Source organism: Conger conger, chromosome 16 (assembly GCF_963514075.1).
Source record: "Conger conger chromosome 16, fConCon1.1, whole genome shotgun sequence".
Classification (NCBI taxonomy): Eukaryota; Metazoa; Chordata; class Actinopteri; order Anguilliformes; family Congridae; genus Conger; species Conger conger.
In genome coordinates, this window is record NC_083775.1 from 18,797,675 (window position 1) to 18,940,707 (window position 143,033).

The 143,033-nt window shown below is 43.4% G+C and overlaps 6 protein-coding genes across 13 annotated transcripts; all 6 read left to right on the top strand.

Annotated features, from left to right (window-relative positions):
• The first annotated feature begins 4,933 nt into the window (after positions 1-4,933).
• LOC133114836 (BTB/POZ domain-containing protein KCTD5-like) lies at positions 4,934-14,715 on the top strand. Of its 2 annotated transcripts, none has more exons than XM_061224508.1 (6): positions 4,934-5,539; positions 6,432-6,540; positions 8,153-8,244; positions 8,340-8,435; positions 8,733-8,858; positions 9,989-14,715. In XM_061224508.1, exons 1-6 carry the CDS (start codon positions 5,228-5,230, stop codon positions 10,019-10,021), a joined length of 768 nt encoding a protein of 255 aa, XP_061080492.1. In that variant the 5' UTR covers positions 4,934-5,227; the 3' UTR covers positions 10,022-14,715. The 2 variants fall into 2 exon arrangements, with proteins under 2 accessions (XP_061080492.1, XP_061080493.1); XM_061224509.1 differs by having other exon boundaries at positions 9,992-14,715.
• Positions 14,716-18,200: 3,485 nt separating this feature from the next.
• On the top strand, positions 18,201-28,132 carry LOC133114728 (monocarboxylate transporter 6-like). 3 transcript variants are annotated; one of them, XM_061224315.1, is made up of 7 exons: positions 18,201-18,254; positions 19,616-19,676; positions 19,781-19,984; positions 20,635-21,150; positions 24,533-24,676; positions 25,054-25,881; positions 26,104-28,132. In XM_061224315.1, the coding sequence occupies exons 4-7, from the start codon at positions 20,637-20,639 to the stop codon at positions 26,355-26,357; spliced, it is 1,740 nt and encodes a 579-aa protein (XP_061080299.1). In that variant the 5' UTR covers positions 18,201-18,254; positions 19,616-19,676; positions 19,781-19,984; positions 20,635-20,636; the 3' UTR covers positions 26,358-28,132. The 3 variants fall into 3 exon arrangements, with proteins under 3 accessions (XP_061080299.1, XP_061080300.1, XP_061080301.1); XM_061224316.1 differs by lacking the exon at positions 18,201-18,254 and having other exon boundaries at positions 19,407-19,676; XM_061224317.1 differs by lacking the exons at positions 18,201-18,254; positions 19,616-19,676; positions 19,781-19,984 and adding an exon at positions 20,040-20,085.
• An 891-nt stretch (positions 28,133-29,023) lies between these two features.
• Positions 29,024-51,042, top strand: LOC133114727 (medium-chain acyl-CoA ligase ACSF2, mitochondrial-like). Of its 3 annotated transcripts, XM_061224313.1 has the most exons (17): positions 29,348-29,448; positions 29,548-29,603; positions 31,959-32,154; positions 34,761-34,889; positions 37,936-37,989; positions 38,478-38,596; positions 38,874-39,036; positions 39,371-39,466; positions 41,079-41,230; positions 41,431-41,522; positions 41,718-41,791; positions 41,982-42,089; positions 43,016-43,167; positions 43,414-43,555; positions 45,545-45,655; positions 50,566-50,634; positions 50,864-51,042. In XM_061224313.1, the coding sequence occupies exons 1-17, from the start codon at positions 29,443-29,445 to the stop codon at positions 50,912-50,914; spliced, it is 1,770 nt and encodes a 589-aa protein (XP_061080297.1). In that variant the 5' UTR covers positions 29,348-29,442; the 3' UTR covers positions 50,915-51,042. The 3 variants fall into 3 exon arrangements, with proteins under 3 accessions (XP_061080296.1, XP_061080298.1, XP_061080297.1); XM_061224312.1 differs by lacking the exon at positions 29,548-29,603 and having other exon boundaries at positions 29,024-29,448; XM_061224314.1 differs by lacking the exons at positions 29,548-29,603; positions 50,566-50,634; positions 50,864-51,042 and adding an exon at positions 48,512-50,501 and having other exon boundaries at positions 29,025-29,448.
• Positions 51,043-54,992: 3,950 nt separating this feature from the next.
• On the top strand, positions 54,993-73,211 carry LOC133115013 (medium-chain acyl-CoA ligase ACSF2, mitochondrial-like). Of its 3 annotated transcripts, XM_061224714.1 has the most exons (16): positions 54,993-55,244; positions 58,718-58,913; positions 61,232-61,360; positions 62,041-62,094; positions 62,491-62,609; positions 62,945-63,107; positions 63,317-63,412; positions 63,952-64,103; positions 66,258-66,349; positions 66,449-66,525; positions 67,556-67,663; positions 69,750-69,901; positions 70,106-70,247; positions 71,213-71,323; positions 71,557-71,625; positions 72,684-73,211. In XM_061224714.1, exons 1-16 carry the CDS (start codon positions 55,054-55,056, stop codon positions 72,732-72,734), a joined length of 1,902 nt encoding a protein of 633 aa, XP_061080698.1. In that variant the 5' UTR covers positions 54,993-55,053; the 3' UTR covers positions 72,735-73,211. The 3 variants fall into 3 exon arrangements, with proteins under 3 accessions (XP_061080698.1, XP_061080699.1, XP_061080700.1); XM_061224715.1 differs by lacking the exons at positions 54,993-55,244; positions 58,718-58,913 and adding an exon at positions 59,614-60,001; XM_061224716.1 differs by lacking the exons at positions 54,993-55,244; positions 58,718-58,913 and adding an exon at positions 60,509-60,694.
• A 3,489-nt stretch (positions 73,212-76,700) lies between these two features.
• On the top strand, positions 76,701-96,236 carry LOC133115045 (medium-chain acyl-CoA ligase ACSF2, mitochondrial-like). Its single transcript, XM_061224756.1, has 16 exons — positions 76,701-77,020; positions 78,373-78,568; positions 83,077-83,205; positions 83,814-83,867; positions 85,432-85,550; positions 85,910-86,072; positions 86,251-86,346; positions 86,666-86,817; positions 91,725-91,816; positions 91,951-92,027; positions 92,160-92,267; positions 92,578-92,729; positions 92,941-93,082; positions 93,825-93,935; positions 94,353-94,421; positions 95,710-96,236. The coding sequence occupies exons 1-16, from the start codon at positions 76,902-76,904 to the stop codon at positions 95,758-95,760; spliced, it is 1,830 nt and encodes a 609-aa protein (XP_061080740.1). The 5' UTR covers positions 76,701-76,901; the 3' UTR covers positions 95,761-96,236.
• Positions 96,237-110,543: 14,307 nt separating this feature from the next.
• Positions 110,544-138,852, top strand: LOC133114796 (medium-chain acyl-CoA ligase ACSF2, mitochondrial-like). The gene is made up of 16 exons (XM_061224447.1): positions 110,544-110,711; positions 113,428-113,623; positions 116,901-117,029; positions 117,630-117,683; positions 119,180-119,298; positions 119,628-119,790; positions 120,114-120,209; positions 120,529-120,680; positions 123,035-123,132; positions 123,270-123,346; positions 123,477-123,584; positions 123,895-124,046; positions 124,255-124,396; positions 134,416-134,526; positions 136,835-136,903; positions 137,326-138,852. Exons 1-16 carry the CDS (start codon positions 110,593-110,595, stop codon positions 137,374-137,376), a joined length of 1,836 nt encoding a protein of 611 aa, XP_061080431.1. The 5' UTR covers positions 110,544-110,592; the 3' UTR covers positions 137,377-138,852.
• Positions 138,853-143,033: the final 4,181 nt, after the last annotated feature.

The following is a 143,033-nucleotide window of genomic DNA, read 5'->3' on the forward strand; positions in this document are numbered from 1 at the left end:
GGGTGGGAGGCGGGCGGTCCGCACGTGGCGCTCCCGTTCCGCACAAACAAACGCTTCTTCTGCCGCCCGGACACCCCGCGCCCACACACTGTCACTGCCCAGAAGGCACTGCAGGTGCTGCCACACGGCATGCTTACTGAGGGCCCAAACCAACACCACCATACTATTGTATTCATTTAGGCGACGCCCTTATCTAGAGTGAATTTTAAAATAGATTAACTTTACTGGGTTTTACATGAGTAGCAGTAGTATAACGTACAGGCATAATCTCCCAGCTTAGCTAACACAATGAATAATGGACATGGACACAGTCTCATAGCTTAGTAACAGTGCATAGACAGTCTTAACGGGTTTACTAACATGGTGAGTCAGACAATCCCCCCATTTTAGCTAACAGAGTGCACAGACACAATCTCCCAGCTTCGCTGACAGAATGAACAGTCTCCCAGCTTAGTTAAAACAGTGCACAGACAGTCTCAGCACAGACACAGAAACTTCCCAGTTCAGCAATCACACTCCACAGGCAAACTCCAAGCTGGCCTAACACAGGGTATGACCAGAAGAAAGGTCTCCCATTACTGTGTCTGTCTTCGTGTGAGGGAGAAATTTGTGTCCTGCCTCCCTATACAAAAGCCTCCTGTTTGTTTCTGTCAGCAAATAGATGTCACACACCCTGCCAATGGCACATTTATTTACTCTAACCTTCCAACACAGAGACACACTCGCACAAAAAAACCCTGCCTTCACTCCCCCTAGTAACTGGGGTGCCATTTAAGACGTCTCTTAGCAACAGTTCGGTCAGGTTGCCAGGGTGACCAGTTTCTCATGATGTCATTGCTCATTGTTGGGGTACTGGGAAGAGGAAGTTAGCTGTGTGAGTTGGGTCAGGGTCGGAGCACAGCAAGTCGGGGTACACACAGCCTGCAGTGCCCTCTGTGCACATTTTGAATTGTACCCTACAGCTTCTTTAGTTTGCCTGTAGGCCGCTTTCAAAGTCTCTTGTGCTGCAACAGCCTCTCAAGCCTTCGTCTTGCGTATGTGTACGTATGTTGAACATATGCTTTTGCTAGTGCTTCCATGCACTAATAATCTTCTGTCTGAGTGCTCTGTGGTTCACATTTCCCAGGATGCATCAGTCCCAGTCCCAGGCCTTGGTCCTGCTGTTTGCAGAATGAGAAGTGTCTACATGTGCCCTGGAAACAGGCCGTGGCAACCAGGGCATCAACCCTCACCATGGCAACCGGGCAGCCTGCCCTGATCTCTATATTCTGCAAGCTTGGGGAAGGGCTTGGTGAGGGTTCCCAGCTCACAGAAATTCATTAGTTTGCAGCTACAGGTGGGCTCACATAAAACTGCTGAACATCCACCAAGAACACACAGCAGGTATTGCGAGCTAGCAGTGGTGTTTTGAAATCGGATGAGCTAGCTGTCAATCACATGAGGGTGGATGATGGTAGGTGGAGTACAGCAAGAGGCAGACTGGGCCTAAGAGCAAGAAAACGTTCTCACCTGGAGCTTCAGTGCACCCCACGCTGGAACACGTGCCTTCCATACCTCAACTACCTCGTAAAATAATTATTTGAATATTCTTTCATAACATGTTGTGCGATTGCAGAAAAACAGAACATTCTGTCATGTGATGATGGGGCCATAGCCTGCAGTCACTCCTGAAGATGAGTACCTAAGGACTGGTTATTTTGGCCTCCAAAAACTGGTTCTTAACATTTTTTTGTTTGACATTTTCTGCCAAGACAGAATGAGGACACCAACCTCTTGTTACCTGTTTTTCCAATCCGAAACCAGATTATTGGCTGTGTCAGTGGACCTGCTGCTAACCTGATCTCTGCCCGAGAGAAAGCAAGGGCAAGTGCGAGAGCCAGAGAATGGAAGGAGAAATAGGGAGAAGGAAAGGGAGAAGGAAAGGGAGAACTAGTGTATTTCATTAACTGGGAAAATGAATTACGGTATATGCATTCAAACTGTATTTCCTTTTCTTACTGCATGTGATGATCTGCACACCACACACAAGTCTGTTAAGAATGTTGTCTTTACTACTTTGCATTACCCCATTAAAGTACACTGCTCAAAAAAATTAAGGGAGAATTTAAGGGGCACATCCGAAAATCAAAGTAAAAAATTGAAATCACAGGCTGATCCAACTCATAATGTGTCTCAGTGTGTGTATGGCCCCCGCATGCCTGTACGCACTCCCGACAATGTCTGGGCATGCTCCTGACAGTTTGGACAGTCTGCTCATTTGGTCATTTTGTAGGGCTCTGGCAGTGCTCCTCCTGTTCCTTCTTGCACAAAGGAGCAGATACCTGTCCTGCTGCTGGGTTGATGCCCTTCTACGGCCCTGTCCAACTCTCCTTGTGTAGCAGCCGGTCTCCTGCTATCTCCTCCATGCTCTTGAGATTGTGCTGGGAGACACAGCAAACCTTCTTGCGACTGCACGTATGGATGTGCCATCCTGGAGGAGCTGGACTACCTGTGCGACGCCTCATGCTGCCAGTAGTGACAAGGATATTAGTAGAACACAAAACTAGAGAATAATCAGTCAGGAAGCACAAGGAGACAGCAATTGTCTGTGGCCACCACATGCAAAACCATTACCTTTTTGGGGGTTGTCTTGCTTCTGCATCTCCATTGCACCTGTTGTCACTTTCATTTGCACCAAATTTTTTTGAGCAGTGTAGAAAGAAAATATAGATGCTTCGTTCACAGATTTTACAGCTGCTAAAGTTGAGGTACAAGAGTGTCCTCCAGTGGTGATAATTGGCATTGTGTGAATGAGATGGAACACCAGGCAAACAGCAGCATTCTGGACCCGTTGATGTGGCCTGATAGCACAATCTCATAGCATAGTCAGCGTGGCACTGCAATAGACCAGAAAGTAGCAGGACTTGGACCAGTATCTGTAATAGGACCAGTATCTTTATGCCCAGTGGGGTCAAGAAAGAAAGGATATTCCAGTAGTTGTGAAGGCAGTCAGAGTTAACACTGTGTCTCCAGAAGCTTGGTTAGTCATGGTTACCTATATTTTTGCCCTCAACAGCACCCTGGGGGCAGTCATGTCAAAAGGGTAATATCACGTTGCAATCTCGCTCCTGCATGTTTGCTAATCAATGAGGGAAAAATAGAGAGAGAGAGAGAGAGAGCAGCCTCATGCACTGAACAGGCAGCACTGTCTCCCAGTGGATTTGGTGTTGTGGTTAGTGTGATTGTCGCAGGAGACCAGTGTTCAAGGCTCACTAGTTACATTTTTTATTTGTTTCACTCATTTGTTTTATTTTTATTTTTATATGCAATCACAAATTATATTTTTCAACTCAGTCGAGGGGGTTAGGGGAAAGGCAATCTTAACTGAAATAGGTCCATTGGAGCAACTCTCAGTTTAGATGGTAGAACTGAGTTCGCTTCAGTCGTAAAATCAAGCAGAACATCGCCATCTGGCCTTAGGGTGCTGTTGAGGGCAAAAAGATGCATCAATCGTTGCAGGGTCACCCCATGGCACTTGGCAGAAAAAGCAAAAGACATAGGAGAGCTATTCACAGAGATAAAAGCACAATATGTGCTGGCAGGTGCACAAGCTTTGTCTTCCCCCATGCTGAGATTAAGGTGATGAGTAGCAGACATCCAGGCAGTGACGTCAACCAAGAATGTAGCTCATACGCACCTGAGCTTGAGTATCACTAGGGCAAATCTGAGAAAAATGGATGTTGTCTGCAGATTTTGCTATCTGCTTTGTATGAAAAATCATCGAGAGACCAGTTGGTTGCTCTGCACATTGCTGGGATCAGAGAGGGCTTCTTGAAGAGTGATGTACAGGTGCATCTAAAAAATGTGAATATTGTGGAAAAGTTACATTTTTTTCGGTAATTTAATTCAAAAAGTGAAACTTATATATTCTAGATTCATTACACATAAAGTGAAATATTTCAAACCTTTTTTTTGTTTTAATCTTGATGATTAGGGCATACAGCTCAAAATATTAGAATATTACATTAGACCAATCAAAAAAATGATTTATAATACAGAATTCAGACCTGAAAAGTCTATCCACATTCCTAGTGTCAAGCCACTCTTGAACCAGAGACAACGTCAGAAGCCTCTTACCCGGGCTAAGGAGAAAAAGAACTGGACCGTTGCTCAGTGGTCCAAAGTCCTCTTTTCAGTAACTTGAAATATTTAACTTCATGTGTAATGAATCTACAATATATGAAAGTTTCACTTTTTGAATTAAATTACGGGGGGGAAAAAAACTTTTTCACGATATTCTAATTTGTTTTGGATGCACCTGTATGCACATATGAGTAGGGGGGACCCTGGCAGACGATGGAGAACAGTTGATGAGAGAGGAGATTCATGGGATCTCCTTTATCAAAGTTTCCAATTTAGCTGCCGAGAAGCCAATTAAAACATGCTAAATTACTGATAAAACTTCTTATTCACACCAAATATTATACACAGGCCACAGAATTAAATAAGAACATTCGAGCGTTGGGAGCTATGGGAATACGGAAACGACTTTATATTTTATTTATACATATTAGATATTTTCTGCCACAACAACAATGGAGCCTGAACCACACAGTTTTGAATTAGGAACAGATGAATGACACATTTCGAATGCTTGTGCATTATTCGTGCATTATTCTCGGAGGTTTATCTTGTGTTCTGATAGAAAACTTGCCCAGAGCTGATATATTCATGATTTTAATTATCTTTGCAGCAACACAAATGTAACACGGAAGAAATTCCGACCTCACTGTGTTTATCGTTGCTGAATACTATTGACTAACGTTAATTTACAATAAGGAGTGCCACTTGGGTGCGAATTTATTTGAGAAAACATCACATAAGTGACTAGTAACATATCATCAACGAAAGTACGTTTGATTTGTGGAAAAGGCTCAATTGAAATCTACTTGACCGCAACCCGGAAGTTCTGTCTCATGTTTACTTTCCTAGCCAGTTAGCATTAGCCAGATCACTGGTCAGCTGTATGAGAAAATCCAGTTTTTGTTGAAATACAACCGTATTTAAGGAAAAGATATTTGGGCTCTGGTCATTTCATCCGGTCTAATGCTTTCCACTGCGTTCTTCATCTCCCGTGTTAAAAGACACGGCATCTAGCATTAATAGCCTCGGAAAAGCCTTGTAATATTTTGTTTATGACACATCGAGAGAAACCCCAACCACGGATATATTGCATAGCCTGCTACATATGGAGCCAAGTGGCACTAGTACCATAGAGCAGATAGAATCTCGATCTGTTCGGCTTGCCTCGCCTACTTTGATGATTCCAGCGCGGAGCTCCATGTGCAGTCCCGGGGTGTCGGCCCGACCAGTGTTCGGATTCCCCATAAAGAGCAACCAAAGTTCCCCGTCCGAACAGTCGGGGAAGCCAGGCTCTCGATGGATACGGCTCAATGTCGGTGGGACCTATTTCGTAACCACCAAACAGACTCTGTGTAGAGATCCAAAGTCTTTCCTATATCGCTTGTGCCAGGACGATCCAGATCTTGACTCGGATAAGGTGAAAACTTTTGAAAAGTCTTTATTCACCTGGTGGTTGTTTATTTACATTGCTGCCTAGCTGAGTATTTCAGTGATACGGCTGACGGAATCATCTTATCGATTGCAAGTAGCTACCGTCTCATACAGCTTAATAACAATTCATTATAAATAACCTGCAGTTTTTTTCTACTCTGATTGCGGTAGACACATGAGGTCACACACGTTTACCTTACTGCAAGCTTTCGGTTCTTGCGCAGTGTTAAGATTTTGTTTGGTGCTGGCATGTAATTTCAGGGATGTGATATTTTTATTGCATGGCAACTCAGTCCAACATTGAACCGAGACCTGGCTCACTAAACAGCTCTGTAATGTACAATAGAGCAACACTACATGCAAACACATTTGTAAAGATGCATTTCTAAATGGCTACACTGCAAATGTTGCAGGTTGGTACAGACTGTTTTTGGAATAAATCCTGCAACCTATTCCCCTCAAGAAAGTGTTCGCCAGTGTTACATTATAGGTCAGTGGGCAACTTGCCTTGAACCCAACTGCAGTTCCACCAATATGATATCATTTATCAGAATTCATTTCTGTATGGTTTATTACAAAAATTGAGGACACACTCATGTGAGACTGATGCGAGTTATCTTGCATCATTGAGTGTCAACCTGGTCAGGCTCACATCGCCATAAGGTTAAGAGCCTGAGGAGTGACACATAAAGCCTGACCTTGAATCATATGAGTGGAATTGGTTGTTGGCTGCAGTTGAATTACTGGGATTGGTGGATGGCTGCAGTGGAATGACTGTGATTGCTGGATGGCTGAAGTTGTAGGTGTAGGGTTGATGGAATGGGGCTAAGCAGGCTGTTCTCATCCCTGATGTCCTGAGACCTCTGTTTTCCTTGCAGGATGAGACAGGGGCCTACCTGATTGACAGAGACCCCACCTACTTTGGTCCTGTATTGAACTACCTACGCCATGGAAAGCTGATTATGAACAAGGACCTGGCAGAAGAAGGTAACCAGTCATGTACCTTAACCACTACGCTACAGGCCGCCCTTACACAGGACTGCAACAATTTCAGAACCATTACACAGGACTGCAACAATTACAGAACCATTACATAGGACTGCAACAATCACAGAACCATTACACAGGACTGCAACAATAACAGATCTGTTGCAGAAGGCTGTGTTGCATCCTCCTGTTGCACCTCGTGGCATGGAGCTGGCCAGAGGAAGCTCACTCTCTGCAAAGGCCTCTTGCTGCTCATATTTTGTTTTAGTTTAGTTTTTTCTTAACATACATTTATTTGCAAAATTAGCTCTTCTTTTGTGCTTTATGTTTTGACTTCTCAGGGGGCCGGTCGTAATATATTTGGGGCTTTTCCGGAACCTGAAGCAGGGACCCCCATGAGAGAATCATATGTGACGACCGGCCGCCTGGCTAACCACAATATATAGCATGAAAGATGAGATTTATAAAACAGATTAATTTATTTACAAAAGAAATTGTTATGGTAACAAACTGAGATATAGGCTGCGTGGAACCCAGATGTTTGCTGCAGAGTGAGCCCCTCTCAGCCATCACAGAGGTCTTTTTAAAGCGTTCCCTGCAATCATAGGACAGAACACACAAAGCAAAACGCCAACCCCATGCCACGAGGGGTAGCAGGAAGAACGCTGGGCATAACAGGTTGTCATGGAAAATGATACCTGCTGCTGCAAAAAGCTGTAATGAGCTGTAATTTACCCCTTTGGCTATTCGTAAAAAATACCCACATGCACACCCAGGTGCTATTGAACAGTGAGATGTGGGAGTAGCACTGAAGGTGCTGTTTGTGTTCTTTTGTGTCTCCTGTACACTGAGCATTCTTTCCAAACGCTTGTTTTTTCTCTCTCCTCCTTCTTTTCCTTGCTCCTAGCTCCACCCATTGGGGGAGGCAAAAAATGGAAGTGAGAAAAGGAGGGGAAGACTGAGGAATCAAGAATGTCACTTAGGCAGATGGGAATGTCCTTGCTCCTTCATATGTCAGTTCGAAACCACGTCGGTTACAGACGTTGCAGATGGGGAGAGGTGGATCCACAGGTTGAACATTCACATGTCACACTTTCCGAAAAAATACTTCCACAAAGGATCCGCTCATGTTTTCTTGCCTAATAAGTCTTTGGGAGCCTCCTAGCTCCTAGAAGGAACATTGGAATTTCCTTAAAGATGCGATTTCTGGGTCAGGCAAAGAACTAGGCAATATATAAGCAAGGTCAAAAATAAGCAATTGGAATGAGCCCTGAGTCTGATCGAGTTCTTGGATTAAGATGTTATGACATTTCCTGTTAACCTGTGACCTCTGAGCCCCAATATGGACATCCCATCCCTGTGTGGTCATGCCTATGTGCTGTATGATGTACTATGTGTATTATGGTTTTAGGTTGGCATGGGTTAACATAGTTTTTGTGCTTGCATTGCACACACACTTGGTGGTCTGGGAATGTTGTTTTCCAGATCTGGAACTGTTGCTTGTATAAGTCAAGTGGGCACACTAGTGTATTCTTTCATTTGAAGTAATTCTGGATAAGAGCGTCTGCTAAATGAGTGTAACTGAATGGAATGTCATGATTGTCTCCCGCAGGAGTTCTGGAGGAGGCAGAGTTCTACAACATCGCTACTCTTGTTCGGATGGTCAAGGAGAGAATTCGGGACAACGAGAACAGGACATCACAGGTTTGTGTGTGTCATTACACCGCTTGTCCTCCGGGGCCAGTGAAACATACAGTCATAGCAGTGAGTGTGTATACTAATGGTGTGTACATCCTCAGGGCCCAGTAAAACATGTGTACAGGGTGCTCCAGTGTCAGGAGGAGGAGCTCACTCAGATGGTCTCCACCATGTCCGATGGCTGGAAGTTTGAGCAGGTAGAACCCCGATCGTGACCTCTCCCTCTATCGCTCTATGCAACTGAATTTTATATAAACCGGATTGGTCAAAACAAACAGGCTCCTCCCACATGTACTTACACCTCACACATTTGCTGGTCTGTTTGCATTCTGTTAAATGGTAAATGGTAGGCATTTATATAGCGCCTTTATCCAAAGCGCTGTACAATTGATGCTTTTCATTCACCCATTCATACACAAACGGTAATTGGCTGTCATGCAAGGCACCAACAAGCTGTTAGCCCCTCCCATTTTTATATTCTCCCTCCTGCCTAGCTCATCAGCATTGGCTCGTCCTATAACTATGGCAACGAGGACCAGGCAGAATTCCTGTGCGTTGTGTCCCGGGAGCTGAACAACTCCACCAATGGGCTCGTCATCGAACCCAGTGAGAAAGCCAAGGTAAGCGCAGGACGTCTATGGTTTGGGTTTGTTCTTCTTCCAAAGTCTCTGAGATGTCTAAATGGTAAATGGTAAATGCCTGGAATTTATAAAGTGCCTTTAAATGATGCTTCTCATTCACCCATTCATACACACACTTACACACCAACGGCGATTGTCTGCCATGCACCAACCAGCTCGTCAGGGGCATTTGGGAGTTAGGTGTCTTGCTCAGGGACACTTTGAAGGTTCAAAGAATAAAAAAAGAATGAAGTATTGCAGTGGTGGACAGAAACCTGGCAAACTGACAGTGCCAGTGTAGGGCAGTTTTCTGAAAAAGGTGCATTCTACACTCCTGCCACTTGGTGTCAGTATTGCGACGTGGTACAACACAGTAGAAGACATCAGTGACTGGAAAGGATCACTTTTAAAAAGGAGCCAATAATCTATCAAGCGTGACCGAAGGGGAAGAACACCAACAAACAATCAGCCCCAGATGCAGGATTGCAGCTGTTGGCTAAATCAAGGAGATTGTAGTCCAAACACATGACTGATGATCATCACTAGCAACACGTGTTCTCAGTCCACCTACCCTGTAAAAATAAAAGTCAGAAGCAATAAACTCTTAATTTATCTTGGGGTAGTATTTTATACTATACTACTCTACATTTCTATTGAACATTAATGTTGTTTAACATGTATTATGATGCTTTTGAGTAGAGCTTTCCAGCAAGGTCCGTGCCACCACCTTGCTGGTACAACCAGGAGGCCAAGCATGCATATATACTACATTAATGCCATTTAGTAGATACTCTTTCCATAGGGGCGTGCACAACTTTTTACATGGCATCCATTTTCACAGCTGGACATATAATGAAGCAGTTCAACCTTTCTTTAGCCAGGAAGGCCTACATGTTTTGGATATAAATATGAACTGTTAAGTAATAACAATATTGTTATTCTGTCTTTTAGCACACTAAAAGTAAAAGCCAAAAGTCTGACTTGTTCCTTACTTAGCATTTCACAGTGTGTCTCTGCTGTACAGGGACGCCCCATAGCTGGTAACATCCAAATGTAGTCATACAGCTGTTCCTCTCAACTCGAGAGTCAGTTAAAGCATGTCCGTCAGTTAATTTGGCTGCTTTCCCCAGCAGATCCTCCAGGAGCGAGGGTCACGGATGTGAGACCAGGCACATGGACCAGGACCCCCAGAAACGGTCACCCGTTGCACCACTCCGAGCAGATGCCCTGGTCCACTTGAAGCACTGCTCCCATCCCTCTTGGACACGTACAGTATAAAGCACCCGCACCCACAAAATGGTGGGGTGCCATTGCCATGTGCACATTTACAGTGTTAACCACACTCACAGGAGAGTGCAATGGGGGATGTGGGTGGTGGCAACCAAACGCCGTCTCATTTGTGATGTTGAAATGTTTGAATACCATTAACATTATAACCGAGCACTAAGTCTTACACTGATACTGCTACTACTAATAATAGTAAGGACTCCAGAGATGTTGGCTGGATCAGACATGTCGCTACGTCAGCCGGAACAAGCTTTGAAGCGGACGTCCTGTGGGCTGTTTATCCACCGAAAAACGGTTTGCCTTGCGTCCCGCGTCACCTGGAGCCGAGCCACCTGCATCATCTTGTTCGTCAGCAGCAGTCTGTGCATAAGAGTCACCCAGCCTCCGCTCAGAGCTGTGTCTCTGGTGGTGGTGGGGTGCGGGTTGGGGGCAAATGTGGCATGAAATGTGTTTGAGAATGACTCCGTGTGCACATGTGTGTTTGTGTCTATACATAGTGTCTTCAGCAGTCAGGAGTGGAGTCTCATGAGCATCAGAAACTTTCCGGCACTCTCCGGCATGCATGGTATGGAGATTCTGGGCCGATGTCAGGACTTCCCTGGCTGTGTTGGTCCATGCTGATACCGGCCTGTTTTACATTATAGCGCAAATGCAAACTGCAACCAAGTTTCTGTATTCTCCGACGAAGTAGATGAGCACAACACCAAACAACTTGCGAACGAGAACGTTTTATTTGTATAGCAGAATATTTGAACTTACTTTATTATTAAGCAGAGGCCATGAGTCTACCTAACCGCATAACCAAACTCAGTTTTAGAGAACAAAGGTAAAGAAAAGCAGCATATATTCTTGGAAAAACCTAGTGTTTTTGTTTATGTCTGACTGGTGAATTACAGGTTTTTTAAAAATGTTTTTGCTCACATTTAAAAAGGTCACAGCATCTGCGATGTGTCAAGTGTGTTGCCTCTCTAGCGAATGTATGTTACTTCCTTATCGACCTGTGGTTTCAGCTATAATCCTAAAATCATTTCCGGCTATTATCGACCAATAGCGATGCGGTTGTTATCGAACCTCCACTTTGAACCAGTAGCAGCACTGTGCTGCAGTTACAGTCGTCACGTAGGTCTGTGCAAGTCAGTGATTTACAACATTCATGACTCTGGTCTCACATTCCATGTCTCAAGTTTTCCGTGAGACTGCAGCTGCCCCATACTCTAGTGGCCTGTCTTGCATGCTGCATCCTGTGGTGTGTATTACATTGAAAAATTATGACCACAGATATTGCATTTACTCTTTATATCTATCTATTATAAGTCCCATGTTGCCAGGGAACAGGGCAAGTGCTATGTAAACTACTGTGGATCTCAGTGGCCATTTGTACAAGGCATTTCTTGATTGGCCGATTTGGAGAAACCAGGACCAAAGAGTCAGTTTGTGAGTAAATTCAATGGGACTGCATGAAAAAAAACATTAATAGCTGATCGTTGCTGTACATTAATACAGTCCAGAGAAATTGCCATTCGAAACCTAAAAGCTACCTTTTTGAAGTTGGATCTTGGAATATCGAAACATCTGAGGAGCAGTTAGGCTGCCTGCCTGAGAGTTTTAGTGCGGGGTTCAGAGCAATGCACGGAGCTGTCAGGTTTGTCACCGTACTCGAGTGCTGTGTGGTTATTTTGGGCTCTGCAACTTTGACCTTTTTCCTGCCCTGCAGCTTTTTGTCTGACCTTTTGCATCTCCATAGCGACTTGTCACTGTTCCCACCCTCTCCCCCTCGCTGTGGAGCCAGCCCTCACTCTTCCAGCTCTGCCACTTTACCTCAAGTAAACCCTGTCACTGAACCTGGTCATAGCTGGGTCTCACCTGTGAACCTGGTCATACCCATGCCTCGTATCTGGACCTGGTCATATTTGTGTGAAACCTGGTCTTGCCTGTATGCATCTTACTTTTGAGCCTTATCATTCCCGTGCTGGATTCGAAAAAGAGATATAGGTGAGACCAGGTTCACCGGTGAACCTCACCTAGGGGCAAAATAACAATGATATAATTATAGAAATATCGGCCACAATATGGATTTGGTTATAGTGTCTGTATCGGTAGAGAATGGATTTTGATGGCTACACAGCGTCAGTGGAAAAATGTTGGTCCGGAAACTTTCTGAGGGGGAAAGCAATTATGCTGAGCTCTAGGTCCTCTCAGCTTAACTCAAGGGAACCGTTAGCCCTGAGCCTTGTACTCTTATTAAGGCATCTTCTATTGAAATTAGGTGTGGGGAAAAAAAGCATATATTGTGATTTATATCTTTACTGATAATGTGTGGTGATTATAAATTTTAGGCCATATCACCCAGCCCTAACCTGACCCTCATACCCATGTCTCTTCTTTGAACCTGGTCATACCCTAGCCTCATTTCTGGACCTGGTCATATCTGTGTGACCACTGTGAGCCCCAGCATGCTGGAGTAATGCTTAAACCCAGTCATTCCTCTGTGTTTAAGGTGTGACTTATCACCCAAGATTTCATAACTACAGTTGGAACATTGCTCCCTATGTTGGTCGTCCTTAATGTCATGTTTCTATCGAGGGGATGCTTATTGTATTTACATTTTCCCACTTTTTTCTCCTTGTGGAAAAGCATGATGTGCAGTTCTCATTTTATGTTCATTTAGTTTTTATGTTTATTGTCTTACTGAGGAAACTGGTGTTTGCATCTTATGATTGCCTTTTTCCTGTATAAGGTGGTGCTCCTTACATTTGCCCAAGTGACTTCGCATTATGTTTCACCCATGGAAGGTGAGATGCGCTGAAGCCCACATTTTGTCCTAGTTGTGTTTATTCGCACAGGAGGTGCTTAAGATTGTAGTCCCTATAATCAGTGGGCAGTCCTGTGCTGCCTTCATTAGTTGGCTGTGGCTGAAGGGAGTTGTAGTCTGGGTATTGGCTCATTTCGCTCACGTCCAGTGCTGGACCTCGGCATCCATCAGCAAAGTTAAAAAAAAATAATAATGTTTTGATGCTGCCCAGGTTACAGTTGACCTGGAAGCATTTTGACTGGCCAAGTTTATGTGACACTGACCATGAGCCAATGGACAACAATCCCTCTTGTTCTGCTATCACTTTGGAAGAGCGATTAGCTCCTGCATGCTTAGCCTGCAGACCTATACATGGGATTCATGTTCATTCACACGCACCCAAATGCTTGCTAAAAACTCTTAACCTGTCTGGAATGGAATTGTTTGGAGTGTTATATATATTTAATCATGTTTTTTGTTCGGGGGGCTTGTGTTATGTTCTAAAGTCAGTGTTTTGTGGCCACTGGAGTCATTCAGTGATCTTTAAATCACCTGGTTGGCTCTTCCTATTCACTGAGTGCTATCACATCAGCCTATCCATGTACTATACAGATCAGCAAATCTGCACAGCCTTGATTTTTCAGAAAAAGCTGCTTGTCAGTGGCAGTTTGACTCAGTGTTATGGGACTGAGATATCTGTTTGGAACACCCTTCTTGTTTTTCTGTTCTTTTTTTACTTACACTGGGCTCCAGAATTATTGGCACCTCCGACAAGCAATGCACCAAAAATACTGACAGAAATGTACAAAAATTAACAATATGATTACTGTGATGCACTCTAAATGCAGAACTTTAGAAAAATACTGTACTTTATTCATGTTTCAAGGGAACCAACTAAAATCAAACATTTATTGAATAAAAAATAGATTTCACCAAAATCAAGGTTCCATAATTATTGGCACTCCTGGTTTTTATTCAGTGCATCCTCCTCTGGCAAGTATAACAGCATGAGTCTTTTCCTGTCATGCTTGCCAGGGTTAAGGAACACATTTGGTGGGAATTTCGACAATTCCTCTATGCATATCCTCGCAAGATCCTTCACATTCTTTGATTTGTGCTTATTAACTGCCCTCTTCAGTTCCAGCCCACCGGCTTTCTATTGGATTGAGGTCTGGAGCCTGAGACAGAAGACATAGAGGTTGTTGTCACAGAACCACTTCTGTGTGGATTTTGAGGTATGCTTTGGGTCATTGCCTTGCTGGAAAGTCCACGTACAGCCAAGTCTCGGCCTTGTGGTAGAGGCAACCAGATAGTCAGACAAAATTGCCCGATACTTGGTGGAGTCCATTATACCATTGATTTTAACCAGTGCCCCTGCAGGTCCTTTTATGCATCTCTGACTCAATTCCAAACATGCCGATGCTATATCTGACCAAAACATTCAGTTTTTTTTAGTCACATATAACATGGGTATATTTGGTGTCGAAGCAGAGATGCGAATCATACCCATGGTGAAATTTGGTGGTGGGTCAGTGATGTTTTGGGGCAGTTTTAATGATCACATTTTCAGCATTTTGAGTTTCTCAGAAATCTTATTGTTTATTCTTTTTTTGTATTTTTATGCATTGCCATTAAGGGGTGCCAATAATTCTGGAGCCCACTGTATATCTAACAGAGTAGCAGTTTTGTAACATATTTAATGTAATTATTTAAAAAATGTACATTTTATATTAAAATGTGATGCTGTGTTTAAAATAAATTGTCCTTGCTTCCTTGTGAGATTTGGAGATATGTTAATTTACAAGATATGCATATGCATATGCATATATATATATATATATATATATATATATATATATATATATATATATATATATAATATACACACACATACAGTGGATAGAAAATGAATACACCCCCTGAACATTTTTTCAGATTTACTTGACATATAGCCTGTAATTAAAGTGCAATTAATCTATGTGTTTTTTCTACAAATCTACATACTGTACTTGACCTTTTCAAAGTGATAAACCAATTAAAAAATTGTTTTAACATTAATTAAAAATGAACAATTGCTATAAATTGGTTTGATAGGTATCCACCCCCTTTACTGAGTCATCCCATAAACTATCTCAGGAAATGGCAAATTGCCTTCAAGACAAAACAGTACCTTGAAGGGGGGAGATATGAATAAACAATCTGCAGTAAGGAGAAGAGTGGGGAATTGTCTTTGAATATTGATCATTGGGAATGTTTAATCAAAAGGGGCGTACATTAGTTGCACTCCACGCATACATATATCCAGACAAAGGAGAGAAACCTCTGTCCTTGTTTTTGCATGTAACTTGGACCCTATGCATAGTAAAGATTGGATTTTATTTACTGTCTTTGTCACCACACCAAACTATAGCTAATTGCCCCACACCTGTGTGAAATCACAGCAATTAACTTGATGACATGAACAAAAACAGCTGTTTACCATGGTCCCTTAGTATGCAAGAGAAGTCTCACTGAAAGGCAGAAGCATGGGCTCCAAAGATCTCGCAAAAGAAGTCCGTGCCAAAGTTGTGGAAAGGTACACATCAGGTGAGGGATATAAGAAGATTTCTAAGGCTTTGAAGATACCTTGGAGCACTGTTCAGACCATAATTAAGAAATGGAAAGTGCATGGCACCACTCACTGTCTGCCAAAATCAGGGCGTCCATCTAAACTGGATGGCCGGGAGAAAAGACAACTGGTCTGAGAGCCTACCAAGAATCCAATGGCAACATTGACAGAGCTCCAGGATTTTATGGGCAACAGAGGGAAACTTGTGCTTCATACAACTATATCAAAGATATTGCACACATCTGGCCTGTATGGAAGGGTGGCAAGAAAAAAGCCATTTCTCAAAAAGGTCCACCAGGAGGCCCGCTTGAAATTTGCAAAGGAACATCTTGGGGAACCTGCAACAAACTGGCAGAACGTTTTGTGGTCTGATGAAACCAAAATAGAACTTTTTGGCATGAATGCCAAACACTATGTTTGGCGCAAACCCAACACCGCTCATCACCAAAAAAACACCATCCCAACTGTGAAGCATGGTGGTGGCAGCATAATGTTATGGAGATAGTTCTCATCTAAAGGGACTGGGGAACTTGTCAACATTGAAGGGAGGATGGGTGGGGCCAAATACAGGGATATTCTGGAGAAGAACCTGAAGAAGTCTGCAAGGAGACTGAGAATGGGTCCAAAATTCATATTCCAGCACGACAATGACCCAAAGCACAAGGCCAAAGCTACCACTGAGTGGCTTGTAAAGAACAAGATGGATGTCCTGGAATGGCCAAGCCAAAGCCCTGACCTAAATCCAATTGAAAACTTGTGGAATGACTTTAAGGTTGCTGTCCATCAGAGCAAACCAACAAACCTCTCCCAGCTTGAACAGTTCTGCAAAGAGGAGTGGGGGAAGATCTCCAATTCCAGGTGCGCCAACCTTGTGCAGAGCTACCCAAAAAGACTGGTAGCTGTAATTGCTGCCAAAGGCGTTTCCACCAAGTATTGACTCAGGGGGGTGTATACTTAAAAAATTAGGAAATTTCAGTTTTGTCCATGCACTCTTTTTTTTCAAATTAAAATAATTTCACTGCATTCCTATGGTATGTTGTGTTCTTTGGGTTAGGGAAAAACAAGTCCCATTTTAATCCATTAAATTTACATTCCTTGACACAACAAGACCTAAAAATATTGAAGGGGGTGTATTCATTTTCTATCCACTGTATATATACATACATACTCAGTGAGCACTTTATTAGGTATTTATTAGACATATTGTTTAGACTTCTGCTGTAGGCTATCAACTTAGAGCTATGATGTGTTGTGTGTTCAGAGATGCTCTTCTGCATACTTCAACTGTTGTAATATGTGGTTATTTGCGTTACTGTCACCTTCCTGTCAGTTTTGACCAGTCTGGCCATTCTCCTCTGACGTCTCTAATTATTAATAAAATCTTATTTCATAAACAAGGCGTTTCTGTCTCCAGAAGTGCTGCTCACTGGATTCTTTTGTGTTTTTTTGCACCATTCTTTGCAAACTCTAGAGACAATTGTGCATTAAAATCCCAGGAGATCAGCAGTTTCTGAGATACTCAAACCACTCTGTCTGCCACTAATAATCATTCCACAGTCAAAGTCACTTGGATCACATTTTTTCCCCCATTCTGATGGTTGGTGTGAACATTAACTGAAGCTCCTGACCTGTATCTATCATTGCACTGCTGCCACACAATTGGCTGATTAGATAGTCGCATGAATAAGTAGGTGTAATAAAGGAAAATGTTCCTACTAAAGTGCTCAGTGAGTGTATATCTACAGTGTCCTCCATTTTGGACAAAGACCCATTATCTATTTATTTGCCACTGTACTCCACAATTTCAGACTGTTAATTAAATGTTTTTTTTTATTTTTATAAATTACATTCTTAAAGGAATACACCAACATTTTGGGAAATATACCTTTTACGACCTTTTTTACGACTTTTTTCTGACAATTGGAGGTACTGTGCCACCTTGACGAGGTTAGGTTGAGAAAGCATTTTGCAGACAGCATACACAATTCAACACCATGTAGAAATTGTTTATGCATAGTGGTTATACATAGTTCCAAAATAATACATAGTCACAAAATAATAGTTCTTGACATAAGCTTTATTTTCCAACATGGCTAAAGTAGTGTGCTTTATTAATATTATCTTAAATTTTTTGAAACAAAATTAATTGGCACAATTATTGGCACCCCAGGTTTAATAATTCTATTCAATGAAAATGCCCCTGGCAAAGATGACTGCCAAGAGTCCTTTCCTATAATTTGTGATTAGGTTAGATAACACATTATGAGGGATTTCATGGAGATATGGAAACTTTACAGAAACTTTCACAATCATTGCTGTTCTTGGACTTATGGACCCCCCACTTCCATTCAGATCACATGTTTTTAATGGGATTAAATGGGAATTAAATTTGGAGACTGTGATGCTGATATGTGGTGTTTGTATGGCCAAAGCCTTTTTTTTCTCATCTGACCATAGCACTCACTTCCAGTCATAATTCCAATGACATTTGGCACACTCCAGATGCTTGCTTTTCTTTTGTTTTTGTGCTCAGTAAGGGCTATCTTTGTGCCACCCTTCCATACAGATGTACTCTGCCACTTTCAGGAGGTCAAGCATCCCCATCTCTTTGTATCTCATCTGTTTCTGACCCCTCGAGTCACCGGTTCTTTGGTCCATCCCTTCGCGCACAGTAGTGCACACGCGAATGCTGTCTCGTCTGTGGGGCAGTGTAAGTATTTCACGGTGGCTTTTCAAAAACAAGACTCCTTAGCATTGCATTCGAAGGCTGGGGTATAACAGTGCAGGTTACTCAAAGTTACGCATGGGCTACTTGTGCGCAGCGAAGTCAAGTGCAGCTGTGGCTTGAATAGAGCTCTTTAGTGAGAGCGTACGCACGGTCGCGCAGGACATTTAAAAGGCGGTATCATTGGAATAGAGGAAAACGGGGTATGTACATCTCTACACAACAGCAAATAAATGTGCAACGACCACAATACGACGACTTGTAGTTCTACTGCTATCTATACTAATCACTGCGCTTGCTAGTAATGCTTCGCACCATGTGTTACCAGTGATATAGTTGTTGCTGATTTCTCTTTGGTTCAAACTAGTCTAGATTTATTGCACTCGAGTTCCCCGTTGCGCGCGCATGTGTGGGCCTGTGGAACAGTTCCCATGGATACAATTAAATGAAATGGACTTTCTGAATTGAGGATGGAATAATCACCGACGTATGGAATAATTACCGCACATAACGGAAAGGGATTTGTACATTTAATTACAAAGTTAGGCTGATAATGAGAATGCAAGGGCAGAAGGATTATAATAATTTTTTTTTTTATTTAAGAAAATTCAAACAAATTATTTGTGGCGGTGCATGTTTCAGACTGCTACAACCGGGTTCTGCGTTGCGCATTGCGTTGGTGAAAGTTGAAATTTTGGGGGAAGTTTAATCGCTGCCCACAAATTATGTAGCCTATTTGATGGGACAGTGATTTGGTGTTGCCTATATGCGAAAGTGAGGTAAACGTGAATGCGTATGCAATTGGCGAATACTGGGGTTCGAGCTAATAACGCGCGTGACCGCACTGAAGAACAATAGACAACTGTGAAATATCGTTTTGTAAATGATTGGGAATATGTTAATTGAGCTCATGGATTCGGAATCTTTACACAATACATGATACTGTTGATGGTGTGTGGATGCTACGTTTCTCTATTGGCGAGTTGTTGAATGAAACCTAGTCTCTTCTGGTTACAGCGGTTTTAAAATTGATAGTCAAACCTGTTGCGCTTTATAATTCAGACGTGCCATATACTGTACGTTTTTTGCATAATTTTAGAAAAAAATATTCGGCCTAACAATGATACTTTATGAACGTAAACACGTCTGTCTGCATACAGTTAAATTTCGAAACCCTTTAGGTGTGATAAGTGTTGTTGGCTAAATATGTTGCCTATTTAGATACACAAGTTTCCCTTTTCTGTTCTTAGATCTTGCCTGTCTCTGAAACTTTAGCTGCTTGTCTGCAGGCGTCATCCCATGCTGTCCGCTTTGTATATGTTAATGTGTTTGTGTACCCCAACCAGATTATCCAGAGACCATGGCTCCCAAACTGTGAGTCGAGACCCGGTCATGAGAGGTTCTGAGGTAAGGTTGCAATGGGGTGTGAAAAAATTGTATAATATTCCATATTAATGGCAGTCAAATCACTGTATTCATTACTTGCCCTGAATACCCTGCACTGTACACAGGACAGATTCATGCACGGGCACACTGGACACATGCCCAGGGGCCCGTGAGAAAAAGGGTCCCCTCCAACTCTTCTGCCATGGAGCCGGTGAAGTTCAATGTTTAAGCTGGGTGGTCTGATGGCTAATGCAGCTGCATTTTCAGCATGACATAGGCCTACAAGTCGGAACTTGTCTTTGGAAATGGCCAAAGTTCAATCGCTGCAGGTACAGTAAATATATGGCATCTTCTCAAATTAACTTATCTTTGGACTGAGAGTACTCCAAACATTTGCTTCTCTCGATCACACAGCAAAGTTTCCCAAGAGGTAAAGTTGCTATTCATTTTTGTGAGCTGTGTTTACAGTAGCCTACAGTTAGTGTGTAAAATGAATTAATTGTGTGACCTTTTTCTTTTACGACATAACTGAAAAACATTCTCTTTTCGTGTGTATGTGTATGTGCAAACAAATGGCATAACATGTATAAACAGTGATGTCATTTCTATATGGTGAAACTTATAAATGTTTAATATAAGCTGAGAATCTGCACTTTGATATCAATTGTTTGATTGCAAATCTGAAATTGAGCAGTGGAGAGCCAAATCAAGAAAAAAAGTATCTGTCCCAAACATTATGGAGGATACTGTATGTGAGAATGATTTAATGAGAGATGGGTAAGAAAAAGCGGAATCCCTCAAAGTGCTCTGTCACCCTAGAAAGCTTGAGAACCGCTGATGCAGATATACACCACATATCCACACATATAACGATATACAGCTCAGTGGAGCTCAGAACTGGGGCCTGTGAATGTGGGCGGTGGGGAGAGCAAATATGCTCCCCTGAACCGCGTGATTAACGGTCCACTTTGACATCCAGACATGGCCCTGGATGCCCAGCAACACGATAGCCGGGCGGGGGGGATCCGCGGAGAAGGAGCGACAAGTGGCCCGTCCCCAGCCCAAGGAATGAGGGAGCGTGACAGTCACAGCGCCCCCTACGGTCTGGTTGGTGACATCATGACCCAGGGATCCGGGCCAGGAAGCAGGACCGCCCAGCATGCATGCGGGGCAGGAGAGGGGGACCGGGATGGTGCATGGGAAACCCTGGACTGTGACCCGGAGGAGTGGGAGAAACGCGAGGTGCAGCAGCGCTCTCCGCTGGCACTAAAGAGTGCCTCAGGCAAGACGAAGGATGGCGACGACCTGCAGGGGGCGCCAGATGGGGGATGGGGCTGGGCGGTGCTGGTCGCCTCCATCGTGGTGCTCGGCCTTGCACTGCCTTTACCCACCTGCATCGGCGTCTTTTACAGAGACCTGCAGAAAGAGTTCCATGCCAGCAACACGGAAACGTCCTGGGTGCCTTCCATCATGGTCGCAGTACAGCATGGTGGAGGTAGGGGGCCTCATTTTCATTTATGCATTATGCAATGAGTGAATACATTGTTTTGCCTTGTTTTGTGGGGTTTTTTCTCTTTATTACTGAACGGTGATATAAACCGCTTACAAATATAAACATTCACAACGTTAACAATGAAACTTTTATGGAGTTTACAATAACTATGGATATATACAGTGTAGGCAAAAGTACTTACGGCCAGATTTACGTACATGAAACTCGCAGGGAGAAATGCAGCCTGATGAGCGTATGTTGGTGCGGTTGCAGTCTGCCTGAAATAAAGGTCTTATTTACGAAGGCTGCAGCTCATTACACAATCAGGGTCTGCCTCCGAAGCGCATTTTGCTAAAGAGGCACATTACATTACATTACATTATTGGCATTTGGCAGACGCTCTTATCCAGAGCGACGTACAACAAAGTGCATACCCATAACCAGGGATAAGTTCGCTGAAAGACCCTAGAGGGAAGTACAATTTCAACTGCTACCTGTACAACAAAGAGAAGGACAAGGGCCTTTTTTTTTTTTTTTTAACAAACAAACAAACAAAAAAACACATCTTAGACAGCACAGTTAAAACGTGTTTGATGCTTTGAATATCTTCACTGCATGTGGTGTATTCCTTGTACTGGCTGCCACGTAAAAGTGTATGTACGCGTACATATTCCAGCGGTCCCGGCTAATGTCGGAGGTTCCATGACATATTTTATTTCTCCCAGAAGCGCAATTGTTTGTATGGCTGGTTGTTTGTCATAGAAGTCTTTCCCCGTTTATTTTCCATGATTATTTTGGAGGATAACTAATACAAACAAACCCTGTTTTTATTATTTTAACAATGCCAGTTGAGCATGCCCTATTTAATAACAATGTTCTGCATGTCTTTCCACGTTGGACAAAAGTGATTAAAAGCAGCAGCATATCAATGCCTTCAGCCCACTCATATATGTTGCTAGCAGCAACAATTTCAAACTTATTTCAGTCATTTACCACAGCTTCGCATGTTGATTAATTTAATAAATTGTTCCGTGACAAACACCCAGCCTTAATTATTGTTTGGCTGAAATCATGAATTAATATTTCATATGAATAATCTTTTTTATGATTTCTTGATGAGTTTAAATCGTGTGATTTTGGTTGCAAAGATTATTTTAACATATTTCATGATTCTGAGCCTGTGTTTCTGTCTGGCTTGCGCCACAGATTACACCTGCTATTTAGAGACACCTGCTTTTTAGAGGTGGATAAATTACGTGCACAAATCAACCCTCTTTAATTTTGTGAACTTTACTAAATTCAACGGAATACGTAATCGGCCACACTTATAATATCTCCACCCTTTATTTGTGTGATCCACCCTTAAATGCATATGCATTAAGGAGAGAAGCACAGCTCGTGATGACTCGCCTAGATCACACACATACTGTGGTTTCAGTCCCGTGTGCTAGTTTGATACATACAACACATGTTTCCTGGGCAGAATGCATCACATGTGTGCCTGAAAGTCATAGCAAAAGGCTTAGTACAATCGGGCCCTTAATATACAGCATGTCCATGAATTTAAATACACACACACACACGTATATATATATATAATGTGAGTACATCATGTTATTTACTGATTTCAGAAAGATGTTCAGAATTTTGCCCCCCAAAAGCCTGGTGGTGGAGCTCATCATAATAATAACTGAATGCAGAATATTCAGCCATGACTTCAGTTATCTGATTGTAAACCAGGAGGGTTCTGGAGTGGGGAAGGATTCTAGTGACAGTTGGTCTTCAAAGGTCAAAATGAAATGTTCAAGTTAGTGGCTTTACGCACACACTCACCAGCTTGTACACACTCAATATTGACGTGCAAAGCCACAACCACAGCTGCAGAGAAGTGACTGTAGAAGGCGGACTTTGGTGTGGGAGGAGCATCACGGAGAGGGTTGTAGCTCATTGTTTGCTTTTCAGATAACACAAGATAAGACTTTATGAACACTACTGTACTGCATGTAACCTGTGGGAGAATGTGTGCAGGTTGTGAGATTATGTATGAGCCAGCAGTTGCCTTTCACCGCTTTTTCTGAGGTGCAGCTCCAGGGAATAACCACCAATAAATGAGTTAATGTTTATGAATGACTTTGTCTAAAAACCAGTGAAATGCATTTTACAAATATCATGCTGTGTGGCACAGATGTGGTTGTTTATAGTGGAACTTAATAGTGGAAATCTGCATGATTTCTGGAATAACTGGCAGTGTGGCTATTGAAGCTATATGCATATGCAAAATGTCCCACGGTCATCAGTTTAGCACCTGCAGCTCATACAGTAAAGGAACATGGTTACTCGTTAAACACAAGCCCGCTGTAGCCCCCATGCCCTGCATTAGCGCGGTGTGAGACTGAACGAAAGCTCTCCCAGCATTCTCAATGTCATACTGCACTTAAAGGACAGCCCGGAGGCTGCCTGTGTATTTTGAACTTCTCATTCACCTGCAGGCATCTGTGGGCCTGAGACAAAGTTGCTTTGAAAGTATATTTATATAAATAAAAAGCAACAACAGAAGTACATGACAACAGAATATCCCTGAAATGCAGGTCTCTGTTTCTCTGTTGCTAGTGCTTTGACTGTTGCCTTGTGCCTGAGCCATGTTGTTCTTGGCCACCTTTCAGGTATGCCTGACCTCTGGAATTCCCCTCTGTGTTGGTTCTGAGCCATTTAGAAAATGGCTATCAGGAAGCCCTGCAGATAGACCTCGTCTGACCCCGGATCCTCTCCCCCTCATCGCCTCAGGGACCCTTTAGCTTGTCCTTGTTTACCCTTCTCTGTGTGAAAAGTGGCTTGAAACTACTGTAGCTTAACAACCATAAACCATAAATGGGTCTTTTGCATTTACTGCCATACCGTTTACATAACTGCGGTGGAGTGTCACTCTAAAGCAGCACAGTAATAGAGTTCAGAGGCATCGCTGCTGCATACCTTCCTGTCCCTCAGTAGTGTGGAGGAGCATTCACTTCAGAGGACTAAAAGAGTGTTTGCAGCACAGTAGGTGTAATAATTAATAGTGGAAATCTGCATGATTTCTGGAATAACTGGCAGTGTGGCTATTGAAGCTATATGCATATGCAAAATGTCCCACGGTCATCAGTTTAGCACCTGCAGCTCATACAGTAAAGGAACATGGTTACTCGTTAAACACAAGCCAGCTGTAGCCCCCATGCCCTGCATTAGCGCGGTGTGAGACGAGCATTCACTACAGAGGACTAAAAGAGTGTTTGCAGCACAGTAGGTGTAATATCAAATAAAAAGTGAATAAAATGTATCATTTTAATGAAGAAAATGGTGTAACGGCTTCAGAGAAAAGTGACCGAATCAGCCGTATTTGATCGCGCAGGGCCCTTGTGCAGTCTGTTGGTGGAGCGCTACGGTTGCCGGCCGACCGTGATGCTGGGCGGAGTCATCTGCGGCCTGGGGATGGCGGCCGGCTCCTTCGCCCGCACCATCACCCAGCTCTACATCACCGCCGGCTTTATCACAGGTCAGCGATCGCACAACATCTCAGCTGCGCTGTCCAGATATGCCGTGGATACCGAGTGTTCTCTGTAGCAACTTGCAGTGAGTGCCGGAACCTCCTGTCCGCAACCACAATCCCCATGGAGTGAGGAAGTACAAAGGATGTTCCTTGAATTCAATGTCTCTCGAATTTTATACGATTTTGGTGTTTAATTTCAGTTTACCGATATTGCATCTCTTATTAAGAGCTGTCACACAGAAGTAAAGGACAAGTAAAATAGTTCATAGGAGTAAAGGATGAAAGAATGGGTAAAAACAAGGAATCTCTCTCTCCCTCCCCATGCTCCCTCTCTCCCTCCCTCCTGCTCCCTCTCTCCCCCCTCTCTCCCTCCCTCTCTCCAGGGCTCGGGTGCTGCTTCTCCTTCCAGCCGGCCGTGACGATCCTGGGGCACTACTTTGTTCGGCGGCGAGCCTTCGCCAACGCCATTTCATCCACAGGCACTGCCCTGGGGCTCTGCTTCCTGCCGCTTCTCGCCAACTTCCTGCTGGTGCAGCTGGGCTGGCGCGGCAGCTTCCTGGTGCTGGGCGGGGTCCTGCTGAACTGCAGCGTGTGCGGGGCGGTCATGAGGCCCCTGGGGGGCCACGGAGACCGACCCGACTCCCGTCCGTCGCGGCGGAACGCGGGGGGCCTGAAGGGGGGGCTGAGGACCGCCCTCCACGGCCCGACGGCCTTCCTGCGGCGGCACATGGCCTTCGACCTCTTCCTCAGCGACCGGCGTTACCGCGCGTTCGCGCTGGGCGTGGCCTGGATGATGCTGGGCTTTGTGGTGCCGCTGGTGTACCTGGTGCCGTACGCCGGCACACGCGGGGTGGAGCCGGGCCAGGCCGCCATGCTGCTGTCCGCGCTGGGCTCCGTCAACCTGTTCACACGGCCGCTGACCGGCCTGCTCCTGGGCCTGCCCTGCCTGCAGGGCCGCTCTCGGGCCTACGCCTACGCCTTCTGCCTGGCCCTGCTGGCCAACGGGCTGAGCAACTGCATGTGCGGCGCGGCGGCAAACTTCCCCGCCCTGCTGGCCTACGCGCTGGTCTTCGGCCTGTCCATGAGCGGGGTGGGCTCGCTGATCTTCACCGTGCTCATGGACATCGTGGGCATGAGCCGCTTCCCCGCCGCGCTCGGCCTGCTCAGTGCCATGGAGAGCCTCACCCAGCTGCTGGGCCCCCCACTCGCAGGTATGTGTGTGTGTGTGTGTGTGAGCATGTGTGCGCGTGTGTGAGCGTGTGTGAGCGTGTGTGAGTGTGTGTCAGTGTGTGTGAGAGCATTTGCCGGCAATGACGTGACTGGTCCGCCTATCACAGTCTCTGCCGTAGGCTTGTTTGCACTGTGTCTGAATGCAGGCCGAATCCCCGGGCTTTCCTGACGGGTGTCCTCTCAAACCGGCCCCTCTCTTGCAGGGATGCTGGTGGATGGCACGGGGCAGTACGCCTACGTCTTCTACGCCTGCAGTGCCTCCGTTACCTCCGCTGCCCTCTTTCTAATGGGCTCCTTCTTTTGGCTGGACAGAGAGAGAGGCAAGGAGGAGAAAAAGGCTTCTCCACCTTCCAGGCCAAGTTCTGCACCCTCACTGGGCTGCCAGGACTGCAGCATGCCAACTGGGGGAGGAGTTCATCTGGAGAGGGAGGAGTTCATGTATGTCACCAGTGTGTGAGCCACCCTGGGAGTCTGGTCAACCTATTAGCTTCCAGGCTGGCATGCTGGCACATGAAATAAAATGTGTTGTCACACATAGACACCACATATACACATTAAAGAAATTCACATAATATTTACACACACACATACAGTGCAGTCCTTATGTGTTTGGACAGTTGAAGACTAGATACTGAAAGTTTTCTTATACCTGCTCTCAGAAAGCAATTGAATGCACCTGTCTATTCAGAAGCAAGTGAGAAGCCAGCCGTACAGTTACTTTTGGTCCCATAAAATTGGGAGGACTATGTATAAAAAGGGATGTGATTCCTCCATGACAACACCCTCAAATCAAAGGGGGCGGTCTGCACTTTAACTTTACATTTATTGTTTCATTTCAAATCCAATGTGCTGGACTACAGAGCCAAATGAACAGAAATTGTACCAACTGTCAAAAAACAGATAGACTGCACTGTAAATAAAAAAATGAGATGTACATGTAACTGATCTACCGCCCAGACAGGCTTTTCGAGAATATGAAGGCTTCAGTGAGGGCCAGAGCCATTGACCTTATTCTGTCAGCCTGAATATGCTGCAGTGATGTTGAATGGCATCTGTTCGTTTGTTTATATATTACCTTAAAAAACTAATTTGTTCACTCCAAAGTTATTCATGCCCTTGATAAAGATCACTAAAAAAGGTGTATACAGGTAACAAGCTATAATGTATGCCAGACCTGGGTTCAAATGTGTATAAATGTGTAAATGTGTAAATATATGTTTTGATTCACATACTTTTCTGCATTTGAATAAGCTTGCCTGGTATATTGTAACAAATGAAATCATCCCAAAACTGCAAACCCTGCCCATCTGCACCTTCTTGCTGGCTCAAATGCACCCGGCAACATCAATAAAACACAGAAAAGTATTTGAATAAAACCCAGGTCTCATGTATTTTATAGTCTTTTTGTTCATTTTCATCAGGGGTGTGAATAGTTTTGCAGGGTGCAATATTGCCACGGTCAGTATTAGGAGAGCTGTGTCAGCATTTTGAAAGGCGCTGAGTCAAACATACTTTACATTTAAAAAAAGGTTATTGTGTTTCTCAGTAAATGCTCATAATACGTCTCAAGAGTTAAAGGGTTGTATGGATTTTAGTATCCTTAACGGATTTCCTTTGTGCCTCCAGAATGATTGTGCAATGTTTTGAGGTTTCATTGTCACTGCTGCGCTGTTTTAACACTTACTGTTAAAGTACATTAGCACTGTTAGCACTTGTTTTAGCACCATGCTAGCAATCCTGTAAAGAGATTGTGATCTAAGGAGCCACACATTATGAATGCCATGTGGTTTGGACAGACAAGCCTTATTTTATTTTATTTTTTTTATGCAGAAGTGATAGGATGAAGTGAGTATTTAAAATGTATTTTATTAGTGAATTTTATTACACTGGAATATAAAACAAGTTGATTTGTATAAGATTTATTCATGAGAATAGTTTGGATTAAAGTTGTGATTTCAGTTACATTTCAGTTTTTAATTTAGCCTAAAACAGTACATTTTATCAATAAAAACAATACATGTCTCCATCTCTTTCTCTAACACATGCACACACACACAGGAACATTCCTAAAAATATCTCTGCAGATCACAGTAATAATTCCACTCTTTTAGAATATCACCGTTTTCTGCATTGGGACTGCATCCCAATGCCAACTGCATGCCAAATAGTTACAGGGTTCAGCTTGTGCCAAAATGTTTCCAGGTGAAGCAGAATAAAAATATTTAATTTAGCTTGGGCAAAGAGAACCTATCCTCATAAAGAGAAGTGAGAGATTATGTTCCTCTTGAATCATTTTCAAATGGCTTTTCTTGTTTTCCCAATATATTTAAGCTACAAATAAAAAAGGGAAAATCTGTTACTTTTGTATCTTTTTATTAAACCAGCAGGGCAATTAAGGATTCAGCGCTCCATTGCAGTGACATCCTGAAGAATCAAAGTGGGTAGCAATGCAAGGGACTGTTCAGCCAATCAGATATCGGGCGATTACGTATACAGACTAGAGAGACCGTTTTTCTTGGAATCTGGCTTGGTCACTGGTTAGTTAACACGGCTTCTCTTTGAAAATGACCCAGATTCAGAACCTTAGTTTCATGTATTGTCTGAAATTGTGAACCTTCTATAGCACAGTACTCCCACCACTGCTGGTGGTATTGGATTCCCATTTGGTCCACAGGGAAAATGGGCAGTCAGTTGTCAGTCTAATATTTATTTAACACACCTTTATTGTGACACTACAACAAAACATCACAGGACACCGAGAGCGAGAGATTTTGACTGGCGCTTCGTTTAACATAAATCAATTAATTCGTTTCTCAACTTCTGACAGCAGGTATTTGCTCATTGATAATAAGTGAAACCAGGTGGTGTAGCGCGCGGTTGACATCCCTGGAGGCAGTGCGGCCCGCAGGACGTGGAGTTCAGTAGCGCTACATTCTACATTCCACATTCCTAGACCACCCTTTTTGGGTTGTATTCCTTCTTGTGAGCCATATGAACGTTTTTGCTTGCCCAAAATAAAAATAAAAAGTAATATGGATGGAATCCTTCGCCCCAAAATAAAAAAAAATTCCAGATGTGAAAACTACCGCACTATCGGACACGCCTCATACAATTAATAAATACTTTTGTTGTTTCAGGTAACAAACATAAAGGACACCTCACTGCCACGGCTGGATCAAATCGAGAGAGACACATCATAGACAACTAATTTATTTAGCCAAGGACAATAATTGGTGATAGTTGCTTCGACTTGAATTTGATCACGCCTTAACCAAAAATAAATCACTGACGTAAATTCCGAAAACACGCCTCTGCTCGTGTTCACACACTTATGCTTATGGTTCAAGTCCATCAAGACGATCAAAATAGACTCGATCGAAGAACAATCGGAACCAACGGGAACTCGCTATATCGAATTGGGAAAATATGTCACCCGTGATACTTTTAATAAGAGAAATCCAGTCCATCGTCAGATTCTCCAAGTGTGCGAACGTTTTGCAGACGCCTTGGAGATCCCAGCGAACAAGCCTGAAGTTCCTTGGATGTCGGTGAGCAACAGGGCTACTGGCCTTAATTCAGTTTTGGGTTTTGCACAAATCGGAACTTGCAAACGAACTAGATATAATATACATTATCTTTATCCTCAGTGTGTTCCTCCAATGCAGTGGTTCCAAACCCTCTTCCTGGGGATATCTACTGCTGTGTAGGTTTTCGTTTTAATCATAATTTATTTAATCCATGTGTTTCTACTAATTAGCAGCTCGACGAGATCTCTAACTTTTGAATGAGGGGTGCTGGAATTGTTTTGAATGAAAAGGGACTGGAAAGGTTAATCTCCTGAAATGCGTTTGTGAACACCTGCATTTTAATTCGCTAGTTATGGGCTTTTGTAGCTATAACTAACAGTGGTGGTTGGTGAGCTGAAATTCGTGGGGCACAAAACTTCCCTTTAAACTTATCATTGATCAACCTGTTTTCATTCATTTTATTCACCTTGATTAATGAGCATGTCAAGGATCTGACTAATTAATTGGCAAGTAGCACAGCTTCTTCGTATCATATTTTGGGTAATTTAGAAAATCCGTTTTAATCATCAAGTAGGCTACAAAAGTACATTACTCTGTTAATTACTGCGCGAGCTTTCATGATAACCAGTATCGACGACACCTGCGCCTCACGATTTGGTTAGATTTTGCGCATTTGAGATATTTTCCATGAATTTTGAATGGGAGGAATGTTGATTTAAATGTGCATAATTTTGCAATGCAAATAATTGTAGGCTATTACTCGCTGAATTGGCTAATTGAGGATAGCTGGCTATATGGGTCATTCTATAGAAGCAAATTGATGTCCCTCTCTAAAGTAAGACATTGACAGATACAATCTTTCATTCAATAGATCATGTTACACTTTAATATAACGTAAGACATACAGCACAGTCATAATAGGTATATTTGTTAGGAAGAAACATTTATACTGTGCTTTCTATTGGGAGATGGCTGTCACCATTATCAACCCTTTAACTAGTGCATTAAAAAATAATACCGAAATTATCTGACAACTTTTTACCTTGTCTCATTCGATGAAGCATTTAAACCAGGGAATGAGACAACCAACATGACCTGAATCAAGACCAAATGGTGAGTTTTTAGGTTTTAGCATTTAGCGTAGTCTGTGACTTTAAGGGATGTCGTACCCAAGCACCCTAGTTTTCATATTACACAAAAAAAAAGAAAAAAAAATTCACACTGTAGATTTAATTAAAAGGAAGGTGCATCTGCGCAGAGAAGTGGTAGCCAACCATGTGCTTGCTGGAACCTTTGTTTTGTGGCCGAAAATAAGCCAGGATTTTCACCACTGAAACTAATGTTTTGACAGGACTCTTTTAATTGGTGACACTTGTAAATGGTCTGCATTTATATAGTGCCTTTATCCAAAGTGCTGTGCAATTGATGTTTTTCGCATTCACCCATTCACACACACTGACACTCCCCATCCATTTAAACTTCTGAATATTTTACTGAATGAATTCAGGCTAAAGGTCCACACTCATCAGCATTCTCCTCCTGGTTTTAGTATCTAAAATCCCAATAATTTGTTTGCAGAGTAGTGATGTAGGTTTTTTGAAAAGTGTCTTACACTGCGCAATTCCCCCTCCCCCTTAACAGTTAGACCCTGAAATATGCATACTTCTACCAAATTAGCAACTGTTTTACTTGGATCAGTATGGAAAACAAACCAAAAGCTCCAATATTATATGAAAAGCTCAAAAACACGAAAAACGTGTGTGGGCCTTTTAAGTAAGCTGCTCATTGGTTGATCCTCACTTGGAAATCTAACCGACAACCTCAGCGAGTGCTGAGGCGAGCAAGTGCAATCCCCTAACCAGTATTATCCTATACAGAGGTGAACATTAATTGGTTGTATTGTGATCTGATTGTCTTGGCCTCTTGATTTTGATACAGAGCTGTGAGAAGAATGACCCCCCCCCCGATTACCCATTAAACGATTTTTGCCTTTATAACTTTTGACCCACTGTTTTTTATGAGTAAATCGGTCCATCGGAATGTGTCACTTCAAGTCAATGGTACATAGGTCAGGGTGAAACTGAGGCCTTGTATGGGAGACAATATTGGCAGTCCAATCCTCCATGGGGCCTAGGGAAGTAGTAGGTTGTAAATCAGTTACTGTATGGTCACGCATATGGACAATGCAACAGGACATGGGTAAAATGCTAACTTGTGAATGGAAATGACACAATGTCTCTTGCGTACACACACCATCACTTGCATACAAAATATGTATGCCTTTACATTACATTAATGGCATTTGGCAGACGCTCTTATCCAGAGCGACGTACAACAAAGTGCATACCCATAACCAGCCTTTACAAATGTGGGAAGGAATGCATTTAGCTTTTTGTAGCATTGAGAATATCCAATGAAAACAATAAAAATAAATTGTTTAGCCTTTATTTTTTTTAATTTGGCTGAAATTATAAGAAAAGCAGAAAGTTTAATTTCTCTATTTTTCTTCCATTTCACCCCCCTGCCTCTAGTGCCCTCCATGTGGACAGTGTTCCCAGTGTGCCAGAGGTCACCACCAGCTATGTCCACGGCACTTCCTCCAGATCTTTGCTGTCCCAAACCATTGGCCAAACCCTGCAGAACACCGCAGAGCGCTGGCCTGACCGCGAGGCTGTGGTCTTCCTGCAGGACGGCATCCGCAAGACGTTCGCACAGTTCCAACAGGATGTGAGTCTGGTTCCACCTTCTGTTCTTTAACAACCAATCATCTAAGGCCTTTAAACCTTTCTTACTGTCCTGGCTGCACCTCTGCCTCTCTTTTACTGTCCTATCCGACACGGGGTCTGCAACTCTGTCTTTGCGTAGGTACACCTGGAGTTTTTGACTTATTCATCCTTGTCTTCCTGTCCTTGCCTGTATTCACCTGTGAAAAATCACAAAAGAATCAAGACTTGGTGGCGATGGGGACAGAGCCCAGTCAGGCCCAGTGAAACTGACGCTGAGCTGAAGAGAACAGCAGTGAGGGCCTCGCCCCGGCCCCTACAGACCCGTACGTCTTCATGTCACAACAAGTTGTGAGGTTTTCGTGCTGTTGTGGCAGGTGAACCACCGCTGAGCACGTGAGCTCGGCTCTGCAGAAAACCATGCAACAGGAAGCCGTAGAAGCAGGTGGTACTGGCCCAGCCGTGCGTTCAAGATGGCAAATTTTAGCGAAGGTTCAGCAGCATATTCAGACTTTTTCTTACGTTAGCTAACAGCTTGAAAAGGTAGTGCGCGGCAAACAAAAATTGCTGCTGATTGGGGGGGGGGGGGGGGGTAGAAGGAAGGAAGGAAGGAAGGAAGGGGTAGAAGTTGACAATTATTTGGCTGTTGTAGTAGTCGTTAAACCATTTGTATTAAAAAGTTGTTGGTGGCAAATTAAAAGGAATTTTAAAATGGTTTACTGTTTACTGCAAACATACAGTAGTTGGCCGTGAATGTTCGCTGTCCGGACCACACATCAGGTGCTCATGACTGGGTGTGCGATGTGAAGCTTGAGTAACTCACGGTTTTGTATTGAATTATCTGCAAGCTGTGAAGCTTGTTGAAATGAATGGAAATTAGTTCCGCACAGATGTTGGGAAGTGATCATTGTGTGCAATAGCTTGCCAAGACATGTAGTGGAGACAGAAATGCTGGGGGTTTTCAAGACAAGGCTTGATATGGTGCTCGATATTATCTAGCTTTTAGGTAAAATAGGCATTGCTGGGCTGAATGGCCTGTTCGCATCTTTATGGTATGTTATTGGAAAACAAGGTGGCATTGAAAACATATTGGGCACAGCTTGATTGCTTGAAAATAACTTGGGTTATTTTTGGGAGTTTTATAGCTTAAGGCGATGCATATATACACTCACCGAGCTCTTTATTGGGTATTTATTAAACTTATTTTATCCACTTAGAGTTATGATGCGTTGTGTGTTCAGAGATGCTCTTCTCCATACCACTGTTGTAATTTGTGTTACTATCACCTTCCTGTCAGCTTTGACCAGTCTGGCCATTCTCCTCTGACTTCTCATATTCATATTCATATTCATATTCATATTCATATGGCGTTTCTGTCTGCAAAAATGCTGCTCACTGGATTTGTAATTTTTTTGGGCCATTCTTTGCAAACTCTAGAGACTAGTTTGCATGAAAATCCCAGGAGATCAACAGTTTGAGATATTAAAACCACCCTGTCTGCCACTAACAATCATTCCACGGTCAAAGTCACTTCAAATTTTTTTGCCCCATTCTGATGGTTGATGTGAACATTAACTGAAGCTCCTGACCCGTATCTACATGAGTGTATGCATTCCACTGCTGCCACACAATTGGCTGATTAGATAATCGCGTGAATAAGTAGGTGTAATAAAGTGAAAATATTTCTAATTAAGCGCTCGGTGAGCGTACACATACATAGTCATGCATGCATTGCATTGTAACCGTTCTGCCTTTCTTATTTTGCATTGCCACTGTTAAGAGCTTCTACCCCTGGGACCTAAATTAATAATACATTAAAAATTATTTTAGAATAATGAGCATTATATTTTGTATGAGTGTGCTGAAGTAGCTTAATGAGCAGTTTTGGTACAAATCGAGAGGTTCTGCATTTATGTTAGTGTGGGTGTTTTTGGGTTAAAAGCTCTTATACTAGACCCGGTTGGCATGAGTTTATGCCATAAGAAGACTTTACTGGACTTCAGACTTTATATTCTCATCATCCCAGTTAACCATTTATTTAAAGTGAAATATGTTATACAGCTGTATTTTAATGTTTTATTTTGTCCATTAAATCCTGTGTGAACTCCTCCCCTCTATCACTCTATTGCTGACTCTCTACTTCCTCCTCCTTGCTGTGTAATAATTTTATTGGCTCAGGCGGTAAGAGCAGTCATCTAGCAGTCAGTGGGTTGCTGGTTCAATCCTGCCCTGGGTGTGTTGAAGTGTCCCTGAGCAAGACACCTAATCCCCCTAATCCCCTGACGAGCTGGTTGGTGCCTTGCATGGCAGCCAATTGCCGTTGGTGTGTAAATGTGTGTTTGAATGGGTGAATGAGAATTCTCAATTGTATGGATAAAGGTGCTCTATAAATGCCAACCCTTTACCATTATCTGGGTTGCAAAATTAGAGAATGTTCTCCCTGTGCAAGTGTGGGTACATAGAAACACTTAATTATAGTATGACTTATGATCATGTATGTCAACCTACGTCTGTACAAATAAAGGTTTAATAACAGAAAAAGATCTTGTAAAAACACTGCAGTAGGGCACGCAGCAGCCACAGGGCTGACAGAGGTGTGTGGCCTTACAGGTGGACCAGGCGGCTGCTGGGCTGCTTGCTCTGGGGCTAAAGAGGGGGGACCGGCTCGGGATGTGGGGGCCGAACATCTACGAGTGGATCCTGGTCCTGTTCGCCACAGCCAAGGCCGGCATCCTACTGGTGAGCCCTGTCCACTGCACTTACACTCCACCCACAACAAAGATACACTCAATATCAGCAATATCATTAACATCCCAAAATGCACCATAATGTCTAGTTAGCAACTGCAGTTACTAGAAAGCTGGAAATGAACTATGAACTATTTAACTGTTTGCATAGCTTTAAAAAAAAAAAGAAAAATAGGTTCTAGTAATATTCTTCTGGCATGAAGCTGTGTGTGAGGGATGATGGCAGAGTCAGGCCCGGTTCAACTTAAAGAACACCGCTTCTGGGTTTTCCTGTGCTGATGACCCTTCTGTAAAACCCCACACAAACCCAATGACAGAATTTAGCGAGGGCCGAAGGGGGTTTTTGCGTGCTTGTCCTTCAGGCATTGCTGGGAGAACATTAGTAGGGTTATTATTATCCTTTGTCCAAGATCAGAGCACAATTACGTTTAAGAATATACTGGGTCCGTTGCCACGGGTCGGATATGGATTGATCTGCCCCATATCCCGCTTACGGCTGGCCTGAAACGGATCAGTACAATTCTTAATATTCTCCGTTCTCAAACGGGGCCGTATTGTAAGCTTAGTGGTTACAGTAGTTTTACTCGTTTATCTGACTCCATTTAAGATATAATTTAGAAATTTGGGTTTGAAACTTACGTGAACCTCGGGAGTGATTACACTCGACTCGTACCTGCGCCACCATTACTCAATATATGCTCCCGGGATTAGCATTATTGCTGAAATCTCACTTTGGTGGAGAACTCAGAGGCTGAGGGTCTAGTCAACACAATACATGCAAACCTGCCATGATGGTTGCGAGCCCAGGTCGGCATAGCATTAACTGGGCTCCTTAGAACTAACAGGAACCAGCGCCGAAACGCCCATGGGTTCCCTTTGCACCAAATTACAAGAGCCGTGCGTCACCGATCCTTTAATGGGCAGAAACTTGCTGGCCTCACAGCTTAGAACTACCACAGATGTACCAAGCCGCCGATCGGTCGGTCTTTAGCCACCATTTCCCCCTGAGTATTCAGTTGTAATTTAGGCTGAAAAGGTACAAGATGAATTAGAGTCATGGAGATCATGCAAGTTACAAACAAAATAGTTTATTCGCAGACAGGTAGGTTATTAGCTTTAGAATATCACAGTCAATTACAAAATACACAAATTAAGAATAGCGATAGAGTAAATAATCATACCTAGCCTGCTTTGACTACACGTAAACAAAGAGTATAGAATATGCCGTGTATGGGAAGCCGATTACGATCTTCCGTTGCTACACATACATAGAACGTGCTGTGCGGGAAGCCGGTTACGGTCTTCCCCTACTACAAATACATACATACATACATACCCAGGACATGTTGTGTGGGAAGTCGAATACGATCTTCCTGATACTTACATACACGTACAATATGCTGTGTGGGAAGTCGATTACGATCTTCCCAGATTGGTCTGTCTCCCTTGCTTTTATGCCAAATCATACGTTTGGAACCAGGCGGCAGTGCCATGAATCAACCTGGAGGGGTGGTCAAATCTGGAATTTAGACCCCCACCCTTGGGGGTTGTTAAGTAGGGAAAATTAGATGATTCCCAGAGAGGACGTGTAGGTTTTCCCTTGAGTTACTGAAACTATGGTTTATTAAACTCCATTTGGTATGAAATGTATCTCATCCGATTCTTTGATTTTACCAGATCACATCCATACTCGTACATCTTTAACTCACCCAAAAGGTAGTCTAAACAACATTGACCAGAAACCGCAGCTCTCAGGCCCCTCACAAATGGCAGCCCTTCCTGACCTTAACCACTACGCTACAGGCTGCCCCATCATATCTATGAATGCTGTAGTTGGGAGTTTTCATGATAACTACATTATGCTGTAAATAGGTTTTTGTGCCTCTCTTGGTAATATACCTTTTGAATAAACCTGATTTGGGTGAATGAAAGGAAAGGAGACACAACCCCAGATTGCTTGGTTTCTTCTCCTTATCTCCAAAAACCAGGCCTTAGTTCTTGACCTTAAAAGTGAGACACCCATCTGTAATTTACAGCCAGCCCCACCAGGCAGTGGTCAGGGGGCTAAAACACATGGCTTCTACATGGCCCAGTTCCCCTCGGTTCCTGAATGGTTATGATATCAAAGGTAGACTGTTAGAAAAACTAGACCATTACAACCAATCAGAATTACACCAAACATTACTATAGTCTGACCTGGGATTATCATGAAACATCTTTATGCCATCTCCAGTATCCCTGTACTCAAACCCTGTAGGAATGTGAGAGAAGGGGGCTCCAGGAATCCTTCTCTAGCTCTCCCCCTCAGGCATGTGTGCCAAAAGGTGGGGGCTAACAATGCATGCTCCAGGAGGGGGAAGTCGACAAGCTGACCAGCGCATGAGACCAAATGTTACTTATGACTGGCTTACACTTCTTTTTCATTAAATACACAAATATACCTTATGTCCAGTATTCAATAATCCAAGATGCAGCGCATCTGGTCCATTTTCAATGTTGACATAAACATTGAGGGGGACAAATTAGGCTCTCAGATATTCCTTTGATGGTCCTAGTCTGTGGAAAATAAAATTTCCCTTTGTAGGTTTTTTTATTTTATTTATTATTATTTTTTAAACAGTATGAATAAAATGATAATAATGTATATCAGGAACTAAAACTAAATTGATAATGGAAAGTGGGCAAGGCTAAAACCTTAAACGTGTGTTTTAAAGAAGCTTAATGATGAGTCCGGCCACCTTGCTTCACTCCACTGAACCATGCCCACTGAATGGACCATAATCTGGCCCCGCCCACTACACTGGGCCCCACTCACGCTGAGTATACCTCCTCCTTGGAATAGCATACAAATTTTTGTAATATGAGTCAAGCATATTTATTGGAACTGGAAATTCCACTGCTTTTTAAGAGACCAGAGGCAGACACACACACACACACACACACACACACACACACACACACACACACACACACACACACTTGCATGTCAAAAATGGCAGATTTGTAGATTTGTACCCTTCATTTGTCATTCTCTGCAGGTGTCCGTAAACCCAGCCTATCAGCTTCAGGAGCTGGAGTTTGCCCTGAGGAAGGTGGGTAAAAGCTGGTGTGTGTGCGTGTGCGTGTGCGTGTGCGTGTGCGTGTGCGTGTGCGTGTGCGCGCGCGCGGTCTGTTATATAACAGGAGCTGGAATTTGTCCTTTGGGAGATCGGGTGGTGTTAACTCTCCACAGAGGGCTGGTAACATTGATACTTACCATTCATCTGAGCATCAGTTTGTTAAAGTGTGTTTTGTGATGATGTTTCCTTGTTTTTTAACAGTGTGTATGTTTGTATCTGTGAGACAGCACAATGTACTGTGTGTAGAAGTATGTGTTTCACTATGTGTGTAAGCCTATCTCATAAAAATGTAAGGGGGCAAAACCCTGGTTTATGAATTGCAGTCAGAGTTCACAGTGCAGCACGCACTGACCCCAGTACAGTGCTGCACAGATTGACCCCAGTATAGCATAGCACACGCTGATGAATCACATCAGGCTCTTGGCTGCTTCCTGATCCTGTGTCTGGTCCTATGGCTGCAGGTTAAATGCAATGCGATCGTGTGTCCCACAAAGTTCAAGACCCAGAACTACTGTGACATGCTGAGGCAGCTCTGCCCTGAGGTAGAGACAGCCACGCCTGGAGGCCTCAAGAGTGCCAGGTATGCGTCCTGCTGCACTTGCATACAAACTCACTGATGCCCTGAGACGCTGATACATGGACTCGCATCTATAGTCAGTCGGTCATCTTTTCTGTATAGTGCCCTTTATAAAGGGGTTGTCACACAGCAGCGCTCAGAATCCAAATTGACTTGGAAAACAAAAAAATAAAAATAAAATAAAATTACGATATGGACACTGATGCATTGTTCCAGAGTCTGAGGCTTGTTCATACACCCACACACATACACGCACTCCGTCTCACGCATGTGTCTCCAGGCTGCCCGACCTGCGCATGATGATTGTGACAGACAGCCGGCAGACTGGAATGTTCCACATGGACGATGTGATGCAGGCAGCAGACAGCCAACATCGACAGGAACTGGATATCCTGCAGAAGAAACTATCCTTCGATGACCCAATTAACATCATGTTCACATCGGTAAGTGTCAGTCATACATGAATGTGCATGTTAATGATTTCCATGCTGCCTTTCAGTCTGTATCCATGGGTATACTGTCTCGACCAGGGACCTCAGAATCCACTTCTGGGGGTCTGTAGTGGCTCCACTTTTTTGAGGTTTCCTTTCAGGAAGCTGACTATTTAGCCCTTGGAAACGCGATGTGTGGAATGTAGCCTGTCACGTCTTCAGTTAAGCACTTCAATGTTGTTATACACCAGAAACCAGTAGGCACTGTGGTTTTCTGCCTGAGATCGGTGGTCTAGAAACTCTAGAAACATCATTCAGTGTGTCTTGCCTGTCTGTCTGATTGCAGGGTACCACAGGGAGCCCAAAAGGTGCAACTCTGTCCCATCACAACCTTGTCAATAATGCCTACTTCATAGGGGTACGTGTAGGCTACCCCTGGAGGGTGAGTAGACATACGCACATGCATATGTAGCACGTCAGGCAACTAGGTCATGTAGTCACAATTTTGGGTGTGGCAGCCTAGAATCAGGCCCAGTCTACTGTCACTTATCCTCCTTTAAGAGGTCTTAGATCTTATCTTAGATAATCCCAGCTGGTAGAAACTTCACTCGACCGACACCATGTTCCAGCCAAGATCAGGGACCTCATTCTGGACTATTATAGCTGCTTCAGTTTGAGAGTCACCTTTGGAACAGCAACAACTGCGTTTCATCGCCTGGAGAAGGGCTTAATCACTGGATGTACCTTGAACATGCTGGTGAAGTCAGCAGAGGTGGAGAGCAGAGGCCCACTCTCCAAATCAGGTGTACGGCAGACCCCCATCAGAGCATTTATGGACGATCTGACGGTGAGGTTGATCAATTCCCAAACACTATTGTAGTGACACCGCTCAGACCAGACATGGTTCTGGTGTTGGAATCAATGAGGCAAGTGGTCCTGCTGGAGTTGACTGTTCCCTGAGAAGACCAGATCGAGGAGGCACTTGAGAGGAAGAGGGCCAAGTATGAAGAGCTGGCAGTCGAATGCCGAAGCAGGGGGTGGAAGACCCAATGTAACCCCATCGAGGTTAGGTGCAGTGGCTTTGCAGGCCAGTCCCTCTTGTCCCTTTAGGGCACTCAAGATGCTGGGGATCAAGGGACTGCACAGCAGGAGAGCCATCAAAAAGATCACTGATGCTACAGAGAAGGCATCAAGATGGCTGTGGATCAAGCGGGACAATTTCTGGACCACATAAGCTACTTAGACACAAGTTGGGGCCTGATCACCCCCGGGTGGGTCGCCTGGGAGAGGGTATCTGACGTTGAAAGACCTGAAACACCCGATGACCCTTGGTTGCATCACTGATGACGTGTCTTAGTTGCATTGAGAGGTGTGTGTTAAAACCAACTAAATTCTTAATCTTGCAGGGACTGAGATGTTGACCCTGATTGGGTGATACCGAGTTGACGCACTGAAATCGAGCTTGCGTTAATTTATGGCAAGCACTGACTTATCTAAGAGCTTACAGAATCCGTAAAATTGACCGTGAGTTCTTGGACACAGAGCTGAGTAGCCTATTATTATCAAATACTTTTTCAGCCTCTTTTATAGGAGACCACACATTAATCTGTTGGGAGGTAATTTTGTCTTGTAATTTAATACCTCTAGCAAAACTGCTTTTAACAATGGAAGTGATGGTTGTGGGTAATACTTGTCTTCAGAGGGGTAATAACACCGTTGATTTTGCATGGATAAGGGCTTCAACATGTGTTGTAATTGGCAAAGGCATTCTTGTGGTTTTTATTGAGTGGGGAGAGGGAATCAAACAATGACTTATGATCAGATCAGCCAAAGAAAACCAGTTGGTAACGATGTGACATAGTGACAGACTATACAGTGTATAAAATGAGATGCGGTCACTCATCTGTCACAATCTAAAAACTAGGTATCTGACACTTGTACACGTGTAACAACTCATGCTAAAATCTGCATGACTCCAGAGTCGATGCACATAGTTGGTTGATGTGCATGCCTTTTTTTGAGGGTAATAGGCATCTGTGTTTTTGGGGTATCAGCCACAGGTGCGTGCTTGTCTACCCGTACCCCTGTATCACTGCTTCGGCTCGGTGGGAGGAGCACTAAACATGGCCCAGCATGGCATCACCCTCGTTTTCCCCTCAACTGCTTATGATGGCCGAGCCAACCTGGAGTCCATCCAGAAAGAGAGGTACCTCTTCCCACCTGTCACTCACACAGCTGCCACGACCCACATCCCCTTCACATCAGTCACCCATGACACAGGCAGTTCACATCTCTTAACACCTGTCCCCTCTCACACACACACCTGTCACATCTCTAACACCTGTCTCGCACACCAGTCCCCCCTCATTGACTGCATTAAGATCAGTGTATCTTACCTCTGCTCAGGTGTACCTTTTTCTATGGCACACCCACCATGTTCATTGATCTGCTGGGGCAACCAGAACTGAAGAAGTATGACCTGTCCTCTCTAGAAGCAGGTATGAGATGTGAGGATGGAAACATGGTGGTGATAATGGAAACTTGGTGGTGATAATGCTGTGTGTGGGTTTTGTGGCAATTGCACGTGTATGTGGGTCATCCCATGCCAACTCAAGAGGATGCACCACAGAACCTCTTTGATTTATTTCATTTTTCTCTGTAAATGTGATCGCATCTGATGTCTGTTGCTGCAGGAATTATGGCTGGCTCTCCCTGTCCGCCTGAGATTGTGAAAAAGGTCATGACTACCTTGAATATGGAGGTGATGGTGAGTGTCCCACACACACAGAGAGGTCCTGGCTTGTCTCTGGTATAAATGATATACAACTATGCCATGTCGGTAGAAATGCTGCCTTGGGTAACCATGAACAGCAATTTGACTGGAAAAACAGCTAAACATGTGGTCTCCCTGTTTGTCTGTGCCCCTTGTTGCTGCTGGTGGCTTTCTGATGTGGAAGATCGGTTACGGAACCACAGAGAACAGCCCTGTCACATTTTTGGGGTACCCAAGGGACAACCTGGAGAGGATGACTGAGACTGTCGGCTGTATCATGAACCATACTGAGGTGAGGCCTGGGATCGAGCTCACGTTGCCGATGTCACTTTTGTCGGTCTGCCTACAGCTGCTGAAATGTGTGTGTACGTTGACACCGGGCTGGGGTGGACGGACAAGATCAAACCAAAGAGAATGTTTGGCTTACTGCCTTTTATTAACAAAATTAAATTAAAATAACAAAACAGAAATACAGCCAGTCTGGCAACCAAAAAAGCTGTAACACAAAAGAAAAATTAGAAAAACCCTGCAGCACATGCTCCTGCAGCAGTCTGAAAACCCTACCTGTTTCTGTTGCCCTCGTAACAGGGCAATTGGACACAGCTACTGTGATTGCAAGGAATCACAGCTGTGGCCATACCTGCCTGAAGGCCTGGTGCTGCCGCCTGGTGGACAGCACCCTACTTTCCCTTCCTGCCACCACAGCACCCACTGTGATCTGTTTATCTTGTGTCTGTCTTGTCTTGTGCCTATACCTTTCATCCTCTGATTTACCTATACCTATGTGCATCTTTCAATGACAATCTTGAAAGACGAATATCTTCAATCTTCAGCTAGAGTTGCTGGTGACAGTCATGGGTCAATAACATACTTGTTTTGGATTCAAATACTTTTCTCGACTTTACTGAGCTTGTCTGGTGTATTGAAACCTATGTAATAATAATAATAATAATAATAATAATAAAAAACATTTAAGAAAGTGCAAACCCCGCCTTCTGGTCCTCTTGGTTTGCTTAATTGCATCAAGCAAGATCAATTGGTTTTTTTCCCAAAACAATTATATTTTTGACTCGGGTCACTGTGGTGATGAAAATGAATGATAATGGATAATGATCGTGGGGATGATTATTATGGTAGGGGCGGATGATGATGGAGATAGTGATGGTGGTGATCATGGTGGTGATCACAATGATGGTCTGAAGTGAATGTGTTTTTCAGGCGAAGGTGGTGGACCCCAGTACTGGGCAGATTGTGACCCTGGGGACATCAGGAGAGCTGATGATCCGCGGAAACTGTGTGATGCTGGATTATTGGGACGATCCTGTCAAAACACTGGAGTGCATTACCAAGGACCGCTGGTACAAGACCGGGTGAGTGTGAGGGTGAATGTGTGTGAGGGTGAATGTGTGTGGAAATTAACTTGGAGAGTGAACCATGAGTAATTTTTCATGTTGACACAAACATAGTAAAGTGGAACAACAGAGTAGTAAAAGATAACCAGCATTGAACAAATACTACAGAACATATACCTTTCAGTTAATATAGCTAAAAGCAGTAGTTATTATTTCTCTTATTACACATGAGCGGTCTATTAAAACGTCTCCCCTCACATACAGTGACCTCGCTAGGCTAGACAAGTATGGATACTGCCGAATCGAGGGCAGGATCAAAGACATGATCATCCGAGGAGGAGAGAACATCTATCCTGCTGAAATCGAGCAGTTCCTTCACACCCACCCCAAAGTGCATGAGGTGCAGGTAAGTCGTGGGATAGAGGGTGGGGATTTGTGTGACGGTGCAGTTCTGTCAGCCCCCAGGGTTGGCGGAGCAGATGTAAGGATTAAGAAATTTGGATTAAGGAAAACAAATTTATCAAACTCGGGACTTGTTTTTAAGCTGAGAGGTCTAAAACTTATTGCAGGTGCCATAGTCCTAAGGCCCCAATTCCAGTATATCAAAAATTCTGAAGTCCTGTGACATGGAGACTTGTAACAATCTCCAAGGACTTGACATGGGATCCACATGTGGCAGATTCCAGGACTAGAGACTTGTATCTGCCTGTAACTTGTAACCCAGAGGTCCTGTGACAGACTTGCTCCTCAGGGGAATAGTGACTACTCGATCCTTGTGCTCTGTGATTTATAGACGTTGTTCCCCAGAAAGATTTCTGACTGTCTCGAGACTTGTTCCAGCCTGGGTCGATACTCTCAGAACTTGAGGCTTGTACCTGCTGTGGAAAGCATCTGGTGACCTGCACCATATTCTGTGTCAGTGGTCATCAGACATAGCTTCTGTTGCTGCAGCTTGGAGATCCCAAGTTATGCATCGGTCTCCATACTCAAAGATGATTAAATAACTTTGCTTTCTCTACTAGATACTCAAGGTTTTAGGACCTGTTATTTGACTTGGTACTTGGCAACAGGTCTGAGGACTTGTTACCGGATTCAGTCAGTAGTCAGTAGTCAGCAGTCATGCATCTATTGCTAAAACTCAGAGATCATTGTATTTGGACTTGGCTGTGAGCTCAGGAGTTTATTCTTTTCAGGACTAATTCTTTTTTTTTCCTGAGGCTGAAATGGTAAGCTTAAAGTAAATGTGCTCGGACATTTGAAAGAAAAGCTTCCTGTCAGGCTGTGCAAAACATCCTGTCAGGCTGTTTACATTCTAAACTAGCAATCGACAAGCTAGTTCTTGCAAGCATTCTCAGTAAATTGGTGCGTCAAGCATAACACATGACTGAGCCACTGCTGAATGCCTACCCTACAGTATGTGAAATAGCGGCATTAGAGAGTAGCAAACCTCTTGAAAGACAAGGGGTGACTGTTTGCTCAGGCAGTAAGAGCAGTAGGAGGGTTGCCTGTTTGTTGAAGTGTCTCTGAGCAAGACGCCTAACCCCCAATTGCTTCTGACGAGCTGGTTGGTGCCTTGCCTCAGAGCCGATCACCGTTGGTGTGTCAGTGTGTGTGTGAATGGGTAAATGAAAAGCATGAATTGTAGAGCAATTTAGATAAAGGTGCTATATAAATTCCGACCATTTACCAAGAAACTTGAAAGTTAATTGTATTAATTATAATAAAGGGTCGGTTTGCAGTGCTCATAGGTCTACTACCAGCTGCCTACCTAGTCGCTAATACAGATATGCCTTGCATTATTATCAAAAGCAGTTGTCTATTATGGCCAATATATGACAATATCAAAAATATAACATAACTTGAACAAGCAGAAATATGTACATATTCACCATGTTTGTATGTATCCTAGACTTCATGCTTCCTCTTCTAACGCACTCCACAAATGTCAGCATGGGGAGAATTTGTTTTGGCTATGCGGATGAGCTGGCAAAATTAATCAAATCTTCCAAAAGTCAGAGAAAACAACAATTGATTTCAGTGCTTTACATGTTAAACCAATGATACAGTTGTATACTTTCCATATTTAGTTGTTTAATAGTAGAACGATTTATTTATTTAGCTATTAAATTACTGCCATTTTTCACCACTGTATTGGAATACTTTCACGCTTTTGTTGACTTTAGTGGTAAAAGAAAAGTTTTATGAACTCCCAGGGGTTACAAGGTTGTCCATATTGATATTGTCTTTCCAAGTCCAGTTTACAACTTGTGGTATTTACGACTGCTCACTGTGAGTGCAATGAAATCATTAAGTCCAGAGTGAAGAGACTAAGGACTTAGTAAGTGGAAAAACTAAAATATCAAAGAAAATGATTCTCCCTGTGTGTGCCCTGCAGGTGGTTGGGGTGCGGGATGAGAGGATGGGGGAGGAGGTATGCGCCTGCATTAAGCTGAAGGAGGGGGAGGACTGCACTGCTGAGGAAATCAAAGCCTACTGCAAGGGCCAGGTCAGAGACACACCCAGTCCAGAGATACCTGAACAGGGTCACCTGAGACAAATGTACCTGTACTCATACATCTGCACATCTCACACACCTCTAACCTCTAACTGCTATTACACACCTGTACCTGTTCTAATACCCTTGTGCATACATAACACATCGGTACCTGTTCTGATGCCCTTGTACATGCCATGACACACCTATCCGTGCTATAACACACCTGTATCTGCTATGGCACACCTGTACCTGTACTGAGGCATACTGTGGCTGACTCAAACTGCAGACTTTGATGCTCTGCACTACTGTGCTCCTGAGCTCGCACTCGGAGCATGAAAGTACGGTAGCGCGGAAAGTTGTTCATTAGTGGGACCATAGACCTGGAGAGGGTGGGAGGGGCCAGGCAGTGAAGCACTCGGAAGTGTGCCTGCTTCCTAAAGTGCTTTTTGCCCATTGACTTCCATGTAAAAAACCAAGCTAACAACCGAAGAACCTAATGGGTGAATCAAGCAATCGATTTAATTTTGTGTAGAAGTTTGTGAAACGATGATTGTTTTGGTCAAAGCGTTTCGGGAAAATATTGAATTGTGATAGCCGATTTTATTGTTGATGCTTGCTAGCTAGCTAGTTAACAGTATAATTAACAAATGACACTTTCAGCTTAGCTTTAGCACACTCACATTCACTGCATATAGCTTGTTAGATAAACAGGAGCAAAGTAAGTACAGCATATAGTCCTTGTTCCCGCTCAGCTGCCATTTTCCTTTTTCTTTTTTTTCTTTTTTTTTGTTCTGCTCATTTTTGCACAGATCGTTCTTATGGAAACTTCTTATGGTAGTGGTTTAGCAAAAATGTAACTTCACAATTGTAACATACAGTGGTGTGAGTGTTTTCCCCCTTCCTGATTTCTTATTTTTTTGCATGTTTGTCACAGTTAAATGTTTCAGATCATCAAACTAATTTAAATATTAATCAAAGACAACACAAGTAAACACAAAATGCAGTTTTTATTATTAAGGGAGAAAAAAAAATCCAAACCTACATGGCCCTGTGTGAAAAAGTGATTGCCCCCCCCCCCCCTGTTAAAACATAACTTAACTGTGGTTTATCAAACCTGAGTTCCATTTCTCTAGCCACACCCAGGCCTGATTACTGCCACACCTGTTCTCAATCAAGAAATCACTTAAATAGACCTGCCTGACAAAGTGAAGTAAACCAAATGATCCTCAAAAGCTAGACATCATGCCGAGATCTAAAGAAATTCAGGAACAAATGAGAAAGATCTCAATTACTTTCTATCAGTTTGGAAAAGGTTATAAAGCCATTTCTAAAGCTTTGGGACTCCAGCGAACCACAGTGAGAGCCATTATCCACAAATGGCGAAAAACATGGAACAGTGGTGAACCTTCCCAGGAGTGGCCGGCCAACCAAAATTACCCCAAGAGCGCAGCGACGACTCATCCAAGAGGTTACAAAAGACCCCACAACAACATCCAAGGAACTGCAGGCCTCAGTTAAGGTCAGTGTTCATGACTCCACCATAAGAAAGAGACTGGGCAAAAATGGCCTGCATGGCAGAGTTCCAAGACGAAAACCACTGCTGAGCAAAAAGAACATTAAGGCTTGTCTCAATTTTGCCAGAAAACATCTTGATGATCCCCAAGACTTTCGAGAAAATACTCTGTGGTCTGACGAGACAAAAGTTGAACTTTTACATCTGGCGTAAAAGTAACACCGCATTTCAGAAAAAGAACATCATACCAACAGTAAAATATGGTGGTGGTAGTGTGATGGTCTGGGGCTGTTTTGCTGCTTCAGGACCTGGAAGGCTTGCTGTGATAAATGGAACCATGAATTCTGCTGTCTACCAAAAAATCCTGAAGGAGAATGTCCGGCCATCTGTTCGTGACCTCAAGCTGAAACAAACTTGGGTTCTGCAGCAGGACAATGATCCAAAACACACCAGCAAGTCCACCTCTGAATGGCTGAAGAAAAACAAAATGAAGACTTTGGAGTGGCCTAGTCAAAGTCCTGACTTGAATCCTATTAAGATGCTGTGGCATGACCTTAAAAAGGCGGTTCATGCTCGAAAACCCATGTGGCTGAATTACAACAATTCTGCAAAGATGAGTGGGCCAAAATTCCTCCACAGCGCTGTAAGAGACTCATTGCAAGTTATCGCAAACGCTTGATTGCAGTTGTTGCTGCTAAGGGTGGCCCAACCAGTTATTAGGTTTAGGGGGCAATCAATTTTTCACACGGCCATGTAGGTTTGGATTTTTTTTTCTCCCTTAATAATAAAAACCTTCATTTAAAAACTGCATTTTGTGTTTACTTCTGTTGTCTTTGACTAATATTTAAATTTGTTTGATCTGAAACATTTAAGTGTGACAAACATGCAAAAAAAATAAGAAATCAGGAAGGGGGCAAACACTTTTTCACACCACTGTATTTTCTTAACCAACAATATTTTACGATTTGAAAATGCTTTCATGTAGGCACTGTACTATCCTGCAAGTTTAAGCTCTAAACCATGAATGAGTTATTCGTGGAAAAAAAAAACATTTTTTCCCACTTAAGTGATTTTTTTTAATTTTTATGTAATCACCCAAAACATACCATTTTGATCATGTATCCGCTGGTTCCAAATCATTTTGGGCTTCTATTGCTTGCTCGCATGAATTAAAAGGAAATGAAACCGCAAGTCTATCCTTATGAGGCACAGTAGTAACAGGAGTTGCAAACCGCTCTTCTGTCTGATGTTTGCCTCCCCCACACCTAAACTGTAATTAGAGACAGATGTGCGTGGAGATTTCCCCAGTGTTGCGGACCTTCCCTGGGGCCTGAACCACCTTCCTCCAGCAGGTGGAGTCCTCACCAAGGTGCTGAGACAGGGGGAACATGTTACTGGGGAAGTGCCTGTCTCTGATCACTCTCCCCAAAGGTATATGTCAGTGGCTTGCCTGAACATCTGTGGAGCACTGAAACATGGTCTGGGCACCACACCGCGTACACTAAAGCACGTATGTACATTCAGTATGCTTATACTCTCACTGTGTCTCCGTATTTAAATAAAGGGAACTGAAATGAATGCCGCGGAGACGCAACTGCAAAGAATATAAACGCTCCACATTGCGATTTCAAATGAATGCCACGTTGCGATTTGACGTCATTGAAATCCTGTGCGTCCATACATGCGGAAAGTATAACCCAGGTGTTAGGCAATGCGGCTGAACCTGTTGCTAGCATCCAAGCTGTGGTCGTGTTTGTAGCATTTTTCTAGCTTGTTTATCCTGTTCCCAATGTAAAATGAATTGTAAAATGTGGATTATTATTATGAATAGGGTTATTATGACACACGCCACAACCATAAGTGACCAACACAAAGGCGGCAGCGCATAATGTAACCGCTGTTTGTGGTGGTCAGTAAGGAAAATACACTCACTGAGCACTTTATTAGGAACACTATACTAATATTGCATTACATGTTATTTGGCTGACGCTTTTATCCAGAGCAACTTAGACTAAGCAGGAGACAATCCTCCTGCTCAAGTGCTGTGCAGATCTTATTACGGCTACACCGGGGATCTAACCACCGACCCTACAGATGTCATGTACCTTAACCACTACGCAGCCCTAGCGTAATTCTGAGTAGGGCCTTCCTTTCCTCTCAAAGCAGCCTCAATGATTTAATAATTCTGTTCCATGTTGACATCATTGCATCATGAAAGTTCTGAAGATTTGTCAGCTGCACATTCATGCGGCGAATCTCCCGTTCTACCACAGCCCAAAGGTGTTCTTTTGCATTCAGATTCAGTGACTGGAAAGGCCACTGGAGAACATTGGAACTCATTGTCATGTCCGTGGAAAAACAAATTTGGGACGACTTTTTCTTTGAGACATGGTGCATTATCATGCTGTAAGTAGCCATGAGAAGATTTGTACATTGGGCCTGTTAATACCAATCAATCACTGCATGAATGCCACAGCCTATTTGAGGATTGTTGCTGACCATGTGCTTCCCATCATAGCCACAAGGTGTGCCAAGACCACATTCCCCACACCATTTCCCCACTGCCATTAGTCTGGACTGTTGACACAAGGCAAGTTGGCTCCATGGATTCATGCTGTTGGCGTCAAATTCTGACCCGACCGTCTGTATGCCTCAGCAGAAATGTAGATTCATCAGACCAGGCTACGTCTTTCCAGTCTTCAACTTTCCAGTTTTGGTGACCCTGTGCCCACTCAAGCCTCAACTTTCTGTTCTACACAGAAGTAGAACCCAACGTGGTCTTCTGCTGTTGCAGACCATCCACCTCAAGGTTCAACATATTGTGGAACATCTGAGATGCATTTTTGGTCGCCACAATTGTGCAGAGTGGTTATGTGAGTTACCGTAGCAACCGTAACAGTCTGGCCAATTCTCCGTTGCCCAACAAGACGTTTCTGTCTGCAGAACTGCCGCTCAGTGATTGAATACAGTGGCTCCAGAAAGTATTCCGACCCCTTCACTTTGTGTTGTAGATTTCATTTTTAATGGATAAAAATGCCATTTTTGCCCATCAATCTACTTTGTTACCCATCATTTTTTTAAATCTCATTACACATAACAATAACCATAATTAAAAAAAATGGACCAATTGGCTTTTCTTTGGTTGTGAAATCAACTTGGGTTTTTACATGAAATCAGATTTGCTTTTAGCAGGCATAGTTCCATGTGCTTCATTGCCACTCTCTCCAATACCTATAGATGCTCTATGATGCACACTCGGAGCACTGAAGTATGTGGTTTGAGACGCAGCCTATAGCTACCTGTACTAAGGCACCACTACCTGTACAGAGACGCCTAACAAGACACCAGTACTATGCGACATGGTGATTCGCTTCAATGTAAACTGTATTTTTGGCTCTTCCTGCAGATTGCTCATTTCAAAATCCCACACTATGTGACATTTGTGCTGGGCTACCCGCTCACTATCAGTGGAAAGGTAAGGACTGATCTGTAACTTAGATTCAATCACACAATTTATCTTTTTCAATGCAAAACACATTCATTATAACCATTACTCCTCCATTTTGGTGAATGCAGAAGCTTCATCACTGTGGGTTTTGTGAAGAGAAAAAAATGGGCTTGGTAATTTAACTGAATCAAAGTTCAGGACAGATGTTCTGGTCCAGGCCAGCCGTCCACCAACTGTCCTCTGTTGTCCTCCTCAGATCCAGAAGCACAAGCTGCGTGCAGAGATGGAGAAGAGTCTGGAAATATGATGGGCCAGTTTCAGTGTGTGGCTGCATCTGAAACGGATGCCAGCTGCAGGCAGCATTTCTATTTTCACAATTGTGCGCACTTGTCCTTCGTTCCAAACCAAAATCAATCAATAAATGTGTCCTCCTAAGGTGTCTTATTTCAGTAAAATTTGAAGGCATCAAATTGATGTTTGCTTCATCAGATGTTCCACAGATCTTTGCGATTCGCTCAGATTTCTTACTTCTGTTAAGATGCTAGCAGCTGAAAACAGAGGACCCATGGAGGAGGAGCTCATAGGTGTGATTGTATACAGTGAACTTGATAATTCCCTGTAGTTGTATTTGAAGTATACATTTATTTAATAATGTATGTGATGTTTTGTAATTCATGAGCTTTCCATAAACTTGCTAATTCACATGCAAGTGATCACATTATATTTCTGTAACCTCATCCTGCCTTTAAAAGTATGTCCCAAATTTGAGTTTGTTTGTTAAGATGCTACCACTTTGGACGTACCTTCATAGTGAGCTAACTTTGTAGGTAGCAAGGCAGCTGCCTTCCATCTGAGACCGAGTGTGTTTGTTTAAGGATTTTGTAAATGTGAAACTTTTACAACTTTTACAACTGTGAAACTTTCCAAGGTGATATATAGGGATTTGGGGAATGTATGTGAATGTTATGGTTTTTTTAAACACTATTTTACCCTTGACTGTCAAGATTTGAGATGTAGGGGGAGGGATTCCAGAGTCCAGTCAGATGTTTATTCAAGTGTGCACAGGAAGACACACAGTGATGTAAAATCTAGGCGTCGTCTTGGAGCGATTTCCTCCACGCATTCCTCCACCATTTCAGAAGGTTCCGAAGGAAGCTAACGATTATCTCATCGTGTAATTAATCATGATCAGATGTTCAGTCTCCTTATGGACACACAACCTTGGCCATAAAATTGTCTTGCCTAACTTTTTACTACATTCAGTCCGGAAAAAATGGAGAAGCATCTGGTAATCTCTGTCAGAAAACAGACATTTATATATTTTAAAAATGTAATTGAACTAATAAAACTATAATTGCAATAAAGCACTATTTAAACAAATTACATTTTGACTATATGTGCTAGGCTACTTTCCAAATATTTTGGGTACATGGATTGTGTGAAGTGTGTGTTGTGTGCAGTGTGAAGCACTTGTAGAAATACAGTTGAGTTACAAAAAGAGATTAATGGGACTGTTTTCATGGAAAGAATACAATTGTACATTACGAAGGATGCATGTTGCGCTTAGTTGAACGTTGCATAATTGCCTTTTAAATTATACTCAAAATTACGATTTCCCACTCTCTCTGTGGGCTGGAGCGACGTTTAACCATAGTTCTTTCTTTGTTTTGTTAGACACCGTAGTCCTAAAACCGGAAAATAATGTTTTTTTATTCAGCGCCATATCTCCATTTCGTTTGCTTTGAAGCTGTGGGACCGCTTTTTTCCGCCATAACTTATGTTTTCGTGTTGGTACGTTTTGCTTGGTGGTGCGTTTTTATTGAAAACGTAAGCTAATCAGAAAAAATAGTGAATGTGAATACCAGTAATGTGATGGTGCTTCTGGCAAATCAACGCTGATTGCAAGGTTATTTAAGGCACCATGACAAAGATATTAACATAATGTAAATAAAACATGTCATGCCAAAGAATGCGTATTGCGAGGTGGTGTAGCGGGATGAGGTGTGATATCACAAACCGATATTTGTGCGAATATATATACGGTTGGATAATTTAATTTGTAAGTTTTTAATTCTATTAATAGGTTCCCATCAGTCGTGATGAATGCAATATTTTTAAGCTATCCCTTAAGCAACCGTCTAAGTGATAGTTCTGCGAACACGCATAGGAAAGTAAACAACTTTGGTAAGGAATACTTTTCGAGTCTTCATAAAACGCCAAGAGACATCGTTTTTGGGAAACGCGGCCCAGGTCATCTCATTGAGATCAAGATCTCTTTTTCAGGAGAGGCCTGTTACAACAAAAAACTGAATTTTGTCTGATTTTTGTTTATATATCGCAAACACACATTACCCATAATGCCAAGCACAGACGGCAGAAAATAAGTACTTAGAAAATAAGTCAGAAATTGTAGATTTAAAATAATTGAAATCACTTTTTCACAAATACATTTGCAGATCATTCTTATTCCATGTAATACACTAAGCTAAAAATATGATGCCATGTATTATTTTATGACAATTCATATTCAACATTTCCTGTATTCAAACTCTGCGCTGTGTTTTGGGTTTGTGTGTGTTTGTGTTTATGCTTCAGCAACATAAGGTTGTAGTGGGAGTCATATGCTTCTCATCTTCTTTGCTTGTTTGTTTTCCAGATGGGCTATGAGATGGATTTCTTAATCCTAGGCCCCAGTGAAGCAATCTGTCTGCCGCAGACAAAGTGAAAGGAAAACTATTCTTTCCCTGCGGGCCCCCAGTAACCATGAATTTCAGTGCTGGCCCAATTCATATGCAAGCCTTAAAACTTTTCCTATTTCACAGTGACTTAAGTTAAGTCCTGCAGGCATAGTTTATATGTAGGCAGTAATGAGTAAATGTAAAATAACTTTACAGAATACAGCCTCAAAATTCCCATCAATTCTTGAGGTTTAATCTGGCATCAGTAGTTTGGAATAAAACTATTCATGATCTTTCCTGCTGATCACAATTTTGGTCCAATATTGTATCATCCACCAGGGGATATGTAGTCATCTGGAGTTCAGGCCTGATTATTCAAAATCTATAGGATATCAATTATATAATGGCACAAGACTTACCTATCTAACCTTACCATTAGCATATCCACCTGTATTCATGTCATTGGCAGGCATTCAGTCATTAAGCCCTGTATGACAGAATGCATGCATGCCATAAAGTTTAGTACTCCGTTTGGTTTCATTTGATATAACTGTTTATTTTCTTCCTTTGATGCTCTGTGCCTAATGATGAAGTAATAGGCTCTGTCTGCTGTTTACAATAATATTATTTATATTATGTTCCTAAATAAAAAAATAATAGAACAAGTTGCTATTTTAGCCAAATATGAATGTTTTCAAGGGCGCCTAGATGAAGGGTCTTGGGGCCAAAATGCATTGGCATCAGATATTTTTAACTTAATCCTTATGGATGTACCATATCAATAAAGGTAATTTTATTTAACTTATTCCACTATGCGAGTGCCTTGAACCTCACTGAAGTGAGCCCAGGTCTAGTTTCACTACCCTGTGGCACCTTCTCTCTTCTTGGCTATTCTGTAGTCATGACTGTCCAAAGTGCCGAAACTGCTGAGGTTGTAGGTCAGTATCCAGTGGTGAACAGAGAGTTTAAAAGTGCAACTACCTTCACTCCTCTCAAAGAACACCTTCAAGTCCAGCATTGAAGCTGCAGGTATGGGAGGGCGGAGGCTTGCGTGATGAAGTCAGGCCTCTTTGTTATTCCTGTTGCCTCAGCTGAAGCTGAAAGGAGCTCAGTAGATCGAAAACCAGCCTTTGATTTACAATGCCAAGCATGGGCCAACTACAAACAGCAGGCCGGATTAAAACTCACAAGGGGTCGGATATTGCTTGAGGGCTGCGGTTGGGCCAATGCCCATTTTAACCAAAATTTTAAATGTGTATGGGATTGCATGCTGTAAATACATATTTTATTTTATGTCAAGAAAACAAGAGAACTAGCCTACTCATTGGTGCTTACTGGATGTGTTTAAAGGATGTGTATGATGCACACTATTTGTGGAGACTCTGTAAATGTATTGCTTGTGCACTGACTGAAGAATTTGTCTTGTAGGTCACGGGTGAATTGCAAAACACTTGTAATAACTTGAATTGTAATAACAATTATTGCAATTGCAGTTGCGTTGTTTTATTCATTTTTCATAACATTAATATAGTCTTACAGCTTACACAGATAATCAGGTTAATAATCAGTTTGGAGTAATCTTTTGCCAAGGACAATATTTGAACACTGATATGGCCAGGCTGCAAGAAAAACTGCGAAACCCCAAAAGGCATTTTTACGGACATATTAATCTGAGTAGTAAAACTAGTGACAAGGAAGTATAATTAACCTGCTCTTGAAACCTGTTGCACTTTGTCTTCAACTTGATCACACGTTAACCAATATAACCATGAAAAATAAGAAAACAATAAACGATGAGACACAGGAACTCGCTCTATGTAATTGCGAAAGGCAAAGTAGACTCCGCGTAAACATGTCATCCAGCATACTTTTAAGAGAAGTTTGTTCCTTTATGAGATTCTCCAAGTGTGTGAAAGTTTTGCAGATCCCTTGGAGACCCCTGCAGTTTCCTGAGTATCGGTGAGCAACAGGGCAACTGACCTTACTTAATTTAGTGGTGACTGTATTACTTTGCTTCTACCTTTTAAAGTAACGTGGTTGAATGACATTTGAGCTAGTGGGAAGCATTTCACTGCACATTGTACCTGTATGATTGAGTTTGTGACCAAAAAAACTTAGATTTTATTTGAATGTGATGCAACTTGACAGTTTTCTTTAGGCAACAACAAAACGAATGTGCATTATTTGTTTTATTATTCCGTCATTTAAATGTACTTTAAAAGTATTTTTCTACGTCACCTTATGAAAGTAAGCTCGCTAGCTAGATCATGCTAGATGATGAATATAAACAGAAATAATCTAATGGTCCTTAAAAGGCACTCTTTAAGTCAGAGGTGTCCAATCTTATCCTAAAAGGGCCGGCGTGGGTGCAGGTTTTTGTTTTAACCCAGCAGTAACACACCTGATTATACTAATGAACTAATCGTGGTCTTTAATCAAGACCTTGATGAGTAGAATCAGCTGTCCTAGTCCTGTGCTAAAACTACAACCTGCAAATACACCGGCCCTTTCTGGATAAGATTGGACACCCCTGCTTTAAGTGAACCAAACTCTCTTCTGCGCAGGGCAGCGAACAGCAAACAGCAACAATGAATAGGCTAGCTCCTTTTCCCTCGCAACAATGAATAGGCTAGCTCCTTTTCCCTCGCAACAATGAATAGGCTAGCTCATTTTCCCTCACCGTTCACATACGGAGTGGGGAAGGGGTGAGCATAACTTTTGCTAACACTTTACACCTCCCGATATTGACGACGTTCAGGCTTGCTCTTCCAAAACAAAATCTTTGAGAGAAAAGTTAAGGTATCACTCTTAGCGACCTAGACGATCTAAATAACTGCACTAGGCTCACACTTGAATGCTCTTCCAGCCGTCTTCATCTGTGTAGCCTATCTGTGCATCGCCATGTAGCCCCAGCTAATACTAGCAAAAGTTAACTTAAAGGCCCTGACACACCAATAAGAGAGAGATAAGAGAGAGCTCTCTGATTGGCTGTCCAGCTAGCGAATCAATGCACGAGAAGAGAAACGGAAGCGACGAAAGCAAGCCATTCCAAAGTTACTATCACTACCAGACATAATTTTCGATTAGTATTACTAAATAGCGAGAGAACAAGGAAATTGCTGCAAACTGTTTGTTGTGAGCGAGACAATGGCTGCTTCTAGGACCAACGCAATGCAAATGCATTCCCCGGTCTTCCGGTTTCCATTTTTTGAAAGACAAATACAGACTACCGCCACCTGCTGGTGTAAAGAGTTATTACCTTACGCAGGCGCAGAACGTACTGCAACTCGGCCGTCGGCGGACCGTCGTTGCGGTGTTCGGCACAGCCAACATTAACGACGCGTATCGACGCGAGGCGATCTTTGTCAGCGCTCCGCGGCCGACCGTCGGTTTGGTGTGTCCGGGCCTTAGTTTAATGCAGCCCGACTTCGGTGCTCGCACAATCAAAGAAAACGAAAACACAAACGTAGCCGCGTTACTGATTTCAACCGTGTCACTTTATATGACGACTCGATAATATCTACACATGAAAACTGTTAAATTTAGCACAGCAGTGGAGCTCAAACACTGTTGCCGCTCCGTCCACACTGCTCATACCAACTCTCTCTTTTTAAAATTCTCCTGCGCATTCATGTGAGCCTTAAAGCCGCAGCACATATTTGTACCCGCTACACTCGTTTGATGCACCACGAGGAGAACATTCTTAACCGGTTGAAAATACGACGATAAATGTCAAACGCCCTCTTGTATAGATTGCAGATCAAATCATGTGATAAAATCAGTGTAAGCAACAATTACTCTTAAATATGAGTAAATATGGCTTTCCCTTCTCTTGATAATGCTGCTATGCTGTCACTGCCCTTTGATCAGAATACTGTGTGTGTAGGGGTGTGTGTGTGTATACCCAGCGGCCGGTTGCGGTATTGTAGCTGGTGCCAAAAAGGTCAAATTGCCATTGGTATTAGCAACCTGTACCAGTTTCAGTGGAAAATATCTTTTTCCAACAAATGTCATTTTTGTCCAGTCATTGCTGTCATTATTGTTGTTTTCTACTTGTCTTGAAGCATTGTTTTATACTGTGGCCAACCTACTATTATTGACACATTTAATAAATGAGACAGTTAATAATAATCATAATAATCATAATAATATTGTAGGCCTATAATGATTATTATCATCATTATTACTAGCTACAACAAACAACTTGATGAAATTGATCAATTTGAATTTTGAGGTTTGCTTTGGGTTACTTGCAGGAAAGTCCACACAGAAAAGTCCACCTTCAGCCAAGTATATCAGCCTTGTGGGAGATGCAACCAGATTTGTGTCAGCCAAAATAGTTGATGGAATCCATTTTACCATTTATCTTAACCAGTGCCCCTCGACCTCTGGAATTAAAACCTCACTGACCCACCACCATATTTCACCATGGGAATGAGGTGCCTCTCTTTTTAGGCATCTCTGTTTTGATAGGAAACATGCCAATGCTATATTTGACATTTAATTTAGTCTCATCTGACCACAGCACCTTTGTTCAATCAAAACTTTGGAGGAACTGTTGACTCTGGAAGGCCAGTCAGACAGAGATGTAAACATCTGGTCCTATTTTGATTTGCAATCACTGCATCTCCTCTTTATGAGCCAGAAGTTCCTTTGTAGTGACTGCATTGTATGCATCATGTCTTGTCCGCGCTGTGAAATTCCGAATGATTCGGCTTGCTTTGCAATGTCCACTTGAAGCTGTTCAATAGCCATATTGCCATATTCAACTTTATTTCTGAGGGTGGTTAGTTCACCAGAAAGCACTTCTTTTAGAGTTTCCCTTTCCTCTTGCTGTATCTTTTCCTGCATGCCCATTTCTAGTTTGTCACTTTCTCAGCAGTTTTGTTTCATGGTTCCTCCAGCCATTCTGACTGACATTAATGAGGTGAAGGTGACTCAATTTCAATTAATGACGTCACCGGAAGTCCCCATACAAGCATGTTACATCCATCCATCCATCCATTATCTTAACCCGCTTATCCTGAACAGGGTCGCAGGGGGGCTGGAGCCTATCCCAGCATACATTGGGTGAAAGGCAGGAATACACCCTGGACAGGTCGCCAGCCCATCGCAGGGCACACACACCATTCACTCACACACTGATACCCACAGGCAATTTAGACTCTCCAATCAGCCTAACCTGCATGTTTTTGGACTGTGGGTGGAAATCGGAGTACCCGGAGGAAACCCACGCGAACATGGGGAGAACATGAAAACTCCACACACTTATAATGGATGCATGTGCCCACAAAGTTTTGCATGTGTGTGTTTATTCATGTGGGAAAAGATGCATTTAGCTATCTTGTAACATTCAGAATATCCATGGATTTCACATTTTTACCTCTATTTTCATCATATACCCACCCCCCCCCCCCCCCGCCCCCCTCTAGTGCCCTCCATGTGGACAGTCCTCCCAGTGTGCCAGAGGTCACCACCAGCTATGTCCACGGCACTTCCTCCAGATCTTTGCTGTCCCAAACCATTGGCCAAACCCTGCAGAACACCGCAGAGCAATGGCCTGACCGCGAGGCTGTGGTCTTCCTGCAGGACGGCATCCGCAAGACGTTCGCACAGTTCCAACAGGATGTGAGTCCCGCTTCCTGCTCTATAATGACCAATCGCACAAGACTCCAATTATTTCTTCCTTTCTGCCCTATCAGATACAGGGCCAGTAACACTGCTTCACTCTTACTTTCCTATCAGCCATATTGCCTGCAACTGTGTCTTTGTGCAGGTACACCTGGATTTTGTGATTTATTAATTCTCTTGTCTTCCTTGCCTGTGCAAATTCACAGAAGTTTCAAGACTTGGGTTCCCTTGCTGGTGGCAATGGAGGCAGAGCTGCACTGACTGGACTGGTCAGACCCAGTGAAACTGACGCTGAGCTGTTTGAGAACAGCATTGGGAGCCTCGCCCCGGCCCCTACACACCCATACATCTCATAGTCATTTCAGTTATGAACAATTTGAATATTGCCAAAGTGTAGGGCATTCACACACACCTGATATTCTTTTCAATCAAACTAAACAAATGTATTTAGAAGATGGAGGAATACATTTTAAAAACAATGGGCCAAACACAAAGTTTCAGTCACACATAGTTAAAATACAAATAATTTTAATACAAAACAGAATGATAAAAGTCGTCCATCTAGCTAACTAATGTTAGCTGCCTACTGTAATTCACTACTGCTTTCTTGCAGAGAGACAGACACAGAGACAGAATGGGTGAATAAAATGAATTTATTCTTGATAAGTGCCTTTAAGGCAGAGTTCAACTATCCAGAACAAAAAACCCGGTTCCTTTAAAAAAAAAAAATTTTTAAAGGCAGCGAAAAAAAAAAAAAACACACAAAAGAATCGCCGTCCACGCAACCGCGTTGGTCCGTCTTTGTCTGGGGGGTTTCCTCCAGGAATTCCTCCACGTTTCTGTCGGTGGGAATTGGTTCGCTTTTAGGCTGAACCGGCGTAAGCCCACACTGGCGTTGCATCTTTCTGCCTCCGTCGTCAGCCCCGCTCTGCTCCGCAGCCCCGCTCTTTTAAGGGCGCAGCTCCCTCCCTCTCACTCGGTTCAGCTGTGCCTGTTTAATGAGATTATTCGTTTTACCATTCCGCACGCGTCTCGCCTCGGTGGTGCTGGCCTTGATGCTGACTTTCTCCGCGGCTCTCTCCAAGGTGCGGCTTTATTTAAATCTGGCATAGGGAAATACTCGCCCTTGATCACTTTCCCGAGCTCCTGGCGCCGGCGCACTGGCCGTTCCACTCCAGTGGTGTCTCGATCCCAGAGGCCACCACAGTAGCCTTCTTAGCTATTGCTACCTTGCTAGTGGTTGGCTATTAAGTTAGCTAAAGTAACTAAAGTTATACATACACAGTTTCAAGTTTCACAATCAGGTACTAGCATTGTATACAATAAGGGGTCAAAACATCACGATGACACCAGAACCCAGAAAGGGTGATGCAAGATATCTTGGTAACACAGGATTTCTTGTCACATTGGTTATCACAACAGCTGTTAAAGCACCACAATGACCACAGAAGACAGCCAGCTATATGTGTGAGAACTGATGGCTATTTGTGTTGATCGCAGTGCCATAGCTGAGAGAAAAGGAAAAATGAAAAAGGAAACTTATTTTGAAGCCACTGGTTATGGGCTGATGATTCCTTGCTCATGTCATTTTGACTTCAACAGAATATTCTGCCTGTTGAGGATGCCTCTACCGATGTGATGAAATCACATTATGTGAAATAGTCTTTGATTTCTTCAAAGGTTGGAACATTGTCTTCAACTGTGAAAGGTTCTTCTATTTGAGTTGTTGCATAGAAGAACTGCTGAGCCCTGACCTTCATCCTGGAAATGGTTTGAAAGTAGGGAAGATTCCTTACGCTTCATTGCTAGTTCTCAGGAAGCCATTGGGATATTGTGTAGCATTCCACTTTATCAGCAAATATATTGCTGTTCAGAAAGAGATAAAATTGATGTGGATCTGAAATGGGCGTTGTAAAGTAGTTGCCTGACATTTTATTGTTCCCCTTTATGGCCCTTCACCATGAGCAGTTGCGAAGAAGGTCCACTTACTTCTGACACATTTAACTGTCTCACTTATTAAATGTGTCAGGTCCACTTACTTCTCATTCAAAAATGTGAATTTCTGATGGAATGCTCCTATTTAATGCTATGAAAACTCTTTATTCTCCTCTCTTTCACTGTCCTGCTGTCTCTTCACTTCATACTCTTTGTTGTATAATCATATTATCTGGGTTGCAAAATTATGGAAGAAAGCTGAACCCTCTGTCCTTTTATATGGGGAAGCTGGTGTAGTTCTTGTGAAAAGAACAATTGAGGAGGTGCCGCAGTAGGGCACGCAGCAGCCACAGGGCTGACGGAGGTGTGTGGCCTTACAGGTGGACCAGGCGGCTGCTGGGCTCCTTGCTCTGGGGCTAAAGAGGGGGGACCGGCTCGGGATGTGGGGGCCGAACATCTACGAGTGGATCCTGGTCCAGTTCGCCACAGCCAAGGCCGGCATCCTACTGGTGAGCCCTGTCCACTGCACTTACACTCCACCCGCTACACAGATACGCTCACAAATAATGGCTGTGTCTCAAATAGTCAACTAGTTCCCTGTGTAGTGGACTAAGTAGGGTACCCGCAATGTTCTAGAGTAGTTTTTTTCAAAATGGTTAATGTTGGTAGTTATGGAACTTTCAATTTCCTGTATTGATTGAGACATCAGTATTAGAATGTTCCGCTAAAAACATTCAAATCATATATTTGTGATCTTACACCTTGACTTGAACTAAAGCAGTGAAACAGAAGGATTAAGGCAGCAGTTAAAGTTAAAGACAAATATAAACATACCCAAAAATTTGGAAGATGAGAGCATGAGTGGATGACAGCACTAAGTGGAAAAAATAAAGCAATAATATAAAGTTGGCAAGGTGAAATGCATGCCTTTTAAAAGGGGGGTGGCCAAGGATGGCGATCCATCATTTAGGAGCCTGCTCTGATAAGCCAGGCCACCTTCATGTTTTCACTCCACTGGACCATGCCCATTGAATGGACACTAAACTGGCCCCACCCACTACACTGGGCCCCATTCACACCGAGTATACCTCCCTAGAATAGAAATAGAATAGAGAGAATTTTTTTGTAAGACACACTGCATGTCATGACAATTCATAGATTTGTACCCATCATTTGTCATTCTCTGCAGGTGTATGTAAACCCAGCCTATCAGCTTCAGGAGCTGGAGTTTGCCCTGAGGAAGGTGGGTAAAAGTAGAAGGTGGTGTGTGTGTGTCGCGTGAGTGTTCTTTTATGCATGCATGCATGCGTGCATGTGTGTTGTGCACCTGTGTCTGCGTACTTGCCTGGTGCATGTATGCTTATGCATGTCTGTTTATATTACTAATATTACTGGAGTTTGCCCGAAAGAAGATGCTAAGGGGAGTGCTGTTTGCGGCATAACTCACAAACGAACTCCCTGGCAGTGGGCTGGGCTGACACTGACTGTAGAAGAGCATGTTTATAAATAGTAAATAGCAAAAACTGACCCCATACAGCATAGTACACACTGAACCCAGTACAGCACAGCACTGCACACTGATAAATCACATCAGGCTCTTGGCTGCTTCCTGATCCTGTGTCCGGTCCTATGGCTGCAGGTGCAGTGCAAAGCGATCGTGTGTCCCACAAAGTTTAAGACCCAGAACTACTGTGACATGCTGAGGCAGCTCTGCCCTGAGGTAGAGACAGCAATGCCTGGAGGCCTCAAGAGTGCCAGGTATGCGTCCTGCTGCACTCGCATACAAACTCACTGATGCCCTGACCGACAATGCTGAGACACTGATACAGTATGTTGACACACAAATATAATGTCAGTCAGTTTTCTATTGTGTATAGTGCCCTTTATAAAGGGGTTGTCACACAGCAGCTCACAGCACCAATTTTCCAAATTGACAAGGAAAATGTATAAATAAATAAATAAATAAAATAAATAATTGTGATATGGACACTGAAGCACTGCTCACTGAGACATTAATTGCCTTGGTACAGACTGTCACGCACACGCACACACACACACATTTACCTTTTACAATCACCTGCATGTGTCTCTAGGCTGCCGGACCTGCGCATGGTGATTGTGACAGACAGCCGGCAGACTGGAATGTTCCACATGGACGATGTGATGCAGGCAGCAGACAGCCAACATCGGCAGGAACTGGATATTCTGCAGAAGAAACTATCCTTTGATGACCCCATTAACATCCTGTTCACATCGGTACAGTATCAGTCATACATCAACTCCTGGGGGTCCATAGTGCCTCCAGGTTTTTGAGGTTTCCCATTTAGATCATAGAAATTAGATGTGTGGGCTGTAGCCAGTAAAGTCTTCAGTTAAGCACTTAAATGTTGCTATACACCAGAAACCAATAGATGCTGGTCTAGAGACCACAGCATTACTCTGTATGTCTGTCTGTCTGAGTGCAGGGCACCACAGGTCACCCAAAAGCTGTTACTCTGTCCCACCACAACCTTGTCAATAATGCCTACTTCATTGGGGTACGTCTAGGCTTTGACTGGAGGGTAAGTAGATGCACACAAATACACACACACACATCACACATTTCAGGCAAGTAGGATCTGGTCATAATTTATGTTGTAGCAGTCTGAAATCCAGTCTACTATTATTCCCTTTGAATAGGTTTGAACCCCCTCTGAAATATAGGGACCAAGCAACAAAATTCCAAACATGTGGTAACTTATTATACAATATAAATGATAGACTATTATTAGTAAGTAATTCCAATTTAAGTCTCCAAACTCAAATTGCCCAAGGAATTCTTGTGGAGAGGGGAGGGAGAAAAATGAAGAATAACTTATGATTAGGTCAGCCAAAGCAAACTGGGAACAATTTGACGTAGTACAGACAATATATTAAATAACCAGTGTCACAAGATACTGATCCTCTTTCCAATTTGTTGTATTCTAAAAACTAGATATGCAACACTTATATACATGTGTAAATTCAACTAATATCTCCATGAATGAGTAAGTGTGCATAGTGGGTTGAAGTGGCTACCTTAATTTGAGAGTAATAGGCTTCTATGTTTTTGGGGTATCAGCCGCAGTTGCGTCTGTGTCTGGCCGGACCCCTATATCACGCCTTTGGCTCAGTGGCAGGAGCCATAAACATGGCCCGGCATGGCATCACCCTCGTTTTCCCCTCAACTGCTTATGACAGCCGGGCCAACCTGGAGGCCATCCAGAAAGAGAGGTACCTCCACCCACCTGTCTTTTGATTGCCTTTGCAGGCTGTTATTACCGTTTGTGAACATGAGGACCAGAGTTTTGCCAAGGAAACCATTTTGAGGCTGAGCAAAATAAAAAAATGATAGAAACATAGGCCAAACAATAGGCTTGCCAAAATAAATTGTTCATTAAATAGTTTTCATTAAAAAGAGTGCGAGAACAGGTCACAAAGGGTCTTGTTGGCCAAAAAGATGGATGTTTCGGTGACTATTGTCTGCAGAAGACTTCACAAACAGAACTACAGAGGCCACATTGCAAAACTCTAGTTCGTTGCAAAAGCAGGATGGCCAGGTTACGGTTTGCTTAGTACCTCATGGAGCCTGTACAGTTCTAGAAAAAGGTATTGTATCACCCCCCTCATCATCTGTAAAATGTGGTGTTATAGTTTTGGCATGTATAGCTGCCACAGGTGCCGGCTTACTTATCTTCATTGATAATGCTGAGATTAACTAAATTAAGTAAAATTGTGTTGCCAATTTCGCTTTGTTTGATTTTATTCAGGGCGGCCTGTAGCGTAGTGGTTAAGGTAATTGACTGGGACACACAAGGTCGGGGTTCTAATCCTGGTGTAGCCACAATAAGATCCGCACAGCCGTTGGGCCCTTGAGCAAGGCCCTTGACCCTGCATTGCTCCAGGGGAGGATTGTCTCCTGCTTAGTCTAATCAACTGTACGTCGCTCTGGATAAGAGCGTCTGCCAAATGCCAATAATGTAATGTAATGTAATATTCACAATAATTGTTTGAGGTGGGGCGGCACGGATGCTGCCTCACAGCAAGGAGGTCCTGCGTTCAAATCCCAGTCGGATGGGGCCTCCCTGTGTGGAGTGCTGCGTGGGTTTCCTCCGGGTACTCCAGTTTCCTCTCATGGTCCAAAGACATGCAGGTTAGGCTGAGTGGAGAGTCTAAATTGCCCATGAATATGAGTGTGTGACTGAATGGTGTGTGTGCCCTGTGATGGACTGGCGACCTGTCCAGGGTGTATTCCTGCCTTTCACCCAATGTATGCTGGGATAGGCTCCAGCCCCCCTGTGACCCTGTTCAGGGTAAGTGGGTTAAGATGGATGGATGTTTGAGGTGCCAATTTGGTAAATATAGAATATTGAAACATGAGAGTAAATGCCCTTTTCTCCATTTTTATTAAGGGTTCCAATAATTCTGGAGCCCAATGTATACAATGGGATCAAAAAGTCTGTGACCACTAGTGAAAATGCTTCTATTTTGCATTCTTTTTTAACTTACTTTTTAATTTCAATTTGAGTGAAAAGTGTTAATACAGTAACTAATACAAAATACATAAAAACAACAAATGCATAGTTAGAATTGTTAATAATTAAATAAGGCATCTTTATCTAAATTAATATGTCAATATTTTTTTTTTTTGTCTTTCGGTTTCAATTATTTGCTTTGAAAACAGGAGTCTTGAATAGCAACTGAAGAAGTGCTGACCATGCCTGTTTTTTTTTAAGAGGAGGAACCACCTCATTCTATAACCTCTCAGTTATTGAGTTCCTGTAAATGGCTGAGGTCAGAAAATGATTGATTTCTGATCGAATCCCCCATAATTAAGCTTTGTGGAGCGAGAACCCGTGGTATATCGTGGATATTGACATAGCAACCGGGGTGGAGTTCCATAACGCTTTTACAGAATGGTACATTTCTCTTTCAAAATTTATTTTTTGTGAACGTTAACTAGCACTAATGTTTCTCCACTATCGAATTATCGAAGCAACGGTACTAACGTTAGTCGGAATAATGTATTTCCACTGCACTAACCTTAGCTAGCTTGCTGACACTGACACCCACAAGTCATGTTTTTGTTGTACACGTTTATCGGGCCAGATAAAGTGCAATTTTTAAAATAACTCAACGTCGTTATGAATAATCATTTGCTTTGCCGGGCTTTGTTTGTCTTGCTGGTATTTAGATCCGAGCATGTTGCCTAGGTTGGATTTGTTTCGTTCCTACTGCTTTTACTGAACTTACTGTACCAATCGATACAATGGGCCTATCCGTTATAGGAAGGAATAATTCCTTAATTAGTATGGTTGCCCCTGGTGTGTGCTACGGTTTGTATTAGTATGACTGATAATTCTTACTGTGTATCTTATCTCTCCTCAGGTGCACTCTATTCTACGGCACACCCACCATGTTCATCGACCTGCTGGGGCATCCAGAACTGGACAAATATGACCTGTCCTCTTTAAAAGCAGGTACAATATTGGGGTCAGGATGGAAACCTGTGGTGATGATAATGTGTCAGGGTGATTATATGTGTGTGGTGGCAATTGATGATGTGTCTTGTACTTCAGGAGTCATGGGTGGCTCTCCCTGTCCACCTGAGGTCATGAGACAGGTCATGACTACCATGAATATTAAGGAGGTGGTGGTGAGTCTCTCTCTCTCTCGCTCACTCACTCACTCACTCACTCACTCACTCACTCACTCACTCACTCACTCACTCACTCACACACTCGCACAGGCCCTGTGGAAATGGACAGCAATTTGACTTCAGGAACAGCTGAAGATGCATTATAGTCTAGCAGGAGGGGCCCTCAGATTTTGAGGTACCCCCACTCGAGTTAGAACAAAACACAACAGTGTTTTTTTCATATCCCATATGTTGCATTACATTATTGGCATTTGGCAGACGCTCTTATCCAGAGCGACATACAGTTGATTAGACTATGCAGGAGACAATCCTCCCCTGGAGCAATGCAGGGTTAAGGGCCTTGCTCAAGGGCCCAACGGCTGTGCGGATCTTATTGTGGCTACACCGGGGATCAAACTACCAACCTTGTGTGTCCCAGTCATTTACCTTAACCACTACCCTACAGGCCGCCTAGATGTCTCCCATTAATGAAACGGATTGTTGTGGACTTTTAGTTTGGGCAGAAATTTTTTTTGCCTATTAATTAGACCTACTCCATTCTCTGAAAAAGATCCAAATTAGGCCAGTCCGAATAGGGGAATGGTGACAAAAAAGCGCATAGCTTAAGAATGCTCACTCAGATTGATGAAGGTATGACCCAGGTTTCTGCCCTACATCACCAAAGTCTGAAAGTCTGAATACATTCTGACTCTTTGATAATGTAGGGCAGATACCTGTTTCATACCTCATTCTTAAGTTATGGCCTTTTTTGTCACTATTCCCCTATTCGAAGTCGCCTAATTTGGATCTTTTTCAGAGATTGGGGTAGGTCTAAATCATAGCCAAAAAAACTAATTCTGCCAAAAATAAAAGTCCACAACAATCCATTTCATTAATAGGAGACATATGAAAAAACACTGTTGTGTTTTGTTCTAACTTGAGTGGGCGTATCTCGAAAACTAAAACCTTTTTTGAGGACTTGCTGCTGGACTATTATCCTTGTCTGTCTGCTCCCCTCATTGCTACTGGTGGCTTTCTGTTGTGGAAGGTTGGGTATGGTGCCACAGAGAACAGCCCTGTCACATTTTTGGGGTACCCACTGGACAACCTGGAGAGGATGACTGAGACTGTAGGCTGTATCATGAACCATACTGAGGTGAGATCTCCAATTGTGCTCACTTTGCCAATCTATACCTTTTTGTCAGTTTGTCTACCTACCTATACCTTCAGTACAGTCTATTACAGTCAGTATTTGGACAGTGGTACAATCTCTATTCTTAGGAGTTCCATACAATATGGACAATATGGACCCCCCCCCCCATTTTATGGGACCAAAAGTAATTGGACAATTGGCTTCTCAGCTGTTTCTGATTAGTCAGGTGCATTCAATCACTTCACTGTTACAGGTATAAGAAAGACTAGTAAGAGAGTATCTAGTCTTTTAGATTCTAGGTTTTTGATTACCTTTGGAATCTTGGCGATTGACAAAATGAGTTAAGGAGTCCATTATGACCCTGCTGTAAAATCCAGCTATGCCAGCTTGACCAGCTTGAAAATTGAGCTGGTCAAGCTGGTCCTAGCTGAATATGAGCTGGTCAGCAAGCTAGTGCTGGTAGCTTGTCTGAGCTGGGAGCTGGTCTGAATTGGTCAATCAGCTACTAGCTGTTTCAGAACATAGCTTGAGCTGTCAAACCATGTCAAGCTGGTAGCTGGTCTAAACTGGTCAACCAGCTACCAGCTGTTTAAAAACCTAGCTTGATCTGTTTTTTTCAGCAGGGGACGCTGAGTAATTAATGAAAAAACAGAGGCATATGCAAAACATTAGTCTTAATGAAACTAACTTTTTGGAAAATTATTCAGAAGAAAGTGAGCACTGGTGTTTTTTTGGGATCCTTGCCATTCTGTGGGATGAAGCACCTCAAATACAGAAGCAGATAAGATTCTTCTGTATTCTTCAGAATTCTTTCTGCTCCTGCTATCAGTAGTTAAATCAACGATGACAAGTGAGCCAGCAGCTGTGGCAGTGAGACATGCCCAAACTCCCACCACAATGTTTCACTGATGAGGGGGCGTCTTTGCTCTGGCCATAACTCTGATACAAGTCAATCCTGGTCTCCTCTGTTCACAAGACCCTTGTTGGTCAAGCGTTTCCATTATGTGTCTGGATTATGGCAAGAATGCTTAGGTCATCAACTGTAGAGATCTTCCTTGGCTTACCAGCCCTTTTGCAATTGCAGTGTCCTCTTTCTTCTTAAAGGAACACTGAGATTATTTGGTTTAAATGCTTAAATTACGTGTGTAGGCATTTTTTAAATCACTGTGAGTGTAGCTGTTTCCTAAATATGGGGAAAAACTTCTCAAAACTAACACGTGTTTGGCTTGAATCTCCAGCCTGTGTTTCCTAGAAGGTAATGGGCCCTCAAACTCCACCCTTGAACGCAGAGACTGGTTTATGGCTGGCCACCCATCCAGGCAATCACATAACACTCCTATGAAAATATGGTAACATAAAAATAACACAGAACCTAAATGGTAAATGGCTGGCATTTATATAGCACCTTTATCCAAGGCACTGTACAATTGATGTTCCTCATTCACCCATTCATCCACACACTCACACAGCAATGGCGATTGGATGCCATGCAAGGCACCAACCAGCTCATCAGGAGAATTTTTGGGTTAGGCTCAGGGACACTTCGACACCCACAGGGCGAGATTGAACCGGCAACCCTCAGACTGTCACATGACTGCTCTTACCACCTGAGCTAATGTATTCAACCTACCTTGGCAATATGACGGACAGCTCTGACTTCGCAGAGTTAGAGGATGAGCTTCTCAATTTTGATGAAGAAATACAACCTTACACTTTTGAACTGGGATTTACAGAAATGTACATACTCAAGGCTTTCCAATACCGGTCTTATTCCTGCACTAAGCACGCGATTGAATACACCTGACAAATCCGAAACAGCTGAGAAGCCTACTGTCCAATCTTTTAGGGGGGAATAAAATTGGGGGACAATGTACAAAAATGCATGATCACTCAATATGGATGTAAATACCCTCAAATTAAAGGTGTCTGCTCTTTAACCTCATACTCCTTGTCTGATTTGAAATCCAATGTGTTGGAGAACTGAGTGACAATGCAGGTCATGATGGAGATAGTGATGGTGAAAGTTATGATGATGGTGTTCGTCATGATGTTGATGGTCTGAAATGTAGATGATGAGTGTGTTTTTAAGGCTAAGGTGGTAGACCCCAGTACTGGAGAAATAGTGCCACTGGGAACTTCAGGAGAGCTGATGATCAGGGGATACTGTGTGATGCTGGAGTATTGGGACGATCCTGACAAAACACTGGAGTGCATCTCCAAGGACCGTTGGTACAAGACCGGGTGAGTGTGAATGTGTGTAGAAATTAATTGGAGAGTGAACTTGGAGCAAATTCCCTGTTCACACAAACAACGGAGTCAAAAGTCTAAATAAGTACATTTCTGTGAATATAAGGAAAATATATATTTTTTATTATGATAATGAAGTTACTGTACCTGTCGGTGGTCACACGATCAGTCTGTTAAAACATCTCCCCTCACAAACAGTGACATCGCAAGCCTAGATGAGTATGGATACTGCCGAATTGAGGGCAGGATTAAAGACATGATCATTCGAGGGGGGGTGAACATCTACCCTGCCGAAATTGAGCTGTTCCTTCACACCCACCCCAAAGTGCACGAGGTGCAGGTGAGAAAGCAGGTGGGGATTCGCATAACGGTTGAATGAGGCTTTGTCAACCCGCAGATTGGACAGAGATTGTGTTGCACAACCCAGGCCCCCCTACTATTCTCTCTACAAAGCAACAAAGCAAGCAGCAGAGGCACCCACTGGCAGCACCTGCAGAATGGCAGGCAGGCAGTGCAGCAGAGACAGAGCCAGACAGAACCTGGTGGTGAGCTGGCAATGTGTGTGGAGTGAGGCATTGATAGACCTACACAGAGCAGCAGTTGCCCAGAGAGGGATGGAAGTGTTGTGGGAGTGCTGGTCAGATCAGGACGTCAGGATGCAAGTAGAGCAAGTTACTAGTAAAATCTAATATTCAAAGACAGATCCAGCAAGTTCTTCATTGGTTGAAGACAGATCCTGTAATTTCTCAGTGATGAAGAGCATAAAGAATACAACTTTTACATAACATAACTACAAAAACAAGAACAAGCCATTCAGCCCAGCAATGCTCGCCTTTTCCTACCCATAAGTGTAACTACTGTTTCGTTTGCCTAAAAGCTAAATACTATCGAGCACTATATCAAGCCTGGTCTTGAAAACCAGTGTTTCTGCCTCCACTACATGTCCTGGCAAGCTATTCCACGAAGTGACAACTTGCTGCTTGAGAAAATACGTCCTAATATTTGTACGGAATTTCCATTTGTGCACTTATGAGAAGATGATTTACTTCAACATATAAATAACTTTAAAACAAATGCTAAAAAGCTTCAATCATAACACTTTGCCTCAAACAGAGATGACTTTCTACAGCCAGAGACTGGCTGTCAGAGAGACACAGATTGACATGCTGCCATCTTGGATTGACATTATCCACAATTAGCAAGTTACTCACAGATAAGTAACTCCAGATGTATGGCGTGCTATCAGTCAGTGGCTGGTCGAAACCAATCAAAGGAAATGCTTTTCTCCCTGTATGAGCCCTGCAGGTGGTTGGGGTGCGGGATGAGAGGATGGGGGAGGAGGTATGCGCCTGCATTAAGATGAAGGAGGGACAGGACTGCACTGCTGAGGAAATCAAAGCCTACTGCAAGGGCCAGGTCAGAGACACACCCAGTCCAGAGATACCTGAACAGGGTCACCTGAGACAAATGTATATTTTCTGACTCACCTCTACCTGTTCTGACACAGCTTTACATGTTCTAACAGGCTTTCCAACACACTGCCAGACTTGCTTGGACCCGTACTGACACACCAGTATTTCTTCCAACAAACTTGTTCCTGTCATTGAAGCGTATCTACTTGTACTGAAGGCTGTTGTCTCTTCCTGCAGATCGCCCATTTCAAAATCCCACGCTATGTGACATTTGTGCAGGACTACCCGCTCACTATCAGTAGAAAGGTAAGGATTGACTTCACCCAAGGAGACTACTGGCCTGGATACCAGTAGCGTTATAACCTTTCATTTTGACTTAAAGTTCCTTAAGTTTGATAGACATTTGTCCTATTTTCCGGAATCAACTTGGCACGGCACATTGGCGCAGTTACTGCCGAGGTGGGTGTGGCTATTGAATTTTGGTATTTTCGTATGGAGAAGAGTGGAGTGCACAGCTTGATAAGCGTGGCAAAGGTGGAAAATGTGGTGCACCTTGACATTCATATCCAATCAAATGAACTACTTTCATTACCTTTAAGACCCATGCATATTGCCAGGTTGTATTGGCAATTTCTGTAGCGTTCTGTAGACGTTCTTTTGTGGCAGGAACAGGAGTTAGGCTGTCACAAAATTGTGTTCTAATGAATAAAGTAAATTTATATGCATTTTCTTCTGTCACAATTTCAGTAAAACCTTGCCTTTCAAGTTTTCATTTCCATTAACTAAGAAATACTGACGACAGTAGCTTGATGTTTTACTTAAATAAAATAAAAACAGAAGATCATAACAATACCATGCCCTTCACAGCAGTGAATGAGTCGCTATGAACTGTTGGTTAAATGAAAGCAACGGGATCAAACCGGTGACAGACCGACTGCCAAACGGCCACTCTTAGTTGTGAATAAAAGTTCAAGACAGATGTTGTGTGCATCCAGGCCAGTGTATGATGTACAGAGATAAGGCTGGAGGTGAGAGGAGGCCGGAGGTCCCACCAGACTGGTGAGGTACTCTGCCAAAGATGTTCAAATTCCTAGGCTGAGTGATCCTGGAAAGGAAGTTGAAGGAAGCATTGGGAACTGAGTGAACCTGGCTGTGGAAATATCATCTGCAGTTTCCAATGCGCAGCGGCCACACAACGGATAATGACCGCACACAGCACAATGACCACACAATGCGCAGTGACCACACAGCACAGCCACCGCACGCAATTTAGTGACTGCACACAGCACAGTGACTGCACACGCAACAATGACCACACGGCAACCTCACACCGCCCACCAACTGTTCTCTGTTCTCGTCCTCAGGTCCAGAAGAACAAGCTGCGTGCAGAGATGGAGAAGAGCCTGGGAGTATGATGGGCCAGTTTGAGCGTGTGGCTGTGTCTCAATCAGAAGGCAGCTGCAGGCAGCATTTAAAAGCAACATTTTCATTTCTCATTGTAGAACACTTGTCCTTCATAGGCATGTCCCAAACCAAGATCATAAAAAAAACACGTCCTTCTAAGGTGCCTTACTTCGGTTCAATTTGAAGGCAACATCGATGTGTCCTTCATCATCACGCCGGCGACATAATTAGGAGATATAATTATCCTTCTAGAACTGGCGTAATCTAAGCAAAATATCTTAATAATATTATATAATAACTACAAATTAGCTATTTTAATTAAACATTTAATTAATTATTATGAATATTATGCACTAATATTTCAATAAAATCAATACTTTACATTCAATTGATACTGAATTCATATAAATGATTCATCGAACATATGTTTTATATATTTTGGGAATTCTTTGAATTCATTCAATACACAATACAAAAGTAATGTTAATACAAACAACCTTGGAAGATAATAAAGTTTATTGAACACAAAGTACTGAAAAGGGTTGTGAGTGACAAATTCTTTGTAAGCAGTTTCTCAGGGGTTTAAGAGTTAATCTTTAGGTAAACGTATGTAGGCTATGTGCATTTCTGGGGAAGGGGTTGATGTATGAAGGAAGGCGTGATGATGTGCTCGTACAAGACTGGGTGAGTTTTTGTGAAAATGAACTTTGAGAGTGAACCTGGAGCCAATTTCCTGTTCACACAAACTTTGTAAATTAGCAAAACGGAGTCATAAAAGATAAAAGCCAGCATTGTACAAATATTACCAAAGATTACTTGTCAGTTCACATTGCTACCAACAGTAGTTCTCATTTTTTATCATGGTAATCAAGTTACCTGTTTGTGGTCACATGACCAGTTTATTAAAACATCTCCCCTCACATTCAATGACATTGCAAGGTTTGACGGGTTTGGGTACTGCTGAATCGACAGCAGGATCAAAGACATGATCATCCGCTGGGGAAGGGAGAACATCGACCGTGCTGAAATCGAGCAATTCCCTCACACCCTCCCCAAAGTACATGAGGCTCAGGCAAGTCATTGGACAGAGGGTGGGGAGTTCCATGACGAGAGTATAGCTCTGTCAACCCCCAGAGTGGACGGAGGTGATTAAGATTTTTTTGCAGGAAGGAGAACACGTTTCAAACTATAACCGGAATGTTTCGTTCAAGCAGGAATGGTGATCTTGATTAATGCGAAGCTCAGAGATAACCTGATACCTTTGCTTTGTTGCTGAACGATGTACAATGTACTGTCTTGGACTTAGAGGTACAGATGGCATAGTTCTGAGGACCCTGTTCCAGCATATCAGAAATTCTATTTGGTCTAGACTGGGTTTCACATGTGGCAGATTCCAGAAGGTCTCCAGACTTATTGCAATCAACACTCTGTATATTGCTGTGGCTATACTCTCTGAGGCCTTTGAACCCAGATGTCCTGTGTTGTTACATCAGGCTCAGCATTCAGAGGACTAGCGGACGAGTGACCACTCAGTCCTCGATCGCTGAGATCTATAGGCATGGTTCCCCAGAACAGATTTAATTTCTCTCACCTGTGTCTCATCTGTCAATCAGTAGTGTATTTAGGTGCTCGTAGTGAGGGAACCACAAGGCGACCAGAGCTGGCAGACCAGACTGGGGTGTAGGGAGAAATTAAAGATTGTAAAGCCTGAAATGTCAACACTAGTCACCCCAAGATTATTGAGGAGAAGGATACTACAAAGTCTTCAACAATCAGTGAGAGGTCAATTGTCAGAGAGGACTTAGCAGGGATGCAGAGAAGCTCTTGCCAAGGTTAAGCTTCAGGTGGTGGGAAGTCATCAATTCAGAGATATCAGCCAAGCAGGCAGAGATCTGTGTGGTGACCTGGGTATTGGGAGGGAAGGAAAGAAAGAGTTGAGTGTCATCAGCATAAGAATGGTAAGAAAAGCCGTCAGAAGAGATAACAGAACCAAGAGACATGGTGTATAGAGAGAAGAGGAGAGTACCAAGAACTGCACGAACAAGGACAGTAGGGGCCAGAGACTGAGCCCCTCACCTGCTAGGAATGACCAGAGTGGTAGGAAGAAAACCATGCGAGTACAGATCCTATGACACCCATCCCAGTCAGCAATGAGAGCGGAATCTCATGGTTGACTCTATTGAAGGTGGCTGACAGGTCAAGGAAGATGAGGACAGAGGAGAGGTGTTTGGCTCTAGCAGAGTGGAGTGCCTCTGTGACCGCGAGCAGGGCGATCTCAGTGGAGTGGCCACTCTTGGAGCCGGACTGGTTGGGATCGTGAAGATTGTTCTTGTTGTATCATCAAGACGGCATAGTGCCGGAAGAAAGGGAGGTATTGATTAGAGAGGAGAGAAAAGGGAGAATACCATGTAAGATCAATTGCACAATGATTTCAACGGAATACCAGGAAATCTTGGTTTCCTCTACAAGGAAGCTGAGTCTTGGTCAAAGGTTGATTGTCCAGTAGGACAATAACTCCAAGCATACATCAAAATCCACACAGAAATGGTTAAGTAAAAACAACAACCATGTTATATGGCCATCACAGTCTCCAGACTTAAATCCCATGAAAACTTGCGGCCTATACTGAAAAGTTCTGCATGGAGGAATGGTCAAATATTCCTCCAAATATGGTCTCTAACTTCATCACAAATTATAGGAAAAGACACATAACTGTCATGTTTGTGAGGGGTGTTTGCACAAATTATTAAACCAGGGGTGCTTGAATATGTTATACCCAAAATAAAATGGTTACTATTCTTGAACCCCTTTGACAACAGGTCTCTGGTGAAAGTGAAAGCTTTTTTCTCACTAAAAATATTTTCTGCTTTTGACTAGATTATTGTACAGTTGTGGTCAAAAGTCTACATACACTTGTAAAGAGCATGTATATCGTGGCAGTCTTGAGTTTCCAATGATTTCTCCCACTCTTACTTTTCTGGGATGGAATGATTGAAACACTTATGTCTTTGTCCCAAAAAATATTCATGCATTTTGGTTCTTTTATACAATTATTATAGGTCTTCTGGAAATATGACAGAATCTGCTGGGTAAAAAATGTAAATACAGCAACTTGAATTATCAATTTTGGTGATGTAGTAAGTTGTGACACATTTCTTTGTGGCATGGGGCCGCTTAACTTCTGGAGAGTGATTATGAGTGACTACAGCTGGCAACTGAAGTCCATTTAAGGTGTCAAAATCAAGTCCTGGAGGGCCATAGTGTCTGCTGGTTTTTGGTGTGTTCTGGGTTCATTCAAGTCATTGAATGGTTAAAATACCCACATGCCTTGTTCTCAAGGCCTTAATTGGCCTTAATTGGCAGCTGATTGAAAGGAAACCACAAAAACCCGCAGACACTGCGGCCCCCTGGGGATTCAGTTTGACACCCCTGGTCTATGGGGAGACAAGGTGAGACTTTTAACCCCACACCACACCACACCACACCACACCACACCACACCACACCACACCACCACATCAACCATTACATTATTGGCATTTGGCAGACACTCTTATCCAGAGGTACGTACAGTTACTAAGCAGGAGACTATCCTCCTGGATCAATGCAGGGTTAAGTTCAGCAGTTGAAAGTGAAAGTGAAATTAGTTTTTTTTTATCAGTGCTGTCGCTAGTTAAAAATATAAGGAGGCTAAATGCAATGATATGCTCCTTTTAATTGTTTCCATCGCGGAAAGAATGTTGTTCCTCCAAAACAATCGCGGAAAAGAAACAGGGAATTAAAGGCACTGCCGAGAGAGAGAGAGAGAGAGAGAGAGAGAGAGAGAGAGAGAGAGAGAGAGAGAGAGAGAGAGGAGAGAGAGAGAGAGAGAGAGAGAGAGAGAGAGAGAGAGAGAGAGAGAGAGAGAGAGAGAGAGAGAGAGAGAGAGAGAGAGAGAGAGAGAGAGAGAGAGAGAGAGAGAGAGAGAGAGAGGAATCGAAGTAGTTAGAACTGGAAAAAGTGAAACTGCTCCTGTAACTCCAGCTGCACTCGTATGCGCCATCTTCAACTTGATCACGCCTTCACCAAAAATAAGCAGCTCTGACGTACATTCCTGAAACGAGGCTCTTGAGTTGAAGCCGACAACGGAACGCTCGGTTCGCAGTATCGAATTCCGAAAGGAAGACTGCGTGCGTAAATATGTCGTCCATCATACTTTTAAGGAAAGTTCAGTCCGTATTGAGATTATCTAAGTGTGCGAAAGTTCCACGGACCCCCGCACGACCCCAGCGATCCAGCCTGCAGTGTGTCGCGTATCGGTGAGCAACACGCCTACTGGCCATAATTCCGTGGGTTTAGAATTTACAAACTAACTGGATATTTTTATGTTCTATGTTGCGCCCTTTTTTTAAGATACCGTCCTGGAGATTGCACCCTAATTTGGCCTATTGGCAGCAGGACGGTAGATTTCCAGGAATACGGTTTGGAACCACTGTTGTATGGTATGTAGTTAAATGTAATTAGCGATTAACAATTTTTTGATTAATGTGTGCGCGTCCCACTTGTCCTTTGAAGGCGTGTAAGATATTACACTTGTTGGAATTCATTTGGGTGTTCTGACACTCGTCAAATCACTAGGTGATCGTGACGTTTATTTAAATTTGACGTTTTTTTATGAATTTAGCAAGCTTTAAACATGGGTATTTTGCGTAGATACATTTGCGTGAGTGGCTGCGAGCCATGCAGTTGTACAACTAACACAGCTGGGGCACGTTGATTTCCCCCATGCCTCCGCTTATTATAAATTAATCCACCACAATAACTTTTAATGTAACGTTGTATTGTATGCTTATAGCCTATGCGGTTAGTATAGACAAAATAGTGACATTTTTAAAGGACAATTATCAGATTTAAAATGTAAACTGTAGGAAATGTTGGATTCACCAACCATTGACTGTATGAATAAAAAAATCCTGTCTATTTCCTAAATTTCGGGCGCTGTTTAAACGTGCCCCAGGGCTGTTTAAACTTTCCCCTTCACTCACACTTCACTCCCGCTACTATCCAATACGAACTGTAATCGCCAGGAATGTCGTAAAACTAACACGATGGTCCATAGTAATAGCAAAGTCTTATTTCTGGATGAAAAGCATTTTCTCGGATGTGTATGTATTTTTTAAAATTTAATTAAGCGAAAACCCAAAATTGTTTCCTGGTCTGCCATACTGCTCATGGAAGTGCAGTTCTCTGACCATTGTGCTTCATTCTCACGTTGACTGTATTGTGGCGTACTTCCAGGTCAGTGAATGAACCGTTTTACTGTAAATAGTGAAGCGCTGTCGCACAAAATTATGTATGTGAATGTCTAGTTAAGTTACTGAACTATGATAACGTAATCCAAAACCCGTTCGTGTTGAACAACTGCGGACAAGGGCCCTGTTATACAGTGTTCAAGACTATGTGTTTCCTGAGCAAAAACGTCAAATTCCATTGCTCATCATGAATCGCACCCACGCTACAATATTATATTATTACTGTGTTATTATCATTTGTATGATTCGAACGGAATAATTAAAATAAAAGAAGAACATTTTGAAAAGTAATCTCAACCTCTTTCACCCATTTCTCATTACCTTATTTAATCTTTTCCCATTACCCCACCCCCCTCCAGTGCTCTCCATGTGGACAGTCCTCCCAGTGTGCCAGAGGTCACCACCAGCTATGTCCACGGCACTTCCTCCAGATCTTTGCTGTCCCAAACCATTGGCCAAACCCTACAGAACACCGCAGAGCGATGGCCTGACCGCGAGGCTGTGGTCTTCCTGCAGGACGGCATCCGCAAGACGTTCGCACAGTTCCAACAGGATGTGAGTCTCTTTCCACCTCCTGGTCTTTAACAACCAATCATCTAAGGCCTCTTAACCTTTCTTACTGTCCTATCAGACACAGAGGCAACTGTGGCCATTTACTTATATGGGTCGCGCACATACATGCACACGCAAATACAGTACTCACATCCAGCCTCCATAATTACAAAGGACAGACAAAGCAATGCCAATATTAACTACATACAGAAACATTTATTTTTGCAAGGTTAACCATGGAGGCTTAGTAAAGTGAATAGGGTTCATAAAATAAAGAGGAACTATCTCTGGTGTCTGTGTTACGAGAAATAAGACCAGATCTTTATAAGCGCCTCAGAAATATGCTATATAAAATAGTTTACCTCCAGCTATTATCATACCATAAGTGCACATTGCCAAGCGAGCAATATTTTCATAGCATTCCAAAATGTCCTGTGAGGTAAACCAGAGGAATTTACAAATGTATTTATATGAATACTTTGATTTACATATTTTTTGATAATGTGAATTTAATTTATCTGCAAATACCTGCTAGTTCCTCTCTCATTTGGGCCGCTCAGGCTATATTTGATTTGTGAGAAAAAAACAACATAGGTTACATTTTTAAAAATATATAATTTTCATATTTAGAAAAAATAAGGATGACCTGCCATGGTTAAAAATGCATGGGCTCTATTCCTACATACGTTTCACCACATGCAGTTCCATGTCATTCCCATTCCAATTCTACAGGTCCTGGTGCATCTGTTAAGATAGATGTCATCATGAACACCAGTACGTACCAAAATATTTGCATGACTGCATGGCAAACGTACATGCTTTAATGATTTCGGAAGGTTTGTAAGCCTGACAGGTTGGTTCTTGGGAAAAGAGTCAAAGTCCAGGGCTGGAGAATAATATGTTTTTTTTATTGCAATAATATCTTTGTCCAGAAGAGTAATACACAAAACAAAGCTAGAAACTAGAGCGTTAACATCTCTTGGCCATTCCAATCTTTATACCCTTTTCAAAACTCGTCATTGGAAGGGGGGCTATTCTGGCGAAGGTCACAAGATGCTGGCCCAATGCCAGCAGCCCCCTTCCCACTCTCACTTGTTCTACGTTTTACTGATAAATTTAGTGATAAGTATCTTCACATGGTGTATCTATTCTCTATAAGCATTTAACTCTTGTTAATGTTAGCTGTTACATTTTATCATTCATTAGTACAATAAACCATAATAGAAACTATTGTTGTTCACATTCTTATTCTTTGGTATACAGTGCATCCGGAAAGTATTCACAGCGCTTCACTTTTTCCACATTTTGTTATGTTACAGCCTTATTCCAAAATTGATTAAATTCATTTTTTATCTCCAAATTCTACACACAATACCCCATAACGACAATTTTTTTGAGATTTTTGCAAATTTATTAAAAATAAAAAACTAAGAAATCACATGTACATAAGTATTCACAGCCTTTGCCATGAAGCTCAAAATTGAGCTCAGGTGCATCCTGTTTCCACTGATCAACCTTGAGATGTTTCTACAGCTTAATTGGGGTCCACCTGTGGTAAATTCAGTTGATTGGACATGATTTGGAAAGGCACACACCTGTCTATATAAGGTCCCACAGTTGACAATGCATGTCAGAGCACAAACCAAGCATGAAGTCAAAGGAATTGTCTGTAGACCTCCGAGACAGGATTGTCTCGAGGCAAGAATCTGGGGAAGGGTACAGAAAAATTTCTGCTGCTTTGAAGGTCCCAATGAGCATGGTGGCCTCCATCATCCATAAATGGAAGAAGTTTGGAACCACCAGGACTCTTCCTAGAGCGGGCCGCCGGTCTAAACTGAGCAATCGGGGGAGATGGGCCTTAGTCAGGGAGGTGACCAAGAACCTGATGGAGAGAGGTGAACCTTCCAGAAGGACAACCATCTCTGCAGCAATCCACCAATCAGGCCTGTATGGTAGAGTGGCCAGACAGAAGCCACTCCTTAGTAAAAGGCACATGGCAGCCCGCCTGGAGTTTGCCAAAAGGCACCTGAAGGACTCTCAGACCATGAGAAACAAAATTCTCTGGTCTGATAAGACAAAGATTGAACTCTTTGGCGTGAATTCCAGGCGTCATGTTTGGAGGAAACCAGGCACCGCTCATCACCTGGCCAATACCATCCCTACAGTGAAGCATGGTGGTGGCAGCATCATGCTGTAGGGATGTTTTTCAGTAGCAGGAACTGGGAGACTAGTCAGGATTGAGGGAAAGATGAATGCAGCACTCTTGACCTCAGACTGGGGCGGTGGTTCATCTTTCAGCAGGACAACAACCCTAAGCATACAGCCAAGATATCAAAGGAGTGGCTTCAGGACAACTCTGTGAATGTCCTTGAGTGGCCCAGCCAGAGCCCAGACTTGAATCCGATTGAACATCTCTGGAGAGATCTGTAAATGGCTGTGCACCGATGCTCCCCATCCAACCTGATGGAGCTTGAGAGGTGCTGCAAAGAGGAATGGGCGAAACTGCCCAAAGATAGGTGTGCCAAGCTTGTGGCATCATATTCAAAAAGACTTGAGGCTGTAATTGCTGCCAAAGGTGCATCAACAAAGTATTGAGCAAAGGCTGTGAATACTTATGTACAGGTTTAGTTTTTTATTTTTAATAGATTTGCTAAAATTTCAAAAAAACTTATTTCATGTTGTCATTATGGGGTGTTGTGTGTAGAATTTTGAGGAAAAAAATGAATTTATTCAATTTTGGAATAAGGCTGTAACATAACAAAATGTGGGAAAAGTGAAGCGCTGTGAATAATTTCTGCATGCACTGTATATGTTACATGTTAACATACATTTTAGTAGTAGGACAGTCTCTTCCTTTGACATACGTTGGCTTCACATTTGACATTGATTTCGGTTCACCCGGTTCTCTTCCAAAACAATCTTTTAAAATCAAGCGACGAAGATGGATTACATTCAAACTGCATAAGTTCAGCGGACGAGCAAACTCGTGCTTCTTAAGTCATAAATTTGAATTATACAAAAGCAGAAGTTCAAACAGACTGTTGCATTAAGGCATCTTCCTTGGCAACAGCCCCCACCAATTCCCCCTCCTTATGTGTTCAGCACAGCATTTTTGAAAGAGGTCGTACAACTAACAAGACCAAGATGTTATTCTGTTCGACCCGATCATACATCCTCTTTTAGGTTGATGTCATTATTGTGAAACAAAACATCTTCAGTCTTAAATGAAAAACAATAAATGAAAAATAAAGAAACACTTAAATCATACAGATTTCTCTGTTGGTTACACATTTTGATTATTCAAAAGATATATGATAATTAGCTCAAGATATATATGTTTTACTTATGGCACTCGGCACTTTTGAATAAGTAATTTATTCATGGCCCCTCAAGCATATCCACCTAGCTCACCATATCTCCCTTGCTGCCACCTGAAATTCACAATGGCTAGCTTACTAGTTTGGTAGGCTTTTTAGCAATAGTTATTTTGCTAGTGATCAGCTATTAAGTTAAGTAAGTTAACTGAAAGTATATGATAAGTATCAGTCATGTGATAGCATTGTATCCAATAAGGGGTTGATACATCACGATGACCATGGGAATAGTGTAGATTTGCAGCAGTCCTAAGATTTGCAGCTACACTCGTTCCAAGAAAGGTTGGTAAAACGCTGCAACAACCAGAGACGAAGCTGGCCAGTTGAACAATATTTGCGGATAGAAAAAAACATTTGTGGAGTCACTAGACTTCAGACCTCAAGGCCATTAATGTCATCCCAGCAAACCATTTATTTGAACTAAAATAGGTTACATAATAGTTCTGCGGTTTTTTATTTGTGGGGGATTCCATCAGAAATGAATCATTTCCTGTCGACGTATCCACAGCGACAGGCAGAGCATTCTGCCTGACATGAGCAAAACATCATCTGCCCTTCAAAATGAAAAGTAACAATATTCATATTGCTTAGTGAAGGTGTGAAGACTTGGGTTATGTCCAAAATCGCATACTTTACATACTACACAGTCTATGTTTCAATGCAAATCTAGCTAGTATGAGGTTTCGGACACAGCTCTTCTGACTTTGGCTTCCTTATGATGCAATTTCATTTTAATTTTCTGTTTTTCAGTCATCTGATGATAAACAAATAGAACAACTGAAATAGGATTCATGTGTGAGATTGACGTAATTGAACCAATTGTGTAATGGGTTCCATGGATGTCGTGTCAGATGAACTGGGCCCGGAAATGACCAATCTCGCCACTGTCGCCCTAGGCTTGCTCTGTGAGGGGGTTTCAGGGTTTCTTTGTAAAGCTGCTTTGTGACAATCTTGCATTGTAAAAAAGTGCTATACAAATAAAATGAAATTGAATTCAGTAGAATTTTATATTGGGCAGCTGTTCTCAAATGGCAGTGTAGTTCTTATGAAGATGTTCTTGTGAAAAGAACAATTGAATAGGTGCCGCAGTAGGGCATGCAGCAGCCACAGGGCTGACGGAGGTGTGTGGCCTTGCAGGTGGACCAGGCGGCTGCTGGGCTGCTTGCTCTGGGGCTAAAGAGGGGGGACCGGCTCGGGATGTGGGGGCCGAACATCTACGAGTGGATCCTGGTCCAGTTCGCCACAGCCAAGGCCGGCATCCTACTGGTGAGCCCTGTCCACTGCACTTAGTCCACTAGTTCCCTGTGTAGGGGACTAGCTAGGGTGCCAACAATCCTCCATTATATATTGATGAGCATCTAAATACATTCTCAAAATATTTTCTTATTCAGTATTCTTATAAATAAGGAGCCAGTCTGCTTTTGAATAATAAATAGCACTTGAAAAGTTCTGAGTTGGAAGGTTTGAGTTGGCTGCAAGTGGGGGGAGAGAGAGAGTGAGAGTGAGAGAGAGTGTGTGGATTAATTTGCGTAAAATATATGTGATAGATGGAGAACCTATTCACTTAAATACACAACTAACAGAATGTATTCGAATGATCAAAAACATAAACACATTCAGCAGGGATACACACAAGCTGGGGTGTTTTCCAGTGTGTGGTGCGATGACTTCTGGTTCGATTGGTCGTTCGAAGAGGTTCTGATTTTAACAAGACCTTTTTTGATGTTTACATCACGGAAGGGGCGGTTCTGGAAACATCACTGTAGTTCCTGTGAGTGAATGGAGATGTAGCTCCATTGACCTTACAATTGTTATGCAAGACAAACTGCATGTCAATTCATAGATTTGCATCCTTCAATTGTCATCCTCTGCAGGTGTCTTTGAACCCAGCCTATCAGCTTCAGGAGCTGGAATATGCCCTGAATAAGGTGGGTAAAAGGTGGTGTGCGTGAGTATTAAGTGTTTATGTGGGTGTGTGTCTCTGTGTGGTTGCCGGTCTGCATGTGTGCGTGTGTGCTGTCAGGGAACGACTAATTCTTCATTCACCATTTGGCAATGGGAAACTTCATAGGGCCTCCTCATAGTGGTCGGCAGATAAGAAATTGAGTAAAAAGTTGGTCAGTCAATTGCAGTGTTAGAGTGTGTGTGTGTGTGTGTGTGTCTGTCTGTGTGTATCTATCTCAGTGGGAGTCTCCTAGCAACTCACTGGCACCTCTCATACTATTAAGATTCTTAAAAACAACCACTATTTTCGGTATTCTAGATCAGCCCATACCAGAATAAAGCAGAAGCCAGAGTGTCACTGCTGTCTTCATTACTTGTTGTAATCACTGGCTGATCTACGACTCACTGAGCACTTTATTAGGAACAACTGTACACCAACTGATTCATTATCTAATCAGCCAATCGTGTGGCAGCAGTGCAATGCATAAAACCATGCAGATACAGGTCAGGAGCTTCAGTTAATGTTCACATCAACCATCAGAATAGGGAACAAGAACTGAAAGCTGAGGCTGCAGTTGGCACAGGCTCACCGAAACTGGACAGTTGAAGACCAGAAAAACATGGCCTGGTCTGATGAATCTAAATTCCTGTTGAGGCATACAGGTGGTAGGGTCAGAATTTGGCACCAACAGCATGAATCTATGGACCCAACCTGCCTTGTATGAAGTGTTTTGTGTTTTTTCTGTTATCTGTTTTATGTCTAAGTCCCCAGCGTTTTTGCATTTTGTTACCTCTACTTTCCACAGTCTGTTTCCTGCTCCATCCAATTGTTTCAGCTGTTTCCCATTTTGTGTCTGCGCCTCCAAAAGTTTCTTGTTGCTAGTTTTCTTTCTGTGATTCTGTTCCCTACCCCGGCTCTAGCTTCCCCGTACCTGTGCCCTGTTATCTGTTTAATTCCGCTCCGCTCTGTTTTTGGATTTCCTGGTTTTGCTCTCTGCCTGGTTTTTTCCACTCTGCTTTGGATTTTTTTTATTTGTGCCTTTGCGTTTCTGTCTCTTTGGCGTTTGAACTCTGCCTACTCATGATTACGCTCTGCCTGCGTCTTGATAAAGGTTGATCCAACATGTTGCTCTGCCTATCAAAGAATTTAGTTATGTCATTGATAATTGATAATTAATGCATTAAATCAAATCGGTGTATTTTACATGTTGGATAAGGGAAGGGTTTTACCACTTTTTGTGCTTGTTTTTTGTATTCTGAGTGCCGAATGTTAAACAATGCTGTTTATTGTTAAAATTGCAGGATTAGGAAATGAACCATATTTCACCTTAACTTTACTTCCCCGACTGTGTGCTTGGTATGTTATATAAAGGGAGCTGGAATCTTCTGGAAGGAAAAGGGGTGTTGGGATTTGCATAACTGCAAAAATACAGCACAGGGCTTGTATAGTGACCGCAGAATACCTCAATGCGGTGCAGCAAAAACAGTACAGCATAGCACACTGATGAATCACATCCGGCTCTTGGCTGCCTTGTCCTATGGCTGCAGGTTAAATGCAATGCGATCGTGTGTCCCACAAAGTTCAAGACCCAGAACTACTGTGACATGCTGAGGCAGCTCTGCCCTGAGGTAGAGACAGCAATGCCTGGAGGCCTCAAGAGTGCTAGGTATGCATCCTGCTGCACTCGCATACAAACTCACTGATGCCCTGACCTACAGTCCTGAGACACTGATACAGTATGTTGACACACAAATATAATGTCAGTTAGTCTTCTATTCTGTATAGTGCCGTTTATAAAGCAGTGGTCACACAGCAGCTCACAGCGCACATTTTCCAAATTTCATCCAGTTCGGGGAAAATCTGGAAATTAACACGATTATATGGACAATGGCACACTGTTCCAGAGACATAAATTACCATGGCACAGAATGGCTCTGAGTTAATGCTCTCTTTCTCACTCGCTCTCTTTCTCACACACACACACACACACACACACACACACACACACACACTCTGTGTCTCCAGACTGCCCGACCTGCGCATGGTGATTGTGACAGACAGCCGACAGACCGGAATGTTCCACATGGACGATGTGATGCAGGCGGCAGACAGCCAACATCGGCAGGAACTGGATATCCTGCAGAAGAAGCTATCCTTCGATGACCCCATTAACATCCTGTTCACATCGGTACAGTAGCAGTTCATTAGAGATTAGATATGTGGGCTCTAGCCCGTCGTCAGTTAAGCACATGAATGTTGCTATACACAGGAAACCAGTCTGTTGTGTTTTGAGCCTGATATCCCTAGTAGAGAGACAACATAATTTCTCAGTATGTCTGTCTGTCTATCTGTCTGTGTGAGTGCAGGGCACCACAGGGAGGCCAAAAGGTGCTGCTCTGTCCCACCACAACCTCATCAATAATGCCTACTTCGTAGGGATACGTATTGGCTATGCCTGGAGGGTAAGTAGAGATGCACACAAACTGCTCCTAAGTAACTAGGATGGGTCAAATGCAGAGGACAAATTAACCCACAGGGTTCAATAAAGTATATCTTATCACACATTTCAGGCAAGTAGGATTTGGTCATAATTTAGGGTGTGGCAGCCTGGAATCCGGTCCAGTCTACTATTATCCTCAGAAAACCTCTGAACTTGTTGACGGGTTAGTCTGACAGTGAACTTTAGGCAATAAAACCTAGCTGTATATCAGGCTTGAGATTTTTTTATTTGTTGCTGTGAATGCTTGAGTGTGATAGGCATCTGTGTTTTTGGGGTATCAGCGGCATGTGCGCGCTTGTCTCCCTGTACCCCTGTATCACTGCTTTGCCTCAGTGGGAGGAGCGCTAACCATGGCCCAGCATGGCATCACCCTCATTTTCCCCTCAACTGCTTACGACAGCCGGGCCAACCTGGAGGCCATCCAGAAAGAGAGGTACCTCCTCCCACCTGTCATTCACACATGGTCAAATCGCTGACTCAGAGTCTTTATTAAGGGTAAAAGAGCAAAAGAAGTGGATCCAAGGCACTCTAGACCTGCTATAAAGGATAGTAAAAATAGAGAGCAACTAGTAATCACTATATAAATTCAAATACTATCCTGCTCGTTATGCCATGTAACAGTATTAACATATAGTAAGAGGAGAAATACAGTCAGTAAGAAGACAAAGAATACACTAAAAAAGGGCCCATATCTAAGGGGTCTATAAAAAAGATACCATATCTATAGAATCCTTTAGGCCCGGGAACTCCATAGCTTTGAGTTTATAAATCCAACGGCTTTCTTTCTGATTTAGTATTTTCTCTCTATCACCTCTTCTAATGTTCAAAGGGTCATGTTCAATACCAAAAGCTGAAAAAGAGACAGATCTGCATTTATGAGCGTCATTGAAGTGAAGGTAGGTGTAGTGTAGATAAAGGAGGACTAGTTGTGGTATGGGGTCTAGAACAGTACACTAATGAGGCTAATCACCAGTTACAGGACACTACTTTTTACCTCCCCTTAACAAACAACCCCATGGAGTCTTTAACTCAGGAACTCAAGTTGTTACTGTATAAAGCTAAAGAGGATAATCTTATTTCTGAACCAGAGTTGAAATTCCTTTTGAATTCCAACCCTCGCTTGGCTTCTTTTTATCTTTTACCCAAGGTCCATAAAAACTTGACTAATCCACCAGGAAGACCGGTGATCTCGGGGAATGGGTCCCTCACAGAGCCCATCTCTAAATATGTTGACTTCTTTATTAAACCTTTGCTCCCTACTCTCCCCGCTTACATTCAGGACACTACTGAGGTTCTTTCTAAAATTAAAGAGAATAACTTTGTTGGTCCCAATGCTTTATTGGTTACTATGGATGTTGAAGCTTCATACACTAACATAGAACACGAACAAGGCTTATCTGCACTTAGATACTTTTTAGACAAACGTCCTTACCCACATGACCCCCCCCCCACTGGCTTTCTTGCTGACTTGACTGAGTTTACTCTTAATAACAATGTATTTCTGTTTCAGGATAAACTATACAAACAGATGAAGGGCTGCGCCATGGGGGCATGTTTTAGTCCATCCTATGCGGGTTTGTATATGGGTAAATGGGAGGAAGATGTAGTGTTTAATGCTAACAATACTTTCTTAGACAAGATCATTTGGTGGGCCCGCTATATAGATGACATTATTCTGTGGTGGAACAGTTGTTATCTTTCCATGGTTTTCTTAATAATGCCAACACCAACGTGAGGCTCTCGTTGGAATATCATAAAGATAAGATTAATTTTCTAGATATTGAAATCAGTAAAGATGACAATGGTTACTTCCATACTTCTATATTTAGAAAGAATATACATAAGAATACTATACTCCATGCTAACAGTTTTCATTCCACTACTTTGATTAATAATATTCCCTTCGGTCAATTTCAAAGGCTACGCAGGATTTGTGATGATGACAACGATTTCAAATTGAAGGGAAGAGAGATGTACAGCCGGTTTAGGGAACGTGGTTATTCTCCCAAGGTATTAGACACAGCTCTTTCCAAGGCTAACTCCCTTGAACGACACACTTTTAACTAAGAAGCCTCTGTTGACTACCAAGAAAGATCGGATTTATTTCTCTACCCGTTTTAGCACTGAGGCTTTTGGTATACGTAACATCATCAGAAAGAATTGGGGATTAATCCAGTGTGATGACACATTACGGGAGGTCTTCCCGGACCCTCCTATTTTTACATTCAAGAGAGCACCTACTTTGGGAGACAAACTAGTTCATAGCCACTTACCTGCCAAAGAACGTGACACATGGTTGCCTAGAGTACCTAACGGCACTTTTAAATGTGGCCATTGCAATCAGTGTGACACCTTAATAAAATCTAAAGGTTTCACCCATCCTATAACACAAATGTTTTACTCTACGAATCAGTTTATCAACTGTAAGACCACACATGTAATTTACATTTTGTTATGTTCGCTATGTAATGCTTTTTATGTGGGGCGTACTAAACGACGATTACAGGATCGGTTAGCAGAGCATAAATATGCTGTTAAAATTAACAACTTTGATTATGCTATTGTGAAACACTTCAATGACGCTCATAAATGCAGATCTGTCTCTTTTTCAGCTTTTGGTATTGAACATGTCCCTTTGAACATTAGAAGAGGTGATAGAGAGAAAATACTAAATCAGAAAGAAAGCCGTTGGATTTATAAACTCAAAGCTATGGAGTTCCCAGGCCTAAATGATTCTATAGATATGGTATCTTTTTTATAGACCCCTTAGATATGGGCCCTTTTTTAGTGTATTCTTTGACTTCTTACTGACTGTATTTCTCCTCTTACTGTATGTTAATACTGTAACATGGCATAACGAGCAGGATAGTATTTGAATTTAAATAGTGATTACTAGTTGCTCTCTATTTCTACTATCCTTTATAGCAGGTCTATGTATTGTACAGCAGTTCTATATATTGTTTGTTTACTGACCTCTAGTGTTTTCTGTTTGTCTTGCATTCAGATTTATTCCTGAGCCCTCCCACTTTGCACAGCTGTGGTCAATCACCTTAATGACACCCTTAGGTGTATATATACTACTGCTGTTTGTTCTCTCTTTTCATGTCTGCCCTGATGAAGGCCACTATTTGGCTGAAACATGTTGGCATTTTCAACTATGAACTAGCCTTTTATAATAAAGCTGTTTTTTACTTCATTGGAAGAGTGCCTTGGATCCACTTCTTTTGCTCTTTTAACTGGATGGTTTGGACCAAAGAGCACCTTCCATTATACTTTTGACTTGAACGCCGTAGCCCTCCTCCTCTTCTGTTTTTTCTTCATTAAGGGTATAAGGGTATTTTATACATTTTGGTTTCACCATGTTGTAATTACAGCACGTTTTGTATGTACCATTTAAATGTATGAGACTAATGAATATCTGCTATGTGGAAGTGGAAGCTAGATCATTAGATGTGGAAGCTAGATCATTAGATTCATTGATATGACAAAAAAAATACATGGATGAAATAATGCTTCTAACGATTATAATATATATACAGTGCAGTCCATATGTATTTGGACCGTGGTACTATTTCTGTTCCTATGGCTCCAGCACATTAGATTTGAAATGGAGCAATGAATAATAAGATTAACATGCAGACTGTCATCTTCAATTTGAGGGTATTTACCTCCCTGTATTTTCTTATTCTGCCATGTATGTTGAATGCTATATGCTGTAATTATCAGACTTTTGTATAATTATTTTACTATTCTTACTGTTTATTGTTTTTGCTACTTCTTCGTCAGTTTATGTGATTTATTATGGGTCCAGGTTTTTATCTATGTGATCACTCAAGCACTTGGAACCATACTTCCCTCTGTGCTGTTCAGCGCACTTGTCCCTGGTTATGATTAGCACTGGTTATGTCTGCCAAATTACTATGATGTTATGTAATGTAAAGTAAAGGTTGTCCCCCCCATTTCATGGGGTCAAAAGTAATTGGACAGTTGCCATCTCAGCTATTTCTGATCAGTCAGGTGTATTCGATCATATCCTGAGTGCATGTATGAGAAAGCTAGGTGTGATTCTAGGATTTAGATTTCCTTTGGAGGCTGTTATTGTCATTTGCCAACATGAGGACTGGAGTTGTGCCAATGAAAGTTAAGGAAGCCATAAATAAAAACTGTCAGAGATAAAGTCTAAACAATGGGTTTACAAAATAAAATAACAGTTTGGAATGCCATTAGGAAGACAGAGAACATTGGTGTTTGTTTGGTATCATTGCCTTGCCATGGGAAGAAGCACTATCCAATGACTTTGGAAGCATTAGAGTGAAATTGAGCAGATAAGATACTTCTGTACACTGCTGCTATCAACAGTTACATTATCACTGAAGGCAAGTGAGCTAGCAAAAACTGGTTCTTGGCCAGTTCCTTTTACACTCCACACTCCAAACAGCTCTTGCCAATACAAGTCAACCTTTGTCTCATCTGTCCAGTAGACCTTTTTTGGTACTACCTTGCAAACCTGACATCATTTTATGCAGCTAAAGAGTAGTTCGCCATCTGCAGTGTAGCCTCTTTAGTTCTGCTTGTGAAGTCTTCTGCAGACAGAAGTCACTGGCACATCCACACCTGCCTTCTGAGGAGTGTTTCTGGTCTGGCGGACACGTGTTTGGGGGGTTTTTCTTCAATATCATGAAAAATTCCTTGGCCTGCCAGTCCTATTGTGATTGCTGAGCTCATCCATGATCTTTCTTCTTAATTTGGTTCCAAGCAGTTGATTTCTGGAAGCCTATTGTCTGGCCAATGTCTCTGCCTGCTCTTTTTTATTTCTCAGCTTCCTTGACTGTCCTTGGCATAACCTTATGTTGACAAATGGCAATGGCGGACTCCAAAGGCAATCAAAAGCCAAGATTTGATACTGAAAGGTTTCTTATACATGTTAGTGATTTAATTCAGACTTATTAAGGCGACTTTTGGTCCTCTGAAGGGACTATGAATAAAACGTAATTCCTACATGGATTTTTGGACCCGATATGGATGTAAATACCCTCAAATTGAAGGAGACAGTCGGCACTTTAACCTCATTTTCAGCACAGAGCAGACATTATCCCACTGTTCAAATACTTATGGACTGCACTGTGTGTGGCTTTCTAACAGTAACTACAGTACCCACTAAAATAATTATAACAACTCATGCTTATCACCTCACAGCCTGTTATTTCAGGGTCTCCTGAATAATTGGTCTTTCTTCGTTGATAAATTTGCATTGTAACACTCTCATAATTAGCTAAAGGTCTTTAGCTGACACTTTTATCCAAAGCGACGTACAATAATGTGTATCTTATCTCTGCTCAGGTGCACCGCTTTATACGGCGTGCCCACCATGTACATCGACATGCTGGGGCAACCAGAACTGAACAAGTATGACCTGTCCTCTCTAGAAACAGGTAGCTGACGGGGGTCAGGATGGAAACCTATAGTTATGATGATGATAATAATGATGTGTTAGTGTGTGAGGGTCATTGTGTTTGTGGTGGCCACAATGTGTAAATTGTATCTGATGGTGTGTCTTGTGCTGCAGGATTCATGGGTGGCTCTCCCTGTCCACCTGAGGTCATGAAAAAGGTCATGACTACCATGAATATGAAGGAGGTGGTGGTGAGTCTCACACACACACACAGGCCCTGTCAAAATTTAAATTTGGACAGCAATATGACTTGAGAAAGAGCTGAGCATGTGGTCTCCCTGTCTGCACCCCTCCTTGCTGCTGATGGCTTTCTGATGGGGAAGATCGGGTACGGCACCACAGAGAACAGCCCTGCCACATTTGTTGGGTTCCCGAGAGACGACCTGGAGAAAAAGACAGAGACTGTAGGCTGTATTATGAACCATACTGAGGTGAGGTATCTGATTGTACCAATGTTCATCTATACCTTTTCTAATGCATTTTTGTCAGTTTATCAAAAACATCTACGACTGTTTTTCTGTGGACAAACACCTGTTTAGTGACGATCACTCTCATATCTACCTACACCAACTGCATGTGCATCTTGCATGAGAAACATTTTCAGTAATTCAGCCTGGCTAGATTTGCTGGTGATGAAAATTAACGATGGTGGAGATGGTAGGGGTGGTGATGGTGACAGTGAAGGTGATGAGCATGATGGTGGTGATCACAATGATGGTCTGAAGTGAGTGTGTTTTTCAGGCGAAGGTGGTGGACCCTAGTACTAGGCAGATTGTGCCCCTGGGGACATCAGGAGAGCTGATGATCCGGGGATATTGTGTGATGCAGGAGTATTGGAACGATCCTGACAAAACACTGGAGTGCATCTCCAAGGACCGCTGGTACAAGACCGGGTGAGTTTGTGTGAAAATGAACTCGAAGAGTGAACCTGGAGCAAATGTCCCGTTCACACAAACATAGTAACGTGGAACAGAGGAGCCACAAAAGATGATAACCAGCCATATTACCAAAAAGTTTACTTTTCAGTTAATATAGCTAAAAGCAGTAGTTATTATTTTTCTTATTACACATGAGCGGTCTATTAAAACGTCTCCCCTCACATAGTGACATCGCAAGTCTAGACGAGTATGGATACTGCCGAATCGAGGGCAGGATCAAAGACATGATCATCCGAGGAGGAGAGAACATCTATCCTGCTGAAATCGAGCAGTTCCTTCACACCCACCCCAAAGTGCTTGACGTGCAGGTAAGTCGTGGGATAGAGGGAGGGGATTGGTGTGTTGGTACACTGCAGCTCTGTCACCCCCGAGAATGGGTGGAGCTAAAGTAAGGACTAAGCCTTTTTGCAGGAAGGAAACACATTTATTTGACTGTGACCAGAATATTGTGTTGGTACAAGCAGGAAAGGTACTATTGAGATAACCAGATGCATATGCTTTGGTGCTGAGCACTGGACTTTGAACCCCGCTCCCCCCACCGCTACTGTGATTTAGGATCTGGTATCAGAGGTCTGGGGATTTTTTTAGCAATAAAACCCAGAGGTCTAAAACTTGTTACAGGTACAGATGGCATAGTCCTCAGGACCATGAAATGCAAATGCAAATAGAAATGTCAGGGTCTGGACAGTAGAAGAGAGAGCCTCTGAGGGGTTGACTGGGATCCCCTGGTCTTCTAAGACTGCGCACAGTCATTTGTTGGAAAGCAATGAATGGTAAATGGTTGGCATTTATATAGCACCCAACCCTCCGACTGCCAGACGACTCCTATTACCATAGCTATGGCCTGATATTGTCTTTCCAGTTGTAGTGTACTACCAGTGATATTTATGCCTGCTCCACTGTGGGCGCAATAGAATCATTGAGTCCAGAGTGAAGAGACCAAGATTTGGTTAAGAAATAAAAATGGCAACTTACACTGACATGCTATCAGTCACTGACTGGCAGGAACCAATCAAAGGAAATGCTTTTCTCCCTGTGTGTGCCCTGCAGGTGGTTGGGGTGCGGGATGAGAGGATGGGGGAGGAGGTATTCGCCTGCATTAAGATGAAGGAGGGACAGGACTGCACTGCTGAGGAAATCAAAGCCTACTGCAAGGGCCAGGTCAGAGACACACCCAGTCCAGGCATACCTGAACAGGGTCACCTGAGACAAATGTACCTGTACGAATACATCTGCACATTATAACATGTCTGTTATAACACACCTCTAACAGAGTGTGTTCTGACACACTCTGATACACCTGTTATAACATTTATTTCATTTAAGTTATTTAACTGACACTTTTATCCTAAGTGACTTATCCCCCCTGGAGCAATGCGGGGTTGGGGGCCTTGCTCAAGGGCCCTACAGCTGTGCGGATCTTATCGTGGCTACTACAGGGCTTGAACCACCGGGTCCCAGTCATGTACCTTAGCACTTGTACTAAGGCACCAGTACCTGTACAAAGATACCGTATGAGTCTGTGAGTACTGTGTGATGGAGTGCTTCTCTTCAGTGCCTTTTTGTCTCTTCCTGCAGATCGCCCATTTCAAAATCCCACGCTATGTGACATTTGTGCAGGACTACCCGCTCACTATCAATGGAAAGGTAAGGACTGACTTCACCCAAGGAGACTCCTGGCCTGGATACCATTAGCGTTATAACCTTTAATTTTGACTTAAAGTTCCTCAAGTGTGATATACATTTGTCCTATTTTCCGGAATCAACTTGGCACGGCACATTGGCGCAGTTACTGCCGAGGTGGGTGTGGCTATTGAATTTTGGTATTTTCGTATGGAGAAGAGTGGAGTGCACAGCTTGATGTGCGTGGCAAAGGTGGAAAATGTGGTGCACCTTGACTCATTCATATCCAATCAAATGAACTACTTTCATTACCTTTAAGATCCATGCATATTGCATATTGGTTGTATTGGCAATTTCGGTAGCCTATATGGCAGAGGAGGATAAGATGCTTCTCTCGAGACGCTCTTTTGTGGCAGGAACAGGAGTTAGGCTGTCACAAAATTGTGTTCTTAAATTTATTTGCATTTTCTTCTGTCAGAATTTCAATAAAACCTTGCCTAAAACCTTTCAAGTTTTCATTTCCATTAACTAAGAAATACTGACGACAGTAGCTTGATGTTTTACTTTACTGGGCGGCCTGTAGCGTAGTGGTTAAGGTAAATGACTGAGACACGCAAGGTCGGTGGTTCTAATCCCCGGTGTAGCCACAATAAGATCCGCACAGCCATTGGGCCCTTGAGCAAGGCCCTTAACCCTGCATTGCTCCAGGGGAGGATTGTCTCCTGCTTAGTCTAATCAACTGTACGTCGCTCTGGATAAGAGCGTCAGCTAAATGCCAATAATGTAATGTAAACAAAATAAAAACAGAAGATCATAACAATACCATGCCCTATGAACTGTTGGTTAAATGAAAGCAATGGGATCAAACCGGTGACAGACCGACTGCCAAACGGCCACTCTTAGTTGTGAATGAAAGTTCAAGACAGATGTTGTGTGCATCCAGGCCAGTGTATGATGTACAGAGATAAGGCTGGAGGTGAGAGGAGGCAGGAGGTCCCACCAGACTGGTGAGGTACTCTGCCAAAGATGTTCAAATTCTGGCTCAGTGATCCTGGAAAGGAAGTTGTCAAAGAAGCACTGGGAACTGAGTGAACCTGGCTGTGGAAATATCATCTGCAGTTTCCAATGCATAGCAGCCACACAACGGACAATGACCGCACACAGCACAGCGACCACACAATGCGCAGTGACCACACAGCACAGCCACCGCACGCAATTTAGTGACTGCACACAGCACAGTGACTGCACACACAACGGTGACCACACGGCAACCTCACACCGCCCACCAACTGTTCTCTGTTCTCGTCCTCAGGTCCAGAAGAACAAGCTGCGTGCAGAGATGGAGAAGAGCCTGGGAGTATGATGGGCCAGTTTGAGCGTGTGGCTGTGTCTCAAGCAGAAGGCAGCTGCAGGCAGCATTTAAAAGCAACGTTTTCATTTCTCATTGTGGAACACTTGTCTTTCGTAGGCATGTCCCAAACCAAGATCATAAAAAAACACGTCCTTCTAAGGTGCCTTACTTAGGTTCAATTTGAAGGCAACATTGATTTGTCCTTCATGATCACACCGGAGATATAATTATCCTTCTAGAACTGGCGTAATCATAATGATATTATATAATTAATTATATCAATTAATTATTATGAATATTATGCACTAATATTTCAATAAAATCAATACATTCAATTGATACTGAATTCATATAAATGATTCATCGAACATATATTTTATATATTTTGGGAATTCTTTGAATTCATGCAATACACAATACAAAAGTAATGTTAATACAAACAACCTTGGAAGATATAATAAAGTTTATTGAACACAAAGTACCGAAAAGGGTTGTAAGGGACAAATTCTTTGTAAGCAGTTTCTCAGGGGTTTAAGAGTAAGGTAAAAGTATGTAGGCTATATAGACTCATTTACATTCCTATAACTAGGCAGAAGATAACACGCATTTCCCACTGTTTGTCAAAATAAGGACAGGACAGGAATAGGCCTGGAACACCCTGCCCACCATCAAGATACCCCCCCTTCCCACCAACTCCTCCGTTCAGTGTGCATGTGTGTACTGTATGTATAACATGCAGTTCCTCCTGCATGCTTAGCCAAAAATTGCAATTGCTATCAATCACTGACCTGCCCTGTGTGTGCCCTGCAGGTGGTTGAGGTGCGGGATGAGAGGATGGGGGAGGAGGTATGCACCTGCATTAAGCTGCATTAAGCATTGAACCTGAATAAATATTGCTTGTTGTCTGACTGAAATTCAGTAGTGTAAGCAGAGGATTGTCAGAGCTGGGGAAGACTAAAGCCTGACAAGATAACTTTTGTAAACTCAAGTTGTTGATCTTCACCCCTCTGTTTACACCAAGATAGTGCACAGAGGGAAAAGATGATGTAATGTCCAGACAATCAATTACATTTTATGCTAAGTTTGAGTCTCTGACCTCAATTATAGAGACCTGCAGCCAAAATTGTCTTCTTTCTAGCCCTATTCCAACTTTGAGGCAAGGTAATGGACGTTTCACTCACCTCTTCAATCTGTACCATTGGTTTCAAAATGTCTGTACTGCAACTGGTGGAAATTACATCAGCCATTTTGAATCCTTCTGGACTAAATGTGAACTATTTACAGTGGGCTCCAGAATTATTGGTACCCTAAATAAAAATGGAGAAAAAAGGCTGCATATGATAAGCAATAATGATCGATAATGATCTATATTTTATGTTCAAGCATACAGGAAAACAATATACTTTTATTTCAATACATTTCATACACAGTGAATCATTGATGTTTTGCTGCCAGTGGTCCAGCGATTACATTTACATTTTGCCTTTTAGTCATTTGACAGAAGCTTTTAATCCAAAGCGACTTACAAGTGCATAGGTTCTTTCACAGGTTAAAAGCATCAAATCCATAACCAGTAAAATATGCATGAAGAGGTTCTGTGTTTTTCTGTTGTGTGTTTTATGTCTAAGTCCCCAGCGTTTTTGCTTTTTGTTACCTCTGTGCTTTCCGTAGTCCGTTTTTTGCTCCAGTCGCCTTCATCCATTTGTTTCAGCTGTGTCCCATTTAATGTCTTCATCTCCAAACTCCTTATATGGACTTCCTTCCTGTCATTTCTGCCATTTCTCTCCCCTGTGTCTCATCTGTCATTTTCGGTTTCTTGTTGCTAGTTCGTCTTTCTGTTTTCTGTTCGCTACCCCAGGTTCCCTGTACCTGTTATCGGTTTAGCTCTGCTTTATTAAGGGTTAGATAAGAGGGAAATCGGAAGGGGGGGGGGATCAGGAGGGAGGACTAAGGTCTAGTCTGAAAAGGTGTTTTTTGTCTCCGGCAAAATATGGAGTGGAATTCTGCTGTCCTGACAGTGGTAGGCAAGGCATTCCCCCACTGAGGAACCAGAACGGAAAACAGGTGTGAATGTGCAGCTTGACCACCAGGTGCTCGTAGTGAGGGAACCGCAAGGCGACCAGAGCTGGCAGATCGGACTGGGGTGTAGGGAGAAATTGTAAAGCCTGAAATGTCAACACTAGCGCCTTGAAGCAGATGCATGTGACAATAGGAAGCCAGTGGAGGCCAATGAGGAGTCGGGTGACAAGAGCCGACCTGGGCTGACTGGTGGTCAGGTGGGCTGCAGCATTCTGGACCAGCTGGAGGGGCTTGATGGCACTGGGAGACCAGCCAGGAGGGAGTTTCAGTAATCCAGACGGGAAATGACAAGCGCCTGGACTAGGACCTGGGTGGTTTCCTCCCTCAGTAGGTGACGGATACGGTGTAGAACTGGCAGGTTCTGGCAGTAAAGGATACATGTGGGGTGAGAGTGAGGTGGTTATCAAGAGTCACCCCAAGATTATTGAGGAGAAGGATACTACTAAGTCTTCAACAATCAGTGAGAGGTCGATTGTCAGAGAGGATGCAGAGAAGCTCAGTCTTGCCACGGTTAAGCTTCAGGTGGTGGGAAGTCATCCATTCAGAGATATCGGCCAAGCAGGCAGAGAGTGGAGTGCCTCGGTGACAGCGAGCAGGGAGGTCTCCGTGGAGTGGCCACTCTTGAAGCCGGACTGGTTGGGATCGTGAAGATTGTTCTTCTTGTATCATCAAGAGGGCATAGTGCCGGAAGAAAGGGAGGTATTGATTACAGAGGAGAGAAAAGGGAGAATACCATGTAAGATCAATAACACAATGATTTCAACGCAATACCAGGAAATCTTGGTGTCCTCTAGTAGGAAGCTGAGTCTTGGTCAAAGGTTGATTGTCCAGCAGGACAATAACAATAACTGGCCATCACAGTCTCCAGACTTAAATCCCATGAAAACTTGTTGTCTATACTGAAAAGTTCTGCATGGAAGAATGGTCAAATATTCCTCCAAATATGGTTTCTAACTTTATCACAAATTATAGGAAAAGACACATGGCTGTCATGTTTGTGAGGGGTGTTTGCACAAATTATTAAACCAGATCTATTTTTTGGGTAAATACAGTTTTTAATTTTAAAAAATTTAAATTAAATTTGGTTGATTCCATTGAATCATTAATAAAGTGCACTAATTTATGCATGTTGGAAAATTATGTCAATAACTATTCTTTTTAAATATCACTTTTTGTGAAGATTTATTCTGGAGCCCACTGTAGATTAGACGGTCTCCCCACCCTAATTGGAAAGGGTTGATCAGCTGATCAACCCATTTAGTGTTATGAGGTAACAAAAATGGCGGACCAAAAAGGCAACTCTGAATACACACTCGGACACTGGTAAAAATGGTAACAGTCTTTAATGAAAGCGGCCCAGAGGTACACAAAAATCCAGGGGTAAAAACTCAGGAGTCTTCAGGGGCGCAAGAGAGGGGGGAGTCTGGAGAACAGAAATCTACTAGCAGCGAGAAAAGAACACTTGTTAAAGTCCAAACACAAAATAAGGCTACGGCTGACTGAAAACAAAAAGGAGCTGGGGGGTCAAAAAACAGATACAGCCGAGTACAAGTTACTGCAAAAAAGTTCCTTAGCTGATTTGAAGAACTGAGAGGCTTGAGGAGAGTTCATTGCTTGCAAACAGACCTGGCGAGGGGGGATCTTCAGAGTCACCCTCTTTTACTGGAGCTGATGAGGAAATCTGAGCCTGGTGTGCATGGGGGCGGACACTCCTGAAGCCAGCATGAGCCACGCCTACAGCCAGTTGGTGTAGGCTCACCTACACACAGACAGAGGGAGACACACACACACAAGAGGGAGGGAAAACAAAAACACAGACACCGGGAAGTCAGGAACTGCTGACCTCATGACAGTACCCTCCCCTCAACGGGAGCCTCCTGGCGACCCACCCGGCCTGTCAGGATGGGTCCTGTGGAAATCCCGTACCAGTGAGTGATCCAAAATGAGCGAACGAGAGATCCAGCAGCGTTCTTCGGGCCCATAACTCTCCCAGTCCACCAGGTACTGATACCCACACCCACGTCGGCGGACATCCAGAAGCCGGCGGACTGTGTAAGCGGGGTGGTCGTCGATGAGCCGGGGTGGTGGTGGGGGGGTCGGCAGGGGGGCAAAGGTCACTGGAGGAAACAGGCTTGATTTGGGAAACATGGAAAGATGGATGAACCCTCATGGAGCGGGGAAGCTTTAGTTTAACCACACATGGGTTAATAATAGCAGAGATTTCAAATGGGCCAATGAAACGTGGAGATAACTTCCTAGAGTTAGTTCTGAGGGGAATATTTTTAGCAGACAACCAAACTTTCTGACCTGGTTCATACACGGGTGCCGGGGTCGCTGTGACGATCAGCAATCTGTTGGTTGTGCTCAGCAGTGCGGAGCAAGGCTGCCTGGGTCTCCCTCCAGATCCGATGGCAGCGACGAAGATGGGCTTGCACCGAGGGGACAGCAATGTCATCCTCCTGGACTGGGAAAAGGGGGGGCTGGTAGCCCATCATGGCCTTAAAGGGTGACATCCCAATGGCCGCGCAGGTCAGAGAATTGTGGGCATACTCTATCCAGGGGAGATGGGACCTCCAGGCTGAAGGGTTGCGAGCAGCCACACAGCACAGGGCTGATTCCAGATCTTGATTGGCTCTCTCACACTGACCGTTGGTTTGGGGATGAAAGCCAGAGGAGAGGCTCACCTGACCGCCAAGTGCGTGGCAGAACTGTTGCCAGACATGGGAAACAAACTGTGGTCCTAGGTCAGACACAATATCCAGAGGAATCCCATGCAGGTGAAACACATGGCTTGTGAGTAAATTAGCAGTCTCTAGCGCAGAGGGAAGTTTTGGGAGTGCAACAAAATGCACCGCCTTGGAGAATCGATCTACTATGGTAAGTATGATGGTGTTACCTTGGGATGGCGGGAGGCCTGTCACAAAATCCAGGGCTATGTGGGACCACGGGCGGCTGGGAGTGGGGAGGGGCCGGAGGAGTCCAGCAGGTGGAGTGTGGGAGGCTTTCCCTCTGGCGCACACAGTGCAGGCAGCCACAAACTCCCTCACATCCCTCTCCATCTTAGGCCACCAGAAGTGTTGTTGAAGAAGGCCTAGAGTCCTTGTAACTCCCGGGTGGCAGGAAAAACGTGAGGTGTGGCCCCATTGGAGAACCTGCGAGTGGAGGGAATCAGGGACAAACAGGCGGTCCGGGGGACCATTACCTGGATCAGGTTGTTTCCGTTGTGCCTCCAGGATCTAGCTCTCAATGTCCCAAGAAACAGCCGCGACCACACAGGATGATGGCAGAATGGTGACCGGACTCTGAGCAGCATCTTCAGCAGGGAACTGACGGAAAGGGCGTCAGCCTTGACATTGGGGCTGCCGGGCCAGTAGGTTATGGTGAATCTGAAACGAAAAACAATGCCCAACGGGCCTGGCGAGGATTAAGCCTTTTGGCAGCTTGAATGTACTCGAGGTTTTTATGGTCTGTCCAGTCCAGGGTGCTCAGAGCCTTCTAGCCAGTGTCGCCACTCCTCTAAAGCCAACTTTATGGCTAGTAACTCTCGGTTTCCTACATCATAATTACGTTCAGCAGGTGTGAGGCGGCGAGAAAAGAAAGCACATGGGTGAACTTTCAGGTCTAGGTGTGAACGTTGAGAAAGCACTGCCCCAACCCCCACTTCTGAAGCGTCAACTTCTACAATGAACTGCTTGGAGGGGTCAGGTTGCACTAAAATGGGTGCTGAGGTGACTCTCCTCTTGAGATCAGAAAAAGCCTGCTCTGCTTCAGGGGACCACACCAAAGGTACAGCTGGTGAGGTAAGACGTGTGAGTGGGGCAATTACCTTGCTGAAGTCTTTTATGAAACGGCGGTAGAAGTTGGCAAATCCAATGAACCTCTGAAGCTGCTTAACAGAGGAGGGGCGTGGCCAGTCAACAACAGCTTGCACCTTTTCAGGGTCGGCCTTGATTCTTCCACCCTCCACCACGAATCCCAAAAAAGACTTTATCTTTAGTCTTTATGGAACTCACATTTCTCTGCCTTAGCGAATAAACAGTTCTCCAAGAGTCGTTGAAGGACCTCCCGGACATGCTGAACGTGTTCCTCGAGAGAGTGAGAGAAGATTAGTATATCATCAAGGTACACAAAAACAGAGCGATTGAGAAAATCCTGCAGGACGTCATTAACTAGAGCTTGAAAGAAGGCTGGGGCATTTGTTAATCCAAATGGCATTACAAGGTATTCAAAATGTCCCATTGGTGTCTTAAAAGCCGTCTTCCACTCGTCTCCTTCTCTGATACGCAGGAGGTGGTAGGCATTGCGCAGGTCCAGTTTGGTTAAAACTGTAGCTCCTTGTAGGAGTTTGAAGGCTGAAGACAGAAGAGGTAAGGGGTATTTGTTTTTAACGGTGATATTAAGGCCACGGTAATCAATGCAAGGGAGGAGACTGCCATCCTTTTTGCCTACAAAGAAGAAGCCCGCCCCCAATAAAGAAGTGGATGCCAGCGTCGAGTGACTCTTTAATATAAGTTTCCATGGTCTCTCTCTCAGGTCTAGAGAGGTTGTATAGGCAGCTAGCAGGGAGGGGGGCTCCAGGAGGAAGGTCAATAGAACAGTCATAGGGGCGGTGAGGTGGCAGGGAAAGGGCCCGATCTTTACTGAAGACTTCTGCAAGGTCATGATACTCAGCAGGAATGGCGGCTAGGTCTGGGGGTGTAGGAGTGGGTGTCTCCAGGAGGCGCTCAGATGGGGGCTTGGCTGAACGAAGACAAGTAGAGTGACAGTAAGAACTCCAACTAACTACTTGGTTTAATTTCCAATCTATGTGGGGATTGTGCTGACTTAACCAGGGATGGCCAAGGACCACTGGGGAATTGGGCGAGTTAATGAGGTGGAACTGAATAGTCTCATGGTGATTGCTAGGCTTGACACAGTCAAAGGGATATAATCAGGGTCAGCAGCCCTTCTCACTTTTGTGATGTTTTTAAACTTTACAGGTCTTTTTGGTTTTACCCCCCATAATTTTAATTGCGGGTTTTTAAATGTTTGTAAAAACACAATCAGAAGGTGAAGTTTTGATCGGAATGAACGTCAAACATTTTGGATTTGGCAAAGCCGTTTTGATGAGTACTTTTGCGCGTCATCTTGAGCTCAACCGCGTCAGATACAAATCCAAAACAATCAAAAGAAATTTAGACGCATGCAAGCTTATCATAGCCATTTGCCTGCTTTTATCTGGAGATATTCATCAGTGCCCTGGTCCGGTTAATGCGAATGAGGAAGTCAACAACCTGGCGGATCTACTGGAGCAATAACACCTTCTCTCAGGTAAGCATGGTAAACAGTGAACCTGCTGGTTTTACCTGTCACATCCTTACTAATCCGTCTCCACCTCTTTGCTGTCCGGGGGCTGCGTCGAGGGTCGGGGGAGACGATGCCAGGCGGACCGAGCGTGGCGTATTGGGAGAAGGAGTTGGTGTGGCGGGGTTCGGTACCAGACGCAAGGGCGACTTCGGGCAGAGTGCGGGAGCGGCGGCTACCGGCGTACCTGTCGCGGAGAGTCGAGATCCGTTCTGTACGGCCCACAGTGCTTACAGAAGCAACATTAACCCTTTTTTTAAAAAACATCGCAGACTGAACTTTTTTAAAACTGTTAATCACTCTCAGGTGATCTGGGACCCACGGCTCAAACCCAGGGGTATTTTTGGAGGACATATTAACATCCGTAGCCTCACCCCAAAGGCTGAACAAGTGCATCATCTTCTTAGTAACTCTAACTTAGATTTTCAATGCCTGTCAGAGTCGTGGTTACATAGCAACTCTCCATCTGCTGCATTACATGTACCAGGCTATAACACCTTTAGACAGGACAGATCTAAGGGAAGAGGGGGGTGGGGTCATGATCCATATCAAAGACCATATCAACTGTCATCAAATATGCTGGCCTTTTAATCATGATTTAGAATGTATTGGACTGAATATAATGCTTTCACCTGAAATGTCCTTTGTGCTCATTCCAATAATGATTTTTACATCACATTTAAAAAGCTGCTTCAAGCATGTGATTTTAAAACTGAGGTAATACTACTTGGTGATCTGAATTGTAACTGGCTAGATAAGACTAATAGGAAAGCCCTTAAGCAGGTCACAGATAGTTTGGATTTTACGCAACTGATGGAAGGACCAACTCGAATAACTGCATCCTCCCAGACACAGATAGACTTAATATTCAGCAACAAGCCTGAAAGAATTGTTAAGACATTCAATTTTATTAATGGACTGTCCGACCATAATTTGACATTAATGTCAAGAAAACTCACAAAGAAGCGCTTTCATCATTCTCATAAACCTGTGGAGCAACTTAGGATTCCAAAAAATGAAATGGTCAATTTTGAAAGAGCAGTTCAGCAGACTGATTGGAAAAATATACTTACTGGGAGCAACGTAGAAGCAGATTGCAAAACGCTTACAACCAAGTTACATAGTTTAGTTGAGGAGTTCACTAGAAAAGTGAAAGGAAAGAAAAAAAACAATGCACTTCCTTGGCTCAATACTGAAATATTTAACCTGATGAAGGAAAGAGACTCTGCATTGAAAAGAGCTCTGAAGACTAAATTAAATAGTGATAGGCAGAGGTTCACCTCATTACGTAACAAAGTAACCAAAGCAATCAGAAAGGCCAAAGCCAACTTTTTTATAACAATTATCAATGAGGCAAAGGGTAACACAAAGCTGATCTGGGAACAGATTAAGAATGTAATGGGGATCAACCACAGCCCTAGGAACCAGTTAGAGCTGAAACTGAATGGTAAGCTAATGCAAGACCCAGCACAAATAGCTGTAGCCTTTAATGAATATTTTATCAATTCTGTAGCCGAAATCGCACAGAATTTCCCCTTAACAGCAGAAAATATTATTAAGGTTGACGAAAGCAAGCCTTCCTTCAGCATTCAACCCATCTCTGAACTTAAGACTCAAGCAATCATTAATTCTCTTAGAACCTCAACGGCGAAGGATATATATGGTATGGATTCTATAATAATGCTTAAATCTCTGAAAGAATACATAGTCCCCCCCTATCACACAAACTATTAACCTGTCAGTATTACAGGGGACATTCCCAAGTACCTGGAAGACTGCAATTGTATCTCCCATATTCAAGTCAGATGATCCCCAGAACATATGCAACTATCGCCCAATCAGCATTTTACCTGTGATTTCCAAGGTTGCTGAGAAGTGGGTATCAGAGCAGCTTGTTTCTTTCTTAAATAATGGTCCATTTAATCTCCATCCCATGCAGTTTGGCTTCAGGGCCCATCACTCCACTGAAACAGCTAACTGTTTCTTCTTAGAGAAGGTCCGCGCAATGGTCGACAAAGGAGGTGTTGTCGGTGCTGTGTTCTTAGACCTTCGCAAAGCTTTCGACACAGTCAACCATAAGGTCCTTATTGCCAAACTGTCTGCTTTTAACTTCTCCTCGTTAGCACTCAAATGGATTGAGTCATACCTAACTGGTAGAAGCCAACATGTTTCTGTGAACAACCACCGTTCATCAGCTCTTAACCTATGCACCGGTGTACCTCAAGGATCAATACTTGGCCCGCTTCTGTTTAGCCTATATATTAATGATCGGCCATCTGTCTGCCCTGATGTTGAAACACAATTATATGCAGATGACACTAATGTATGTGCATGCCAAGACCAAACATAAACTCATCACAGCTATGGATCAGATCACAAATTGGCTGAACCGTTCATGCCTTCAACTTAACGTAAATAAAACTGTAGGAATGTTTTTCACTAAAAGACAATGTAACACCGTGTCCAATATATCAATCTCAAGTAAAAATATTAGCATTGTGCCACAATTTAAATATCTGGGTATCATTATTGACTCCAATCTGTCATTCAAAGCACACATTAAGAAAGTATGCCAAAGAGTCAAGTTTAGCCTAACTAATTTTAAATACATCAGAAATGTAATGCCTTTTAATGCTGCCAAATTATACATGAACGCCATGATTATGTCACATCTGACATACTGTTTGACAAGTTGGGGACAAACTAACAGCTCATCACTCAAGCCACTAGCAATTCTCTACAAGCAAACCCTTAAAGTCCTGGACCAGAAGCCTAACAGCTCTCATCATTGTATCATCCTAAATAACTGTAAACTTCTGAGCTGGGAAGATGTGATCAAATACAAAAACATCTGCCTGGTCTACAAAGTCTTGCATAACACTGCTCCTCCTCCTCTTAACTCATTCATAATCCATATAATAATTCATAATGTAACAATACCAGTCAGATCACCAGAAGCACCACACGAGGCGACTTCTTAGTCCCATTTAGGAAAAGTACATTTGGTCAATTATCATTCTCTGTTATAGCAATACATTACTGGAACTCAATACCTACCTACATAAAAAATATACATACATACTCCACCTTTACAACACACCTTAAAACATGGCTTTGCGATAACTAGAACTGCATACATTAATCTCTGTCAGATGTGACGTGTGTTATGTACACCTCCATCTTTGCTACCCACCTGCATATGTCTGTGTGTGTTTCAATGTCTGGATGCTACTGTGCCTGTATGCTGCTGTGTCTGTATGCTACTATGTCTGTATGCTATTATGTCTGTATGTTGCTGTGTCTGTATATCTGCTATGACTATTTGCTCTTCCCTTGTACTGTTTTCTCTCATGTACTGCATTGATGTTGCTGCCATTTGTGCTTGCATGTCTTGTCTCCCCGCATGTTTGTGCTTGCTCCAATTGTGCTTGATATGTTTGTATGTCTTGCTCCATTTGTTTGTGCTTGCTGCAACTGTAATTTTATTATTTTTTTAACTAATGTATTTTAGGGAGCCTATTGGCAACTGGCCGGGGACTACAGCTGGAAATTAGTCATGTAGGCTAAAGCTGCTCCATTTACTGTTTACAGTTAATTAATGGGGACTGTCCACGACATTATAAACAAATCAATTCAAATTCAAAATTCAAATTGCCAGAGATCAAAAGCTGAAGGGGACTGGTCTTGTGAGTTACCCTGTCAAGGAGTCTCCCGTCAAGTGCATTAGCGTCAAGGGGGAATTCCAGCGGTTCTGTCTGAGTGTTGAGCTGACGAGCCACGTCACGGTCCATGAAATTTTCTTCTGCCCCGGAGTCAATTAAAAACAACACGGGGAAGTTCAGCTGTTTAACGAGTAAGGTGGCTTTAAACTGTAGTCGTGGGCAGTCTGAGGGCGAAGGGTCACTCACCAGTACACCCACGGCTACTGGTGAGCTCTTCCTTTTGGGCACTGGGGGCACGAGGCGATGTAGTGTCCCTTCTGTCCACAGTAGAGGCATTGGCCTGCCGTCATACGCCTCTGGCGCTCTTCAGGGGAAAGGCGGGCTCTGCCCAACTGCATGGGTTCCTCAGCGGGGGTGGCAGAGGGGGAGACTGGGGGCTCACTAGAACAAGGGGGTTTGACAGGGGCCTGGACTCGAGACAGGAACTGACTGCGGCCTCTAGAAAAGCAAGCACTACTCTGAGTCCTCTCTCTGTGTCTCTCTCTGAGGCGGTTATCTAAACGAACCGCAATAGATATTAAGGAATCTAGAGTCTGAGGTTCATCGCGGGTAGCTAACTCATCCTTTAAAACCTCACTTAGCCCTCGAAGAAAAGTCCCACAGAGAGACTCATCATTCCAACCAGAATCAGCTGCTTGTGTGCGAAATTCAACTGAGTACTCGGCTACACTACGGCTCCTCTGACATATGGACAGCGACCTCTGAGAGCAGTCCTGGCTAGGAACTGGATGGTCAAAGGTTTTACGCATTTCGGCCATAAAGTTAGTACATGAGGCAAACAGGTGTGGCTGTTAGTCCCAGACAGCTGTGGCCTAATCTAGAGCATTATCTACCAATAACCCCATAATATAGGCAACCTTAGCCCTATCAGTAGCATACGATGAAACTTGCTGTTCAAAAACCAAACTACATTGCAAAAGAAAAGACTTGCACTTGCCTAACTCGCCTGCATAACGCTGGGGAGTGGGAATCAGGGGCTCTCGGGGAATCAGGCCAGGGTTGGGAGCTGCTGGAACGGGTGGATCCGGTGGAGCTGGTGGTGGAGTTTGGGCTTTGTTCCAACAGGTTCCCGTATTGACTCACAGTGAGGGTTAAAGTCTTCAAATGATCCATCATCTCTCGTAACTGGTCATGATGTCCAATGAGTGTATTCTGGGATGCTATTGCTTGTTGCCAGGGCATGGCCTCTGCACTGGGGGGTGTACTAGGAGATTCAGAGTGTGCTTGGTCCATGTGGCCAGATCGTACTGTTATGAGGTAACAAAAATGGCGGACCAAAAAGCAACTCTGAATACACACTCGGACACTGGTAAAAGTGGTAACAGTCTTTAATGAAAGCAGCCCAGAGGTACACAAAAATCCAGGGGTAAAAACTCAGGAGTCTTCAGGGGTGCAAGAGAGGGGGGGAGTCTGGAGAACAGAAATCTACTAGCAGGCTAGCGAGAAAAGAACACTTGTTAAAGTCCAAACACAAAGTAAGGCTACGGCTGACTGAGAACAAAAAGGAGCTGGGGGGGTCAAAAAACAGATACAGCCGAGTACAAGTTACTGCAAAAAAGTTCCTTAGCTGATTTGAAGAACTGAGAGGCTTGAGGAAAGTTCATTGCTTGAAAACAGACAATCTGGCAAGGGGGGATCTTCAGAGTCACCCTCTTATACTGGAGCTGATGAGGAAATCTGAGCCTGGTGTGCATGGGGGCGGAGATTCCTGAAGCCAGCATGAGCCACTCCTACAGCCAGTTGGTGTAGGCTCACCTACACACAGACAGAGGGAGACACACACACACACAAGAGGGAGGGGAAACAAAAACCAGACACCAGGAAGGCAGGAACTGCTGACCTCATGACCTTTAGTTTATTTAATTTAATTTACCGTTAAAATCTGCTTGGTTAGTTTGCATACTTCAAACTTTTTTTATAATCCCGTTTTAATCTCTGACAATTATCATGTCATTATGCAATACAAATGTTTTAGACAAGGTCCATGTTACTGTACACACTGCTTTCCATATATTCCCCCCTCTGATTAGTCAACAGATTGAGTCCACTTCAATTTGGTTTAATAATCCACATTTTTTTAACCCTTTAAGTATCACCCCTTTTCTTGACACAAGCTTGAATATGTTATACCCAAAATAAAATGGTTACTATTCTTGAACCCTTTTGACAACAGGTCTCTGGTGAAAGTGAAAGCTTTTTTCTCACTGAAAATATTTTCTGCTTTTGACTAGATTATTGTACAGTTGTGGTCAAAAGTCTACATACACTTGTAAAGAGCATGTATATCGTGGCAGTCTTGAGTTTCCAATGATTTCTACCACTCTTACTTTTCTGGGATGGAATGATTGAAACACTTATGTCTTTGTCCCAAAAAATATTCATGCATTTTGGTTCTTTTATACAATTATTATAGGTCTTCTGGAAATATGACAGAATCTGCTGGGTAAAAAATGTAAATACAGCAACTTGAATTATCAATTTTGGTGATGTAGTAAGTTGTGACACATTTCTTTGTGGCATGGCCGCTTAACTTCTGGAGAGTGATTATGAGTGACTACAGCTGGCAACTTAAGTCCATTTAAATCAGGCTTGTTTGACAAACTCATTTGACACACAAACGCTACAATGAGATAGTCTATGGCACAGGTGTCAAAATCAGCCTTAATTGGCAGCTGATTGAAAAGAAACCACAAAAACCCGCAGACACTGCGGCCCCCTGGGGATTCAGTTTGACACCCCTGGTCTATGGGGAGACAAGGTGAGACTTTTCACACCACACCACACCACACCACACCACACCACACCACACCACACCACACCACACCACACCACACCAACCATTACATTATTGGCATTTGGCAGACACTCTTATCCAGAGCTACGTACAGTTACTAAGCAGGAGACTATCCTCCTGGAGCAATGCAGGGTTAAGTTCAGGGCCTTGCTCAAAGGCCCAACGGCTGTGCAGATCTTATTGTGGCATGTGCAAGACATGAACACAGATCTGGGCTTGAAGATGCACTGAAATAATCTTTGCAACAAGAATCACACTATTTCAACCCCCAGAGCAATAAATCATCAAACATATTATTAATAGTAAATATGAATGTCACAGAAAATAAATTAACCAATATCTCATGCAAAGCAGTTGAAAGTGACTGAAATTAGTTTTTTTTTATCAGTGCTGTCGCTAGTTAAAAATATAAGGAGGCTAAATGCAATGATATGCTCCTTTTAATTGTTTCCATCGCGGAAAGAATGTTTGTTTTGATTACTTATCCTCCAAAACAATCGCGGAAAAGAAACAGGGAATTAAAGGCACTGCCGAGAGAGAGAGAGAGAGAGAGAGAGAGAGAGAGAGAGAGAGAGAGAGAGAGAGAGAGAGAGAGAGAGAGAGAGAGAGAGAGAGAGAGAGAGAGAGAGAGAGAGAGAGAGAGAGAGAGAGAGAGAGAGAGAGAGAGAGAGAGAGATGGATGGATGGATGAATCGAAGTAGTTAGAACTGGAAAAAGTGAAACTGCTCCTGTAATCTGTTGAAACTCCAGCTGCACTCGTATGCGCCATCTTCAACTTGATCACGCCTTCACCAAAAATAAGCAGCTCTGACGTAAATTCCTCAAACAAGGCTCTTGAGTTGAAGCCGACAACGGAACGCTCGATTCGCAGTATCGAATTCCGAAAGAGAGACTGCGTGCGTAAATATGTCATCCATCATACTTTTAAGGAAAGTTCAGTCCGTATTTAGATTATCTAAGTGTGCGAAAGTTCCACGGACCCCCTCGCGTCCCCAGCGATCCATCCTGCAGTGTATTGCGTATCGGTGAGCAACACGCCTACTGGCCATAATTCCGTGGGTTTAGAATTTACAAACTAACTGGATATTTTTATGTTCTATATTGCGCCCTTTATGTAAACTACCGTCCTGGAGATTGCACCCTAATTTGGCCTATTGGCAGCAGGACGGTAGATTTCCAGGAATACGTTTGGGAACCACTGTTGTATGGTATGTAGTTTAATGTAATTATGGATTAACAATTTTTTGATGAATGTGTGCGCGTCCCACTTGTCCTTTGAAGGCGTGTAAGATATTACACTTGTTGGAATTCATTTGGTTGTTCAGACACTCGTCAAATCACGAGGTGATCGTGACGTTTATTTAGATTTGACGTTTTTATGAATTTAGCAAGCTGTAAACATGGTTATTTTGCGTAGATACATTTGCGTGAGAGTCAGGACGATTTGAAAACTTCATCAATAGCTGTGTTTTAGCACTCTGCAGTTATGTTTTTTCTCCAAAGTGTTTTTCAAATAACTGATGATCAGTTACGTCGCGTGAGCTCAGAATTGGTGGGGCGCAAAACTTTCCTTTAAACCAATCATTGATCTCAAACTGTTTTCTTTCATTTTCCTTGATTAACAAATGTGTCGAGATCTGACTAATCCATCGAGGATTAACATGCGGTTTCATCACGTCGTGTTGAATGGTGAATACAATTTACAAAAATCAGTTTTAATCACAAAGCAGTGTCTTCTATTGATTTTCAATTAATACAACGATTAATAAAAAAATAAAAATAAAAACTCAATACCGTCAGACATAGCGAGCTCTCCAGAATTAGGTATTATTCAGTATCCCATGCCTTAGGAATTTCATTATATTTACATTACGAAATCGTGCACTTTTATAAACATTATTTGCGGACACATGTAGACTGGTGTGGTAATTATTTGGCACATATCACTGTGAAGCAGAAACTGCGAGCCATGCAGTTGTACAACTAACAAAGCTGGGGCACGTTGTTTTCCACAATGCTCCCGCTTATTATAAATGCATCCACCACAATAACTTTTAATGTAACGTTGTACTGTATGCTTATAGCCTATGCGGTTAGTATAGACAAAATAGTGACATATTTACACATTTAAAGGACAATTATCAGATTAAAAATGTAAATTGTAGGAAATGTTGGTGTAAGGCGGAAATCTGGCATTATCAGTCAGGGCTGGTCAGCTTGCTGGCTTCCTCTGGTATTGTGGAATATGTGGCTGTAAAGTAATTTAACCCAGGAGCATGCGCCATTAACCCCCACTATCTCCGCACCCATATGGGCAGGAGCCTGTGGGGGAAGACTCAGGCCTCCAGCCGTGAAACTCGTTACGACGGGGCAACATTCTTTACGGCACAGAGAGGTTGGGAGGAAATACTTCCTGCTAGGCCCTGACCTTCTTCTGAAGCCCCCTTTATTACTCTCTCCCTCTTTACTCAGTCACTAAATGATGTGTACATCACTGGATGTTTCATGACAAAGTCATTTTAGATAATATTCATGTTTGGTATTATTCTGATTGTTTCAGTGTGACTGTTTTATTTCTGCAACAGCAAACCCTGGACATCATAACCAACCAGGAGAAACTGTGTGGGGCTCTGCCCCAGTGAACGCCATGTGCCTCAACCCCCCTGTGTTTCCTGGGGAGGCGTGGCTCCAAATTACAGATGGGTGACTCATTTTTAGGGTTAACATCAAAGGCCAGATTTTGGATTTAAGGACAGTAAACTAAGCAATCTGGGAAAATGCAATCAGCCTCCCATGCACACAGTGCACGTAATTTCTACGTACAGGGTGTCTGTAGCCAGACTCCCGTATGTAGCTTTTTATTACCAGGTATGACTTTTAAGACTCCGTAATTTGGTTTCCGTTGTAATGTTTTTTGATTTGGAACGAGTATGTAATTACGTGTATGTAACCTGCCTGGTAAAATAAAATTGTTAAAACTTGATCTGTTTGGTTTTCCTTACTGATACTTAATGTTACACAGGGAATGCGTGGTTTACCCCCTCGAACTGGTCTAGAGAGGATGATTATTTCCACTTACTGTATCACGGCATATAGCACCCGTAGACCTATGTTGGTAAATCCCTCGGCTCCGCATGGTAGTTTATTCATGTCGAGCACAGTCGTAGCTATGTTGGTCTGCTTGGGTCCCTAGACTGTAAACAGATATACCCGAGAGTAGCTATTCCTGCGACCTCTGTAATGACTACAGATAGCTAGTCAGTTCGTGAGACGTGCAAAAAAAAATCCTGTCCATTTCCTAAATTTCGGGCACTGTTTAAACGTGCCCCAGAGCTGTTTAAACTTTCCCCTTCACTCACACTTCACTCCCGCTACTATCCAATATGAACTGTAATCGCCAGGAATGTCGTAAAACTGAAACGATGGTCTATAGTAATAGCAAAGTCTTATTTCCTGGTCTGCCATAACGTAAACTAAAACCTGTTCATGTGTTGAGCAACTCCGAACAAGGGCCCAGTTATACAGTGTTCAAGACTATGTGTTTCCTGAGCAAAAACATCGAATTCCATTGCTCATCATGAATCCCACCCACGCTACAATTTTATATAATTGCTGTGTTATTATCATTTGTATGATTTGAACAGAATAATTGAAATAAAAGAAGAACATTCTGAAAAGTAATCTCAACCTCTTTCACCCATTTCTCATTTAATCTTTTCCCATTACCCTGCCCCCCTCCAGTGCTCTCCATGTGGACAGTCCTCCCAGTGTGCCAGAGGTCACCACCAGCTATGTCCACGGCACTTCCTCCAGATCTTTGCTGTCCCAAACCATTGGCCAAACCCTGCAGAACACCGCAGAGCGCTGGCCTGACCGCGAGGCTGTGGTCTTCCTGCAGGACGGCATCCGCAAAACGTTCGCACAGTTCCAACAGGATGTGAGTCTGGTTCCACCTTCTGTTCTTTAACGATCAATCATCTAAGGCCTCTAAACCTTTCTTACTGTCCTATCAGACACAGAGGCAACTGGTGGCCATTTACTTATGTGGGTCGCCATGCGCACATGCATGCACACGCAAATACACACCAGTATTCACCTCTAGCCTCCATAATTACAAAGGACAGACAACGCAATGCCAATATTACCATGGAGGCTTAGTAAAGTGAATAGGGTTCATAAAATAAAGAGGAACTATCTCTGGTGTCTGTGTTACAAGAAATAAGACCAGATCTTTATAAGCGCCTCAGAAACATGCTATATAAAATAGTTTACCTCCAGCTATTATCATACCATAAGTGCACATTGCCAAGCGAGCAATATTTTCATAGCATTCCAAAATGTCCTGTGATGTAAACCAAGAAGAATTTACAAATTTATTTAGATGAATACTTTGGTTAACATATTTTTTGATAATGTGAATTTAATTTATCTGCAAATACCTGCTAGTTCCTCTCTCATTTGGGCCGCTCAGGCTATATTTGATTTGTGAGAAAAAAACAACATAGGTTACGTTTTTAAAAATATATAATTTTCATATTTAGAAAAAATAAGGATGACCTGCCATGTTTAAAAATGCATGGGCTCTATTCCTACATACGTGTCACCACATGCAGTTCCATGTAATTCCAATTCCAATTCTACAGGTCCTGGTGCATCTGTTAAGATAGATGTCATCATGAACACTAGTACGTACCAAAATATTTGCATGACTGCATGCCAAATGTACATGCTGTAATGATTTCGGAAGGTTTGTAAGCCTGACAGGTTGGTTCTTGGGAAAAGATAATATGTTTTTTTTTTTATTGCAATAATATCTTTGTCCAGAAGAGTAATACACAAGACAAAGCTAGAAACTAGAGCGTTAACATCTCTTGGCCATTCCAATCTTTATACCCTTTTCAAAACTCGTCATTGGAAGGGGGGCTATTCTGGCGAAGGTCACAAGATGCTGGCCCAATGCCAGCAGCCCCCTTCCCACTCTCACTTGTTCTACGTTTTACTGATAAATTTACTGATAAGTATCTTCACATGGTGTATCTATTCTCTATAAGAATTTAACTCTTGTTAATGTTAGCTGTTACATTTTATCATTCATTCGTACAATAAACCATAATAGAAACTATTGTTGTTCACATTCTTATTCTTTGGTATGCAGTGCATCCGGAAAGTAGTCACAGTGCTTCACTTTTTCCACATTTTGTTATGTTACAGCCTTATTCCAAAATTGATTAAATTCATTTTTTTCCTCCAAATTCCACACACAATACCCCATAATGACAATGTGAAAAAAGTCTTTTTGAGATTTTAGCAAATTTATTAAAAATAAAAAACTAAGAAATCACATGTACATAAGTATTCATAGCCATGAATACTTCATTTGCCATGAAGCTCAAAATTGAGCTCAGGTGCATCCTGTTTCCAATGATCAACCTTGAGATGTTTCTACAGCTTAATTGGAGTCCCCCTGTGGTAAATTCAGTTGATTGAACATGATTTGGAAAGGCACACAGCTGTATATATAAGGTCCCACAGTTGACAGTGCATGTCGGAGCACAAACCAAGCATGAAGTCAAAGGAATTGTCTGTAGACCTCCAAGACAGGATTTTCTCGAGGCACAAATCTGGGGAAGGGTACAGAAAAAGTTCTGCTGCTTTGAAGGTCCCAATGAGCACAGTGGCCTCCATCATCCATAAATGGAAGAAGTTCAGAACCACCAGGACTCTTCCTAGAGCTGGCCGCTCGGCTAAACTGAGCAATCGGGGGAGAAGGGCCTTAGTCAGGGAGGTGACCAAGAACCCGATGGTCACACTGTCAGAGCTCCAGCATTCCTCTGTGGAGAGAGGAGAACCTTACAGAAAGACAACCATCTCTGCAGCAATCCACCAATCAGGCCTGTATGGTAGAGTGGCCACACGGAAGCCACTCCTTAGTAAAAGGCACATGGCAGCCCGCCTGGAGTTTGCCAAAAGGCACCTGAAGGACTCTCAGACCATGAGAAACAAAATTCTCTGGTCTGATGAGGCAAAGATTGAACTCTTTGGCATGAATGCCAGGCATTATGTTTGGAGGAAACCAGGCACCGCTCATCATCTGGCCAATACCATCCCTACAGTGAAGCATGGTGGTGACAGCATCATGCTGTGGGGATGTTTTTCAGTGGCAGGAACTGGGAGACTAACTTAACTGAGTTAACTGAAAGTATATGATATGTATCAGTCATGTGATAGCATTGTATCCAATAAGGGGTTGATACATCACGATGACCATGGGAATAGTGTAGATTTGCAGCAGCCCTAAGATTTGCAGCTACACTCGTTCCAAGAAAGGTTGGTAAAACGCTGCAACAACCAGAGACGAAGCTGGCCAGTTGAACAATATCTGTGGATAGAAAAACTAGATAGTGGATAGTCACTAGACCTCAAGGCCATTGATGTCATCCCAGCAAACCATTTATTTGAACTAAAATAGGTTACATAATAGTTATGCGGTTTTTTATTAATGGGGGATTCCATCAGAAATGAATCATTTCCTGTCGACGTATCCACAGCGACAGGCAGAGCATTCTGCCTGACATGAGCAAAGCATCATCTGCCCTTCAAAATGAAAAGTAACGATATTCATATTGCTTCGTGAAGGTGTGAAGACTTGGGTTATGTCCAAAATCGCATACTTTACATACTACACAATCTATGTTTCAATGAAAATCTAGCTAGTATGAGGTTTCAGACACAGCTCTTCTGACTTTGGCTTCCTTATGATGCAATTTCATTTTAATTTTCTGTTTTTCAGTCATCTGATGATAAACAAATAGAACAACTGAAATAGGATTCCTGTGTGAGATTGACTTAATTGAACCAATTGTGTAATGGGTATCCAAAGCGCTGTACAATTGATGCTTCTCCATTCACCCATTCGTACACACACTCACACACTGACGGCGATTGGCTGCCATGCAAGGCCCCGAACAGCTCGTCAGGAGCATTTGGGGGTTAGGTGTCTTTCTCAGGGACACTTCGACACAGCCCGGGCGGGGAATCGAACTGGCAATCCTCCGACTGCCAGACGACTGCTCTTACTGCCTGAGCCATGTCGCCCCCACCTCAAATGGCAGTGTAGTTCTTTTGAAGATGTTCTTGTGAAAAGAACAATTGAATAGGTGCCGCAGTAGGGCACACAGCAGCCACAGGGCTGACGGAGGTGTGTGGCCTTACAGGTGGACCAGGCGGCTGCTGGGCTGCTTGCTCTGGGGCTAAAGAGGGGGGACCGGCTCGGGATGTGGGGGCCGAACATCTACGAGTGGATCCTGGTCCAGTTCGCCACAGCCAAGGCCGGCATCCTACTGGTGAGCCCTGTCCACTGCACTTAGTCCACTAGTTCCCTGTGTAGGGGACTAGCTAGGGTGCCAGCAATCTTCCATTATATATTGATGAGCATCTAAAAACATTCTCAAAATATTTTCTTATTCAGTATTCTTATAAATAAGGAGCCAGTCTGCTTTTGAATAATAAATAGCACTTGAAAAGTTCTGAGTTGGAAGGTTTGAGTTGGCTGCAAGTGGGGGAGAGAGAGTGAGAGAGAGTGTGTAGATTAACTTGCGTAAAATATATGCGATAGATGGAGAACCTATTCACGTACATACACAACTAACAGAATGTACTCGATGGATCAAAAACATAAACAGATTCAGCAGGGATACACACAAGCTCGGGGTGTTTTCCAGTGTGTGGTGCGATGACTTCTGGTTCAATTGGTCGTTCGAAGAGGTTCTGATTTTAACAAGACCCTTTTTTATGTTTACATCACGGAAGGGGCGGTTCTGGAAACATCACTGTAGTTCCTGTGAGTGAATGGAGATGTAGCTCCATTGACCTTACAATTGTTATGCAAGACAAACTGCATGTCAATTCATAGATTTGAATCCTTCAATTGTCATCCTCTGCAGGTGTCTTTGAACCCAGCCTATCAGCTTCAGGAGCTGGAATATGCCCTGAATAAGGTGGGTAAAAGGTGGTGTGCGTGAGTATTCAGTGTTTATGTGTGTGTGTGTCTCTGTGTGGTTGCCGGTCTGCATGTGTGCGTGTGTGCTGTCAGGGAACGACTAATTCTTCATTCACCATTTGGCCATGGGAAACTTCATAGGGCCTCCTCATGGTGGTCGGCAGATAAGAAATGGAGTAAAAAGTTGGTCAGGCAATTGCAGTGTTAGAGTGTGTGTGTGTGTGTGTGTGTCTGTCTGTCTGTCTGTCTGTCTGTCTGTCTGTCTGTCTGTGTGTATCTATCTCAATGGGAGTGTCCTCTAACTCACTGGCACCTCTCATACTATTAAGATTCCAGACCTTAAAAACAACCACTATTTACCAGAATAAAGCGGAAGCCAGAGTGTCACTGCTCACTTTATTAGGAACAACTGTACACCAACTGATTCATGCGATTATCTAATCAGCCAATCGTGTGGCAGCAGTGCAATGCATAAAACCATGCAGATACAGGTCAGGAGCTTCAGTTAATGTTCACATCAACCATCAGAATAGGGAACAAGAACTGAAAGCTGAGGCTGCAGTAGGCACAGGCTCACCGAAACTGGATAGTTGAAGACTGGAAAAACATGGCCTGGTCTGATGAATCTAAATTCCTGCTGAGGCATACAGATGGTAGGGTCAGAATTTGGCACCAACAGCATGAATCCATGGACCCAACCTGCCTTGTATGAAGTGTTTTGTGTTTTTTCTGTTATCTGTTTTTAATGTCGAAGTCCCCAGCGTTTTTGCATTTTGTTACCTCTGCTTTCCATAGTCTGTTTCCTGCTCCATTCACCTTCATCCATTAAAATTGCAGGATTAGGAAATGAACCATATTTCACCTTAACTTTACTTCCCCGACTGTGTGCTTGGTATGTTATTTAAAGGGAGCTGGAATTTTCCAGAAGGCAGGTGTCAAAGGGGTGGTGTTTGCAGCATAACTCTTGGCACAGGGCTTGTATAGTGACCCCAGAATACCTCAGTGCAGTGCAGCAAAAACAGTACAGCATAGCACACTTATGAATCACATCAGGCTCTTGGCTTTGGAATTAGGGAGCATCTGGAAACCATACTGTTCTCTGCCCCTACACCTTGAGTGTACAACCAACCCAAATAAAGCTCTTGGGTCCTGCAGTCAGGAAGTAGAGACACACACAGGGGGCGACATGTCTCAGGCAGTAAGAGCAGTCGTCTGGCAGTCGGAGGGTTGCCGGTTCGATCCCCCGCCCGGGCTGTGTCGAAGTGTCCCTGAGCAAGACACCTAACCCCCAATTGCTCCTGATGAGCTGGTCGGGGCCTTGCATGGCAGCCAATCGATCACCGTCGGAGTGTGAGTGTGTGTATGAATGGGTGAATGGAGAAGCATCAATTGTACAGTGCTTTGGATAAAGGCGCTATGTAAATGCCTGCCATTTACCATTTACATCAGGCTCTTGGCTGCTTCCTGATCCTGTGCCTTGTCCTATGGCTGCAGGTTAAATGCAATGCGATCGTGTGTCCCACGAAGTTCAAGACCCAGAACTACTGTGACATGCTGAGGCAGCTCTGCCCTGAGGTAGAGACAGCAATGCCTGGAGGCCTCAAGAGTGCCAGGTATGCGCCCTGCTGCACTCGCATACAAACTCACTGATGCCCTGACCTACAGTCCTGAGACACTGATACAGTATATTGACACATAAATATAATGTCAGTTAGTCTTCTATTCTGTATTGTGCCGTTTATAAAGCAGTGGTCACGCCGCATCTCACAGCGCACATTTTCCAAATTTCATTCAGTTCAGGGAAAATCTGGAAATTAACACGTGATATGGTTCCAGAGACATTAATTACCTTGGCACAGAATGGCTCTGAGCTAATGCTCTCTCTCTTTCTCACTCACTCTCTTTTTCACACACACACACACTCTCACGCCTGTGTCTCTAGACTGCCCGACCTGCGCATGGTGATTGTGACAGACAGCCGGCAGACTGGAATGTTCCACATGGACGATGTGATGCAGGCGGCAGACAGCCACCATCGGCAGGAACTGGATATCCTGCAGAAGAAACTATCCTTCGATGAACCCATTAACATCCTGTTCACATCGGTACAGTATCAGTTCTATATGAACGCAGTGATTTCCATGCTGCCTTTCAGTCAAGAGACACATGGATACTGCCAAGACCAGGGGGCTCAGACTCCACTCCTGGTGGTCCACAGTGTCTCCAGTTATTGAGGTTTGATTTCAGGAAGGAGCCTATTGTGGCATTAGAGATTAAGTATGTGGGCTCTAGCCAGTCGGCAGTTAAGCAGATGAATGTTGCTATACACAGGAAACCAGTCTGTTGTGTTTTGAGCCTGATATCCCTGGTAGAGAGACAACATCATTTCTCAGTATTTCTGTCTGTCTATCTGTCCGTGTGAGTGCAGGGCACCACAGGGAGGCCAAAAGGTGCTGCTCTGTCCCACCACAACCTCATCAATAATGCCTACTTCGTCGGGATACGTATTGGCTATGCCTGGAGGGTAAGTAGAGATGCACACAAACTGCTCCTAAGTAACTAGGATGGGTCAAATGCAGAGGACAAATTAACCCACAGGGTTCAATAAAGTATATCTTATCACACATTTCAGGCAAGTAGGATTTGGTCATAATTTAGGGTGTGGCAGCCTGGAATCCGGTCCAGTCTACTATTATCCTCAGAAAACCTCTGAACTTGTTGACGGGTTAGTCTGACAGTGAACTTTAGGCAATAAAACCTAGCTGTATATCAGGCTTGAGATTTTTTTATTTGTTGCTGTGAATGCTTGAGTGTAATAGGCATCTGTGTTTTTGGGGTATCAGCGGCATGTGCGCGCTTGTCTCCCCGTACCCCTGTATCACTGCTTTGCCTCAGTGGAAGGAGCGCTAACCATGGCCCAGCATGGCATCACCCTAATTTTCCCCTCAACTGCTTACGACAGCCGGGCCAACCTGGAGGCCATCCAGAAAGAGAGGTACCTCCTCCCACCTGTCATTCACACATGGTCAAATCGCTGACTCAGAGTCTTTATTAAGGGTATAAGGGTATTTTATACATTTTGGTTTCACCTTGTTGTAATTACAGCACGTTTTGTATGTACCATTTAAATGTATGGGACTAATGAATATCTGCTTTTAGCCAATGAGGAGTGCTATTGTGCAACATGATTTTGAAATAGGTCACAGCAAGACCTGATGTGTGCAGCAGCAAGGATATTGCCCGAAGCTAGATCATTATTATTATTAGATTCATTGATATGACAAAAAAAAAACATGAATGAAATAATGCTTCTAACGATTAAAATATATATACAGTGCAGTCCATATGTATTTGGACTGTGGTACTATTTCTGTTCCTATGGCTCCAGCACATTAGATTTGAAATGGAGCAATGAATAATAAGATTAACATGCAGACTGTCATCTTTAATTTGAGGGTATTTACCTCCCTGTGTTTTCTTATTTTGCCATGTATGTTGAACCTGGAGCATATGCTGTAATTATCAGACATTTTGTATAATAATTTTACTATTCTTACTGTTTATTGTTTTTGCTACTTCTTCGTCAGTTTATGTGATTTATTATAGGTCCAAGTTTTTATCTTTGTGATCACTCAAGCACTTGGAACCATACTTCCCTCTGTGGTGTTCAGCGCACTTGTCCCTGGTTATGATTTGCACTTTATTGTATATTGCTCTGGATGAACATGTCTGCCAAATTACTATGATGTAATTTAAGGTAAAGTAAAGGTAGTCCCCCCCCATTTCATGGGGTCAAAAGTAATTGGACAGTTGGGATCTCAGCTATCTCTGATCAGTCAGGTATATTCGATCATATCCTCAGTGCATGTATGAGAAAGCTAGGTGTGATTCTTGGATTTAGATTTCCTTTGGAGGCTGTTATTGTCATTTGCCAACATGAGGACTGGAGTTGTGCCAATGAAAGTTAAGGAAGCCATAAATAAAGACTGATAAATAAAAACTGTCAGAGATAAAGTCTAAACAATTGGGTTTACAAAATAAAATAACAGTTTGGAATGCCATTAGGAAGGCAGAGAACATTGGTGTTTGTTTGGTATCATTGCCTTGCCATGGGAAGAAGCACTATCCAATGACTTTGGAAGCATTAGAATGAAATTGAGCAGATGAGATACTTCTGTACACTGCTGCTATCAACAGTTACATTATCACTGAAGGCACGTGAGCTAGCAAAAACTGGTTCTTGGCCAGTTCCTTTTACACTCCACTCTCCAAAAAGCTCTTGCCAATACAAGTCAACCTTTGTCTCATCTGTCCAGTAGACCTTTTACCAGAACTCTGCAGGCTCTTTTTGGTACTACCTTGCAAACCTGACATCATTTTTATGCAGCTAAAGAGTAGTTTGCATCTTGCATTGTAGCCTCTTTAGTTCTGCTTGTGAAGTCTTCTGCAGACAGAAGTCACTGGCACATCCACACCTGCCTTCTGAGGAGTGTTTCTGGTCTGGCGGACACGTGTTTGGGGGGTTTTTCTTCAATATCACGAAAAATTCCTTGGCCTGCCAGTCCTATTGTGATTGCTCAGCTCATCCGTGATCTTTCTTCTCAATGTTGTTCCAAGCAGTTGATTTTTGGAAGCCTATTGTCTGGCCAATGTCTCTGCCTGCTCTTTTTTATTTCTCAGCTTCATAAATGCTTCCTTGACTGTCCTTGGCATAACTGCTGTCCTTATGTTGACAAATGGCAATAGCGGACTCCAAAGTCAATAAAAAGCCAAGATTTGATACTGAAAGGTTTCTTATACATGCTCCAAGTTGGTGATTTAATTCAGACTTATTAAGGGGACTTTTGGTCCTCTGAAGGGACTATGTATAAAATGTAAATCCTACCTGGATTTTTGGACCCGATGTGGATGTAAATACCCTCAAATTGAAGGAGACAGTCGGCACTTTAACCTCATTTTCAGCACAGAGCAGACATTATCCCACTGTCCAAATACTTATGGACTCCACTGTGTGTGGCTTTCTAACAGTAACTACAGTACCCACTAAAAAATTATAACAACTAATGCCTATCACCTCACAGCCTGTTATTTCAGGGTCTCCTGAATAATTGGTCTTTCTTCGTAGATAAATCTGCATTGTAATACACTCATAATTAGCTAAAGGTCATAAGGTGATTGATTGATTGATTGATTCATTGGAATAATTACCTAATTAGTGTTGTTGTGAGGTGTGTGTGTGTTACTGTTTGCATTATGAAAAGCAATATGTCCAGTTGTGTATTACATTACCTTTATTTAGCTGACACTTTTATCCAAACGTACAATAATGTGTATCTTATCTCTGCTCAGGTGCACCACTTTATACGGCACGCCCACCATGTACATCGACATGCTGGGGCAACATGAACAAGACCTGAACAAGTATGACCTGTCCTCTCTGGAAACAGGTAGCTGACGGGAGTCAGGATGTAAACCTGTAGTTATGATGATGATAATAATGATGTGTTAGTGTGTGAGGGTCATTGTGTTTGTGGTGGCCACAATGTGTAAATGATTGCATCTGATGGTGTGTCTTGTGCTGCAGGATACATGGGTGGCTCTCCCTGTCCACCTGAGGTCATGAAAAAGGTCATGACTACCATGAATATGAAGGACGTGGTGGTGAGTCTCAGACATACACAGGCCCTGTCAAAATTTAAATTTGGACAGTAATATGACTTGTGAAAGAGCTGAACATGTGGTCTCCCTGTCTGCAACCCTCCTTGCTGCTGATGGCTTTCTGATGGGGAAGATCGGGTACGGCACCACAGAGAACAGCCCTGCCACATTTGTTGGGTTCCCGAGAGACGACCTGGAGAAAAAGACAGAGACTGTAGGCTGTATTATGAACCATACTGAGGTGAGGTATCTGATTGTACCAATGTTCATCTATACCTTTTCTAATGCATTTTTGTCAGTTTATCAAAAACATCTAAGACTGTTTTTCTGTGGACAAACCCCTGTTTAGTGACGATCACTCTCATATCTACCTACACCAACTGCATGTGCATCTTGCATAAGAAACATTTTCAGTAATTTAGCCTGGCTAGATTTGCTGGTGATGAAAATTAATGATGGTGGAGATGGTAGGGGTGGTGATGGTGACAATGAAGGTGATGATCATGATGGTGGTGATCACAATAATGGTCTGAAGTGAGTGTGTTTTTCAGGCGAAGGTGGTGGACCCTAGTACTAGGCAGATTGTGCCCCTGGGGACATCAGGAGAGCTGATGATCCGGGGATATTGTGTGATGCAGGAGTATTGGAACGATCCTGACAAAACACTGGAGTGCATCTCCAAGGACCGCTGGTACAAGACCGGGTGAGTTTGTGTGAAAATGAACTCGAAGAGTGAACCTGGAGCAAATGTCCCGTTCACACAAACATAGTAACGTGGAACAGAGGAGCCACAAAAGATGATAACCAGCCATATTACCAAGTTTACTTTTCAGTTAATATAGCTAAAAGCAGTAGTTATTATTTTTCTTATTACACATGAGCAGTCTATTAAAATGTCTCCCCTCACATAGTGACATCGCAAGTCTAGACAAGTATGGATACTGCCGAATCGAGGGCAGGATCAAAGACATGATCACCCGAGGAGGAGAGAACATCTATCCTGCTGAAATCGAGCAGTTCCTTCACACCCACCCCAAAGTGCATGACGTGCAGGTAAGTCGTGGGATAGAGGGTGGGGATTGATGTGTTGGTACACTGCAGCTCTGTCACCCCCGAGAATGGGTGGAGCTAAAGTAAGGACTAAGCCTTTTTGCAGGAAGGAAACACATTTATTTGACTGTGACCAGAATATTGTGTTGGTACAAGCAGGAAAGGTACTATTGAGATAACCAGATGCATATGCTTTGGTGCTGAGCACTGGACTTTGAACCCCGCTCCCCCCCACTGCTACTGTGATTTAGGCTCTGGTATCAGAGGTCTGGGGATTTTTTTAGCAAGAAACCCAGAGGTCTAAAACTTGTTACAGGTACAGATGCAAATGCCAATAGAAATGTCAGGGTCTGGACAGTAGAAGAGAGAGCCTCTGAGGGGTTGACTGGGGTCCCCTGGTCTTCTAAGACTGCGCACAGTCATTTGTTGGAAAGCAATGAATGGTAAATGGTTGGCATTCATATAGCACACAACCCTCCGACTGCCAGACGACTCCTATTACCATAGCTATGGCCTGATATTGTCTTTCCAGTTGTAGTGTACTACCAGTGATATTTATGCCTGTCCACTGTGGGTGCAATAGAATCATTGAGTCCAGAGTGAAGAGACATTGATAAACATGCCCCCTGGAGGGAAATCAGGGTCAAGGGTAAACACTTACCCTGGATCAGCTCTGACCTGATTAGTCTCTTTAAACAACGGGATAAAGCTTGGAGGATCTCCAGAGAAACCAAGGATCCTGCTGACTGGGACAAATATAGATCTCTAAGGAACATATGTACAACAAAAACACACAATGCTAAATCAGACTTTTACAAAAAACAACTATCTGATGATATGCATAATCCTAAACGGTTCTGGAAAACTATGAACAATATTCTCAATAAATCAAACAAAAATACCAGCACCCAGATTCGATTCAACAACAACATTATCCACAATCCCTCCACTATCTCAAATGTTTTTAATCAGCATTTTTCCTCTATAGGTAGCTCTTGTGTATTTGACCCACCCATGGCATGTGATTCTTCTAGTAGCTCTACCTGTACAAGTTCATTTTCCTTTCGAAAGATTCTACCTGTCGAAGTCCAATGTGCAATCAATGCACTAAAAGATGACTGTGGAACTGGACCAGATGGCATTGAGACTAAATTTATCAAGTTAGCGGCTCATATCTTGATGTATCCACTCTGTGACTTAACAGTGGATGAATAGGCTCATTAAAAAAGTTGCATAAGAGCTAGTGTTTTCCCACTCGATATAATGGGGATATTTCTGGATGAATGTCTTACCAAAATAAGTACACTTCTATACAAGTTTCAGGATATATAAGGAGTGAGCTTTTAGACGTTAAAAAAGCCTCTTAGGATTTCGCTTAACAAGTTATCTATGGGCTGTTGAGGAGAGAGCAACGCAGGACAACTATAATCAAGCTGGAGTGGCGCGCTCCCTCTGCCTAGTGATGTGTATCTGCAATTCCCCAACGACTTCTGCATGAACTTGACCTGTGGAACTGGACCAGATGGCATTGAGACTAAATTTATCAAGTTAGCGGCTCATATCTTGATGTGTCCACTCTGTGACTTATTTAACCTCTCATTATCAACCTGTGCCCTCCCTTCCACCTGGAAATGTGCCATAGTTACTCCACTTCATAAGGGAGGTGACCCCCATGACATTAATAACTACCGTCCTATTTCTATCATAAATTCTATAGCCAAAATCTTTGAGAAACTAATCTTCAATCAATTATCACGCTATGTTACTGATCTGAACATCTTGTCCCCATGCCAGTCTGGTTTCAGGCCTAACTTCTCAACAACAACAGCTCTCTTAAAATTTACAAACGACGTGTTTACTGCTTCTGAGAATGGCAAACTCACTGGTGTAATTTTTCTTGACTTAACCAAGGCATTCGACATTGTTGATCACTATTTACTTCTTGATAAACTGTATTCCATTGGTGTCTCTCAGACTGCTCTACTATGGTTTAACTCATATCTTCACAATAGACACCAGTGCGTCAGTTTCAATGGAAGTCAATCCGATTACGTAATTGTCGAGAAGGGAGTACCACAAGGCTCATCATTAGGTCCACTCCTTTTCTCCATTTTTATTAATGACCTTCCTAAAATTTGCTCTGACTGTCAAGTACAACTATATGCCGACGACACTGCAATTTACACATCTAGCACTAACAGATCTGCAATTGAGAGATCCTTGCAAGGTGAGTTTGCCTGTTCAGAAGTGGTTCTCACTCAACAAACTACTGCTTAACAAAAGGAAGTCATGTAGTATGTTGCTTGGCACCAGACACGGTCTGAGTGATGCCCCAGACCTGACTATTTCTTTTAATGATGGATCACCTCTTGAACATGTGAATCTTATAAATACCTTGGACTTTGGATCGACCCAGTGCTTTCTTTTAAACAACATATATCACTAACAAACTAAGTCGCAATTTGGGCATACTGTATCGCTCCATAAATTGCTTTACTTTTCAGATGAGAAACAGAATCGTTACACAGTTGTTATTGCCAATATTGGATTATGCTGACATTGTTTATCAGAACACCTTCGAAACACATCTTCAACCCCTCAATGTTATTTACAATAGTCTTTGTCGATTTATTCTAAGGTGTCCCTATCAAACTCATCATTGCTCTATGTATGAAACTCTGAACTGGTTACCCCTCAATGCTCGAAGACATTACCATTGGCTTCAATGCATTTTCAAATGCATCCACTTTAACTATCCCTCTTACCTAAAGCATTATCTAGTACCACACATATCCTCATACTCTCTTAGACATATACAGCAACCTTTCTTCTCTGTTCCCAAAACCAAGAAAGAAATTGGCAGACGCGCCTTCAAATTCAAAGCTCCCTCCGACTGGAACAATCTACCCGTCAACATCAGAACAATTATCTCACTAAGTATATTTAAGAACTCATTATTACCCTTTCTTAAAACGTCATGTTGCTGCTTTTAATGCTACTGTCTTCCTGCTCCTTTACCATTGCATCTGTCACGTTTCAGGTCTGTCTCGCCATGTTTTATGTTTTTTCATGTTGTCTTAGTCACGTAGTGTTTTATCATGTATTATGTTGTCTAGGTTCGTCATGTTGTTTAGTTATGTTTCGTTACGATTTATTTTCTTGTCATGTTTAGTTATGTCTCGTTACGATTTATTTTCTTGTCATGTCTAGTTATGTTATCGTACGATTTTATTACCTGGTTATGTTGAGTGATTATCGTCTTAGTTTCGCTTTGTGTTATGTTTCGATGCATGTTTATTGTTACGTTAACTGGTCGTTGTTATGCATACACTTTTACATGTTTTTCCGCAAACCTTGCGTTCCGCCTTTTCTCTCTCTCTCTCTCTCTCGTTCTGTCCTTCACTCCCCTAATGTTCTATTTGTCTATTTACTAAAACTACTAACGCTAGATCAGGATTGGGTAGAAACTAACAAGACTAATCATGTGTTCATGTTACCTTACGTTTCTCGTGCATGTCATTTACTAATTTACTAATGCTAGGGCAGGATAGGTTTATTACTAACGATTACTAATCTCCTTGTTAAACTTGTCATCCATCGCACCTGTTTTCCATTTCCTTGCTACGCTCTAACTAATTGTCTACACCTGTCTACACCTGCATTTATAGCCCAGTCGCGCAACTGTTCACTGCGAAATTGTCTGCCTCTGTTTTTTCACGCAACTCTTGAGCATTATTTACTGTTTGATTACACGTTACGATCCACGCCTGTTTACTGACCATTGTTTATTGATTTCTGTTTTGTGACCATCGTTTGTTTTTTGACTACGTCCTCGCCTACCGTTTTTGTACTTTTGCTTCGCTGATTGTTTCATGGTTTCGACTCCCGCTTCGCCCACGACTACGCCTCTGCCTGCCGCCCGTCTGTTCATCTGCCCCGCTGACAGCTCTTCCGCTACCGGACCTCCCTGCACGTCTACCGACTACGAGTTTGCCTCTTCCCTCGGCACCGTGCTTTTTGTTTGTTTATTTTTTGTTTGGCTGGATCTACGTGTATGGACTTTGCTTGGGTTGACTACTCTCCTGGGATTCGTCCCGAATAAAGCCCTGAGGGGTCTTTATATTACTATTGTTTCTGAGTCGTGCATTTTGGGTCCAACCCCCACGCACCCGTCTCAGAACAATTTCGCCACTAAGGACCCTGCTGACTCAACTGCCATGTTCCACGCCCTCCAGGAACAAGGAGCCATCGTCCGGCCGCATTCACAAGGAATCTCCGAGCTTCACCTGGAGATTCGTGAACTGTGTGCAGAGATGAGGAGGCTCGCCATCGCAGTCCGGCCACAACCACAGGAGGAACCCACCCACCCACCCACTTCCCCGGCGGTCAACCCCTCGGGAGCCTGGCAATTCCGGGAGCCCCAACAACCCCCTCCGGAGAGGTTCGGTGGAGAACCTGAGAGGTGCAAGGCGTTCCTACTCCAATGCGAGTTTGTTTTCAAGCAACAGCCCCAGACCTACAACAGCGACGACCGTCGGATAGGCTATGTGATGGGATTGCTCAAGGGGAGGGCATTGGATTGGGCTACGGCGGTGTGGTCCGGGGATTCTTTTCCTCCTCGTTACCCAGTCTTCGCCGATGAGATTCGGAAGGTGTTCCAACACGCATCCAGCGACCAGGAGCCATCCCAGAGACTGATTGCTCTGCGCCAGGGACGGAAGACCGCGGCAGATCACTCCATCGACTTCCGCACCCTCGCGGCGGCTACTAGTTGGAACGATGCAGCATTGGCGAATCTCTTCCTGGCCAGCCTGAGTGAGACGCTCCAGGACGAGTTGGCGCGACTGGACCCCATAACCCAGCTCGACCAACTCGTGCGCACCACGATCCGCCTGGACAACCGTGCCAGACAACGCCGGTCGGAAAGACCGATCCTTCCCGGCAACCCGTACCCCAGGCAGGGGCCAAGCCCGCGACAAGAGGAGCAGCAGTCGGAGGGACCCGAACCCATGGACCTGTCCCGAGCCGGTACCAAGATCTCTACTGAGGAACGAGCACGCCGCAGAACCACCGGCTCATGCTTCTACTGTGGGAGGCCGGGTCACACCCAGGCTCGGTGCTCCTTCAGGACCAGGCGACCAGTAGAGGTGAGAGCAGTCGACAGGCATGGGGGTTCTGACAAAGACAACCATCGTCCCACGCTCACCACCCTGCTGATTCTCCCCGACGGAACTACCCGGGTTAACGCATTGGTGGATTCTGGAGCGGATGCCAACCTCATCGACGAGGTTCTGGTGTCTGAACTGAACATTCCCACCCTCCCTCTACCCCACCCTGAGAATGCGCGGTCGCTGGATGGAAGGACTTTCTGTCGCATGACGCACATCACTTTTCCCGTACAATTGATCATTTCTGGAAACCATCGGGAGATGATCCAGTTCCGCGTCATCCAGTCCCCTAATGACCAACTCATTTTGGGATTACCCTGGCTCCAGAAACACAACCCCACGATCAACTGGAGTTCTAACCAAGTGCAAGCATGGGATCCTAAGTGCCATCTGTCCTGCTTGCGTTCCGCCCCACCACCAGCAGAGGGAGTGCCAGCCCTACCACAGACTCCCAAACCCTCCCTGGATAGGGTCCCCTCTCCTTACCATGACCTGGGCACAGTGTTCTCCAAGACACAAGCTCAGTCTTTGCCGCCTCATCGACCCTACGACTGCGCCATCGAGCTCCTTCCTGGTTTGTCACTTCCCTCAAGTCGCCTATACAACGTCTCCAGACCAGAAAGGGAGGCGATGGAGAAATACATCCGTGACTGCCTGGCTAACGGACTAATTCGCCCTTCTTCCTCTCCCGTCGGTGCGGGATTCTTCTTCGTTCAGAAGAAGGATGGCTCCCTACGCCTGTGCATCGACTACAGGGAGCTGAACAACATCACGGTGAGGAACAAGTATCCTCTGCCCCTGATGGACTCCGCGTTCCACCCACTTCACGAGGCCACCATCTTCACCAAGTTGGATCTCCGCAACGCTTACCACCTGGTCCGTATCCGTGAGGGCGATGAATGGAAGACCGCCTTCAACACCTCTCTTGGACACTTCGAATACCTGGTCATGCCATTCGGCCTCACCAATGCTCCTGCTGTGTTCCAGGCCTTGGTGAATGATGTTCTTCGGGACTTGTTGGGTCGCCATGTGTTCGTCTACCTGGATGACATCTTGATCTACTCCACCAATGCCAAGGATCATGAGCACCACGTCAGGCAAGTTCTACAGAGACTCCTTGAGAACAGATTATTCGTCAAGGCGGAGAAGTGCGTCTTCCACTCCGACACAGTTGAGTTCCTAGGGTTTATCCTAGAGAGGGGACGGATCAGGGCGGGTCCCAAGAAGATTCTGGCAGTTACCGACTGGCCCACACCCACCTCACGTAAGCAGCTCCAACGCTTCTTGGGATTCGCCAACTTCTACCGAAGGTTCATCAGATCCTATAGTCAAGTGGTTGCCCCCTTAACCAAGCTCACGTCCCCTGCGGTGCCATTCCGGTGGAGCCCCGAAGCTGAGACGGCCTTCACCAAGGTCAAGAGACTGTTCTCTTCCGCTCCCATCCTGGTACACCCCGACCCGACCCGCCAGTTTGTGGTCGAGACGGATGCTTCCGACACAGGGGTGGGAGCAGTGCTCTCTCAGGTGGCGGCCGCTGACAACCGACTACACCCCTGCGCCTTCTTCTCCAAGAAGCTGTCCCCTGCAGAGAGGAACTATGACGTTGGAAACCGAGAGCTGCTGGCAGTCAAACTGGCGCTGGAGGAGTGGAGACATTGGCTGGAGGGGGCCGAGAAGCCGTTCATCGTTTGGACTGACCACAAGAACCTGGCATACCTCCAGACAGAACTCTCGACAGGCTAGATGGGCGCTGTTCTTCGGGAGGTTCAACTTTTCTCTGACCTACCGCCCGGGTTCGAAGAACGTTAAGCCCGACGCCCTGTCCCGTCAATTCAACACCTGTTCTGAGCGTGAGGTTCCCGAGAACATCCTTCCTGCCTCCTGCACTATCGGATCTGTCACGTGGAAGATCGAGGCGGTGATCCAGAGGGCTCTACGGGAGGATCCCGATCCCAGGTCCAACCCCGGATTACGCCTATACGTTCCCTCAGCCGCTCGGACACAGGTGCTGCAATGGGCCCATTCATCCCTCCTTTCCTGCCATCCCGGCTTTACCCGCACCTTGGCGGTGCTGAAGCGGAGATTCTGGTGGAGCTCCATGATCCCTGACACCAGGCGCTTCATCAATGCATGTACCACCTGTGCCAGAAGCAAGGCCTCCCACCAAGCCCCGGCTGGTCTACTCCAACCTCTGCCTGTGCCCAGCCGACCCTGGAGCCACATCGGCGTGGACTTCGTTACCGGACTTCCCCCTTCCGAAGGTAACACCACCATCCTCACTGTGGTGGACCGATTCAGTAAGGCGGCCCACTTCATCCCCCTGCCAGGGTTACCCACTGCCCAAGAGACTGCGGATGTACTTATTAAGGAAGTGTTCCGCATCCATGGAATCCCCTCAGACATTGTATCCGACCGGGGCCCACAATTCATTTCTCAAGTATGGAAAGCTTTCTGCCTGGCCCTCGGTGCCACGGCCAGCCTCTCATCCGGCTACCACCCTCAATCCAATGGGCAAACCGAGAGGGCCAACCAGGATTTGGGAGCCGCGCTACGTTGTGTCTCTGCCCAGAATCCGGCTTCATGGAGCAAGATGCTCATCTGGGTGGAGTACTCACACAACACCTTACCCTGCGCCGCCACCGGGAAATCTCCATTTGAGATCTCTCTTGGCTACCAACCTCCATTGTTTCCCGACCAAGAAGCTGAGATCGCGGTTCCCTCCCTCGCCACCCACATGAAGCGATGTGCCAAGATTTGGAGGGACGCCAAGGCCGCGCTCTTACGCACGGCAGATCGTAATCGGCGTGTTGCTGATCGCCACCGCACTCCAGCTCCGGCCTACAAACCAGGTGACTCCGTCTGGCTGTCCACTAAGGACATTCCCCTCCAAGCCACTTCCCACAAACTGCAACCCCGCTTTATTGGTCCCTTTAAGATCCACAAAATCATCAATCCTTCCTCTGTTAAACTGTCACTCCCTGCTTCCCTTAAGATTCACCCCACATTCCATGTTTCATGTATTAAGCCCGTATCCTCTCACCCCATATGTCCCCCGGATCCCCCACCACCTCCCCCCCGCATTATTGACAACCACCCCGCATTCACGGTCAAGAAACTCTTGAACATTCGTAAGAGGGGCCGTGGGGTGCAATACTTGGTTGACTGGGAGGGCTATGGCCCTGAGGAGCGTTCCTGGGTCGCTCCCAGTCTCATTCTGGACAAATCGCTTATCAGAGACTTCCATCGTGACCACCCTGATAAATTCCAAGGACCGCCAGGAGTCGGTCGTTAAGGGGGGGGTCCTGTCACGTTTCAGGTCTGTCTCGCCATGTTTTATGTTTTTTCATGTTGTCTTAGTCACGTAGTGTTTTATCATGTATTATGTTGTCTAGGTTCGTCATGTTGTTTAGTTATGTTTCGTTACGATTTATTTTCTTGTCATGTTTAGTTATGTCTCGTTACGATTTATTTTCTTGTCATGTCTAGTTATGTTATCGTACGATTTTATTACCTGGTTATGTTGAGTGATTATCGTCTTAGTTTCGCTTTGTGTTATGTTTCGATGCATGTTTATTGTTACGTTAACTGGTCGTTGTTATGCATACACTTTTACATGTTTTTCCGCAAACCTTGCGTTCCGCCTTTTCTCTCTCTCTCTCTCTCTCTCGTTCTGTCCTTCACTCCCCTAATGTTCTATTTGTCTATTTACTAAAACTACTAACGCTAGATCAGGATTGGGTAGAAACTAACAAGACTAATCATGTGTTCATGTTACCTTACGTTTCTCGTGCATGTCATTTACTAATTTACTAATGCTAGGGCAGGATAGGTTTATTACTAACGATTACTAATCTCCTTGTTAAACTTGTCATCCATCGCACCTGTTTTCCATTTCCTTGCTACGCTCTAACTAATTGTCTACACCTGTCTACACCTGCATTTATAGCCCAGTCGCGCAACTGTTCACTGCGAAATTGTCTGCCTCTGTTTTTTCACGCAACTCTTGAGCATTATTTACTGTTTGATTACACGTTACGATCCACGCCTGTTTACTGACCATTGTTTATTGATTTCTGTTTTGTGACCATCGTTTGTTTTTTGACTACGTCCTCGCCTACCGTTTTTGTACTTTTGCTTCGCTGATTGTTTCATGGTTTCGACTCCCGCTTCGCCCACGACTACGCCTCTGCCTGCCGCCCGTCTGTTCATCTGCCCCGCTGACAGCTCTTCCGCTACCGGACCTCCCTGCACGTCTACCGACTACGAGTTTGCCTCTTCCCTCGGCACCGTGCTTTTTGTTTCTTTATTTTTTGTTTGGCTGGATCTACGTGTATGGACTTTGCTTGGGTTGACTACTCTCCTGGGATTCGTCCCAAATAAAGCCCTGAGGGGTCTTTATATTACTATTGTTTCTGAGTCGTGCATTTTGGGTCCAACCCCCACGCACCCGTCTCAGCATCACTGTATTTGCTTGTTGGTTATTTTGTTACTATTATTATTATCATCATTATTACCATTACTATTATTATTATTACTACTATGTGGTATTGCGGGTTTATGGGAACGATGTGCGGGCTGGATCGGTAAATGAGAGCCTCTGCGTATGTATGGTGTACGTGACTGTGTTTGTTGTACTGTACTATTGTATTGTATTGTATTGTATGTTCTGTGTTGGACCCCCTTGAAAACGAGATGGCTCATCTCTAGGGGTTATCCATTAATAAAAATTTGAACAAAAAGAGACCAAGATTTGGTTAAGAAATAAAAATGGCAACTTAGCATGTCAGTGTATCAGTCACTAACTGGCAGGGACCAATCAAAGGAAATGCTTTTCTCCCTGTGTGTGCCCTGCAGGTGGTTGGGGTGCGGGATGAGAGGATGGGGGAGGAGGTATGCGTCTGCATTAAGATGAAGGAGGGACAGGACTGCACTGCTGAGGAAATCAAAGCCTACTGCAAGGGCCAGGTCAGAGACACACCCACTACTTGTCCGCAGAGGAGTCTGAAGTCGGAGGACTTAGATTTAGGGTACTAAGGAGCAAGGCTAAAGGTCTGACTGAGGCCATGCGTAACATGAATGTATAATAACATTCTTGGTTGAGAAGTGTGGGCTTGCTCCTACAGGGGAGGAGCATAAGGCCTGGTTAAAGCAAAGAGATGAGGAAAACAATGTGGACGATTGGGAAATGAAAGAGTATGAGGAGTTTGGTGATGAATTACACTCGGCTATTAATTGGATGTCCTTTGTAGATTCCTTAAGGCGCCACAAGAAAGAGCACCTGAAGAATGTATTGAGCTGGTGGAAGGCACTTACTGCTGGCTTGTATGACGTCAAAGTTTGGAGAGAGTCCAGGAGAGACTATGACAGTGAGGCAGATAACAGTGATGAATAGAGCTAGTGTTTTCCCACTCGATATAATGGGGATATTTCTGGATGAATGTCTTACCAAAATAAGTACACTTCTATACAAGTTTCAGGATATATAAGGAGTGAGCTTTTAGACGTTAAAAAAGCCTCTTAGGATTTCGCTTAACAAGTTATCTATGGGCTGTTGAGGAGAGAGCAACGCAGGACAACTATAATCAAGCTGGAGTGGCGCGCTCCCTCTGCCTAGTGATGTGTATCTGCAATTCCCCAACGACTTCTGCATGAACTTGACCTGGAGTCTCGCACGGAGGAATCTACGCATTACCAGGAATGTCTGGATATGGAGAACGGAGTGACGTACGCGGTGCGGACTCAGCCCAAGAGTTGTGGCAACAGGACTGATAGCGAAGAGGTGTTCATGCGCTACCCTCATCGTACAGAAAAGCTGGTGAAAGAGTTTACGACATGCTTGGAGCCATGAACTGCACCTGGCGGCCAACAGATACCCACCAGAGACCTCCAGCTCTACTACTGACATAAGCATATGGAAATGAAGGCCTTGGGTAGCTGTGTCACTACAGAAGCAGCAGGTCCTCTGACTGGCAGGAGAAGTATAGTTTACCGGACACACCAGTGTACATCCCATACAACAGGCACTCGCGGTACGAAGTGCAGGTGAAGGCTGTCTCCAAGGACATCTGCGGCATTGGAGCCAGTGACTGGAGCAAAGTCACGTCTTTCGAAAGTCGGAGTCCTGATCCTGCCCCAGATTCCCAAACCAATGTAGCTGTTCAAAGAGCTCATCAACAGCAAGGAGGAGGGATCAAATCCCGCGGAAAGCGAGACGGCTATATTTGGGGCATGGGTGGTAATTATATTTTATATTACGTATAAGGTAGAAGGTAGCATTGTTAGGTGATTTAAAGTTATAAGTTTCCTTTCATTTTTATGTCTTTTATTTTTCAGTAAGATACTATATAAGGTAGGAAAAAAGTAGAAAAGTTTAGGGGTGTTTGTGCCCATAATATCTAGGAGTAGCTTTTATCTCCCTGAAGGGGGAGTTATAGGATAAGGTAAAGGCCAAAGAGGATGGATATTTGAAGGGTGTATCTTGATATTAACATCTGGTGGAAAGGTGAATTAGAAAAGGAAAGGGGTTATATGAACCTTATGTGAATCACGTAAAGGCACCGGAATACGGTTGAAAGAATATAAAGCAATGTATGTGATTAGCAAACTGAAAGATGATATTTAACCTGTGAGCTGTATAACTCTATTCTTTTGATTATAATAAAGTATATCTGACTATAATCATATCTGAGAGAGGGTGAATTAATAAAGAAAGGGTCTTTTAGAGGAATACAGTGAATACAGGAGATCAGATAACAGCGTTGCGTCACACCACTTCACTTCGAGACTGGGCAGTTCTCCAGGACGTTCGAAAGTACTTAAAGGAAAAGTGAGTTCGTCTCCGAGACACCTCCTCATGGGGTACTGCTCGTGGGAACGTGAGGTCTGAGCTCGGCACGGGGTCCCGGGCTCACGACAACATGTCTGTTATAACACACCTCTAACTGCTATTACACACCTGTACCTGTTCTGACACACTCTGATACACCTGTTAGAACATTTATTTCATTTAAGTTATTTAACTGACACTTTTATCCTAAGTGACTTATCCCCCCTGGAGCAATGCGGGGTTGGGGGCCTTGCTCAAGGGCCCTACAGCTGTGCGGATCTTATCGTGGCTACTACAGGGCTTGAACCACCGGGTCCCAGTCATGTACCTTAGCACTTGTACTAAGGCACCAGTACCTGTACAAAGATACCGAATGAGTCTGTGAGTACTGTGTGATGGAGTGCTTCTCTTCAGTGTAAGTTTTTGCCTTTTTGTCTCTTCCTGCAGATCGCCCATTTCAAAATCCCACGCTATGTGACATTTGTGCAGGACTACCCGCTCACTATCAATGGAAAGGTAAGGACTGACTCAGAGCATGAGCAGCCAACAAGTCTCCTGGACATTAGCATTATGTCCTCAACTGTGACACTCACATAATTTCTATTTTTCAATGGAAAAAACACATTCAATTACTATTAAAATTCATTTTGCTGAGTGCAGAACTTTCATTAAAAATATGGGCTTGGTCATTTGTTAAGATGTTGAGCGAATTCAGGCCAGTGTATGATTTATAGAAATGAGGCTGGAGGTGAGAGGAACAGCTCTGGGACTGGCGAGGTACTCTGCAAAACAATTCCTAGGCTGAGTGATCCTGGTTGATCCATGCTGTGGAAATATCGGCATTTTACTTTCAAGTACCATGCTTTCAGTTCAATGCAGATGCACACCACACAGCAACCGCATGACGCCCACCAACTGTTCTCTGTTCTCATCCTCAGGTCCAGAAGACCAAGCTGCGTGCAGAGATGGAGAAGAGCCTGGGAGTATGATGGGCCAGTTTGAGTGTGTGGCTGTGTCTCAATCAGAAGGCAGCTACAGGCAGCATTTAAAAGCAACATTTAAAAGCAACATTTTCACTATTTTTCACACTTCTCCTTTGTAGGCATTTTCCAAACCAAAAATGTATAAATAATTGTCCTTCTAAGGTGCCTTATTTTGCTTACATTTGAAGGCAACATTGATGTGAATGCTTAGATCAAGTTGGATGTCCCATAGGCCTTTGCCATAAGCTCAGGTTTCTTACTTCAGTTAAAATACTGGTGAAGCAGCTGCAGAGGAGCTTGTTTAGTGTTTAAGGGTGAGTATACAGTGAACTTGATAATTAATTCTACTTGTATTTCAAATAAATATATAGTGGGCTCCAGAATTATTGGCACCGTTAAATATGTGGAAATTATTTTTATATATTACCAAAATTAATAAAGTTGTTGACAAGTTTTATTTTCCAACATTAATAATGCTACAGGAGGCACCCACCCTCCATGTAAAAAAGAACATACAACAATGGGTCTATTCATGCAAGCTGAATAGATCCACAGCTGCGTGTCCAAATCTCTGCAAAAGCATTTCCAAAATCTGGGGATGCAGGGGCCATTCCCTGTTAAGTGTGTTTCCCCATGACCGCAGATCCACGGCCCAGTTCAGACTTCCTGTAACATGGGTCGTGTGACGGAGTGAGTGCTGCTCCAGTCTGTGAGCTAGACAGTGTAGCTGCGGCGAGCGCATGCCATTTGCAATTTCCATATGCTACCACTGTCATGTTGTCGCAGTGCACTAGCGCATGACATTCCCTCAATTATCTAGAGCTGAGTTCCTCTGAGTGGATCACGTCCCATTCATTCAGGGCTGAGGTGAAGGGATGTAATCCAACTCATTAGCAGGCCTAGTGGCAAAACTGCCTGTGAGGCTGACCCCATCAAGCCCCCATCAAATCTCCGCCTCAAAAGATCAGGCGTAAACCAAAGCGCAAAGATGACAGAGACACAGACAGGCTTCCAAGATGGACTGACATAATCACTGCGACAACAATCACACACTCCCAGAGAAGCAGACAGAGGACCAGAGGAGTTCACACCCCTAATCATGGAGCAGATTAGGGGTGTGAACGTTTAAACATTTATATACAGTGTTACAATGTTGACATTTAACGATGAAGATGTGCCAAATTAAAGTTTGAAAATGCAATTATAATTGTCAGTACAGTTAAAAATATATATATATTAAAAAAAGATACGACCCTTAGCGGTCATAAGCAGTTCATGTTACACGGTTCAGTTGTGGGGCATGCCCTAGCACCACTGCCCCCCCCCCCCCCACACACACACTTATTCCAGATGGGTTAACATCAAAGGCCAGATTTTGGGAAGAATGCAATCAGACTCCTGTTGCACACCGTGCACGTAATTTCTATGTAATTTCTGTCTGTACTCCTGTATGTAGCTTTTATTACCAGGTATGACTTCTAAGACTCCGTAATTTGTTTCCTTTCTAATGCTTTTATATTGTATTTGGAACAAGTGTGTAATTACGTATGTAACCTGCCTGGTAAAATAAATTGTTAAAACTTGATCTGTGTGGTTTCGCTTACTGACACTCAATGTTGTTCAGGGAATGCTTGGTTTACCCCCTCGAACTGGTCTAGGGAGGATGAATATTTACGCTTAATGTATCATGGCGTATAGCACCCGTAGACCTATGATGGTAAATCCCTCGCCTCCGCGTGGTAGTTCATTCATGTCGAGCACAGCCGTAGCTATGTTGGTCTGCTTAGGTCCCTAGGCTGTAAACAGATATACCCGAGAGTAGCTATTCCTGCGACCTCTGTAATGACTACAGATAGCTAGTCAGTTTGTGAGACGTGCACATAACGCGCAATGTGACATGCGGCGGTACCAGCAGAGGATTGTTCAGAGAGTTCTTCTCAGTACAGGATTCCTATAGCGATCAAGTCAAAATTATGAATAAGACATCCACCAAATGTGGACAACTAATCTCAATTATTATTCAAATGGAGTCAGATAAACGAAGGTGAATGTATTGGCCCTATTGTGGAGATTCTTGGTCAGCCTGGACCAGTAAAGAGCGGAAGGCAGAGTGGTACTACTGTCTTTGTATCGTGGTTTATTTATTGGCTGATCTAGACTCTCCGCATAGGGGCCACTAATTTTTAACCCTATTAGTATTCTTTCAGCAACACCAGAAGGACAAGCACGCTGATACCTTCAGCCCTCGCTAAATTCCATTGTTGGGTTCGCGTGGGGTTTTACAAGTGGATCTCGTCCCATTCACAATGCGTCCCTCCTCAGTAGCCCCCCTTGTTGACACACGGTCAGCGAGGTTTGATGATGAGACAGTGCTCATCAATACAGGACTATGGCACCCATTGCGTTGCCTCTGTGCAATTCTGCCACTTCAGTGGAATGCTCCCAGAACTGTTAAATTGAAATACTACTATATAGATCATGGGTTTTCCACATACAGTGTTTGGTGACTTTAGTTTTTTTGTGGGGAATAGTTTGGTGTCACTGGTGGTGTAGTATGCTGATTGCTGATCTTGAAATACCATTTACAAATAAATCAGTTAATGCAATCAGTGAGTCAGTATCCAACTGTGCTACAAAGGTTAACCAGGTTTGTAAGAAATACAGAGATAACATCAGCAGGACCATTGTTGTTACCACCGTCAGGTGACTCTTTAATTGATTAATCTTTTGTTTTCCGGTAAACTCTGGGTATATAGAGGGAAATGTGGAATGGTTTGAGGAGACTCGCTAATACAACCTCCTGTGCACCATTCGTATAGCATTTCATGTGCAGTTCCTGTTGTTGAAGTGTTAGAACAGAGGAGCAGTTAATCTAACCTTTGGAGTCAGAAAAATTTCTGCATTTAATTGTAGTGCCAGGTAAGACTACATTTGTTTACTTCACCTCTCAGTTATTGTCATCTTACTTTAACAAACAAAATGTAATTCCAACAGGTTCACCCAGAGGAACACATTTTTTCTCCTTGTTCTCTTTAGAAGCTTTTCCTTTCAAAGTTTCTACGTCCTGACTTGTTGTTTTTGATGTCATTTATGTCCACTGCAGATAAACTGAAAAGGTAGATTGCTCCAGAATAGGGTGCTTTATGTATGTGTGGAGGCGGCACGGATGGTGCAGTGGGTAGCACTGCCGCCTCACAGCAAGGAGGTCCTGGGTTCGAATCCCCGTCGGCCGGGGCCTCTCTGTGCGGAGTTTGCATGTTCTCCCCGTGTCTGCGTGGGTTTCCTCCGGGTACTCCGGTTTCCTCCCACAGTCCAAAGACATGCATGTTAGGCTGATTGGAGAGTCTAAATTGCCCATAGGTATGAGTGTGTGAGTGAATGGTGTGTGTGCCCTGTGATGGACTGGCGACCCATCCAGGGTGTATTCCTGCCTTTCGCCCAATGTATGCTGGGATAGGCTCCAGCCCCCCTGCGACCCTGTTCAGGATAAGCGGGTTCAGATAATGGATGGATGGATGGATGGATGTATGTGTGGACGCCAGAGATGGTACTCAAATCGCGCTTGAGTCGCATATAGGCTAGGCCAGGGGTTGGCAACCCTGGACTCCTGGAGAGCCGCAGGGTGTGCTGGCTTTTGTCGTTACTCAGCACTTAATTGATCGATTAAAGCAGTGGATTACACAGTTAACTCGCCTCACCTGGTTTCTTGGGTATGAATCAGTTGCTGGTATTAAGGCGAAAACAAAAACCAGCACACCCTGCGGCTCTCCAGGACCAGGGTTGCCGACCCCTGGGCTAGGCGGACTCCAGACTCGACTCGGACTCGTCCAAAAATGACTTGAGACTCAACTCGGACTCGTCAATGAGGACTCCTGAACAATAAGAGTGCCAAATGGCACCGTGAAAATAACGAATTGAATAATGTCACAGCCAATGATTATTTTTCAGTTTTTCATATAAAAGATATTTCTTAATTAAAACACACCGAACGCCGTTGCGCCACACCCTGTGCCTTTTAGTAGCAACCCCCTATGCTGTATTTCTTGCAGTGTAGCTGGCTAAGATTACAGTTCCGCATGTTCTGGCCTGGCCTTTGAGATTAAATAATTCAGCAAAATGTGGAGAATTAAAATAAAAGATGCGGGATCAACCACGTCAAATTTCAACAGGCATTTGAAAATGCATATGGAAAGAAAGGTAAGCAACGGAGCTTATCCCACCGCTGTTCACTGTCGCGTTAACATAACTTGCGTTTCAGACTCAGTATAGCTAATGTCCTTCTCATCATTTAATCAGCATAACAGAAGCGCATATTTTCTTATTTTGTTGACTGCCAAGCTGTAGCGATGTTGGCTTGCATATCAAATGGTTGATCATGAAAAGTTATGCAAGCTAGAGAACCAAGAGCGTAAGGTACAGTAACGATAAAACAAACTTCTTCAGGTTGGCTTGAAAAGCCCCTTACATTTTCATTGTCAACGTACTTCACACAAGCAGCTACGTTTTCAGTAAAACTGTTATGGGATTTTGATCTGGAGCCTAATCAATGGTTGCACTATTTTACTAACCTTTCAGTATGATATTTAAGATCGATATGCAAGTAGGACAGCGAGTGATTTTGAATGTCTTGTTTTGTGACGTTATGTACAAGTTGCGTGGACATTGTTTGGTGTTCCAGTGGCATACAAATATGAACTGTATTTTCGAGAGCGGTTGTTTGTAATTGACGTTGACATGAAAAGCTACCGGAGACACCGAGTTTGCCATGTACTGTAGTTGCATGCGGTTTTGAAATGATTCATAATTTCCCAAGATCCAAGATCGTAAGTCCCGACTTCTTACATATCCAGCCTCATTAGAGTTTTATGAATGATTAAAGTAAACGCGTAACAGTAACCTTTCATTAAAAAATTGAAAAGTACATTCATGAACCAATACTGCAATGTGATTCAAATTTCAACACTTTGTAACCTTGTTTACAAATAAAGTTATAATTAGTCTCAGATGCGTATGAAGCCTAGTCCTTGTCTAAATTTAATTGGAGATTATCCCTATAAAGCTGCATTGAGTCCAGGATTAACCAGGCCCTATTTTGTCATTGACCATCACCTTATATTACAGCCCATGGTAATGCTTACATTATGAGTCGAATGAGTCACACAAAGTTATTATGAAATAGAATGATTTTATATTATTTATTGATGTATTACTTACTGACCACACCAGACCTGAAGTTTTGGCAAGCCTTTCTCCAGCTATCTTGAGAAAGGCTTTGCCAAAACGTTGGGTCAGGCATGGTAGTTCATTGATATATGAATAAATGGTATTAAATAACCACTATCTTTTTGTGTGGCCCTGATAATACTGCTTCTTCAGTTGTCACACACTTGATGTCAGATACAGAATATATCTTCTATATTTCTGGTTCCTATATCTTCAATTAGGCTGGGAATTGTGATGAATTTCTATAGCCATACTGTTGTTTAGGCTGCACCATTCTGGAGACTTGAGACTTGACTTGGACTCTAGCTCAGAGACCTGGACTTCTCTTGGCTTTGCATTTGATGACTTGTGAACATCTCTGGTAGATGCACAAATGGTGTTACACAAATATTTACGAAGCTGCCTTTCTCTGTGTAGCTGGACCTAATTCTTAGTTTGTT

What these genes read in the sequence shown, in the direction of transcription:
- LOC133114727 (XM_061224312.1), top strand. Translation starts at nt 29,327, where the DNA reads ATGTCACCCGTGATACTTTTAATAAGAGAAATCCAGTCCATCGTCAGA. An exon ending in GACCGCTGGTACAAGACCGG is followed by an intron (nt 43,168 to 43,413) that starts GTGAGTGTGAGG and finishes CCTCACATACAG; the next exon opens with TGACCTCGCTAGGCTAGACA. An exon ending in CGCTCACTATCAGTGGAAAG is followed by an intron (nt 50,635 to 50,863) that starts GTAAGGACTGAT and finishes TGTCCTCCTCAG; the next exon opens with ATCCAGAAGCACAAGCTGCG.
- LOC133114836 (XM_061224508.1), top strand. Translation starts at nt 5,228, where the DNA reads ATGGAGCCAAGTGGCACTAGTACCATAGAGCAGATAGAATCTCGATCT. An exon ending in CAGATCTTGACTCGGATAAG is followed by an intron (nt 5,540 to 6,431) that starts GTGAAAACTTTT and finishes TTTTCCTTGCAG; the next exon opens with GATGAGACAGGGGCCTACCT. An exon ending in AACCCAGTGAGAAAGCCAAG is followed by an intron (nt 8,859 to 9,988) that starts GTAAGCGCAGGA and finishes TGCTTTCCCCAG; the next exon opens with CAGATCCTCCAGGAGCGAGG.
- LOC133115013 (XM_061224714.1), top strand. Translation starts at nt 55,054, where the DNA reads ATGAAAAATAAGAAAACAATAAACGATGAGACACAGGAACTCGCTCTA. An exon ending in CCTGTCCTCTTTAAAAGCAG is followed by an intron (nt 66,350 to 66,448) that starts GTACAATATTGG and finishes CTTGTACTTCAG; the next exon opens with GAGTCATGGGTGGCTCTCCC. An exon ending in GACCGTTGGTACAAGACCGG is followed by an intron (nt 69,902 to 70,105) that starts GTGAGTGTGAAT and finishes CCTCACAAACAG; the next exon opens with TGACATCGCAAGCCTAGATG.
- LOC133114796 (XM_061224447.1), top strand. Translation starts at nt 110,593, where the DNA reads ATGTCATCCATCATACTTTTAAGGAAAGTTCAGTCCGTATTTAGATTA. An exon ending in CCAAGGCCGGCATCCTACTG is followed by an intron (nt 117,030 to 117,629) that starts GTGAGCCCTGTC and finishes CATCCTCTGCAG; the next exon opens with GTGTCTTTGAACCCAGCCTA. An exon ending in AAGCCTACTGCAAGGGCCAG is followed by an intron (nt 134,527 to 136,834) that starts GTCAGAGACACA and finishes CTCTTCCTGCAG; the next exon opens with ATCGCCCATTTCAAAATCCC.
- LOC133114728 (XM_061224315.1), top strand. Translation starts at nt 20,637, where the DNA reads ATGGCCCTGGATGCCCAGCAACACGATAGCCGGGCGGGGGGGATCCGC. An exon ending in CGCAGTACAGCATGGTGGAG is followed by an intron (nt 21,151 to 24,532) that starts GTAGGGGGCCTC and finishes TTGATCGCGCAG; the next exon opens with GGCCCTTGTGCAGTCTGTTG. An exon ending in CACCGCCGGCTTTATCACAG is followed by an intron (nt 24,677 to 25,053) that starts GTCAGCGATCGC and finishes CCCTCTCTCCAG; the next exon opens with GGCTCGGGTGCTGCTTCTCC.
- LOC133115045 (XM_061224756.1), top strand. Translation starts at nt 76,902, where the DNA reads ATGTCGTCCATCATACTTTTAAGGAAAGTTCAGTCCGTATTGAGATTA. An exon ending in CCAAGGCCGGCATCCTACTG is followed by an intron (nt 83,206 to 83,813) that starts GTGAGCCCTGTC and finishes CATCCTCTGCAG; the next exon opens with GTGTCTTTGAACCCAGCCTA. An exon ending in AAGCCTACTGCAAGGGCCAG is followed by an intron (nt 93,936 to 94,352) that starts GTCAGAGACACA and finishes CTCTTCCTGCAG; the next exon opens with ATCGCCCATTTCAAAATCCC.